The sequence below is a fragment of the Balaenoptera physalus genome (assembly GCF_965194825.1).
Source record: "Balaenoptera physalus genome assembly, chromosome: 7".
In the NCBI taxonomy this organism is placed as follows: Eukaryota; Metazoa; Chordata; class Mammalia; order Artiodactyla; family Balaenopteridae; genus Balaenoptera; species Balaenoptera physalus.
The window spans coordinates 95,638,559-95,782,737 of NC_138886.1; the positions used below are offsets into that span (position 1 = coordinate 95,638,559).

Sequence of the window (144,179 nt, forward strand, 5' to 3'; positions counted from 1 at the left end):
CTCATTTATGGTTCATGACAATCCTGTGAGGTAGGTAATATTATTTCTATTTTATAGATGGGAAAACTCACCCTCAAAGACCCTGACGTAGCTGGCCTGGGCTGGGGCCTGGGCACTGGCACGTTTAAAGCTCCCGGGTGATTCTAATAGTTGGCCAGCACTGAGAACCATCATTCCAGGAAGTTTTACTGAATTGCAGGTCTTTCAACACAGGTCTTCAGTGGTGAAATTTCTCTAGCAGAAGGAGCCTACATTAGAAATCTGAGTCAGCATTTCCCAAAGTGTGTTCCTCAGACCACTAATCCCTTAGTTGTTCCATAAAAGAGTTCTATGATGTCAATAAATCCACACCATCTGCCTTCCAACCTTGAAGATTCATAATGCATGTTGGCATAATTTTAAAACTTTGAGAAACCCTATAATAAAGAAATCTCATTTAACCTTGTTTCACCCAAAATTTTCTCAAATTATTAAACCATGGAACAATCTTACCTGTAATAACAGTTAACAGCACATAGGACCAGTTCTACAGCCCATACTCTGGTAAATACTGATATAACTGGCGTAACTTTCAACCAAAAAAGATCTGAGAAGGTGAAGATGAATTTTTAGTTTTGGCTTATTTAAATATTCTGATGATTTTATGCTTTACTGTGTTTTCTAAACAAAACAAAACTGTGTTTATTAAAATTATATATTAATAAACTAATACAATATGTGATTTTTTTTTTTACTCATTTTGCATTTATTCCTCCTACAGAGAAGGGATCTGCTCCACATTAACTAGGCAAAGAATCAACTGCTCAAGTTAGAATGCACCCTCTCACCATACACAAAAATGAACTCTAAATGACTTAAAGACTTAAACATAAGACATGACACCATAAAACTCCTAGAAGAGATCATAGGCAAAACATTCTCTGACATAAATTGTACCAATGTTTTCTTAGGTCAGTCTCCCAAGGCAATAGAAATAAAAACAAAAATAAACAAATGGGACCTAATCAAACTTACAAGCTTTTGCATAGCAAAGGAAACCATAAACAAAACAAAAAGACAACCTACAGAATGGGAGAAAATATTTGCAAATGACAAGGGCTTGATTTACAAACAGCTCATACAACTCAACAACAAAAAAACAACAACCCCATTGAAAAATGGGCAGAAGACCTAAATAGACATTTCTCCAAAGAAGAAATACGGATGGCCAACAGACACATGAAAAGATGCTCAATATCGTTAATTATTAGAGAAATGCAAATCAAAACTACAATGAGGTACCACCTCACACTGGTCAGAATGGCCATCATTAAAAAGTCTACAGATAACAAATGCTGGAGAGGGTGGGGAGAAAATGGAACTCTCCTACACTGTTGGTGGGAATATAAGTCGGTGCAGCTGCTATGGAAAATAGTATGGAAGTTCCTCAGAAAACTAAAAATAGAATTACCATATGATCCAGCAATCCTACTCCTGGGCATATATCCAGAGAAAACTATAATTCAAAAAGATACATGCATCCCTGTGTTCATAGAAGCACTATTTACAATAGCCAAGACATGGAAACAACCTAAATGTCTATCGACAGATGAATGGATAAAGATGTGGTACGTATATACAATGGAATACTACTCAGCCATAAAAAAGAATGAAATAATGCCATTTGCAGCAACATGAATGCAACTAGAGGTTATCATACTAAGTGAAGTAAGTCAGAAAGAGACAGACAAATACCATTTGATATCACTTGTATGTGGAATCTAAAATATGACACAAGTGAACCTATCTATGAAACAGAAACAGACTCACAGACGTAGAGAACAGACTGGTGGCTGCCAAGGGAGAGGGAGTTGGGGGAAGGATGGAGTGAGAGGTTGGGGTTAGCAGATGTAAGCTATTATGTATAAAATGGATAAACAACAAGGTCCTATTGTATAGCACAGAGAAGTATATTCAATATCCTATGATGAACCATAATGGAAATGACTATTAAAAAAAGAATGTGTATATATATGTAAAACTGAAGCACTTTGCTGTGCAGCAGAAATACATTATAAATCAACTATACTTCAATAAAAAGAATTCTTTTTAAATCAACTGCTCAAGTTTTAGAGAAAATGGGATCCTTTGGTCTTTCGAAATTCTATTAATTAACTAACTTACTTATTTACCTAAAAACATCACCAATATCTACAGGAAACATTTGAACAGGGCACACAGAAGGTGCTGGTGATGCCCAGACAGCTCGCCTTGGCCCCTGCCTTTGGGATGCTTCCAATCTAGTCAGGAAGACACACAGATGCTTAGACAAAAAATAACAACATGTGGTAGCTTTTGGTAAGTGCCAAGGGCACCGGGCAGGCAGTGCCTTGAGGGAATCATGGCCAGTTTCTCTGCCCTCGTCTATTACGAATGCCCAGTTTACCCCTCTTCTCTATGACAAGGGCACTGGAGGGGTTGGGAAAAGGGTCTTAATTTCCTTGAAACCAAACTACCTTTCTGAAGTAGCATAATCTCTGTTGTTTCTAATGGACCGTGACTTTGAACAGTTCTCGAGACTTCTAGAGAGTGACCTGCTGTCTTTATCTGTTAGGTATGCTTGCCCTTACTCTGAAGTGCTTGTCCCTATTGGAAGGACAGACTGGCAAAGAGGTGCTGTCACAAAAGGCAATTTTGATCTTGAAAACAAGATTTAGACTTACTCATTAGGGCCAATCTAATGTAGGGCATAAAATGTTTATTTAATTGCAGCTTACCCATGTTAGATTTAAACAAACGGTTAGTTAAATTTCTTGAGACATCTATTGCCAAGTGTGCTCTGTTAATCTTGTAGAGGAAGAAAGATATTGCCCCAGGTAATTTAATAGAACTTCTTTTTCACCTCTAATGTTAACGGCTTATAAAAGAGTATCACATTATGGTCTAAGTCACTATTTCTCATCTAACGAGTCTCAGCTTGGTGGCTGTATTTTGTTATAAGCGTCATTATGATGTCCTCATTGACTCCATATTTGTTGTCAGTTACGTTGCTCTTTGACAGGAAGGTACAATAATTCTAAACACCTTCATAGCAATAGATCTCTTTTACTGTTCTACTCAGGAAGTAAAACCTTGTCCTTCCTCTTAGATCCTATATCTGCTGCTTTCTCTGTTAGAACCTAATCAATCCTAATTATAATACGGGATATGTTGACATATTCACACATCATATATTTTGTCTTAATTCACCTAAGAGAAAGAAATAAAAATATCTTCTTTGTTTTTTTAATTTTTAAATTTAATTTTATTTATTTTTTTATACAGCAGGTTCTTATTAGTCATCAATTTTATACACATCAGTGTATACATGTGAATCCCAATCGCCCAATTCATCACACCACCATCCCCACCCCTCCACGGCTTTCCCCCCTTGGTGTCCATACGTTTGTTCTCTACATCTGTGTCTCAACTTCTGCCCTGCAAACCGGTTCATCTGTACCATTTTTCTAGGTTCCACATACATGCGTTAATATACGATATTTGTTTTTCTCTTTCTGACTTACTTTACTCTGTATGACAGTCTCTAGATCCATCCACGTCTCTACAAATGACCCAATTTCGTTCCTTTTTATGGCTGAGTAATATTCCATTGTATATATGTACCACTTCTTCTTTATCCATTCGGCTCTCGATGGGCATTTAGGTTGCTTCCATGACCTGGCTATTGTAAATAGTGCTGCAATGAACATTGGGGTGCATGTGTCTTTTTGAAATATGGTTTTCTCTGGGTATATGCCCAGTAGTGGGATTGCTGGTTCATAAGGTAATTCTAGTTTTAGTTTTTTAAGGAACCTCCGTACTGTTCTCCATAGGGGCTGTATCAATTTACATTCCCATCAACAGTGCAAGAGGGTTCCCTTTTCTCCACACCCACTCCAGCATTTGTTGTTTGTAGATTTTCTGATGATGCCCATTCTAACTGGTGTGAGGTGATACCTCATTGTAGTTTTGATTTGCATTTCTCTAATAATTAGTGATGTTGAGCAGCTTTTCATGTGCTTCTTGGCCATCTGTATGTCTTCTTTGGAGAAATGTCTATTTAGGTCTTCTGCCCATTTTTGGATGGGGTTGTTTGTTTCTTTATTATTGAGCTGAATGAGCTGTTTATATATTTTGGAGATTAATCCTTTGTCCGTTGATTCGTTTGCAAATATTTTCTCCCATTCTGAGGGTTGTCTTTTCATCTTGTTTATGGTTTCCTTTGCTGTGCAAAAGCTTTTAAGTTTAATTAGGTCCCATTTCTTTATTTTTGTTTTTATTTCCATTACTCTAGGAGGTGGATCAAAAAAGATCTTGCTGTGATTTATGTCAAAGAGTGTTCTTCCTATGTTTTCCTCTAAGAGTTTGATAGTGTCCGGTCTTACATTTAGGTGTTTAATCCATTTTGAGTTTATTTTTGTGTATGGTGTTAGGGAGTGTTCCAATTTCATTCTTTTACATGTAGTTGTCCAGTTTTCCCAGCAGCACTTATTGAAGAGACTGTCTTTTCTCCATTGTATATCCTTGCCTCCTTTGTCATTGATTAGTTGACCATAGGTGCATGGGTCTATCTCTGGGCTTTCTATCCTGTTCTATTGATCTATATTTCTGTTTTTGTGCCAGTACCATGTTGTCTTGATTACTGTAGCTTTGTACTATAGTCTGAAGTCAGGGAGTCTGATTCCTCCAGCTCCACTTTTTTCCCTCAAGACTGCTTTGGCTATTCAGGGTCTTTTGTGTCTCCATACAAATTTTAAGATTTTTTGTTCTAGTTCTGTACAAAATGCCATTGGTAATTTGATAGGGATTGCATTGAATATGTAGATTACTTTGGGTAGTGTAGTCATTTTCAAAATATTGATTCTTCCAATCCAGGAACATGGTATATCTTTCCATCTGTTGGTATCATCTTTAATTACTTTCATCAGTGTCTTATAGTTTTCTGCATACAGGTCTTTTGTCTCCCTAGGTAGGTTTATTCCTAGGTATTTTATTCTTTTTGTTGCAGTGGTAAATGGGAGTGTTTCCTTCATTTCTCTTTCAGATTTTTCATCATTAGTGTATAGGAATGCAAGAGATTTCTGTGCATTCATTTTGTATCCTGCAACTTTACCAAATTCATTGATTAGCTCTACTAGTATTCTGGTGGCATTTTTAGGATTCTCTATGTATAGTATCATGTCATCTGCAAACAGTGACAGTTTTACTTCTTTCTTTTCTTTACTTCTTCTTTTTCTTTGTCTTTAATTTTTGCCAGTTTGATTACTATGTGTCTCGGCGTGTTTCTCCTTGGGTTTATCCTGTATGGGACTCACTGCACTTCCTGGACTTGGGTGGCTATTTTGTTTCCCATGTTAGGGAAGTTTTCGACTATAATCTCTTCAAATATTTTCTCTGGTCCTTTCTTTCTCTCTTCTCCTTCTGGGACCCCTATAATGCGAATGTTGTTGTGTTTAATGTTGTCCCAGAGGTCTTGTAGGCTGTCTTCATTTCTTTGCATTCTTTTTTCTTTATTCTGTTCCACAGCAGTGAATTCCACCATTCTGTCTTCCAGGTCACTTATCCGTTCTTCTGCCTCAGTTATTCTGCTATTGATTCCTTCTAGTGTAGTTTTCATTTCAGTTATTGTATTGTTTATCTCTGTTTGTTTGTTCTTTAATTCTTCTAGGTCTTTGTTAAACATTTCTTGCATCTTCTCGAGCTTTGCCTCCATTCTTTTTCCGAGGTCCTGGATCATCTTCATTATCATTATTCTGAATTCTTTTTCTGGAAGGTTGTCTATCTCCACTTCATTTAGTTGTTTTTCTGGGGTTTTATCTTGTTCCTTCATCTGGTACATAGCCCTCTGCCTTTTCATCTTGTCTATCTTTCTGTGAATGTGGTTTTTGTTCCACAGGCTGCAGGATTGTAGTTCTTCTTGCTTCTTCTGTCTGCCCTCTGGTGGATCAAAATATCTTATTTCTGAGTGAGTAGGAACTAACTTTTTCACCCAAAGTCACTAATACTGACAAAGACCATTGAGGTCAATTATTTTATTATTATGATGTTATCATTATTATTATTCTTGCATTTAAAACAAAATAAGGTTTAATGATAAGGTTAACTCATTTACTTTAAGGAAGGATACACACTAGATTGAATCTGACATAAATGATTAGATTCACCAATCCCTCACACTGCCTCCAAGTAAAAAATGTTAAATGTTCTCAAAAAGATGTTGGGTACTACTTATTTAAAAGAAATCTTTAACATTACCCTAAGAGCATAATCATTAAGCCTATGGTCATGGAAGAGGTGGTGGTATGCATTTATATAAGTATTAATACAAAGTTCATACATCAGAGAATTTATAAGGTCAGTTTTTTAAAATATTGGGTTGGCCAAAAAGTTCGTTCAGTTTTAAGTAAAAATAAAAGACATTTTTCATTTTCACCAAGAACTTTATTGAACAATGTATTCATTAACCAAATGAAAATTTTGGCCAACCCAATATTACTTTGAAGGATGCCCAATATCTTTTTACATTTACAAAAGTGCTTACATAAATAAAACATTCCAAACTTGTTTTAAATTATAAGCAAATTTGTTTAAAATTAATTATTGTAGAGATTTATTAATAACTATATTTGGCAAAGTTAGTGGGGGAACCTCAAAAGATGAAAAAGCAGCTTTGAAAAGATTCCCATATAATTATGGTCAATGCATGCAGAGCTTTTGAAATGAGAACTTTGTTCTTTTAAATAAAATGACAAGTTAATTGTTTGTTCTTAATAATATATCATGGGGAACCACTCTATCTGTGAAGTTTAGTAAGCAAGAATTGAAGAGATGAATATAAAATATCTATTTGGACAAGCACCGATTAGCAAAGTCAGTCCATGAACTATTGCAGGAGAACACAGGAAACACAAGGAGGGTAACCCATGATATTCATAAATTTATTACTCACATACACATTAGAAATCAATGCTGTGCTTGGTAGAGCTTATGCATAGCTCTTTAAGAGAGTTTTTTTTTTTTTTTTGGTTAAACAAATATTGTATTTTAAAATCACAATACAAGAAGAAAAAAGTCAATACAGATTCTGAAAATGAGCTTCACAGCAACTAGAAGGTGGCATGAATGAAAAAGTCAATGATTGTTGGTGAGATTGTGGAAGATTATTTTTCATATTTAGAGTTTTCTAATGTGCTATATTGTGGTATGTGATTAAGAAGCCAGACCTTCAGGCAGCAGCTTTTAAAGTATGCAGGTATATACAGTCCTATGGGACTGCAAGTGTATGCTTCGCTGGCCACCATCTCGAGGTGTCCCCCGGGGAAGCAGTCCCCCAAATTGGGACTCCAGAGGAGTGTACAAACTCCTGTCTGTGAGCTATAGCAAGGCAGAGGGAGAGCGCAAAGATGCCTTACACTAGCCTACCTTCCCTGAGAGCACATCGACGTCCATAGAGCCCTATAGGTGGGCCTGCAACTCGGACCGGAGGTCCAGGACCAGCAAAGAGGCTGCACTCGCAGAGAACCTGGGGAGGGTGCCTCAGACGGCTGTCTGCGCACTGCCCCAGGTGGCAGACCAAGAACCACCTTGCAGATTACCATACTCCCAGGGGACCCAAGGACGCCAGCCCCATTGGCCAACAGAGCCGGGCAATCAAGGAGTAGCTCCTGGGCGGCAGCCAGACGCATATAGAAGCTCCGCTCAGGGGACCCTGGCCCCCGGAGCCTGCGGAGGGAGAGCCACGATGGCAGCCGCCAGCCCCCACCCCTACCCCCAGAGCTCCAGCAAATGCCTGTCTGATCAGATGCCTAAGCCCAGGCCAACTCCAAGACCCGCACGTGGGCCTCTCCCCCTACAAGTCCCGGCACCCTGCATCCACACTTTGCCCTGAGCTTTGGGGCTGGTGCATCCCAGTGCAAACCCTTTAAGAGCCCAGGTCCGTAGAGCCTTGTGGGGCTTGTGGACAGAGCCCCCGTTAGTTTTCAAAGCTAGATGTTTTGGGGGCCCGTCTCTCAGGTGCAGATCTTAAAAGTGGGAGGTGCCCAATGTGGGGTTTAAAGCTTTTGCTCCTCAGTGAGAAGCTGTGGGTGTCCACACAGGGGTCAAGGAGGAGGAGGAGAAGGAGGAGGAAGTGGGGTTTATGGCGAGATTGTATCCCAGCCTCTCCTACCGGGGGCTTCCGTGTGGACCTTCTCTCGTGCGCTGGATGCTAGGAGTGTCTCAGCTAGTTTTTAGGTTTCTTCCAGAGGAAATTGTTCCATGTGTAGTTGTAGACTTGGTGTGTCTGTGGGAGGAGGTGAGTTCAGGGTCCTTTTAGGTCCCCATCTTGAATGGGAAGCTTGTAAATCTCTTTTATTTTTTTTAACAGTCCTGATTGACTTTTTTTTTTTAATTTTTATTTTATATTGGAGTATAGTTGATTTACAATGTTGTATTAGTTTCAGGTGTACAGCAAAGCGATTCAGTTATGTATACACATATGTCCATTCTTTTTCAGATTCTTTTTCCACATAGGTTATTACAGAATATTACGTAGAGTTCCCTGTGCCATACAGTAGGTCCTTGTTGATTATTTATTTTATAAATATATAAACAGCTCATTCAGCTCAACATCAAAAAAGCAAACAACCCAATCAAAAAATGGACAGAAGATCTAAATAGACGTTTCTCCAAAGAAGACATACACATGGCCAAAAAGCACATGAAAAGATGCTCAGCATCACTAATTATCAGAGAAATGCAAATCAAAACTCCAGTGAGGTACCACCTCACACTGGTCAGAATGGCCATCATTAAAAAGTCTACATATAATAAATGCTGGAGTGGGTGTGGAGAAAAGGGAACCCTCCTACACTGTTGGTGGGAATGTAAATTGGTACAGCCACTGTAGAGAACAGTCTGGAGGTTCCTTAAAAAACTAAAAATAGAGCTACCATATGACACAGCAATCCCACTTCTGGGCATATATCTAGAGAAAACCATAATTCGAAAAAAGAATGCACCCCAATGTTCATTGCAGCACTATTTGCAAGAGCCAAGACATGGAAGCAACCTAAATGTCCATTGACAAAGGAATGGAGAAAGAAGATGTGGTACATATATATAAAGGAATACTACTCAGCCATAAAAAAGAATGAAATAATGCCATTTGCAGTAACATGGATGGACCTAGTGATTATAATACTAAGTGAAGGAAATCAGACAGAGAAAGACAAATACCATATGGTATCGCTTATATGTGGAATCTAAAAAAATGGTACAAATGAACTTATTTACAAAACAGAAATAGACTCACAGACATAGAAAAGAAACTATGGTTACCAAAGGGGAAATGTTGGGGTGGGGAGGGATAAATTAGGAGTTTGGGATTAACATATACACCTTACTATATATAATTATTTTATTGAATTTATACTATGGGAGAGGAACTGGTTAATAAAATGAATGTGGGTTGAGTGTGGTTATATATGTATATTTAAAAGCCTGTTATATTAGGCTAATGTAAACCCTGTACAGTGGGGAGGAAAGATTTAAATTAATGCGTCTCTGAAACCACCAAACTCTCAGGGTACAAAGTACCTTTTGATTTTAATTGCTAATGGTTGCAGTGACATTTTTAAAAGTTGGAAAGGACAGGGAGATGAATAACAGGGTACAGGGGATAGTAGCCTTTTATGATCAAAATTTTGGGTGTCCATGAACCTCACTTTTTAGTCAAAAAGCAGAAGTTAGTCAGATTTGTATCTGAGGAAATTTTGCAAATGCAAATGAAAAGCAAAAAAAGCAATGAGAAAAATAAAAGCATAACTAAACACAGTAACTACAATTAAGGCAGAAAGTGTCTGCACTGCTTTACTGGACACTGAGGAAATACATAGTGTGGTGTGTGAGGTGCCCTCGCCCCCAGCCTCATTCAGCAAAGACAAGTAACAATGTATCCACTGATCACCGAGTGGGACTCAGGAAGAGGACAGGTTAGAGGACGTAAGGGAAGACCAGGAAGGACTAAGACAAAGATACGAACATCCATCCCTTCATGACCTTACAGAGTAGTGGTTCCCAGAGCTGATTAATCATCAGAATTATCTTCCGAGGTTACAAAATAATGTAAAATTATGGATTCCCAAACCTAAACCCAGATATACTAACTAGAGAGTCCTGGAAGGGTCCTGGGAATCTGTCTTCTAAGGGTCTTCACGGGCAATTCAGATGATTAGGCAAATTGGTAAACACTGCTTTAGAGAAGTGTAGCCAACTTTGGAGAGGAGGAATTGTTGGTTAAATAAAAACACATCTATGTGGTATCTATGTAATTAGTTGTGTGGACATATACATAAGACTTCCATTCTACAAGTTGCTGAAGGAGCTATTAAATCCATCAAGTTTAGCCAATAATGCAAAATGCTAATTGTCAAAAAATATACTCTTATGTTCTGCAGTCCAACTCCCCCACTTGTGTAAATGAGCAACCAAAGGAAAATAAAACCCATGATGGCATCATGAATTAGACAACTGTAACCAGTATTTAACTATTTATCAAATATGATTTGGTATCTAATATTATTTTTTAATTCAACTCTTTCAATTTAAGGGATGGTATATCACATTTTGAAAAATAGAAGGTAACCTTGACTATGACAATCACACGGTACAGAAGAAAGAACAGAGATTTTTAGAATGGGGAAGGCTGGATTCAAACCTTAGTCCTGCTAATTATTAGTGACATGAACTTAGGCAACTTGGCTTTTATCTCTCTTAGCCTCAGTTTTCTTATTTATAAAATGGGGCTTAAAAGAGCAATCTGACAGCATCTTTTTGAGAATTAAATGGGGTGACACATAAAAAGTCTCCCCCAATGAGACAAATAAATGTTAGTTCTTTCCTTTCTCTTTCTTCTTTCCCATTCTTCCCTGCCAAACCCCACTTTATTCAACATTGACATTAGGGTCTGATACAAAAAGAATAAAACCAAAAAACAGAATTTCAACTAGGCTTGATATACGATGGAAATTGACACAATTTTTTTGTGAAGGGACTGATAGTAAGTCTTTCAGGCTTTGCAGTCATGTGGGTCTGGTGCAACCCCCTCACCTCTGCCACTGTAGTGAGAAAGCAGCCATAGACAATCAGTAAAGGAATGAGCATGGCTGTGTTTCAATAAAACTTTATTTGCACAAAGAAGCAGCAAACTGGATCTGGTCTGCCTGAAACGCAGGAAGACTTTTCAGAAATCCATGAGTTGATGCAGGACATGATGCAATGCCAGAAAAAAAAGGGGGTGGGGGATCAAAATCCCTCGTTTTTTTCAAAGTTATAAAAAAAAAATGGGATCAAAATCCCTCTTTTCCATCAACTAGCTGGATGACTTTGCAAAAGTCACTTCACCTTTCTGAACTGAATTTTCTCGTCTATAAAGATGAAGGAGCAGGGATACGGAATCTCCGAGGAAGCTGCCATCTCTTAAGGTCTATGATTCTTCGGGAGACCACAGTCTCCTGGAGAGAATCACCAATAAACTGCCACCCAAGTTTCAGTATTTGATTTGTTTGTTCTTTTATGGTTGATCAATGAAGCATAAAGAATAACAGACGCTCTTGGGTCATAAGGATGATTCATTTGATGAAAGAGGGAAAAGATAACATTTGGTAAAAATAAATGTTTTCTCTCCAGACACAAAGAAGCAATCAGAATAGTTATTATATTCTAAATGTCATATGTAATTTCTTATGGTTTAAAGTCAGGCTGCAATGTCAGTTGCCTGAAGACCTGAAAATTGAAAGACTTTCTTTTTCAAAGCAAACAGTGCAGTCACTCTAAATGTGATATATTAATTAGAGAGTGAAAGAAATTGATCAAAATTCTTTTTCCAAAAGGAAACCATTGTAATGATTGTACACAAAGAATAGGAGTGCTATGTCTTGCAAGTCGAAATGCTAATACATACCAGAAAATAAATAATCCATTGTTTTAAAATATGATACAATGAAAGAAAAAGAATGTTGAGTTAGAAATTACAGGAACTGACTCCTAATTCTGGCTCTGCTATTAACTAGCTCAGCCAAGGCACTTCTGTCTCTTGAGTCAAATCAGTCCTTAGAAATCATAATAGCTATGATTTATTGAGCCCTTACTAGATACTAGATATTGTTTTTGGTGTATTATTTCCAGTAATCCTCACCAAAATTTCATGAGGGATGTTCTGACGCTGTTGCTGTTTTGTAGGTGAAGAAACCAAGGCACAGAGAGGCTAAGTAACTTGTCTGCACTGTGTTCTGGAAACAATATTTGAGCATAGTTACTTTCTGCCATGCTGCCTCCTGCAGCGTGGTTCTGACCTATTGTTGCCCAGCTCAGAGATTTGCATCATAGGTCCTGGGGAGTTAACATTCTCCCCATTGGGCATTCAAACTCCCCTCCAATCTGATCCCAGCCTATTTTGCCACCTTATTTCTCACTCCGCTTCTGCCCCAACCTTCCCTTTAGTCAAAAAGCTCTTCCCACCTGGCTTGCGAAGAGTCGCCGGCATTCCCCCTTCACACCTTTGCTCTCTTGGACCTCCTCATTGCACGCTCCAATCTTCTCTACCCATTCACTTCCTCCCATTCTTCAAGTCCCGCCTCCTCAGGAAGTGAGCACTGTGGGAAGAGCACGGGTGGGAGTTAAGTGAATGGGGCCTTGTCCTGGCTTTGTCACCGACTCTGTGTGGGAACTGGGAAATGTCATTTAATCTCTCTGGGCCTCAATTTCACGATCGATTGAGTGTTGGACTCCATTTGAAATTTGCAAACGTATCAACTACTATTCTTTTAAGCAGTAAACCCCCCTTCCTCTAAGTCACCTTTTTTTAAACCTATATATTTTTATTTTGTATTTTTTATTATGGTAAAATACACAGAACATAAAATTTGCCATTTTAACAATTTTTAAATGTACAGTTCAAAGCCTACAATGTATTTTTAAAATAGAAGTATAGTTGATTTTCCATGTTGTGTTAGTTTCAGGTGTACAGCAAAGTGATCCAGCTTTTGTTTTCAGATTATATTTCATTATAGGTTATTACAAGATATTAAATATAATTCCCGGTGCTATACAGTAAATCCTTGTTGTTTATCTATTTTATGTCTAGTAGTTTGTATCTCTAATTCATTCTTTATATCACCAGTTCCTAACCCAACAAAGACAGACGTGCCATGAAAGAGAAGCTGATGACCTGAAGCCAGCTTCCCTTCCTCTCCTCCGTCTTGGCAGTTCCCCAAGCACCTGAGGGATCTGAAAACAAAGCAGGAGACCCCAGACTAACTTTAGTCATTCATGTACAACCTCCACCATTTTTTATCATATTAGCATAGTGCATGGTCTATCGTGTACTTAAATGTTCTTTAAGTCAACTCAACATTTTTACCTAAATAAGTTCATTCTAAAAGGAAACTTCAAAAGTCAGAAAGAGAAAGACGATTACCATATGATATCACTTATATGTGGAATCTAAAGTATGACACAAATGAATTTATCTATGAAACAGAAACAGACTCACAGACATAGAGAACAGACTTGTGGTTGCCGAGGGGGACAGGGCATGGGGAAGGGAAGGATTGGGAGTTTGGGACTAGCAGAGGCAACTATTATGTATAGAATGGATAAACGACAAGGTCCTACTGTGTAGCTCAGGGAACTATATTCGACATCCTGTGATAAACCATAACGGAAAAGAATATGAAAAAGAATGTATATATATGTATAAATGAATCATTTGCTATACAGTAGAAATTAACACAACATTGTAAATCACCTATTCTTCAACAAAATAAATTTTTAAAAAACAAAAGGAAACTTTATAACACCACTGTAAATAGAAAAACAGTATCACTTTCCGTAAATAGAAAGTAACTTATATAAACATCATATATACATTATTTTATACCCATATTTACATATATACATTAATATATACAATATATACATCTTAAATATACACATATAAACTATACATACCACACACACAGACATACACACACACATTGAAAACAAAACAACATTATTACATTAACTCTAGCAAGATACTTGCCTGCCAAAGCCTGCAGCCTACTTTCTCTGTGTTAGCAGCTTGTAGAGCTCATGCCTAGGGTTTATCCCACTGAGGGGTGAGGGCCTGGGGTATTTAGACACCAAGTCCTACCAGTTCCTGATTGTGGGCCACTGCTGCTTCTGGGTGGTATTTATTCCCTGGCGCATCTGGCTTTCCTCAGTTATGAAAAAAGCCCCCAGGCAAAGAGATTTCAGAGTCTGGCCACTGGAGGACAGCGGGAACGCACAGAAGTGGTGAGGCCTGGGGGGGCCGGGGGTGAGGAGCAGGGCCTGCACACCGTCTGCAACAGTTCCATCTCCCCCTCAGTAAAGTGAGAAGGTTGCCTTCCATGATGGCTGAGCTCTCTGCTGACGTTCAAGGCCTGCCATTGTCATGATGTGGTTCTCATCCATAACGCATTGACAACGCTTTGCTTTCATCCCTGATTCCTTTTCTCCAATAAAATGCCTGTTCCTGGGGCAGGGATATTTATACAGCTAGATAATAGTTTTGCTGAAAAAATCAGCGTAATTCTCCAGCTAATCTACTGAAAAACTGTCATCACTGTACTTTGGAGTCCAAAAAAGTCATGGATCATTAATTCAGCTTTAATAAATGAATGATTTCTCTTTGAATGTCTGCCCCATTCAGCCATGAAATCCTAGACAACTTCCAGAAAGCTGTGGCCCAGAACACCTTGATACCACTCAGAAGACTATTTTTAAGAATGCCCTATGTGCAGTAGTCTTTACAGGGTTTTTTTTTTTCCTTCTCAAATGTTCTCTAGCTCGTGTAGATGACATTTATGCAACTCAGAGAAAGGCGCCTCAACAGGATTAGTCAGCAGCCAGTCCTCTGATGCAGCTTCTGTGATCTAGTTAAAAATAGGAAAAGAGGATGTTGTGCATAAGTCATCCCCATCGCGCAGTATGGGAGAACTGACCACATTTTTGGTTTCCACATCCTGTTGCTTTATCTAAAAATAGATGAAAAGTCTGTCCCTGACTTTTTGGACAAGACCTTAGCTTCTGTGACCTAGGCTCTCTAGTCCTCCTAGTGCCTGGGTTTCTTTGCCGGGTTCTTTTCACCCCTGCCATTAACAGTCCCAACTCTGGCCTCGGCCTCGGGCTCAGGGCCTCTGCCTTTCCTCACCTCCCAAGGCTGGCAGACTCCAGGGCCGGCAGGGGCCAGGTAGAGAATATAAGTTAGCAAAGCCGGCCAGGTAGATGGGCACGCCCGCCTGGGCCTGCCTGCCTGCCTTCCTCATCTAAACAGAGGGCAGCTCTTCCTCCTTTCACATAGATCCACTGACTTTTCCCAGAGCAGCTAGACAGCCAGAGTTTTAGGGGAGTTCACTTACTCTTTTTTCTTTTTTTAAGGCCTTTTATTATTTTTTAATTAATTTATTTTAATTTTTTATTAATTTTTATTGGAGTATAGTTGCTTTACAATGTTGTAGTTTCTGCTGCACAGCAAAGTGAATCAGCTATACGTATACATATATCCCCTCTTTTTTGGATTTCCTTCCCAGTTAGGTCACCACAGAGCACTGAGTAGAGTTCCCTGTGCTGTACAGTAGGTTCTCATTAGTTATCTATTTTATACATAGTATTGTATATATATCAATCCCAATCTCCCAGTTCATCCCACACTCCCTTCCCCCCTTGGTATCCCTACGTTTGTTCTCTCCATCTGTGTCTCTATTTCTGCTTTGCCACTAAGTTCATCTGTACCATTTTCTAGATTCCACATATATTGCTTACTTTTTTAAATGTTAGTAATCAATTAAAAAAATTTTTCTTTGGCTGCGCCATGTAGCTTGTGGGATCTTAGTTCCCAGGCCACAGCAGTGAAAGCACCAAATCCTAACCACTGGACCGCCAGGGAATTCCCAATAATCAATTCAAAAATTAATTTAAAAAAATAGAGTCAAGGTCAATCCATGAGCTGGTGGTTTGTGGCCTCTGCTCACACATTCTTTTTCGGGAACCGTGTTTGTTACCAGCTGTAAAGCGGGGTTCTACAAAATCTACATGCTTCAGCCTAAAGCTTCCCACTTTCTTCCAGTCTTCTAATTTGGAAAGAATACAGGACGATGATAGGAGTCCTGGATTCTGACTTGGGCTCTGTCTGTCGCTGGCCGTAGGATTTTGGTTGAGTAGTTTCCCCTCTGTGGGCCTCAGGGTGACCCTTGGAGTCAATGAGTTTGAGAGCCCTACAAGCTCTATTAGCTCATGAGGCTGCTAGATCCCCATCCTCATCACCCTCTTTCTTGCCCTTCTTAGTCTCAAAGATCAATTCCCCATCACGATCAGTGACCCAAATATTTTCCAGATTTTCTCAGCTTAGGAGTCAGTTTTATTTGTAATTCTGCTTCTATCCAACACCCAACCAATTCCCTTGCTGCACATCCCTTGAATCTCCTTTTTTTTTTTCCAGTGTTAACTGCCAATATCATTTCCTTACCAAACCATTGCATTTGCTCCCATCCCTACTCCAGCTTCTCCATCAAGCCTCAGCTCTAGAACTCTTTCTCCCAAAACAACAAACACAAAAATAATCTAAAAAGCAATTTGTGCGGAGCTTTTCCTTGGATGAGGATTTACAATGGTCACTTGTAATCCCCATTACTTATCACATCCAACCCCCAAGTTGCCTGCTGCCCTTGCAGATTAAGGAGTCAACTCAAGCAGTCATGTTTAATTCACTAGCTGGGCATGGAGGGAGGGTGCAAAGCTGAGCATCATGGTCAGGGGTGTGTCTCTCAAGCAGCCTCTTATCAGGATGTTAGGCATTCATACTCCAGGAGGAGCTGTAAATATTTAGGCAGTAGCTCAAATATGATAGTCTAATATATTACGGCTAACAATGATACCAATGTCAGGGGAGGAAAAAATGTCTCTATTTTTTTTCTCATATCCAAGAAACAAACTGGGCAAATTCCCATTTATCCTTGGGGGATTTGAACCTTGGAGGCAGGACAAAATTCTCAAGTTTCAAACTTCTTGCCTTTATTTAGTTTTCCAGTGGTGAATGTATTGGTTTCCTAGGACTGCTGTAACAAATGACCACAAATTGGAGGCCTTAAAACAACAGAAATGTATGCTCTCATAGTCTGGAGCCTGGAAGCTGAATTCAAGGCATTGGCGGGGCCATGTTTCCTCCAAAGTTTCTAGGAGAGAATCTTCCCTTGTCTCTTCTGCCTTCTGGTGGTTACTGGCAATTCTTCACATCCTTTGGCTTATGGCAACACAAGTCCAATTTCTGCCTCTGTCTTCACATGACCTTCATCCTTCTGTGTCCAATATTCTCCCTTCTTTTAAGAACAGCAGTCGTTGTATTCGGACCAAACCTAATCCAGTATAACCTCATCTTAATTTGACTACATTTGCAAAGACCGTATCTCCAAATAAGGTCACATTGGCGGATAATGGGTATTAGGACCTGAAGGTATTTTTGTGGGGGACACAATTCAACCCAGTACAGTAAACAACCAGCACAGACTTTCCCCTAAAAGAATCACCCCTTGTACGGTATGTCCGGCATGCATAACCAACCCTTTAGAAAATATCTTCTACTGGGTTATAGCATAGCTGCACGGTTAGGATGAACTTTACACATCCTCTGATGCATTCTAACTCTAAATGCAGGCGTGAAAAGGGCAGGAGAAATCAGAATTGATTTTTTTTTTCCTTTTTTTTAATTGAAGTATAGTAGATTTACAATGTTGTGTTAGTTTCCGGTACACAGCAAGTGATTCAGTTATATATATATATATTCTTTTTCAGATTCTTTTCTCATATTGGTTATTACAAAATATTGAGTGTAGTTCCTTGTGCTATATAGTAGGTCCTTCAGAACTGAATTTTTTTCCTCTGCACAACCAGAGGGAAGTTGTTCTATGGAACTTGGAAGTATATCTTAGCCACAATAAATGTTCTGCTACACAGAGTCTCACTGAGCATTGAGGAAAAGATCTAAATGAAGGATCCCAGCAATACACTGAGCTGAGCCATGAGGGACCTTATAAGTGAGAGACACCAAATGTAGGAATCCATTTGGTGCTTTATGGGAAGGTAAGGAATGGTGAAAGGCCGCAAGTGAGGAACAGGATGAGCCGCTGGACCAAGGACAAGCCTACCCACACTGGTTACAAGTGGCAGGTGTGTGACAGACAGTTCTTCCAGCAGATGTGAAAATCCGCCTTGAAAAGAAAAGACGAGGTGATCCTGAACCGGCATTAGTGGGTCCCATCTGAGTGTTTCTTAAAATAGTTGACAGCTGAGAAAGAGACTAAGGTCAAGACACACTCTGTAAATTGACCAAGATGGATTCTAAGAACAGATTAGCTTGATCTTTCTTCATTAAAGTGATGAAAACCATGTCGGGAGCCTTAAAACACAAATGGACTGGTCTAATAAAAGTGACACAATAAAATGAAATTAAATATGTACTGTGACTCTTGTGTCTACATTTTCTTGGGATGGTGTTCAGATCTTCTTCAGTACCAAGGGAGAGATTGCTGGTGGTCTGACCATGGCAGTGACCAGCAGGGGGTAGAGTCCGCAGATGTAGGTGAAAGTTTGAGAGCCATACATTACTTCAGGAGCCAGATGCTTCTCCTGGAGACTCTTTCCAGGGCTTTAAAATATGCATGGAGAAAAAAGTTTTGAAAAGAGTCAGTGAAAATGGCTGACAAGGGAACTTGTTTCTTGGCAAGGAAGTTGTGGAGAAAATTTATGTTTCTAGTTGGAAAAAAAATCATGCCATAATGTGTTTAAGTGCAATTTTTAAAGTTAATTTTCTGAGAAGACAATGTTCCCTTAATGTAAGACATTCTATATCAGACAGGATGTAAACACGGCTGGGAACTGACAGGGTTAGAAATCTGAATAAGATACGGCAATGCCTGGTAATGAGAGGCAGGGTGAGTGTGGCATAACGAAGAAGCAAGTTGCCATGGAAACAAGCCGCTAAGCGGAACGTGGCCATATCGAGCACACCTACCACGTAAAGAGAAGGGAAGGAGACACACTGGGTGGCCAAGAGTTCTCAGGAGGGACCGTTAGGGTGGTTCCACATGAACTATCTGGCACTAGAAAGAAAGCCAAAGGCTGTCAAAAGCCACCAGAGGGAGGAATAAAATTCAAAGCTTACTGGGTATTTTGAACTTGGCCTTATTCATTTGTCATTCATTTGTTGGTTCATTCCAACGAACACTGATCAAGTGCTTTCTGAACACCAGGCACTGTGCTAGGTAGTGAGGCTAGAGAGAGCGATGAGACATAGTCCCAGGCCACAAGCAGCCTGCTGTCCCAAACTGCTCTCTGGGGCAGCAGGACCTAAACACTGTCCTCATGTCCCGCTCTTGGGAATCAAGCTTCTCTCTGCCCTGTAGCTCTGGTCCTAATCTAGGGTGTCTGCCAAGTCTCCTTCCTGACCAGGTAGCATCCTTGCCACCCTGCCTAGGATTCCAGCTCCTTCTGAACTGACCTTCTTGGCTTCCAACCCATCCCCATGGCAGGTCCTTACACCTCCTGGCAGCCTTCGCTGCCCAGATATCCGTGCGTTCGCTCTGAACTCCTCCCACCGCCTCCTGCTGAGCTTTCTCAGAACTTGCCTGGAGCGTCCAACTCCTTTCACCACGCTGGTCCCCCCAGCTCAGTGCATCTTCTCCATGGGTTCTTGAATGCAGTCCTAGCCTTCACTTGGCATGCCTGTTCTTGGCTCTGGCTTTTACATGTGACACTCAATAGGGATGGTACAGTGACTCACAGTAAATGCTCACATTCTAAGCTCTTCCCCAGCCCCATTCCTCTATATATCAGTGAACAAAACTTCCAGCTTCCTCCAGTGGGACCCAGCAACACTTCCTCCTTCTCTGTGGCCCCTGTTAAACATCTTGTTCAGTTCTCAGTTATTTTCTCCTTTTCTTGTCACCCTCCCCTTAAAAGTGCCCTTCTGTAATTACAGTGATCTCACCAGGCTATTTTAAAATCTCCCATGGCCTTTATAATCTCTCTCATTCTGAATCTTCTTTTTACTACAAACCAGCTTTCCAGAGTAACTGACTTTTTGAGCCTGGCATTGATATTATCATCATATTATACTCATAACACTCATAATGTTTTATTGTCCACAATCTTCATTCAGTTCAAAGCAGTAAAGTAAGCAGGGCAGGTATCATCATTTCCATTTCATGGATCAAGAAATGGAGGTTCAGAGAGGTTAAGTGACTTTCCCCAAGCCACACGTTGAGAAGTGATGAAAACCACCTTCTCATTCCAAATCTCAGGCTCCTTGCCCATGTCATGTGTCCTCTGGTGCATGAAGCATAACTTTTGGGGCTCTGAGTCTTTGCCCACGCCCTTCCCATCTTAGTTTAAGAATCTTTCCTTCTTAGTGTTAGACCATTGTCCTCCAAAGAATTTCAAGAAAAAGAAATACCAACTCATGCCGTCAACTTCCCCTCTTTCATTAGCTCCATGGCATAAAGGTAGATTCTAGGATCCTACAACTAAGATTCAGAAACCTTCATTTTTTCCTTCTTTGCCTACAAGAAAGAGGAGCAGGGGGGAGGAGGAGGAGGCGAAGGAAAAAACAACACAAAAACCACAACAAGAAAATCCTTTTTTCAGGAACTCCCTTGAAATCCCACCACTGCCGGCATAGTTCCACTCCTAAGAATCTTAGGAACATTTTGACTCCTCTCCCTGTAACATTTTTATTATAAGCTCCCTGAGGGCTGTGTCTACATCTTCTTAACGTAAACCTCTCTCCCTCTCAGCAGACCTAGAGCCAGTAAATATTGAATGGAGGGGACGGGCCGTGCTCTTTTAGAAAAGAGAAAGCAAGCCGGCTTGTTACTAGAATTCCCCAGAGAAGAGAAGCCTTAAGAGCGAGTTGCATATAAGGTGTAAAGCAACTCAGAGTATTGTAAACCACTTAAGAAAAGAATGCAGGCCTTGGGAGGAGGGGGAGTGGAGAATAAAGAATTCCCAAATGTCTGCCTGCAGAGGGGTGAGCAGTCTCCTGGTGCGCGGATGGGAGGAGATGCCGTTGGAGTGGGTGGGGCAAGCGCTCACTCAGCCCCGCAGCCCAGTGAGGGCCGCACCTGCGCAGAATGAGGGTCGGTGACACGCCCGTCGGAATCTCACTGGGTGATGAACAGGACAGACACAAACACGGGGTTCGGGGGAGGTTCCAACGCTGCTCTAGACACCTAATAATGATGCCGAAATCTCGGCCTCTGTGTACCGGTGCCTAAGCGCATCTTGGAGACAGAGTTTTGGGTGAAGTAGAAAAGAATAGCTTTACTGCTTTGCCAGGCAAAGGGGGACATCACAGGCTCAGGCCTCAAAAACCATGTGTCCCAACCTGGGAGGATTTGGTGAGGAGTTTTATAGCAATGATTTAGGGGCAGAGTTGCTGATAAGGATCAGGGTGTGTGCAGGGCCTGCACTCCTTTAATCTGGCCTCCGGTGGTCTCCCGATGAGCTTCTCTGGTTCCTTTGATCTGGCCTCAGGTGGTCTCCTCCCTTGTCTCTGCATCCCCTCCCTTCCCTGATTAGCAACTGTTCAAACCTGCCCTTTGGAAGGTCATGGAGGCTGGAGTCTATTCCCTACAAACAAGAAACAGGGGACACAGAAAGGCTTCCATGTCCAGGAGCCCCAATGGGTCCTGCTCTGCTTCAATAAGGGCCTAATAAATGTTATATTAATGATCTATTGTGCACATTTATAGAAATCATTAAAGAAAATGCCAAAGGTTCTGTGTTCTTGTGGGACTACATCCTAGTCTAAGGCAAATACTGTTAATACTTCCTTACCCCAACAGCTTGTTTTGGAAAACTCCGTTGGCCCATAGAGCCACAATGGCCAGTCCCCAGTGAACCTCCATTGGCTGATGGCCCTGGCTGAGCCAACCTCTGCTTTTGCTGCGCTGTTCCTTTTCCTAGAATATACTTCCTTCTCTCCTCTGCCAGGTGTGACTGTCTTCATCAATAGGATTTTAAATCCTTTTCTTTCAGCGAGCCTTTCCAAATTCAGACGCTTTCCTTTAAATCCCCTCAGCCACGGTACATTAATTTCAATTCACCAAGCCCATCGTGAAGGTCTGCCCTGTGTAAATCATTGTGCTGGTGTTGTTTGGGGCACAAGCTGTTAAGAAACTGTCCCTGCCCTCAAGGAACTTTCAATCATAATGCAGTTGCAAATATTTTGTATAACAAATATAACATAGTTATTTTATCGTGTTAGATTATTGTATAGGCTGAGTTAAAATGTGGGCAAATATATTTCACAACTGGCCATTTAGATTTCTACAAACTCCCCTGACACGCTATGGATAGCTCCTGAGATAAATGCCGTCCTGACCCCTGAACACAAATAATGGTTTGCTGTAGTGTTGATTTTCATTCGTGAATTATTTCTCTCTTCTTCCTCCATCACCATAATCTTCTTTGTCTTCTCTTCCCAAGATGAATTCATTGAGCACTTCTTTGTGTTACTCACTGTACTGTTGAGGGACAGTGGCAGCCAAAACTGAGGGGTTTGGTTTGTGTTCTATAAACAGTAGGTGTTTAATAAATGATAGATCCACTGCCTTTATTTCCTTTTAACTTGTCCGCAGATATTCTCCAAAAAGAAGGAAAGGGAGTGGGTTTGACACAAAGAAATCTAATGAATCTATTGGTGCCTTCAGGGGGGTTCGACAGTAGGTAAGTGAGAAAGAAGGCAAAAAAAGAGTAAAAGCAGGTGTAGGGGAGGGCCACAAGAAGAGGATGAATCTGACCTTCCATATCATCTGAGTTAATCCTTTCGCCTCTTCCCTGCCAAGGAAGTATTAGTAATTGTTCCCACCTTACCAGTACGGAAACAGGCTCAGGAACGTCAAGCATCTAGATCACCTGGTTCAAATCCAGCTTTGTGATTTTAAAGGCAGTGACAGGCCGACACTCTTTCCCCCACAAGATGCTGTCTCCTCTCCAGTGGGCAGGCAGAGGGGAGAGAAAACACTGAGAGAAGAGGGTCCCAGGTGTAGCTGGTAGATGCTGCCATTGGGACCTGCTGGATCTACAGGCGTCACTTGAGAGCCAGGCTCTGCTCATCCCCCGTATTTCTGCTTGTGCCCCTGCTGACTGCTCACATGTGCCAGGACCCAGGGCCACCATGCCCACTGAGCCCTCCCCAGGCCCGTGCTAATCCCTCACCCTGTGCCTGCTCTCACTCCGCCCTTCCGGTCTTGGCTTCCATGCTCCTCCAGCTGCCAAAGGAGCTGGCATTACCAAGCCTGGTGACCTTTGCCACAGAAGGAGAACAGTCAAGACTTCGGCAGTCTCTGGGCAGCACACTGTTTATTATTTCATCATGACACTATTAGCAGTAATCTTAGCTAGCCCATGCTGACCACACAGTATGGGCTTTGTAACCCTCACAGCATCCTTGTGCATTAGGAAGATACTATTATTCTCATCTTATAAATGAAGACGCTGACGCTTAGTAAGATCAATTAAACTGCATGATAAAAAGGAGCTCAACTTCATTAGCACCCAAGAAAATGCAAATTAAAACTCCGATAAGATAACTTTGAAAAGAATCAAATTAGCAAAGTTAGTACGTTGGACAATATCTCATGTTGGTGAGAATCTGGAGCAACAGAAACTCTTCCACTCTGTTATGGAGGGCATACGTTTCCACTTTGGACAAGAATTTGCCAGTATCTAACTAAGGGGAGAATGCGCCCACCATTGGACCCGTCAGTTCCACTCCCCTTCACTCAAGGCATATACGTTAGGGAAGCACTCAGTGAGCACAAGGAAATAGGTACAAAAACGCTTATAGCAGTGTTGTTTATGATAATGGAAACGACCTAAATGTCCATCAACAGGAACATGGGTAAATAGATTACGGTGTGGTCATACAAGGAAATACTGTATAGCAATAAAATGGATAACTAGAGCTAGACCTAGCAAAACAAATAACTCCCAAACATGTTGACTGCAAAAAAGCAGAAACCAAAGAATACGTACCAACAAACAAAGAAAAAACCAACACATACTATATAATGCTTTTATGAGATTTAACCACTACAAAACAATGCTTAGAGATATGTACACATATAGCAAATATATAAAAGATGTATTGTACATGGGAATAAAACACCAGATTCCAGACACTGGTTACCTTGGGGGAGGAAAGGGAAATGAATAGAGAAGCACACAGGGCTCTTCAGCTGTACTGGTAAAGTTTTCTATCTTAAACAGGATAATAGGTATATAAGTGTGATTATGTTAATTTTTTTGCTTTTGGTATGTTTTGATAAATTCATAATGTATTTTAATTTTAAGAATTGTTTAAGGCCTCACAACTAGGAAATAGAAGTTTAGATCCCACACTTTTTTGCTTCCCAGTACATCATACTGCCCATCAGAGGAAGGAGTGAATATTTAAAAAAAAAAAAAAAAAAGCTACTAATTCCATCTAGTCTTTGGACAGACCTTGAGAATGCAATTGTTTAGTGACAAAGGGACCCTTACTTTGTATACCAGAGGCAATCCTGAAAAACAAGGTATTAAATATTAATAGCTTGAAATCATGTTTTTCCATTGCCTTATGTCATTTATTTAGAACTATGTTTCTACAAACATTTTCATGACAAAGCCTAAGGAAAGCAACAAAGGGATCCCCACATTCATTTCAAATGATTTTGTTCATGTAGAGTCCTAAGGCTATTTTATTCTCCCAAAGAGATCCATCAAATACCAGATAATGAGTCAGTAGTCTTCATTTAAAGCCCCTTTACACTAAAATACTCCACAAAATTTATCCTTATTTTGTTGAAAGTTCTCACTTAGTTCATCAGTATCAATTCAGGAACTTAGCAGGAACTCCTCCATGTCCTCTGATAATTATCCATTGAATGCCCATCAGTTGGTGCTCTGGTAGATGCTGGGGAAATAACAGTGGACCAGACAGCCCTGCCCTGAACGAGCTTTCAGTTTCCTGGGGGAGGCCAACAAGTAAAGCAGGTAGATATAGTACAGTTGGGTGTGGTGCTGTGATGGGGTACGTGGTGGCCTTGATATGGAGGAACAGAAAGTGGGACTTAACCCTATGGTGTTGGGTCTGGGGAAGCCTCTGAGTGAGGGTGATATTTAAGCTGAATTCTAAAGGATGAGTGAAAATTGGCTTCTAGATAAAAAAGTAATTTCATTCTTTCTTTTCAGAGGATTCAGTCATCTTACTGTCGAACTTTTTCATCAACCAAAGTGGAGGAGAAAAGTCGTATTTTAAGGTATCTCTTACCTGAGAAAAAAGACCTGTGATTCTTCCGTAGATGTATTTCATCATCCTTTTTACTGTGTGTTCAAAACGAATCACAACTGAGTAAACTAGATTCCTACCATCCTTTGTCAAAAGTGTGACTACACCCCAGATCTAAGTGAGTAAGTCGGGGCAGATGTGTCTGCAGTGAGAACATAATTGCCCTGATTTTACTGCATGTTTTAAAAATCCCTCTTGGCCTAGTTACCCAGGAGAAGGAATATAAACTCAGCTTCTCTGCACACCCAGAAGGTTCAGAGCACAGACCAGGAAGCACAGGGGCCGGAAGGTATCACTGCAGCATCTTTCAGCCACGTTGACTCAAAACAAAGCCATAGAGGCTAGTGAAATTGCAAAACTGGCAAAACATGTAGATTTCATGAAGTCAGAGGAAATGATGTTAGAGAAATGTTGAAATCACAGGAAAGCCATGGTGAAATAGGTACCTGGCAGAGCAGGACCAGAAAACAACTGGAAAAAAAAAACCCAAAAAACCCAGAAAGAGAAAATTGACAAGGATGATGATAATATGTGTTTCAAAAAGAAAGATTTGAATGTCAAAAGACTAAGAGAAAACTGATGAAGCACTCAAATGTTTTTTAAATTACCATATCTATATTATTCTAAAACTATGTGAAATAAGCTATCAAATAATTTTCCTGAAAAATTATACCCAAAGCAACATGATTCATTTTTCATTCCATTCTAAGTTCTAGAATATGGTTGCCTTTACAATACATAGATTCATTTCTTCCAGATAAAGTCCTAATCGGTTTATCAATTTTGACTATAAACTTGCACTCTCAGTTTTAAGTAGTGCCAACCTTCCTCAATAACAGCCTCCCTCTGTGTTACCAGCCTCTTGCTCATACTTGATTCTCTAGGCCTCTGTGCAACGTTTCCTGACGCCTCAGAGAATAAACCTCCAGCTAGCCCAAGGCCTTCTTCAACCTGGAAGGCTCATCCAAGTGTTCTGCGTCAAGAGGTCTTTTATCAGCCTGCCCTTTGGCTGAACTGTCCTTGAGTCTGAGGTCACTTTGAAGTCTTTGACCTTGACCATGGACTCTTTTAAACACTAAGGAAGAAAGAGATATGCTAATTCCATATGCTGTCAGGGAGGAAAACTTTCTCTGCCCACTATCCCTTACTGACAGCACCGGGTTCAGGAGGGGGCCTGTTTCCTGGTCCCATGTGTGGAGTCTTCTGTTGTCCCTCTGGATTTCAGTGTGATGACTTCTCCCTTATAGGGTTCACGCTCCACGGGGGTAGGCGTGCAAGTCTGAAACAGAACATTTCATTTTTCTCTTGTGGCTTATTGACTTCTTGAATTCAAAGCTAAGCTCTGCTCCCTAAGTGAATTGTGAGACCAAAAATGAGCCTTGTGAATTTATCATGTGCCTCCCATGCCCTGCCCTTTCACAGAAATTCCTGGCGACCTCAGGTACCGGCATTGCCCCACTCTTTCACTGGGGTTGATCTGCATCAGACAAAGGCCCAGGGAACACTTCCTAACAATCATTCCTTCCAGTGCAACTTTCACTGGGGCCTCTGCCATATCCTCACACATTCTGTTCTATAACCACCTTACAGGCTTTTCCAACATTCTACCTTTTCTTGTAGTTTCAATTCTAGGTGTCTATATTCCCAGAGTGCTTTGTTGTACGTCTCCTAAGACTTTCAGCTTTTTGTTTCAGATTCTAGCAATCTGTGTGTGTGTTTCCTCATTTTCCTGATAGTCCCCGCTTGTAACAAGCCTTCTACAGAATCTCCCATCTGGAACTATACCTCTTTGGTGGCCAACTGTGTAGCAGAACCCTGGATTCAGCTAGAGTTAATTCAGTGCTTGAGCAGACTTTTGAAATCAGGACTTTCTAAACAAAGGGATTCATAAGAAGTAAGTAAATCCTACTGTTTGTCAATGTGGACACAAATTCACTGGCAAGTCAAGTAATTGTAAACCACAGTGGTTAAGGGCATGGGCTCTGGAACCAGCTTGCCTGGGCATGTTACTTAAAACTGTGCTTCAGCTATAAACTGGGGATCGTAATAGCTCCTAATTTATAGGGGGGTTGTGAGGATTAAATATATGTAAAGCATTTAGAATAATGCCTAGCATATAAAAGCTCTTAAAAAATAAATATGTGTGTGTGTACATTTGTGTACATCTGTCTTATTTTGACCACCAAAACTAATATATTGTAGTGATCAACCGTGTGGGCTTTGGAGAAAGGTAGGTCTAAGTTTGAATTCTAGCTTTGCCATTTACTGGCTGTAGGAAACTGGCAAGTTAATAAGCTCCTCTGAGCCTACTCACTCACTTATGAAATGCAAGGAATAAAACCTACCTCACAGGCACATGAGATTTCCCAGATACAAAGCATTTCCTTCGTTCATTCAGTAGATATTTACTGAGCACACACAAGCCCCAGGTATTTTGCCAGGCACAGAGGATAAAGCAGAGAACAAGACAGAGACCGTGTCCCTACAGTGGAATTTGAAGCACACTGATCACTTAGTGACTAGGAAGACCCCTGCCCTCTGTGCACAAGTCCAAGCCTCTGTCCACTTTCTGTGTCTGGTTGGATGCTTTGCTGGACTTGCATCTTGGCTCGCTATCGACTCAGTCCTTTCCTTCGCCCTGGATCCTGCCATCACCTTGAACATCGACACGGGGTAATGAAGCACCAACTTCCCTTGGCTGCCACCCAGCCCCTGGACATTGTAGTTACCTGGAGCCAATCCACACCTGAAACTTTAAATTAATTTAATACCCCACTCTCTGACCACATCCCCCGTTTCAGGTCTTAGTCTCATTGTTTTTTCTTCTCCTGGTTTATTTTTCAAGCCCAACTATATGTATGTACTTAAACCTAATGTGACCATATAATTTATCATCCAAACTGGGACACTTCTGAGAGTGTAAAGGGTACTAAACGTAATTAACAGGTAAAATTCAGGACCATCCAAGCAAACCAGGATTTGTTTCCACTTTCCTTCAACCCTTCTCTTGCAGACAACGTAAAGAGTCTTGCTTTTCTCTTTTCCTGTTGGTATTTGCACTCGGCAAAACCCGTGGCATATTTCAGTTCAAGCATCAGCCTCTTCTGCAGCCCCTGGAGAAAGTGACACCAGTGGGCAGATATTTGTGCCATCTGCCTTTGTGCTGCATGTCCCTCATCAGCACCCCCATCTCCCTGTTCCAACAGTTCCTTCGAAACCTTTCTGTTTGTGGCTTTCATCTGTACTTGTTTGTCTCTCCTGGACTCCTTCCTGGGGACTGATGACTAATACCAGTGATTTAAGCGGGACCGTCAAGCCCGGGCCCCCCCCTCCTCATTCAGGGGGTGGGCTTGCTCCACAAGCCGGCAGGTCCCTCGGAGGATCCCTTCCCTGAACCCAGCTGCAGGCTCAGGGGTGACTCAAACCAGGTGAATCGGCATCCTTCCAAGCATCCTTCTGCCAGGGCCATGCCTTCAACCATCATGGCATGCCCACCCTCTTTTTTTTAACCTAAATATCTCCAATGGATCTTCGGTAACTCAGCCCAGGCAATCATTAGCCCAGGGAGCTTTAGACCTCTCTGCCACATCCAGTATCGTGCTTACCATTTTCTGTAATTATCTGTCTATCTCCTCCAGCAGACTCAGGGTTGGTCTATTGCTCTGTTTCTCCAAAACAAGTACTCAGTAAATACTTGATAAATTCCTATTAAGGGTGGAAGGATGCTGGTGGGAAGGAGATCTCTAGTTGAGCTCCTCTCCTCTTTGTGTCAGTTATCCTGGCCAGAGCTGACTCAGTTTCCCTCATCCTCTTTTGTTCTGCTTCAGCACTGATCTGCTCCCCAGGTTGCACCTGCCCTTTGCACTTGTCTAAGAATCCCTTTCCGGCTGCTCAGTCACTGTACTAGCAATGCCACGAGGCCCCTCTTAGCCTGGCTGGTCACTCTGGTCACACTGACCGTCAAATGTCTCTGACCTGACTGGCCAGGTCTCACGTGCACACAGCCTTCCTCTTCATCTGCTGCTGAGGCTCGGGACGGGCAGGGACCGATTTCCTGCCAGGATGGCTGTGGGCTGTTAACCACTCCTGCCCACACCGCCACCTCAGACACAGACTGACCCTCTCTGGGGAGGCTTTTGCTGCCCCACACTTCACAGTCTTCCCCTTTATAGACAAGTTGACAGGAATCAAAGACAATTTAAGTTCTGGTCTCAAGCCTTGCAGTACTTTCAACCTTCTAATCTTTTCTTATCCTTAGATGTGGTTACATAAGCTCTTTAATGCTAGACCCAGGTCTTGTCCATCTTTGTACTGTCTATTGCCCCTGGCACTGTACTCTATATACATTTTAGAACCTCAGTAGATGTTCACGGTGACGAAATAGAAAGGTGACGGCACTCGTTCTGCAGAATGTTAAGCCTTCCCTGCATTATTCCAGAGTTTGGCTGCACATGTTTTCTAAGCAGACTTACCCTGCAGCTCTCAGGAAAAGTAGTCACGTGGCTTCTCTCTAGTGGCAAATGGCAAACTCCATCTCCAGTGTGACGTGCCCAGCCCTGACACGGGCATCAGCATCTGGTGCAACCAGTGTATAATGCTCAGAGCTTATCCTAGTGGTTGGGTCCAAAGTGGGCTTCTTTCCCAGGTATCCAGGATGAGTACAGTGATGACAGGGACACCATCCTGAGTTTCCCAACTACATGCATACCTATTTCTTTTTTTTTTTTTTTTTTTTTACTTATTTATTTATTTTTGGCTACGTTGGGTCTTCATTGCTGTATGCGGGCTTTCTCTAGTTGCAGCGAGCGGGGGCTGCTCTTCGTTTTGGTGCGCGGGCTTCTCATTGCAGTGGCTTCTCTTGTTGAGGAACACGGGCTCTAGGCGCACGGGCTTTATAGTTGTGGCATGCAGGCTCAGTAGTTGTGGCTCGTGGGCTCTAGAGCACAGGCTCAGCAGTTGTGGTGCACGGGCTTAGTTGCTCCACGGCATGTGGGATCTTCCCAGACCAGGGCTCGAACCCGTGTCCCCTGCATTGGCAGGCGGATTCCTAACCACTGCGCCACCAGGGAAGTCCCTGCATACCCACTTCTTAGAGGACATTAATGCAGCATAAAGCTCACAGGAAGACCAGGATGAAGTATCAGAGGGTTCTGGGTTGAACAAAGTAAGCAGGTCTCTTATCTTCTCCGTGTTCTCCTACTTTTCTTCTGATCTCACTGGTCAGCTTTCTCAGGCTCCTTGGCTGGCTCCTCCCCTCCACCTCTCCTCAGCCTCTGAAGGTTGGCAGCCCCAGAGCTCTTTCTCAAGTCCCCTTTCTTCTCTGTCTACAGTCTCTCTGGTGGCCTCAGACTTGTGTTTTTAAATAAATGTAGATGCCAGGATTCCTAAATTTTACGTCCAGCCCCAATGCCTCCCAATTTCCGCACTCCTTTATCCAAGTGGCTAACTGACCTCTTCACAGGAAGGTGTAATTAGCATCTCAAACAGAACTAGAACTTAAGCACCCACAAACTATAGTTGAAAGAGAAGTAGGATTAAAGCTCTTTGAGCCCAGGGACTGCTGTCTTAGTTACACCTATATCCCCAGCACCTGGAATATGGAATTGTATCTGGTCCTTAACAAACATTTGTTAAATGAAAGATTTCTTGACTGTAGGACTTTTTAGAACTTTTTAGATGATATTGGGCAATAGAATCTCCTGAGGGTAGCATTATCTAAAATCACTTGAAAGCTTTCTTAAGGAGCACCTAAAAGAGACTAGGATCCTGAGCGCACACCTTTGGAAGACTGATCTGGGTGGGGACATCTTTTTCCCCCAGTACAGGCTGGCCAAAATTAGACGAGCACACCCCGCCAGCAGTTCTTCCCATCTTGGTGGGTTCACAATCAAATAGAAAGGTTTGAGGGTAAAACACTGTGAGAGGCTATCCTAAGTAAAACAGGAAACATGGATGGCACCTCACCCAGCAGGGTGCTGGTGGTTTACTTAGGTAGATTGGAGCTCAATTTGAGTTCATAGTACTTAATGATGATTGTCACTGTGATGAGTTTATAGACAAAAATGAGAATTATATCGCGATATGATGTGCTATGAATAAATATTAATTTCAATCACTATACCCGCATGATTGCAGAAATGTTTTTGGTTAGCTGGTCAGGGAAAAGAGGAAGCTTAAAATTGATAGAAAATTTACCTGTATTGTCTGCAGAGAGTAAAATGCTAGGATGCTAGATTTCTCTGAGATTTTTAAGACCATAGACAAGAATCCTGAACCCCAAGAAGTTACTAATACAATGTTGATCATGGAGGCTAAGATACTAACATAGCGATAAAGACAACAGAACTTCCAAATACCAAACAGCAGACACTGACCTAACACCAAACGGTCCAAATGAGCAGCGACTCCCTGAGAATGAAATCCATTCCTGGCTGGTGAATTTAGAGGTAGGTATTCAGTACCTGGTGAACTTCAAGGTTCTTAGAGGTCCTCACAGGACTGAGCTCTCCAGGGGACTATGAATCACTAGATTCAACAGAGGTGATCTATAACATGAACATTTGCATTTTGATAATGTTTGACTATCCACCAAATGTTTCCATTTAATCCTCAAAATACCCTGTGAGCTATTTCTCAAGAACAATGTCAGGACATAATTGGTCATCAATAAGTATTTACTGGATGAACATTGAATGGTTAGATAAAACATGAAAAGAGAGTACTTACAAAGTCCCTGTATACAGTGATGTACTGGTAAATGTTGACAACCCACCTTCCCCTTTTCTCATCACTCCTAAAGCCCTGATTTATAGCACTTGCCTATTTCTGTTGTGTAAATGCTCTCACCATGGCTGATTTCAAGCTACTGACACCATTGAAGGAGGAGTTGGGAAGGGATACATACAAGTGTCTCTCATAAGCCAAAATGAGCTGGCTCCAACATATGTATCGCCTTTTGCAATTACTAGCAATCAATCCGAGGAAATCAGAATTACATGGCAGCTGATGATATGAAATTATTTTCTCTGAGCTACCACATTGAGAAAGACATTGACAAACTGTTATTTCGGAAATGGAGAACACCCGTTTCAAGGACTAGATCAGCCATCCATTTAATTTTATCTTATCTAAAAGGCAAATTATGCTTATGGTTGCAAAGGCACAAGCCAGTTTAAAAGCTTTGGCAGCAGTATTCTGAAACCATGCATTACTCCATGAAGTTATCCCTGCTTCTCTAGAAAATGCAATGTGACCCTAATTTTCCAAAATAGATTGGGTTGCTTATTACTGAAAAAAGAGAAAAAGGGATGACTTGAAGAATGTCTGTGCTTCCAAATTTTGGTAAAAATTATAATACCCTAAACACACAAAAATTCTAGGAATAATAAACCATTTGAGTTTAAAAAGTTTTTGTTTTTGTTTTTTTTGGTAAAGAATGAATAGTATGTAAGTTGATTTTCTTCTTTCAAAATGTACTTGAACACCCAAGTTGCTGTTACCGTGGCCCTCCATGTGCACAGCTGGTTGAGTACATGGATAGAGAGGGCCAACAGTATAAGGGACTTGAGCAGCTGTGGGTTTTGGTATCTGCAGATACTGAGCACCAAACCCTATGGATACCGAGGGACCATGTCCTTTTTTTCCTTCCTCTTTTATTTTTCTTTCCTGAATCCCCCAACCCTCTTCCTTAAGTGACTTTTTATACTGAATTGAAATATGTATTTTATTATGTAACATTTATCAAATAAATTTTGAGGTTTCATCTTCTGATTTAAATTTTTTCCCTTAAGGATCCCCTGTTTAAATATTAAAATAAAGTAAACAATTCCCTGAAGCTGTCAAATTGCATTACAATGTCATTTCTGTCCTTTGAAATTCCTCACAATATCCGTTAACAGTGACAGCTGCACAGCATGATGCCAAGTTTCACTAAGTAATAAAATCGTGGATAAGAATCAAGTTCACAGACAACCCCACTGTTTGGGACGAGGCAAGAGGCAATCTTCTGTGTAAATTTATTTCAAGTCCTTTCTATGACCTCTGAAACTATAGTCTTTGCTCCTTCCATTTGCAATTTGTTTATTTATCAAACGCCTACTACATAGGAAGTACTGGGAATAAGAAAGTAAGTTCCTCAAAGAACTAAAATTCTAGCCAGGAGACCAGCTGAGTTCTGGGACTGACAAACACTGGCATGTCTCTACAATCTGTGCTTTGGAGTCCAGAGTGGCAAGTGATTAATTTTCTTGGGAAGGATAACAGGAGAGCAGGAGAAATGGTATGGGCCTTTCCTGCTTGCCTTCAAACTCTTATCCTCACTTACAAAGAAATCTGAATATTTCAAATGAAAACCAAAGTAAGAGCTCTAATTACCTCATGTGAATTTAAAATCTAGGATTCCTAACAACTCTTTTTAACTTTAGCGTAATATTTTTCTTCTATGAAATTATCTTCGCCTAATGGAGAGAAAAAAGGTCTGAAACATCTCCACACAGTCCCCAAACCTCATTTTATTCATTTTATTTGATACTTTTTCCACATCAACACTTTTTAAAATAATGCATTCCCCATGATTTGAGTTTCACAATCATTTTCTTCTCTTTTCTTGCTCTACAGAGGTCTCATGTACAGCGGGAATCAGAAAGGTCTTATCACACACCCTGGCTCTTACGTTTACTTACCGCTCAGCCCAGGTAAAGTTACTTAATCTTGCTGAGAGTCAGTTTCCTATTCTGTAAAATGGGGATGACAATATCTCCCACATGGCTTGTTGTGCAGGTTAGGTAAAATAATGAATATAAATTACACCAAATACAGTGCCTGGCAGATAGTAAGTGCTCAGAACAATATATTATAATGCAACTATTATTTATTGTTATTGTAAAAACAATAATGCACTAGAATACCTAAAAAGTTGGTATCAGAAGAAAATATTGAGAAACTAAAATAACTCACAAAATTGATAGTGAACTCCTAAAAAATGATGTTGGCATTAATTTTGCCAATAAAATACCCAACAACAATTTGAAAAGGAGAACTGATGAAGCCAGTCATTCGGTGATCTCGGCATATTTTCCCTACAAGAGGAAGACTTAGGCAAAGTCAGTCCTTTAAATACAGTCTGTCAGGGGTTCCCAGTTAGTCTAGTGTCCCTGCTGGTGGGCAACTGGTACTGACAGCCTGGAGCAGGCTGGTCCTGGATTCACTTCAAGTGTCACATGATTCATCACCCAGTTCTGTCGGTACTATCTCTCCTAAGTCAACGCTTATCTGTTCCTCCCTTGGATTACTACTACAAGTGTCATGAATAAACTAGCTGCCATCAAGGCCTCTCATTTAGATTTTTTCCCCAAACCTAGTTCAGAATAACTTATCTCCCATTAACTCATTTAACTCAATCTTTATGGTTTACGTTATATGGTTTATTGCTTAAGCATACAGCTTTTGTAGTCAGATAACCGGAGTTGATGTTTTGGTCCTGCCATATACTAGCTATGTGACATGACCAAGTTGTTTAATTTCCTGAAGCTTCAGTTTCCTAATACTTAAAGTGGGGAAAATAATACTCCCTCGCTCACAGGGTTGTTACAGTGACAGAGCCCCTAGCATTGTGCCTTGCCTTCAGTAAAAGCTCAGTAAATGTTAGTATTGCTGTTATTTACCATGTGATGTTTAGAAATACATGGAAACCTTATAGCCTCTACCTACCTGTCACCTGTCAGTGTCAATATTTACAAATTAACTCCCAGCAAAATAAATTGCAACCTTAAATATTTTGACTGAAATACAGTATATAAAGAATTGTGGCATCCTGAGAATTTAAAGCATTCTAGAGCACTTGTTTACTTAATCAAAGCTTTAGGAAGTGGTTAAAAAGGATGAATCTTATCTAACAAACTCTGAGAATCCACAAGCAAAAAATTTTCACAAGACATTAGAGGAGAAATCAAAGAGACTACAAGACCCAAACGAAATGAATCGGAAAACAGCCAGAGAACTTTGGAAAAAGAGAAGTATATTTTAAAATGGAAAGAAGACACAGAAGCCTTAGAACTAACCCAAGGGTTACAAATTCTAATGGCTACACAGCCGGTTTGGGAACATTAATGAGTGAAGCCTGTAGGTGAAAATCAGAAAGGCTGCCTCTGTAGGGCTTGGCCATCCAGCTCCGGCCTGTTCTTACCATGTGGGATTGAGGGCACACGGTGCCCCGCCTCTCTCCAAACCCAGCAATTTAGATGGTTTTAGTCTGAAAATTCTGATATATTACTGTATGTAGTGAAGTGAATTTTTAAAACTGTTTAAAACACTGCATGAGCTAAACAAACACTGGAAAATGCAAGACATATTAAAAGAACAAACACCTCTTTTTTAACAACTGGATTATAACAAAGACTTGGAGGCCTTTATTATAAATTCGGTCATCAAAGGCGGAAAGCAAAGAGACTGAACTGATGTTTATTGACCTCCTACTGGTGCCTTACGTTTTAAAATCTCATTTGACTCTTGCAATCTGTTGGGGAGAACACACTGTTGTCATTTTCCAGATGAGGAAACAGACCAAGGATGATAGAGAAACTTGCTCTTGGCCACACAGCTAGGAAAAGGGAAGCCAAGGTAGAATTCATATTTACCTTGACCTCAAACTCCGCCATTGCTCTGGTGGTCATTAGAATACACCTTGCAGACCTTCAACGACAGGGAGCTTGATGTTTCAAGGGACAGTAGTTGAGTTCGAACTCCATCCTTTTGTCCGTTTGAGGACATGCCTCCCACTGCTGTTCTCAGCCAATGACAGCACGCCACGTGGCTGGATGCAGGAGATGGCTCAAGGGCTGCTTGTAGGCCTTGCTCAACCTTTCTTGGTCTGTATAGTAGTCTAGGATGTTTCCACCACTTGTTTTTCTCCCTCTCTCCTTCACTGGGGCCAGGCTTGAACTGCAGGCTGAGGGCTCTCCCAGCCTTTCCCGGGCTCCCACCCATTTTCTCTCCCAGGTGTTTAAAAAAGTCACACCTTTATCCATCTGGATGGCTGCTTCTCACAGGACTCTGACTAACAGCAATTGTCAAAAGGCCCACAGGGGCCCTACACTTGCCTGGGAAAACCTGACTTGGTCCATTAGGAAACCCGACAGACACCAATCTTCAAAAGAAACTGCATCCATCCAATAATGACTTTTTTCTTTGACAGCTGTATTTGTTCATAACCTCTTCTAACACCCTGTGAATATGTTAACCAATTGTATGTGACAACGCCATCACCAGCATCCAGGAGCAAGTGACAATCCAGCCCGTGTTAACAGCCCACTTAGCCCCAACTCACCTGGTCCTGCTGCTTGATCCGTCCGTAAATATATTCAGCAAATGGTTTACGAGGAATAAACTTCCCGTCTCCTGCTGTGACATTGAAAACTCCAGCTTCATACACCACTTTGCCTCTTGAAATAGTCACCAGGGGCACCCCATGGCACACCATGCCCTCGAAGATGTTGAAGTTAACAGCCTGATGATGAGTTTTTGCCGAAATGGTCCTGACGTAAAAACAAAGATGTTCCCGATCATTACCAGCTCATTTGACAAATATGAAATATTAAAAGAATGACTTAGAAGAAAAGTTAGCAACTCTATTAAGCCATAGCTTTATCACTGGAACAAGTGACTTTAAGAATAGAACATAGCATTAACATTTTATTGCAAAGTAATTACATTTTCTGAGAGAAAAACCCAGTAGATCACTCTTTACGGTGATTAATAAGGATGGAGCGAGTGGAAGAAGGGCATTGTCTCTCGTTTATAATTTTAAGTTATTTTTATGTATATGTTTAAAGAACAAAATATTAATTATAAAATATTTCAAACATAGATTAGTATGATGAACACACTGACTCAATACCCACTCCACACAATTTTAACTTTTGCAGACACAGTGGAGGTTTCCTCAATACCTCCCTGTCCCTCAAATTCCATCCCTGTCCCTCCCTTCCCAGAGGCAATCGTTAATTGGTAGTTATCGTATATGGTCTTTATTATGTTGAGGTAGGTTCCCTCTATGCCCACTCTCTGGAGAGTTTTTTTTTTTTTTATCATAAATAGGTATTGAATTTTGTCGAAAGCTTTTCCTGCATCTATTGAGATGATCATATGGTATTTATTCTTCAATTTGTTAATGTGGTGTATCACATTGACTGATTTGCGTATATTGAAGAATCCTTGCATCCTTGGGATAAATCCCACTTGATCATGGTGTATGATCCTTTTAATGTGTTGTTGGATTCTGTTTGCTAGTATTTTGTTGAGGATATTTGCTTCTATATTCATCAGTGATACTGGTCAGTAATTTTCTTTTTTTGTAGTATCTTTGTCTGGTTTTGGTATCAGGGTGATGGTGGTCTTGTAGAATGAGTTTGGGAGTGTTCCTTCCTCTGCAATTTTTTGGAAGAGTTTGAGAAGGATGGGTGTTAGCTCTTCTCTAAATGTTTGATAGAATTCACCTGTGAAGTCATCTGGTCCTGGACTTTTGTTTGTTGGAAGATTTTTAATCACATTTTCAATTTTGTTACTTGTGATTGGTCTGTTCATACTTTCTATTTCTTCCTGGTTCAGTCTTGGAAGGTTATACCTTTCTAAGAATTTGTCCATTTCTTCCAGGTTGTCCATTTTATTGGCATAGAGTTGCTTGTAGTAGTCTCTTATGATGCTTATCCCACTACCGGGCATATACCCAGAGAAAACCATAATTCCAAAAGACACATGCGCCCCAATGTTCAATGCAGCACTATTTACAATAGTCAGGTTATGGAAGCAACCTAAATGCCCACTGACAGACGATAAAGAAGATGTGGTACATATATACAATGGAATATTACTCAGCCATAAAAAGGAACGAAATTGGGTCATTTGTAGAGACGTGGATGGACCTAGAGACTGTCATACAGAGTGAAGTAAGTCAGAAAGAGAAAAACAAATATCATATATTAACGCATATATGTGGAATCTAGAAAAATGGTACAGATGAACCGGTTTGCACGGCAGAAATAGAGACACAGATGCAGAGAACAAACGTATGGACACCAAGGGGAGAAAGCGGGGGTGGGAGGGGTGGTGGTGGTGGGATGAATTGGGAGATTGGGATTGACATATATACACTAATATGTATAAAATAGATAACTAATAAGAAACTGCTGTATAAAAAAGTAAATAAAACTTTAAAAAATTCAACATAGAAAAAATTATACCTTGAAAAGGAAAACTATATCTTGAATTTCTTTCCCTTGTCTGTGGCAAAACTGGAAATTTGAGGACAATAAAAATAACAAAATATGTTGAATATAACCTCAGCATATTTTGTCATGTATTTGCATAGTCATCAGTATTCTCAGTAGTTTATTAATACTTTTCAATCTTACACAGTATGAAATGACTTCTAAGCTGGATATTTGGAAATACTGGGTGTTCGCCTTTCCCTAAATCACATTAAATGGAAAAGGAAAAAGAAAATCTGGCAGCAGTGGATCAGACAAGCATACTCTGAAGTTTCTACAAGCGCTTGCTCTCAGGAATGGATTAAAGAAAAGTGCTTTGCTAAAAATCCCAAGGCTAGGTCAAAGGAATAGCAGCTAAAAGCTCCCCTGCAACCCTAATCTGGAGGGGCGGAGCTGGGAGACTCACTGTGGCGCCTCCAGTGGAAATGAACGACACAACGCTGACCTGGTCCTGGGTTCCAGAATCCTGTACCCAATTATCTGTTTGGTTTCCACTCCTTAACACATCCAAACAGAATTCTTGATTTTCCATGATGACTCCAGCCCACACACTCGAGTTTGCTCCTCCCTTGAGTTTCTCATCTCAGTAAATGACACCCCCAGCCACCTTTCCTCACTCCTCAAACCATCATCAAGCCTGTTGGTTCTACCTCCAAAAAATAAATAAATCCCAAACCTGCCCATTTCTCTCCCCCTCCATCGCTCCCACCGAGTCCACGCCACCATCATCTCTCATCTGGACAACCCCCAACACCTCTTACTGGCCTCCATGTTTCCATTCTTACCCTCCTACACTCCTTACCACCCCCCCACAAAGCTGCTCAAATGATATTTTAAAAATGAACATCAGATCAGGTCACTTTTCTGCTTGAAACCCTCCAGTCTGTTCCCCAAGAGACAAATAACTGTAAAAAAGCCCAGGTAATAATAATCATGAAAAAGAATCTGCTCCCAATGAGAAATACCAGCATGGAAAAGAAAAAGAAGATTTTCCTGTATGTCAGGTAGATACTTTATGACATTCTAGTTCATCTTTATGACACCTCTTCAAGGTAGAGAGTATTTTCTACACTTGACAAGTAAATAAATTGAGATTTAGAGAGGTTAAATAACTTGTCAAAGGACCTACGACTACTTTGATGAAACGGGAATCTTTTCATATTTTTTAAGTTAACATACAATAAAATTTACATTTTTAGTGTTAGTTCTATGACTGTTGACACCTGGATAGATTTGTTATCCTCACAACATTCAGGACACAAACAGTTCCATCGCCCCCCAAAACTCATACCATCCCTGTGTAGTCATAACCTCCCCCCACGCATAACTCCTGGAAATCCTTGATCTGTTCTCTATCTCCAGAGCAGTCTCTTTTCAAGAATGTCATGTAAATGGAATCATAGAGTATGTAACCTTTTGAAGCTGACTTCTTTCATTTGGCATAACTATTTTGAGATTTATCCAAGTTGTTGTGTGTATCAATAGGTCATTCCTTTTTAATTGCTGAGTAGTATTCCAATGTATGAATACACCACAGAGTGTTTATCCATTCACCTACTGAAGGACATTTGGGTTGTTTCCAGTTTTTGATGATTATGAATACAGATATTATAAAGATTCATGTATATGTTTGGTGTGAACGCTTTTCTTAGTGTAAATTCCCATGAGTGGCATCACTGGGTCCTATGGCCAGTGTATGCTGCACAAAAAGAGCTTTCAGTATCCTTAGGAACCAACTTACTGGTACAGAGAAACATTTAAAAGGTTAACAAATAGGAGGCAGGTACAAATACAACAACAATCATGTCAAACACTAAGGAGGAGGGAAGAGTACTGATCAAATAGTAAGTAATGTCATTAAAGTAGGAAAATGAATAAAATAGTTAAAGGGTTACTAGGTATAGAATGAGTTATGATAAGTTATGAGTTGGTGATGAAAGATACAAACTTAAAGAAAATAAATCTAGGAAACAACATAGAGGAGATTTAGACCTTCAGGCTAGAGTGTCGTTTTATGACCATCACAATCTCTCTTCGATACTTCCATAGTCTGGGCTACTGCTTTCCTGCATATCACAGTTACACTGATGGCAGAAGCTCTTGGGCTTATACTGTACAATGTTATATAAGCATGTCTGGACAGATGTATTAGTAAGGCTGCTATACAGAGAAAGTAAAATGCATAATAATTCATGCTGAAATGGTTATTTACCTACAAGAATGGGAGGCAAAAAAGGGAAAACCCTAAGACATAAAACTTTATTTTTCCAAGCAGGAAGTTAAGAGTTACAGATGCTGTTAGGAAAATAATCTAACAGAAGAAATAAGTTCTATACACAAAAATTGCAATTACGATATCTAAACTATTGAAAAACTGAAGCATAACAATTTCCCAGTGATTACTCAATGGAACATTGGGCTTCTGTGAAAGACTAGAAATAAGAATACACTGGGGAAGCAAAGAAAATGATAATTATATAATTTAAATGGAAAAAAAGTTACAGAAAGCATGGGAAAATACATATGCATGTGGACAAATGCAAAAGGAAATATACAAATTAAAGTGCTTGGGTGGCCTAGGAAAAAAACAAATAAATATGAAAGCAAAAGATCTGTGACAACAAAATATCAAATCAGATTTCTCTGCCGCAGCCAAAACAAAGGCCATTTTTTTGACTTTCTCAGCATTGGGGTTAGCAAGAGAAAGAAGGCAATTAGGCAACATCTAAGTGATTCTCTATAATAAGGTATTATGTCAATGAGGTCAAATTTACACAAAATGTAAATTCTCGGCATTATCACCAGCAGCAAAAAGAATGTGCTTCCACTTTCACATTGGAAGGTGTCTGACAGGGTGTCATTCCTCACCCAACTTTTTCCTTCCAGCCAGAGCTGCGAGTCTCCAGTTCTTTAGGAACTTCCACACTTCTGAGTCTTCCTTTTCCCTGGGTGCCCTTCTCACTGCTCAGATATGCCCCCTCCCTGCCCCAAGACTCTGCTCAAAAATCCTGGTCCCATGTCAATCATATCTCAATAAAGCTGGAAAAGAAAAGAAGAGAAGAAAACAGAAGAGAAAAGAAAGGAAATGAAACAGAAACGAAAGGGAAGGGAAGGGAAGGGAAGGGAAGGGAAGGAAAGGGAAGGGAAGGGCCAGCTTCTGGTTCCTAGAAGCTGACCCTGACAACCCACGGCAAAACCTTGCATTTTCCTCTGTGTTGTAGCATTATCTGAACCAATTGTAATGATCTCTTGATAATTACAGTGTTTTGGAAATAACAGAACACTGACTTACATGGAATGTAAACATCCAGTCCTAAAGTTCTGTTGTGTACTTAGCATTTCTGGTGAACTGTACAAGCTCATTAGTAAGAAATAAATAAATAAATAAAGGAACATTGTTATAATTATCATTCTTAGTTGTATCTTATCCAGTTAGATGAAACATTTGTTTATTGATACCTAAAAATACTTAGCAATACCAATATTATCAACACGATTAAGTCCGCAGCTAAGTACTATTACACCATGTCCTGGACGGTAATGCTCAAATACAGCTGTGTAAGAGTTTGCCCAAGGTTCATACAGCTTGATATTGAAGGAACCTCTGACAGGTTGGAATCACTGCCACTTTTTGAGCATACTGGTGTATCTGTAACCCCGTCATAAGAAGATGAAAAAAAGTGTGGTACATTTTCAATATTTGTTTTCAACAAAAAATAGAATGCAATATCATCATAAGGTTTATAAAATTATTACAAAATGTATTTAACATCTATTCATTACTAGTGCTGTATGGGAGATGTGGTCCATTAGTGGAATGAACACAAGTTCAAAGTCACACAACTGCCTTTCTAAGGACACTTGCTGTTCCTTTGAACATGCTTCCTCCAAGGCAGAGGCCTTCTGTTCTAAGGCAGAAGCCAGAACATGCCTTCCCAGGCCCCTCTGCAGCTGGGGCCCGGTCATGTCGCCTGGTCTCCTCCAAAATGGTGCCCCAGCACCGTACTTTGCAGGGCAAGCTGGTGACTCAGGAAGCAGGTGCTGCAGGATCCATGTTGGTGAAGGTAGAGATGGGTCAATCCTGTTTTTCAGGCCAGCTGTGACAGGGGTTCAGCACTAGGGTCCAAGCCCCGCCTCAGTGAAGCGATCCATGGCAACTGAGCCCAGGGGCAGCGCTGGGGCTCTCTACTGCCCTATGGTAGGCCTGGGGCATTGGCCCTGGCTACACAGCCTCTCAGCCTGGTCTTCTGGCCCTCCTGGAGATCCTCTGAGTCACCCAGTTCTTTTAGTACATTCCTCTTTTGTTTAACCACCTAGCGCAGATTTCTCTTGGTTGCAGCTAAGAACCCTGCCTGATCCATCTTTTTCTTCCAACCATCTTAGAAGAAAGCAGGAACACACGTCTGGGCTCTAACTAGAAGGGATTCAGTCAATGGGCTAACATGTCACCGTCCTAAGGTTCAGCAACACTGTGAGATAAATTGGAGCAGGTGACATGGAGCTTTGCAGTGCATTTCAGCCACACACGTGATCCTATTCTGAGGGATGCAGTGTAGCAAGCTCTGTAGTTCCATCCCTTAGCATACACTCTCCCTTCTTCTGGTTTCAGCATTCCCCCAGTTTTTCTTTAAGAAACATCTCTCCCCCATTGGAGATATCTGGCAAGATGGTTAGGCATGGTGCCCTGTTCTTCCCTAGCCAAGAGAGGGGGAACTGCATTGTTTCCCGGGAATTTGAATCTTTGGTAGAATGACAAAAAGAAATGTTTTTTTAAGGGATTGGAGGGTGCATCCCTGAACACAGAGCAATTCTGCTGCAGGCTGTCCAGGGCTGCCTTGGACTCTGTCCTTTCAAAGCCTGGAGCACTGACTATTCCTTTGATCTGTGGGCACCCCATGGCCTTCCCACAGAGTGTGGTTTTGCTCATCTGCGTGGAAGTTAGTTGCTATGGTTTGCAACCAAAGACGCTGACTGATGAAGACCTTGTCCTCTGGAGAGTAATTCCTGTAATGAAGAGCCCATGGATGTCTCCAAGGCACAGGTCAAAAGGTCTGCGACTCAAAAAGAAACCAGAAACTATTTTCCACCAAATCTGTCCACAGAACAGATGCGAATGTGGGGCGGTGCTCTGATTCCACTCATCAGTCAAACCAAAGAGCTGTGAGATTCATCATCAAATAGTTTTCAAATTTAACAATATGACAGTCAGCTCAGGAGAGTAGAGAAATACCTTCTCTCTAATTACTGACTGGATGGCTAGGCTGTTGGCCTGTCCTGGTGGTGACAGGAAGGATAGGAATGATTAAAGCCTTCCCGTCTGGTAAGTGAAGCTGGGGTTCCTGGGCCATTAACTCTTCATTAGCAGATTCTCCGTGGTCACCCTGCCCCAAGGGAAAAGCTGCTCTTTGTCAAACTCGCTTTGAGCCTGTATCAAACGGGCACATTTCTCTGCAGAGGGGTGTCAAGGTTGTCTTACTGAGTCCCAATTATACACATCTCCAAGGCTCAAGCCGACAGGAAAGCGGAAGCCTTGAAGATAACATTAAGCTATTTTTCAACTGTGTCAATAACTTTGATACCACTCACATCACAGCTGCAGAAAAACATTCTGTCCCTTTGCAAATAGCTTCCTATCAAAGAGCTGCGTGCTCTTATAGATGAGAAAATCACTGAAGCAAAATAGCCTGTGGGAGACTGCCTGTGTGCATTCAAAGAGAACACTGGGGAAAGGAAGATAATTTCTTAAAACAATGTGGGTTTTCCTGACCCCAGAGAAATGACTTGTTTAGGTATTTTGTTATACTGCCTCCAACTCAGCCACTTTGTCCATGGCATGGATGGATCCTTACCAGGTTGCCATGAGAACCAAAAAAAAGGTTGAAAGAATCATATCAGGTCTATTAGTGGCTTCTTTAAAAATATACCTCATCTCTCTACACTGTGTTATATGACATCTTGTATATTCAACATGAAAGAATAGTAACCATTTAAAGCTTCCCAACAGCACCATGCAATAGACAAGGATGATGAGACACAAAAAGGTGAATAACTCACCCCATGTTACACAGCTAGTAAGTTCATGCAGCTCAGATGAGATAAAAGGCTGGGCTCTTAACCACTAGACAGTGTTGCCCCTTGAAAGCTCTATGAGAAGCTACTTGGAAAGCATGCAGTCAGTGAAAACATTCTTCATCCACCAGAAAACAAATGGGAAGCAGCTCGTTCCTTACTTCCTAGTGTTTCTTAGTCTGTCTTCTGTTTAGCGGCAAGGGATTTAGGATGCTATTAAAAATTCCTTAAACTGAAATTGGTCATTCTCCATGTGATCATGATGGAAAATTTTTTTTTGACGTGTGCTCCAACTGTCTATTTCAGACTACTTCTGTCAATTTCTTGGATGTGACAAGTTATATAAATGGGGAGCAAAGCAACCACATCTCTGGAAATGCTAAGTGGTGCTACTTCAAGTACATTCTCATTATTAAGCAAAGTTGCTGCTCACTGCACCCATCAATCTTCCATCCTCGATGCAGACTTCTGCACCGCCTCCCACAGAAGAGAAAATGGGAACTGCTTCAGCCACATTATTAAATCTAAATTGGACAATAACTTGGAACTCTACTGGTGCTACATGGACAACAAAATACTTAATACAGGTTCATAATAATGCTGCCCAAGCACTGACTTAAAGAAATAAACCGATCGGGCAAGCCGGCTATTTCGTCCTTGGAGTTATGTCATCCAGGTCATGGATGGTGGTGCAGACCATGGTTAGATAAACTGGATTTAGATTCTAGAAAGTTGACCTTGGAAGTAGGTCCCACATCTTTCACCCCCTGTGCCTTGCACAGCACTGAGCAAATAGAAGGCATTTTAGATACATATTTGTTTATCTAAAAATAAGTTATTAGCAAATTTTGACATTACTACTTAACATAAATATTTCATGTTCTATATACTAGTTTTCAGAAAGTGGGGAATTAAAAATAATTTAGTGTCTTGAAGGAAGAGGAGCTGAATGGGAATCAGCAAAAGCTAGCATGATACTAGGATGTATATCCTATGAATAGTAAACAGATAAGTTCTTATAGGTGAGGTATGATTATTAGCTTTCGGAAGGTGAGGCTGTTGGCCTAACATATTGGTAAGAGTTAGAAATAACTTTCTGGGATGGGGTGTGGACTTGGTCTTGTAATTACATTGTCACCCTTCCTGGGAGGCTGCCTTGCCCTTGGCAAGATGACATTGTTTGACAGACTATCTAGGGGCACAACTTGGGCAGAAAAAGATGTGCGTTTTCTACACAGGAATACAATGGGTAAAATTCACACACTATCCTTCTTGCAAACCAGAGTCGGCCAGGTATTTATGATTATGTTCAGCTCTAATACCATATTTCAGGAAGAAAGAAGACTTACTGGACTATAAAGGGAAGTCAGTAGGGTTCTCAATAAAGGGATGGAAAAGAGAATGCTGGATCACGTAAATGTCTGGGGCACTTCTAAACTTTACTCTTTTTTTTTGAAACGAAAAAGATGACCTATTTTCCTTCCATCCCTGCTGAGGAAAATAAAAAGAGGTAGTGAGCAGAAATGCTGGCAGATGAAATGTAGTTTGACACTGGAAAATAACTTCGTGACAATCGGGAGTGAGGTGTGTTAGTGAAGAACAAGAGCAAAGTCTGCGGCCAGGAAAGAGATCCGTGGACACAGGCGGCCAGTGAACTGTGTGAAATCCACCAGGATGGGCTACAGCACCTCCTCAAAAGTCAGAGAGAATTTCCGGCTCCGCAATCCTAAGAACAGAGCCCTGGCCTCCAGCATTCCCGAGAAAGTGATGAGGCAAACAGAACGTCACATGATTCTATTTCCAAGTCACTTCAATTAGGGGCCCAGCAAGTTCCAGGTGTGGTCAATGTCCATTAAGCTATATTCTGGGTTCTTCCATGTGCACGCCTCACCTAATCTCTCAAGCACTCACTATCTCCATTTAACAGACGAGGAAATGGAGACTGAGAGGGGTTGAGTAAATTGTCCGAGTTACACAGGAAGTATGCGGTCGGGAGGAAATAAACACGGGCAGGCTGAACCCCCATTCCACCCTCCTTCACCACACTCCACCATCCGTGAGCACCCCCTGCTCCAAGGATGAAAGCACTACATTCTTCACTCATTAAAAAGGTTACCAGAGACAACATGTTAACCGCTGGGCGGTAGGTATGCCTTCCTTCCCTGCCTTTTGGGGCAGCTGTAACTTTGCAGTGTTTAAGAGATTAGTCAACAAGTCAACCAGGCCTGCTCTGGATCCCAGCTCTGCCCTTTGCAGCTGTGTGATTTGAAGCAAATGAATAACTTCTCTGTACCCCTCAGTGTCTTCACCTCAAAACAGATAACCACGTGGATAATGACACCCAGGCCTCAGAGGGTGGAAGTGAAGCAGCGGCCAATGTGCAGCTCCAATTATCTGCGGGCTCATCTGGCGTGAGGAGCCACTGGGGCTGAGCCTGGGCCCAGTGTGTGTTTGGGCCCATGACCAAAGTTTGACATCCACGCCACACCAGCAAGGGCAGAGGCAACAAGAACAGGCACTGGTGTCACTCCGTCCTCCCTGTCGGGCCCAGCTTGCGCTTGTGGTTCCACCTTGTCTCTGCACTTCCCACTGGACCTCCATCTTCCCCTCCCGATGGCCTGACCGCTGGACTTCAAGCTCCAGCATCAGATGCAAAGACAGCAGCCTTGCAGACACTGATCAACCAGCTCCTACAGTTGTGAAAGGTCAAATCATATATACAAACATGTATGTGTATACCTATGTATATATACATGTGCACATATATCTACACACACGCATATATGTATATATGCATGTGTGTATACATCTGTATCTGTATCGATATCTGTATCTCCAGGTGGTTCCACTTCTCTGTTTGAACCCTGACTGATATATCCTGGATGGGGTGCTTCTGGGATTGTTTCTTGCAGGCATCTATCTCTTTCCTTGTCTCTTGCTTTGACATTTTCACTTGCTTTTCTTACATTTGCTAATAGCACCTCAGTGGCTAAGAGCCATGGCCCAGCCATCTATGATGAACATGACAATAATAAATAATAATATTCAGTTGCAGCCTCTATTTCCTGCTTGCTTATTTGTCAAACCCTATGCTAACATCTTTTCACACATTATTTTATTTAATCCTTACAATCCAATGGAAGCAGGGTTTTTTAAATACCTATTTTATAAATGAAGAAATTGAGGCTCAGGGAAGCTGAGTAACTCACCTAAGATCATAAATAAGATTCTGTGTGCCTCAAAAACAAAGCACTTAACCATCATGTATTGCCTCCCACTGTAAGTGATCCATCCAGAACACGAGTCTGGAGCAAAATGCACATTTATATGAAATTTTACCCCATCTTCTTCCAGAAACACTAAAGCACCTTAAAAGGAAAACAATGTGAGGTAGGATAATTAGGGATAAAAACAGAGCAGAGAAACTCTAGAAAAGAAGCTGGTACCAGGCACCTGTGGGTAGTTGAATTTAAGTCTATATAGGAGATTAAACTCATTAGCATAAATTTCTATGCAAAACCTTTCCCGCAAAATAGGCAACCAAAGAATGAATCAATTTTAAGGCATACTGTCATGTTTTATTTTAGACCTTGTGTACAATTTATTCTCATAATTGCCAGAAACCACAAGTGAGGCATGGACAGACTAGGAGGCTTGTCATATATTTAGGAATTAGAAATGCTCTTATATAAAAATAGAACAACAACTTGGGTCTTCTATCATACTGCTGAAAGCCATGCTTGGGTCACTAAACTCTTCTTGTCTCTGGTTTATCACTTAAATAAATGAGGTAGAATTACTAATTAGGCTTACAATGTTACCATAAAGAAAGTTAGGTTCTAAGAAATGAGCTTCCTAAGTCCAGAATGATAAGAACACTATTTCACAGCTCTGACCTACCAGCCATACACAACTCTATTTGCTTCCAGCTTGAGGCAAAAGAGAAAATGAAATGAAGTCAACTTGGTGGAACATTGTAGAAAATCTCTATCCATCTATGTGTTTATCTCATATTCCATTCATTTAATATGTATTTATTGATCACTACTCCATGCCACACACTGTTCTAGGCACTGGGGATGCAGCAGTGAATAAAACAGACAAAAATCCCGACGGGAACTGAGCTCACACTCTAGTCAAGTCTATTTCTGAATTTGCGAGGACCTCTTTGTTATAAATATGACTCTAACATATGAACAAGGTCAATTTTTCAATAATAACAACATGCATATAGGTCCTTACAGTTTATGCAAAACACTTTCATGTAACTATAGCATTTATTTCTCAAAAGAACCTGGGGAGTTTGCAAGAAATAAGACAGACCCCTTTAAATGAAGAGACAAATAATAACACTTTACCAAATGAAAAATGAACAAAGGGCATGAACCGATATTTCTTCATAAGGAAAAAAACCCAATGACTAATAAACATGGAAAAATATTCAACTTCCTTAGTGCTCAAATATATGCAATTTGTAGCTGAAAGGTAAAAATTTTTACCTGCAAAAGTAACAAAAATCAAAGGGAAAAAAAAAAAAGATTGTACCCAGAGTTGGTGAGGAACCATGAGGAGGTAACCACATATGCAGAGAACCCTTAAATGCATATACCCTTTGATATAGTAATTCTGCTCTTAGTAACTCATCCAATAGAAATAATCAAAAATTTGGATTTAAAATAGCAAAAGAAAAAAAAAAATTTAAAAACTGTAAAAAGTAATCCAAGTAATAACTAAAATAAAGAAATTATATAGAGACACTTCTCTGGAGACCACTGCCCCACAGGGTCAGACATCCAACACTGATTAATGGCCCTTTGCAATGTGACATCTAAGGGGCATTTTACCTAAATTGCAGGTACAACTGCACCCCACTGACACGCCAATCGCAAACTAAATGTGCAGAAGTGGATATGCATAAACAGGAGTGAAACTATGATTGACAAAACAAACTGGAATTCTGGAACTATTGTTGATTCGTCTAAGCTTTTTTTTTTTTTTTTTCCTATAGGTTCTCACTTTATAAAAGTCATTTAGGGCTTCCCTGGTGGTGCAGTGGTTGAGAGTCTGCCTGCCAATGCAGGGGACACAGGTTCGAGCCCTGGTCTGGGAAGATCCCACATGCCGCGGAGCGACTAGGCCCGTGAGCCACAATTGCTGAGCCTGCGCATCTGGAGCCTGTGCTCCGCAACAAGAGAGGCCGCGACAGTGAGAGGCCTGCGCACCGCGATGAAGAGTGGTCCCCGCTTGCCACAACTAGAGAAAGCCCTCGCACAGAAACGAAGACCCAACACAGCCAAAAATAATAAATAAATAAATTAATTAATTATTTAAAAAAAAAAAAAGTCATTTACTTTGACACCTCCCTGCTAGGTAGTAAATCTCTCGTGTCTTACCACTTTGTATGTGATAATGATAATGATATTAATGTTGCTTAAAGTTTTACCATATGCCATGCACCATGTTGAAGGTATTATCTCCTTCCAACAAGGCCCAGAGCTTGGCACTATGATTAGCATATCTACATTACTGTGGGTCTGAGAGGAAACTGAGAATTGAAAAGGTAACTTGTCCAAGGTCATGCAGCTAGTATTTGAGATTTCAATCTAGTGACCCACTTCTGCTCTGAATCCCATGCCCCTTAACTGCTGTGCCACACACCCTGACCTTTTACCTTATATTATAGTTATTTGAAGAGTTTTTTAAAAAATTTTATTTAATGTGTCCAATTAGGTCCTAAGTTATATAAGGGGAACACATTTCTCACTCAATTTTGAGTATGATATTTTGCACCCAGTTGGCACTCAATAAATGCTTGGGTCATAAATGAACAAAGCTGCAGTTGTTTTGAAGTCATTTCTGACTCCTTTACCTCATTCAATTTTCAATCTTTCTCCTGGTTGTTAGGAGAACTTTTCCTCCCTGGGGGAAAAATGTCTTAAATCAATTTTTTTCCCCCCATTTTCCTTGCCATCATCTTGTTTGAGGCCTTATCCCCTCAAGCCAGACTGCACCAATAGCCTCCTGACCATGCTTCCAGACTCCAACCCATCCTGCCCACTCATAACCCTAAAATACTATTTAATCAAGGTTTCCCAACTGATGAGTCCGGATGCAAGATTGAAACTCTGAGATCCCAGGGTGACCAGGTGTGGGCAGAGCTCATAGGCTAGTCACCTTTGACCAAAGGTATTCTCCCAGGTGACAAGCAGTCATTGAGGATTTGTCTGGACATGAGACTTTCAGTGCTATGGGAAAACTGGGAAGGTTCCAGGCAAACCAGGACAAGTTGCTTTTGCTATATTCTCCTCCCAGTCTCCAAATCCCTTTCTCTTTAGTGCCGTGTACTCTACAAATAACCATTTTCCACTTATGCCATGTAAAAATAGGGAGGTACAGATTTAGATCAATTCAAATCCTCACACAAAGACATTCAATAGCTCGTGCTGCCTAAGAGAAAAATCTTCTGTACTCAAACTACCATTCAAAGCCCTTGGCAGTTTGGCCAGGACTAATCTTGTCTCCAGCTGCCTGCCACCTTGACCCCTCTGCCCAGCCTCCTGGGTCTCTTGATTGCCCACTGAATTATCTTTTCCATTTTCCCTCATTTATCCCTGACTTCTCCATCTGGAGGGCTTTACTGCCCCCGTCTACTTATCCAGAACCATCCCTAAGGATTCAGCTAGGTCAAAGCCCTTTCCCAAGCCCAACCCGGTCTTCTGTGAAGGCTTGATGACCTCAACTCAGGACAATTATTTGGACCACTCATTGGTAGGAGTCAAGCACATGAGACCCTCCCCACTTCTTGAACTGATGTGTTGAGCGCTTCTAATTTTCCTCTTCCAAGAGTTATCTTATCCTTTCCCATGTTTATATCTTGTCTGTCCAACCAGAATGCAGCCTCTTTGATGGTAGGTGCTAAATCTTATATTTATGTCCCTCACAGCACTTAGCAACGCTATTTCTTATATAGAGTGAGCACGCAATAAATACATTTGTAGGTAACCGGTTAATACTTTCTCCTCCCATCCCCACCATGCGAGGAACTCAGCAACCCTTCCGCACAGATAAATGCTCCTATTTTCTGTGTGTGGCTAAACTGCCTTTTCATTTTTCTGCCTCCAGACTCTTAGCTTTCCTTAAATGCCTGGGTAGGAGAATAGAACCAAGAGCAAAGTATAAACATGTCCCTCCTTGGTGATTAAAAAAAAAAAAAACGGGCAGAATCACATTGGGGTGGGGTGGGAGGAGGGGAGACAGGAAGGAAATATTATATCAGAAATGTGAAGAAACCACCTTTAAGAAAGTTTGGAGAGACAGAGAGCATTCCAAATATAGGAAAAGAGATAGAGAAAAGGTAGGGAGCAAAGGGCTTCACAGAAAAGAAGAAAATAAATAAAATGAAGCTGTCTGTGTTAGAATGTGGCCAGAGACGCCTGCAGGAAGGCCTGGCACAGACGCCAAGCTCTGCGTGGAGGGGCAGCCTGCGTGACCCCCTCCAGAAGGCCGCAGGGGAGGTCGCTGCCCAGTCCCAATTACAGGACTGAAGGCAGGCACAGGAAACTGATGGAGAATTTCCTTCAGGCAGCATCATCTCGGCATAAAAAGCAAGACTGATCCATTTCCCTTCCAGCCAAAAAGAAATCAAGTTAGACAAAGGAAATTAGGCAATAGGTTTAATGTGACTCCAGCTGCCGCTGCAAAATCAACTTAATGTACCTCGACTCTCCTTCCCCAGCTCTCTCTGCTTTGCACAGCCCGCTCTTCTGGGAGGGCACCGAGTAGGTGTTCTGCAGGCACAGGAAGTCTTTTAAATGGAAAATGTCCACTGTCCTCTGGTGTCCAAAGAATCCCCCAGCCAGCAGGATGCGCTGGGAAGTGAGATCCAGGAGCACTGGCAGATTTGCAGAGACCTATATGCCAAGTGCGCACTTGTCACCGAGGACAGAGCACGCGGTCTGCTGCCCTGCAGCCCAGCGAGGAAGCTCTGACCTTGGACTCAGGGATGCTCTGCTCAGCACCCCCAGCTCACCACTCTGCATAAACCTACATATATATACACATATATAGATGCGTATATATGTACATATAAACTTCATCTCAGTTTATACATGATAAAGTGGGGAAATCAGGGCCAACATGTATGTTTATGCAAAATATGTGAGGCTGTAACCAGAGGCCCTGATGAATAGGAAACCGTTATATGTCTGTATTCATGTGTCTTTGGTTGATGCTAATATTCTGTATTTCAGGGATTGGGGATGCAGTTAGAATAAGAAAATAGGTACAAAGCCAGGTGTACAGGTGGATATTTGCTGTGTCACCTCAGGGGACAGGAAGGGATCGGAAGCCCACGTTGTCTAACCCCACTTCCTACCACCCACACCCCATCTCCACATTCCATCCCACTCTGTTAGTGACAGCCGATCCCTGGAATGTCAGGCTCGCAGCTCACAAAACAATGACTGCAGCCAAAAAGCAAAAGCCATCACCTCTCCACTAACCCTGCCCCTGCCACCCAAGTAAGGAGTGAGATTATGCCTCACTTTTGTCTTCAGCTGCCTACTGTGGTCTTTGACACATGGCAGGGGTCCAATATATGGTTCTTAATAACTGAATAAATGAATGTGGGACAAGATAAGAGGTAATAGAGACAAATGGATAGTTCTGCATTTACTTACAAAGAATCGAGCAATTTTATATCTTTCTACTGGCAAAAATTTGACAGCATTTGATGTCAAACAAATCAGGGACTAGACAGATGTCCTATAGAAATTCTCACACATGTATACAAGGATGTACACACTGTCTGAAACAGTGAAAGACTGGAAACAACCTAAATGTCCACCAGCATAGGAAGATATATAATCAATCATGCTATATTCATAAAATAGAATACGATACAGCAGTAGAAAGGAATGAAACACCTACACACATTTCGACATGGTTAGGTGCCAATAAACATAATATTGAGAAAGTTGCACAATAATATATATGGTACAATACAATCCATATAAAGCCAAAAATACACAAAATATATTTATTGTGTATATACTGTGCTTGGGAATGCACCTATATATATATATCGTACAAATAGGAAGAAATGCATGGGAGTAATAAACATCAAATCCAGGATTCAAGGTATTTATTGGGGGAGGGGAGGAGATGGGCTTGGGAAGGTTAATACACAAATGTTAACTGCATTATTCTTTGTGACTTCTGTTTATATTAAATATTGCATCTTTGAAGAATTATGGACACTGTAAATTACTATCTGCTCAAATGGACTTAAAAGTGTGAAACAAACAAACAAACAAACAAAAACCATTTAGCACAATCCTGTTATCTTAACATAAACACCAGAGAAGGCCCAATATGTTTTTATATTATTGACTGAATAAATGTGATATTAGAACTCCACGCAATTGCTCACATTTCACATTTTTAACCTACAAATGGCAATTTCATAAGGTACATCGCAGAAAAAAATGTCATAAAGGAAATGCAAAGTTCTGCATTTAGTTATAAAACCAATCAGCCTCACATGTTCTTGCTCTCGTGCTATGACGAGCAGAATCGGATCCAGTTCTGGGACTTGCATCTTTGTAGGATGTGGACAAGTGTGTGTCAAGAGAAGGGTGAGCAGTAGTGTGGTCAGGACATTGGGATTCTGCTATCATGGACCTAAGGATCCACTGAGGGATCTGAGGATGCTTATCTGGTGATGGGATGACTTATTGGAGCCAATGTCTTTCTTCAAATGTTTGACTGAATGAATGAATGAATGAACAATTATCTGAGAATGTAGGTACATTCCTCATAGCTTCAGAGGCCAAACATGTTAGCAGCTGGAAGGAGGGAATTTTTAATGCAACCAAAGTAAGAACATCCTAACAATTACAACCATCCCAGGAAGGACTGAACAGTTTGGTTAGGTAGTTAAGTTTCCTAAAACTAGTACTAATCAAGCAGGGCTACAGAGAACTCTGTTTGGGGAGTTAATTGGACTTTGAGTTCCAAAGTCTTCTCTCACACTATGAGAACCAGTGCTTCTTAAACCTGAGTGAGGAACAGAATCCCCTGGGGGGCTTGTGAAAACACAGGTTGCTGGGCTCCACCCTCTGAGTTTCTGAGACAGCAGGCTCCGGGAGGTGCCTGAGAATTAGCATTTCTAATACATTCCCAGCTGATGCTGATGCTACTGGTCCAGGGACCACACTTTGAGAACCGCCCCCTTTTCTTTTTTTTTGGCCGCACCATGCAGCATGCGGGACCTTAGTTCCCCGATGAGGGATTGAACCCGTGCCCCCTGCACTGGGAGTGAGGAGTCTTAACCACCGGACTGCCAGGGAAGTCCCAAGAACCCCTGTTCTTAAAAAAAAAAAAAAGTAAATTAGCTTACACTAAGGTTTTTTGTTTTTGTTTTGTTTTTTGAGCTTTGTTCAGGCCATTAGAAAAGACTGTGCTTCCCTAAATTACTCACTGCCTCCAAATAGACTTCCAATTGTGATCGCCCTCTAAAGAGAACAATACATAGTAACTGATGCTTTCTCCAAAGGCCTTTGTAGGAAGTCGTGCTCTTTGCTGTGCTTTAAGAATATAAGGACACCGGGATTCTTTTCAGGTACTGATACGAAATTTCCCTCCATCCATTTTCATTCCATCTTCTGACCCCTCCATAACCAAGGGCCCATGTTTTTAAGATAACTGGCCAGAATTAGAAATGAGTCTGGGACCAAAACACAGAGTCGTTTAACCCACAAAAGGATCCAATCTGGCTTAAGCCACATTCATGGCCAGGCCAGGTCTGGCAATGTTACTGGCCACTGACTCTGGAACGTATCCTTGTCAAGTACTGCTTTGGGGAAGGAGAAGGAAGAAGTGCCAGAATTCTTTTTTTTTCAACTCAGAGGGAAAAATGTAAAACCTCGATCTTGGACGTGTTTCCGAAGCAGATAAACAAAGCCCAACCAAAATTTTAAAATCACATTTGTTCACTGGCCCGAGACAATTAATATCTGGTTTAGTCACTCAATAAATAATTATTGAGCTGCTATATATTCCTGGCACTGTTTTGGTACCTAGGGATACAGCTGTAAATAAGACAGGCAAATGCCAAAGACAGAAAAATTTATAACATATGTCAGGTAGGAAGAAAAATAGAGCAGGTTAGAAAAGCCTATGCGTTTCATACAACCACCTCCCCTTGGTGCTTATTTGTTACCCAAATCCTAATGCTTAAAATAAACTATGCTTACTCTGGCAAAGGCAAATTGTCAACGATAGAATATGGGTTACTGTGGTCTGTCCCTAAGCCGTTTTTCCTGTATCATTTGAAGAAAATTGCAGCTATTAGTAGTGAAGTCCTTGGAAATCATTTCTAGTTCACTTGAAAGGTTCAGCTGAATAAGAACATGTTTAAATAAACAACCTGGAATAAATAGTGGTTAAAATTTCACCCGTATGTAATCAGCAAGCTAGCTTTTTTCATGCATAGTGCAAAACTTTTTTTTTAAAGCAAATGTCTTCTGAAGGTCACAAAATGGATCTTAGGTGGTTTGTTGAAACTGTTTCACTGCAAATAATTTTTCAAAGGAGTCAGCTCTGGGGGCACATGAGTTCTGATTTAATCAGGTTATCTTAGCCTAAAGAATCCACTAAGCTCCTTAATTTTAGTCATTCTTGCTGCAAGTTGCAGGTGTGTAAGAAACACAAGAGATGGAGCTTTACATGAAATATAATTTTAGTCCTGTTTGGTCTGAAGTAAGTCATTACTGCTTTTGAATCACAATTATAGTTAATAATAGCTCCCACTTATTTGATCAATTGATCATCTACTGACACTGACCACCTACTACTACTGAGCACCTACTGCACGCCAGGCACTACTGAACATTAATTATGTACCACGCATTTCAGATATTTTGTTTTTTTATTACATTTATTATACCAAGCATTTTACGTACACTATCTTAAACACAACAATGCTATCAGATAAACGTCAATCATCATCAACATCCCTATCTTACAAATAAACAGACTGAAATTCAGAAAAATTAAATAACATTCCCAAGGTCACATCCAGTTAGTATGTGGCACACAGAGTAGGAATTGAACCCCAAAGCCTTTTTCTCTTTATGCTCTGGTTCTGCTCCTGCCCCCAGCAGCTGAGAAGGTGGGCTGGATTTTGTGTGGATTAGCAAAAGTCATTTATTCCTCAAGAAACTTTGCTATCATTTGCCAGAAAATTGTCAAAATTACTCTATAAATCTATGGTAACTACTATGTGGCGGGTCCTCGGATAGCTGTGCAAAAGCAGAGCCTTGGTCAACCTTCACCTGACGCCATGCTGCCCCCATGAACGTCTGCAAGACAACCCGGTGAAAAAGCATGGCATCAATCGTCTTCATTTCCAGCCACACACGTGGTACAAGGCCTGGGTCTCTCTCCCCTCCTCCCACATGACGTGATGGTGTGGGTTTGGGGACTGGGAGAGGAGTGAGTTATAAACAGTCTTAGAAACAGGCATTAAAAGCAGAGTTTTCAGGCTGACCAACATTTACAAGCAGAGACACGGTAGTTGTGTTTATGTGCCTGTGTGTGAGTGCGTGCTAGCATGTGTGTGTGCAAACGCTTCTTTTGAGAAGGAAGATGATAGTGTACAAGTTAGTTAAATGATACACGATGTGCAACTTCAAGGGAAAATGCTTAGTAGCTTCCGTGAAATAGTCACTGATAACATAGCTGTAATAATCAGCCACAGTCATCACTATTCACCAAAGGGCACCTTACTCCCTATTTCTTCTTTTTCCCCACGTCCCACACTCCCCACTAGCCAAGGATGAAATAGTCATTCTTCTCCTTTTCACACACAAGGCCCTCTCTAGAACTCAGAGGGGCACTTTCATTAAGCTGCAAGTCATTACTCTTCTCTGAATATAGTTAAATTCATTTATCTCTATCTTCAATGAGAAAGGGAAGGAAATTAAGCAGGAAAGACAGCACAATGCCTTCAAGAATGGTGTATTCAAGGTCGAAGCCTGCCATAATTGAGTTAAAAATAATAAACGAAAATAACTGTGAGCAAAGTATGCCTGCTTTGCAAAATACAGTCCAGCCTAGAAGTCTTCATTAAATGTTCCAGTGCACACAGTGTGTTAGCTGTGTGTCTGTGTGCTTGAGATTCTGTGAGATACCCTACCGCTCACAAATAATGAAAAGGGACAGTTGCCATGGTAACTAAGTGCTATTTAATGAATGCAGAAGAACGGAAGCTCATAGGATAGTCTTCAATTGCCAGAACATGAGTTACTGCTGCTGCTATAGGCTTGCAAGTAACTCACATGCCATCTTCTCTAATAAGGTTTTTAACAAGTTGGCCAATTTGACTGGTCTCTGTATTTACCACCACATGATACCACAAGATTCTGTCTTGACACTACATGAAAATCATAATCCTGATTTTGTCCTCCTGACTCTAAGCTCCAAGATATCCTACAGAAATGGGCCAAACATTTAGATAGGCAATGTGTCCTTAAATTTCAAGCTCTGACCCAAGTAGTGATGTGTTAGGGCACATACCTCTGTCACAAGCAATAGGCACTGGCTCAATGGGCCATCACACTGAATACAGCAGACTCTTTTTACTTCCAAAAAAGGTGAATGCTCCATATGCACCAAATGCAGTTTGTTTTGATTGTGCAATGACACAGAAGAGCTATTGCAGTTGATTTTTGCAGGAACTTTTTACAGGCTAGTAACGTCTTAGGTAACCTTTCAACAGGGTGTCCAAACCTTCTCTACGGACGCCCACTCCCAATCCTCTCTCAGCATCCAGCACCACATGTCAGATCCCTCACCCTGGAATCACCCGGCTTTTTATAAGTTTAAAAGAAAAAGAAACATGGCTGCACTGCCTATCTTTCCCTTGATCTCCTTCAGCAACTTTAATGCAGTCCATTTTTAAGGTTACAGATTGTGTTGCAAGCATACTTCTACATGCCATTAATAAGTAATGAGAATTTAAAAAAAAAAAAAGGAAAACATCTATGTTCCATGAAGCCAAACATCATTAGCAAACGCATCCATCCTCCAAAGGCTGGTTTTTTCTTGCATAACCAGAAGCTCGAATGGCCTGGTTGGGGCCCTTGGCTCAATGTGGGCTGTGGGCGCCCCCTTCAGGCTCTGGGGTGAAATGCACATTGCTGTCATTTGACATACTAACTAGTTAGTCAGCAGGGCAATTAATTGCTTTTGCTAAAAACCTTTCAGGAAATTTCGAAGGAAAATTCTGTTCCAACTCTAATGTTGTGGTCAGACAGAAAGCCTTCACATCACCAGCCTTTAGCTAATATTAAAATTAGGTAAAATCAAAAGGAGTATCTTGCAAGAACAAAAAAACCTACAGATATATCGATTTGTTCATTGGATTAAATGATGCTTCTTCACTAGATAAGCTCTTTTTAAAATTGCCTGTGTCTGTAATGAACAAGATTAAAACTGGAGATAGGCAGCCCACGACCTCCTCATCCTCCCACTCCCTTCCACAGCCTGAACCTGGTCTTCCTGCTTGTAATCCCCGGCCTTAACTGCCTCCACCCAGACCCTGCTACCAATGCCTCAGTCTACCACATCTCCATGTTTAGCCTTGACTCTCAGGGTCAGAAGCCTCATTTCCCCTCCTCTCTAATGTGACCCTAGGTCCTATGCCAACGACTGCACTAGTGCAAGAATGATCTTTCCTCCCTGGGCTTCCGTAGCATCTTGTTTCTGCCTCCCACGTGATACCCTTAACACATTCCTCCTGAGGCTGAGACCCTTTGACTTTCTCTCTTATCTCCTCTCCATAGACTGTCAGCTTCCCAAAGGCAGGGCCTGGCTCTTGTACAACCTTGATCCTCATGCCTGGCTCTCAGCGGTGCTCCTTGCTGACTGAATGAAAGAACCAGGAAGATAGCCCTCTGTTAACTTCATTTTCTTCTCTTATTTATTATAAGAGCTGCTTAAAAAGCTAATTGCGCCCCAACCTCAAAAATGAAGGGGACAGGGGCTTCCCTGGTGGCGCAGTGGTTGAGAATCTGTCTGCCAATGCAGGGGACACGGGTTCCAGCCCTGGTCTGGGAAGATCCCACATGCCGCGGAGCAACTGGGCCCATGAGCCACAATTACTGAGCCTGCACGTCTGGAGCCTGTGCTCCACAGTAAGAGAGGTCGCGATAGTGAGAGGTCCGCGCACCGCGATGAAGAGTGGTCCCCGCTTGCCACAACTAGAGAAAGCCCTCGCACAGAAATGAAGACCCAACACAGCCATAAATAAATAAATTAATTAAATTAAATATGTATTTTAAAAAAAAGACAAGTGAGAAAAAAAGAATTAAAAAAAAAAAATGAAGGGGACACAAGGAAAAGAAGACCCGTGAAGCAGTTCTTTCTTCTTTCCTTAGAGAATCTTTTCTCCTTTATTCATCTTCATTTCAACAATTATTGATAATTTGCAATACGTTAAAAGTGTGAGAAAATGCTATTCTTCTTACTTTTCCTCTCACTATAACTGTCGTTGAATAAAATCTTTCCAATTTTCCTTTATGTCATTTCTTTACTTTTCCTCAGCTTTATTGAACTGTAATTGACATATAGCATTGTGTGAGTTTAACGTGTTGATTTTTTAAAAAATTAATTAATTTATTTATTTATGGCTGTGTTGGGTCTTCGTTGCTGCGTGCGGGCTTTTTCTCTAGTTGCAGAGAGCGGGGGCTACTCTTGGTTGCGGTGCATGGGCTTCTCATTGCGGTGGCTTCTCTTGTTGCGGAGCACGGGCTCTAGGCGTGCAGGCTTCAGTAGTTGTGGCTCGCGGGCTCTAGAGCGCAGGCTCAGTAGTTGTGGCGCACGGGCTTAGTTGCTCCGCGGCATGTGGGATCTTCCAGGACCAGGGCTCAAACCCGTATCCCCTGCATTGGCAGGTGGACTCTTAACCACTGCGCCACCAGGGAAGTCCCTAATGTGTTGATTTGATACACACTTACATATTGCAAAATGATTACTGACAAAGCACCTCCATCATGTCACATAATTACCATTTCTGTTTTGTGGTTAGAACGTTTAAGATCTACTCTCTTAGCAACTTTCAAGTATATAATAGAGTTTATGCCACGTCTTAATCACATCAATCTTCCATGCAGTGTGGAACCTGTATCCTTCTCACTCACCCCTTCAACATTTATTGTGTTTCTACTCTGTGCTGAACTGGGTCAGACTCTGGGGATGTAGAATCAATTAAAACATAAAACTAGAGCATAATACCCCACTCCTTAAGTGTGGGCTGTGCATAGTGACTTCCTTCTAAAAGGTACAATATGGAAAGGGGAAGAAACGACTAATTGTACAGTGGAGAAAACGGATGCAGCTGATCCAGGTCAACAACGACAGTGAGAAGTCACGCTGATAGTAGGTACCCTTGAAAGGTTGTGATGAAAATAGTACTTTGCCTCTGTGGTCTTCCTCCCCAAACCCATAACCCCAGGCTAACATTGAGAGAAACGTCAAAACAAAAAAAAAAGAAATAGAGAGACATTCTGCAAAATACCTGACCAGAATTCCTCAAAACTGTCAAGGTCATCAAAAATAAAGTCAGAAACATACAGAACAGACTTGTGGTTGTCAAGAGGGAGGGATGGAGTGGGAGGCTGGGATTAGCAGATGCCAAGTGTTATATACAGAACGGATAAACAACAAGGTCCTACTGTACAGCACAGGGAACTATATTCAGTATCCTGTGATAAACCATAATGGAAAAGAATATAAAAAAGAACATATATATATATATATATGTATATATATGTATATATATGTATGTGTGTATAACTGAATCACTTTGCTGTACAGAAGAAATTAACACAACATTGTACATCAACTGTACTTCAATAAAAATAAAAAAATAAAGTCAGAAAAATTCTCAGAGACCGAAGGAGCCTAAGGAAACATGACGACTAAATGTCATGTGGTGTCCTGGATGAGATCCTGGAATGGAAAAAGAATATTAGGCAAAAACTAAGAAAGTCTCAAAGTATGAATTCTAGTTAATACTAACCTATCAAAACTGGTTCATTCATTGTAGCAAATGTATTGGAGCAACGTAAGATAATCATAACGGAAACCCACTGTGGGGCATTTGGGAGTCTCTGTGCTAACTTTGCAACTTTTCTGTACATCTAAAACTATTCTGAAACAACACGTTTATTTTATAAAATGGAATTAGACTTCAAGAATGTTAACTAGGGAGAAAGACAGTGAATAAAGGCTGTGACGCAGTGTGGTCGGTGGGCGTGTCGCATTCCAGAGAACGCAGTCTGCGAGGCGAGGAGAGGCAAACCGTCACGGAGGTGGGGGAGTGGCTGGAGACAGGGGGAAGCTATGGGCGACATGCGGACAGTTAGCGAAGGCTTAAAACATTGTCTCGCACCAGACAGGTCCTCCTTGAGGTCATCAGCATAAATTTTGGCCAGGAACAGCCAGCTCAGATGAGCAACTTTCTCCTAACAAGCAGGCCAAGAGTAGAGACGGCTGGTGCTAGAGATCGACCTGGATAAGGGATCAGCATTCAGTTTCTGTCAAATTCTCTCTTTTGATATGAACTATGATAAATGCACTTTCTCCTTGTCCAAATATGTATTCCTTTTCAAAGGTGAGGGAGAAATGAAAACACTCAAACTGTCCGGTCTAATTCCTAGCAAGGTGGAGAGCCATGGGAAGGCCATTCCCTGTGGATCTTCTTTTTAACCCTACACCTGGGTATCTCCAGCGGTACCAGCCTTAAGTCTCCTCTGCTGTTGTAAAGTCTGAGGACAACACCAGCTCAGGTGTAAAGCATTGTCTTCCTTAGACAACTGGACAAAGAAAAATGACCTGAACTCCAGGTTGTGAATAATTCACTTCCTTTACTTACCACATATATTGTTGCTTGGAGGATATTTATAGGCTGTGATTATGTCTCTTTGAGTCATGTTTTCAGACTATATCAATTTAGACCACTCTCTCACCAGTGTTAGCTACTGATTTCTATAACATTCTTTGCCCTCCTTTTCCTAGTCAGTTGTTTCAGAATAGCCCGTAATGATCCAGATGTTTAGTTCTTATTCTTTTTTAAGGTCTATATATTACCTGCTTAATTTCCTTCATTTCTAGCCTAAGAATAACTAACTTAAGGTCAAGCTAAAAGCCTCTGTGCTTTTAAGTTTCTATCACTTTCGCTCATCGGTTCTCTAGTATTTCTTATATAATATCTTTCCTTCACTTTGTAACAGTAATGATATCAGAAAATTAAATATTTACATTTTTATATATGTGTCTTTTAGTTAAATGATACATACTGGCATGTGATTACTAGTGCTGAGTCTTCTCTATTGATGTCTGCTTATTGTGTATAACTAAGCGCTAAGCATAAAGAAAACCAGCACAGCCCAAGAGCCTGATGTGTAGATCCTGTTCCCAGCTCATCAGTGCCAAGCTGGAGAACCCAGGCATGTCATTTAAGGTCTCTGAGTGTCCGTCCACTCTCTCATCTGTAAAATGAGATATTAATCATTTTTATGCCTACTTCCGAAGGTTTTTGTTAGAATCTCATGAGAAATGCAAAAATGTTTTGTCACCTTAGAAAGTGTTACACAAAATTACTAAGGTTATTTTATATTTATCTAGTTTGGCTGGAGGCAGATGAACCATAGGGTTCTATTTCTCTGACTCTCGGAGACTTTTAAAAAACTGGAGACCTTTTTGATTTTCTTTTCTTGTTTTAATGTCCTTTTGAAACACGCAGAAATATTATCTTTACTTGGGAGGATGTGTTGAAATGATCTAGCCCTCTTTGGATTTCTTTGACTTATATCTTGCTTCTCCAACCCTTTAAGAATTTTCTCTAAGCCACCGTCAGAATTTTTTACACTATGCTTATTCATCTTTTTCAGTGTGAAAACTGCAGAATGTGAGAAATGGGATAGAAGGGGTGGTTGAAGAGGAGGCTCCATAGAATAATGAATCTGGAAGAATACAGGCATACCTTGCAGATAGTGCAGGTTTGGTTCCAGAGCACTGTAATAAACTGAATATCATCATAGAGCAAGTCACATGAAGTTTTTGGTTTCCCAGGGCATATAAAACTTATGTTTATACTATACTGTGTCTATTAAGTGTGCAGTAGCATTATGTCTAAAGAAACAATATACATACTTTAATGAAAAATTATTTTATTGCTAAAAAGTGCTAACCATCATCTGAGCCTTCGGCAAAGTCCTAATGTTTTTGCTGGTGGAGGGTCTTGCCTGAATGTTAATGGCTGCTGACTGACCAGAGTGGTGACTGCTGAAGATTGAGGTGGCAGTGGCAATTTCTTAAAATAAGACAACAATAAAGTTTGCCACATCGATTGACTCTTCCTTTGACGAAAAAATTATCTGTAGCATGCAGTACTGTTTGATAGCATTTTACCTACAGCAGAACTTCTTTCAAAATTGGAGGTAATCCTCTCAAACCCTGCCTCTGCTTTATCAACTAAGTTTACAGAATATTCTAAATCCTTTGTTGTCATTTCAACACCTTCACAGCATCTTCATCAGGAGTAGATTTCATCTCAAGAAACTACTTTCTTTGCTCACACATGAGAAGCAACTTCTCATCCATGAAAGTTTTATTATGAGATTGCAACAATTCATTCACAACCTCAGGCCCCACTTCTATTTCTAGTTCTCTTGCTATTTCCACCACATCTGCAGTTACTTCCTCCACTGAAGTCTTGAACTCCTCAAAGTCATCCATGAGGGTTGGAATCAACTTCTTCCAAACTCCTGTGAATGTTGATATTTTGACCTCTTCCCATGAATCACGAATGTTCTTAATGGCATCTAGAATGGTGAATCCTTTCCAGAAGGTTTTCAACTGACTTTGCCCAGATCCATCAGAGGAATCACTATCTATGGTAGCTATGGCCTTATGAAATGTATTTCTTAAATAATGAGACTTAAAAGTTGCAATTACTCCTGATTCATGAGCTGCAGAATGGGTGTTGGGTCAGCAGGCATGAAAACAACATGAATCTTGTTGTGCATCTCCATCAGAGCTCTTGGGTCACCAAGTGCATAGTCACTGAGCAGTCATATTTCAAAAGGAATCTTTTTTTCTGAGAAGTTGCTCTCATCAGCGGGGCTTAAAATATTCAGCAATATCCACAGAGGTGCTGTCATCCAGGCTTTGTTGTTCCATTTAGATAGCACAGGCAGAGTAGATTTAGCATAATTCTTAAGGGCTCTAGGATTTTCAGAATGGTAAATGAGTACTGACTTCAACTTAAAGTTACCAGCTGCATTAGCCCCTAACAAAAGAGTCAGCCTGTCCTTTGAAGCTTTGAAGCCAGGCACTGACTTTTCCTCTCTAGCTGTGGAAGTCCTAGGTGGCATCTTCTACCGATATAAGGCTGTTTCATCTACATTGAAAATCTGTTGTGCAGTGTAGCCACCTTCATTAATGATCTTAGCTAGATCTTCTGGGTCACTTGCTGCGTTACCTTGTGCTTTTACGTTACGGAGATGACTTCTTTCCTGAAACCTCATGAGCCAACCTCTGCTAACTTCAAACTCTTCTTCTGCAGTTTCCTCACCTCTCTCAGCCTTCATAGAATGGAAGAGAGTTAAAGCTCTGGATTAGGCTTTGGTTTAAGGGAATGCTGTGGCTGGTTGGATCCTCTATCCAGACCACTAAAACTTTCTCCGTATCAGCAATAAGGCTGTTTCACTTTCTCATCATTCGTGTGTTCACTGGAGTAGCACCTTTAATTTCTTTCAATAACTTTTCTTTTGCATTCACAACTTGGCTAACTGTTGGGTGCAAGAGGCCTAGCTTTCAGCCTATCTCAGCTTTCAACTTGCCTTAATCATTTCTAGCTTTTGATTTAAAGTGAGAGACGTGAAACTGTTCCTTTCACTTGAACACTTAGAGGCCACTGTAGGGTTATTAACTGGCCGAATTTCAATATTGTTGTGTTTCAGGGAACAGGCAGGCCCAAGAAGAGGGAGAGAGACGGGGGAACAGCCGTTTGGTGGAGTAGTGAGAGCACACACAAGTTCACTGTCTTACAGGGGCTCAGTTCGTCCCCAAACAATTACAATAGTAACATCAAAGATCACTGATCACCACAACCAATGTAATAATAATGAAAAAGCTTGAAGTATTGCAAGAATTACCAAAATACGATGCAGAGACACAAACTGAGCAAATGCTATTGGAAAACTGGTGCTGATAGACTTGCTCCATGCAGGTTTGCCACAAACTCTCACTTAGTTAAAAACATGGTATCTGTGAAGTGCAATAAGGTATGCCTACATAGATGTCCGTTTACTACAACATAAACCTTAATAGACTTTGAATAAATGCCTATTCAGTAAAGGTAGAAGGTCTTATCGTATCCCTGTTTGCACACGTACGCGTGCATGCACACACACACGCAATGTTAAAGTATGTGGGATTTTCTCCATTACAGCTGCAGAGTTTATGAAAAACAGAAATCAGGATGCAGGTGTTGTCTGTGCCAACATCCTATAAGGAGAAATTAACAAAGCTTCAGCTTCTATTGAATACTTTTCTGAATTGGTGGAATCAGCCAAACCTGCAATACTCACATAGAATTATGGAAATTGGAAACAAAAAGCCGGAGTCTACTGGGAATGACAGGCTCAAGATGAACTCAGCTGGAAAATTTGGCTAACTAAAAGTGACATCCTTTGTGCTGGAATTTTTCTATCTGGAAGCTGCAAGAAGGCTGTAATTATTTCGAGTTTTCAATGCAGCCCTTTTCAAACTAAGCCTTTCCTTTTCTTCATTGCTCTGCACCTTTCCTCCATGTGAACTCAGGTGTTTGCCAAGCACTGAAGTGGGAAATTCATACTGGTTTTATACACACATGCATTTCCAGGGAATGGGAAGCAACACAACTTTTGCATTCTCTATGCCAAGGAAAACAAAAGAATGTTTGTACATCAAAACCTTTATCTTGTGCATAGGCTCAAAATACCTGAGCCTGGCTAAATAAATCACCTAATAAGAAATGGCTGATTAAGGCCAATGAAAATTTCTTTGCAAGTTAGTGCTTTGTCTCCATGGAGAAGCCAATACAAAAACTTAGACTTACCTTGTGGCTTTTGGGTCCCAAATCACAATGTCAGCGTCTCAGCCCACAGCTATTCTTCCTTTTCTTGGATACAGATTAAAGATTTTAGCTGCATTTGTGCTGGTAACTGCCACGAACCAGTTTTCATCCATTTTGCCACTGTGCTGTAAAACAATTCAAGGAAGAAAATACATTTCTTTTCCTGATAAATGATAAAACACTAAAAATCTCCTGTCAATCAAAGTATAAGAATTTTCTCTCTTAGAACCAAATAAAACTGCATCGAATTTCTTATATCGTGAAGCCAAACACATCTGTGAATACTGATAAATCTTAAACAATCATAATGATAATGATGGGGATGAATGGGGTTATATATGGAAGCCTGAAGATAATTTTTCAAAAACCTATCAGCTTAACAAAACAGCTCCATTAATTTTTCCCATTCTTTCCAAAATCACACAGACAAGAGCTAAATATTGGTAACAATATTTCCAGTTCTTGTTTGAAGTTTACTACCACCACCTACTACATTTATAATCTGGGCCTAAGATTTATGAGATGATCATGTAGACATTATATGGAATATTATAGAGTTAAAATAAGATAGACCTATAATTCAGGTGACAACGCTTTTAGAAATCAACTAAGAGGTTCAATTTTGTGCTACTGAAATTTACATGAACCAACAGTCATGGACAGTCTGCTATAAGAGATTTTAATATGGACAAACTTCAGTGGGATGTGATCCCTCTAAAATGATTTGTTTTTAAATGTTGAGAATTTATCCCTATGTACATTTACATGGCAAGAGCATCCTTAAGGTTTATTTAATTATCAAAGGGTCCCCATCTCATAAAAACATTAAGAACCATGTCCTGAAAGTAATTTTCCCCTAAATAAACCATCTGAATGTTTCAGAAAACAACATAGGCTCCTGTATATTATGAAGAAGTATCTGATCACTTGAAAGCCATTTCTACACTTTATATATTATGAAAATCTGCTGTAATGACGGTACTCATTGTAATTCACACAAGTTCAAAGTGAAAGGTTGGACTGTTATCAAGAAAGTCTAAGCAAAGAGAAAGAGAAGAAAAGTCATCTGGGATGCTTAGAATTAGGGTAGAGGTAGCAGGGGGTGGAGAGGACAATTGGTAGAAGATAGGGCTGTAGAGATGTTTTGAAGATCCTTGCATGGAAATTAACTGTTCAAATATCATCCAATAAGTAATGCTGAAAATTAAAGGATTTTAGAGAGGAAAGTAGCATGAACAGACCCTGGTGTTTGAAAGGCAACTCTGGTCTTAGAGTATGGGATAGATTGTAGTAAGCCAGAGAGTGGAGGCAGGGGCACCAGCTGTGAGACTACTGCAATGGTCCAAACAAGACATGGGACTCAAAGTAGAATGGTGGACATGATGGTGGAAATAAGGAGGCATTTTGGAAATAAAATTGACAAGACCTGGTAAAATATTAGAGCTAGAAGTCAGGGGTATGTGTAAGGGATTCTGAGGTGTGAGATGTGATTAATGTGCCATTGAAGGGAGGGGTTCTGAGAGATGGGTGAGAATGGCATGACAATGGGGACCTCAGGTCTTACCAGGCAAGTCTCCACTGCTGATCTTTACAACTACACTTGTCAGCTGGCTGGATAGGCTAACATATGAACATTTAGCCATTTGATTCTTCTTCATCCTCAGGTAGAAAATTTTAAATCATGAAATTTTTAAAAAAATCTTTCTATATTTTGGATTATTATTTATGTAACCTCATACAGCAGTTTTTAAAACATAATATCCAAAAGTTCTTTAAAAGGGATATCTACATTTTTCTATGAAAAGGAGGTATGAACGTAATAAAAATTCTTCATGTCCTTTCAATCATTCCAAGTATTTGTATCAGTGACACATGAGGAACTAGGATTCAAAAACATGGAAATCAAGTCGAAGTGCTATTACATTTCAAAGATTTCAAGAATAATCCTCTAGGTACCCAATCTAAATTTATCCCCTAATGTCTGCATCATGGTGCAAAGCATCCTCTAAACCATGCAGAGAAGAAAATTGTTTTTCATTATTATCTTGGGGGATGGCATGGTGGTGCTGATACTGTTGTATTCCCAGTTTCCACTCTAGTGAAAACAATCAAAAAACTTCTCTATGAAGGCTTTTGCCACTCTGGTCCTAAAATGGGCCAGATTCTGGCTGAAAAATCAGGCAAAACAGACTGAATCCTGTGAAACTCACCACGCCTTTTTCCCATGTTACTGACATCCGGTCCTCAACACCATTCACTCCATTGGGAATCTTAGTAAAATCATCCTTCCCAAGAGCTTTCTGGCAGGTGTTGAAAGTGCAGTGGTCAGACCCTGTTATGGTTAGATCACCACTGTAAAAGAGAAACACACAAGAGCAATAGGGGTGAGTAGATAGAATATGTCAGGAGGAAGCTACCATAACCTTCCCTGGTCTCTGGACCCCATTCTCAACTGATAGTCAGAAAACTGCAATGGAGAATGAGCAGCTTTTTTCAAGTACATATTTCACCCATGCCTGTCTCTATTCCAGGAAACACTTTTGGAGAATAATACTCTTACATGAAGCATGATGAAGGATCGTGCTTGGGTCAGAAAAAGTGGGTTCTAGGCTCCATCACCTATTGGTTATATGACGATGAGTTTGTCCAATGCTCAGTTTCTCATCTAGAAATTGGTAATTATATATACTTGATGACAAGTATTCAGGATCACTGGCAATAACATAAGTGAACATTTCTTGTGAGTACAGAACTACACAAAGATGAACCAGGGTGATTCACATGAACAGAGGCAGCCCCTGGCCACATGGCAATGTTGTGATGAGCAGAGGTGGGACACTGGCTGAGGATGTTGAGGTCACGAGCAACAGGAATTGTGCTTTGACCTGTGAGTCACCTCGGGGATGTAGAAGGCTGAAGGAGGTAGGAGCCTGAAAGGAAATGGCAAGTGAACTCTTGGACAGTCTGTGGTGAAAAGCTCTTTGTTAACCTGGATCTGAGTATCCGTGAATGGGGAATGTCTGAATGTCCACGAATGGTGTATTTCTCAAGAAAAAATGATCAAAATGTCTCCCAAAACAGCATCTGAAAATAGTTTGGATGGCCTTTCATGGGGATAACCTGCTCAGAGGGTAGGATTTTGCCTTTCACCTCTCCAGTGGCTCTGCCCTAGATCATCATCTCTTGTATCTATACAACAAGCACATCTGGTTCCTGGGTTATATCAGCATAGAAAAATATTCAAGACTATTCTGTACGATAAAAATGGGGCATATTGAAGAGACCTGGTCCTAGGCAGCAAGAGATAGAAAAGACAACGAAAAAATCAGAGCAGAGGAAAATTTCAGTAAAAATGATCTGATTTCTCTGTGGCCAGGAGAGATTTTACACCACATCATAACACAATTAAGCCAATGCTTTTGGGTCTCCAGATGAAGGATTCCCCAGGGCCTGTGAGATCAAGTAGAACAGAAGACTGGGAGGTCAATGGAAGGTCCAGACCTCCATTTGCAGCAACATGGATGGACCTAGAGATTATCATACACTAAGTGAAGTAAGCCAGACAGAGAAAGAGAAATAGCATACGATATCGCTTATATGTGGAATCTAAAAAACAATGATACAAACGAACTTATTTACAAAACAGAAATAGACCCACAGACATAGAAAACAAACTTATGGTTACCAAAGGGGAAGGGAGGGAGGGATAAATTAGGAGCTTGGGATTAACAAATACACACTACTATATGTAAAACAGATAAACAACGAGGACCTACTGTATAGCACAGGGAACTATATTTAATATTTTGTAATAATCTATAAGGGAAAAGAATCTGAAAAAGAATATATATATATATGTATATATGTGTATAACTGAATCACTTTGCGGTACACCTGAAACTAACACAGCATTGTAAATCAACTATATTTTAAGAGAATAAATAAAGATAAAACTTTTAAAAAAGATGAGGTTAAGGCTTATAGGATTAAGTAACTTCTGTACAGTTAAATTACATGCACTCAGCATAGATGGGGTGGAGAAGGTAGGGTCCGAATCCAGGCATTTTGACTTGAGTGGTCCTAACCTCTACACTATACTATCCTGATGACAATGATCATATGGTCATACGGAGTCCAACCACACTATATCTCTGTTGCAAGTAGATTGATCATCTTTGCACACCCTTAAGGTATAAACCTCCTCTAAAAACTTATGTTAAATAAAATAACACTCAGATAATAAAATTGTAGCCAGGAATGCATATTTATAAAATCATGCAAATGAGGCCATCAAAAGCACACTATGTTAGAAAAGTTAATAGCTTGTAGTGAATTTGAATTTAAAATCAGGAGCCTATCTCTGATTAGGATTTGTCAGCATAATAGATTCTTTGGCACCAACCTGCTCATATCCAAGCAGTCATGAAGGAGAGTGCACAGAAAGGAGAAGCTGGCATCCCAATTACTTCACTCTGGTTAACCAGATGCCAGACTTTAGTTAAAATCCTGATACACAACTGAAATGCACTGATTTCCTCAGAGTCCTGACCGTGGATGGCCACCAGCTGCCTGAGTCATACTGAGTTGGAACGTAGCACCCTATTACCTCACAGATCATTTCTCCCCAAAATGAGCCATCTTCCTCCAGTGAGCCTAGGGATTTGAAAAACCCTGAAAGCAAGGCTGCTTGAAGCCTAACCAACTTTGCCTCTTATGTAACCTAGCATCAAACTACTGTTAATAAAAGTTCTCCTCCAAGAACTTAGCCACGGCTAATATCCTTCACTTTCACGATATACACACATTAGGTGAATCCCACCCCGTTTCTTACTGTCCTATTCCCAGAAAAGAGGAAATGCCGTTAGTATCTCCTTCTGGTGTACCGAACAAGAAACAATCACTTTTAACATGAACTAAGAGGTAATGCACTATTTACTGGAGAGATAACAGGACAGGCATGGTATTGTATTTGCAGGTACAAAGAGACCTTCCTATTCCAAGAGAACTTCTTATGGATGCTTGGACAGTGAAAAACTCAGATTCTTGATCTGCAATCGCTTTACAAGTTGCCAACTCAGGATTTTTCCTGGTACTTCATTACAGAGGAAAGAGTCTAATCACATGTTCTGTTCAATCATTTGGCCCATCAAGGTGGTATGGGAATACAGTTCCAAAATTTCTACAATTTTAATAGCTCTCAGGAAAAATTAAAAGTGTCAGCATCTACCAGGAGTTTGCCAGGACTCTTTTGAAACCAGATGACAGGTAATTTCCTTGGAAGGGCTTAGCACCTTTAAAATATGACGTGCCACTTTTTTGGTATATACAACAATCTCTTTGTTAACAGGGTTATTTTCAACTGTCTCCCCATTAATTATCTGTAAGTACTTAAAAAAATGAAAAAATAAAAAAGTAAAAATTTCTAACTATTCTTCCCTGTATTTCACAATGGTTCTAAGACATTTTTCAAAGGACTAAACAGCATGCAAGCTGTAAAAAGGAAACAAGGGGCCTGGATAATACATCAATTGAAGAATCAAACTAGATTAATTCAGCATAATGGCGGGTTCTGTTAGATTTGGGCCAGAAATAAAGTAGTAATAAATATATCTAATGTATGCATAGCACTCTAGAGTTTGCAAATGCAGCTTGAAGATCATATACCTTACTTGACCTTCATGGCAACCCAAACACTGATTTGACAGACAAAGAAACTGACACTCAATAAGACTAATTTGTCTATGACACAGGGGTAGTGAGTGGTACATTAGAATTAGAATCCTAGTATACTGATAACATACCATACATACGCAGTATGTTAGTAGGAAAAGTATCATTTTTCATTTCTTGGTAAAGAGCATGTATTTTTAAAAGTCAACCATAAGATCTGTGGACATGGTTAAGCAATTTTCCAATTTCACTTACTGGTTTGATTTGCTACACTTAACAGGTTAGTAATGAAAAGTCCTAAATCTGTCCTAGTCTGATACTCTCCTGATTACATTCGAGACCAGACGATTTCAGCAACTCCTGGGAGACAGTACATATCCATCATTAATATCCTCCCACTGTCTCAGCAAGTTTCACATTATGTTGTATCCTGTCTCCCCATACGTGTTCTCTCCTTCTTTCTCCATCCTTTAGCTCAAAACCAAAAAAGAGTCTTCACTTATGATGCAATCTCCCAGTTAAAGGAGTTCCGCTCTCTGAGACATTGTTACGACTTCCAAATAGTGAAACATGTCAAACCAACCAAAACTACACCCCATCCCTGACCAGACAGCCCATTGTTTATTAGATGAAAGTGACAGAGCAGATGTTAACATCTTGTCTGAATTTGGGAGCAGCATGTAATCAAGTCATGGGATCTTTTAGAAAAGGTTGAAAGATGCAGAGAAGCTGCTGGCATAGGTGCCCAGGAGTGGAAGCACTGCCTGCCAAACAGAAGGCCAAACGCTTTTATAAAAATAATTTCTCCCAGCTAGAAGGATAAAGTAGAACCTTCCTGGGCTTTGCTTGCATTCAAAATATTACACTTACAAAGAAAGAAAATAATTGAGAAGGAAAATATGTAGAAGCAGCATAATAAAGTAGCTCACACAGATTTAGGTTCAAATCCTGATCTTGCTTTTAGTTGGTGACCTTGTGCATGATAAGTCATTGCTCTTGGTCTCAGCTGTTCTCATCTATGAAATGGGATCATAAAGTCCCTCTAGTGTGGCAATTTTGTGAGGATCAAACAACTTAACGTATACGAAAATACCTAGCATCTTCCTGGGATCCTGCAGTCACTTCATGTTATGAGCTGAATTGTGTCCCTTGTCAAAATTCACATGTTAAAGTCCTAACCCCCAGTATCTCAGAATGTGACTGTATTTGGAGATACGGCGCTTTAAAGAGGTAATTAGGTTAAAATGAGGTCATTAGAAGTGAGCCCTCATTCAATACGACTGGGGTCCTTATAAGCAGAGGAAATCTGGACACACACACACACAGAGGGAAGACAACGTGAAGACACAGGGAGGAGACAGCCCTTCCAAGCCAAGGAGAGAGGTCTGGAGCGCACGCATCCTTCCTTCAGTGCCCACAGGAAAACCAATGTTGCCAACACTTAGGTCTTGAACTTCTAGCCTCCAGGACTGTAAGAAAATTAATTTCCGTTGTTTTAAGCCACCCAGTCTGTGGTACTTTGTTAGAGCAGCAAACAAATACATTCTACAAATGTTAGTTTCCTTATGGTTACACAATTCTTTTTTTTTTTTTTAATCTTTTAAAATGGGCAGTCTTGAACTGCTTCGCAGTTGGACATAAGGTAAATCATCTTGTTCTAAATTTAAAGGACAAGGGATGTTCGGATGTTCATGCACAAGAGAGAAAAAAGGAAGCCTGAGATTCAAATCCACCTTAACTCGGGCACACATCAACCCTTTCTTAGGAAAAGCACTGGTTACCAAGCATCAGCTCATAGTACTTGCGTGAGATTTGGTTTTCTCTCTTCAGCACCAACAAGCAGGGGGCAGTGTGACCACATGGGCAGAGAGTGGCCTCTGTGTGGCCCTTTTTCCCTGTTAGTCCTCAAATACAAAAGAAATACGCTGTGGGGGGGGGGGCAGAGTTTAAATAAAATGGAAAATAGGACATCTAAACCTCTCTGTAAGAGAAGTTTATATTTTACAGCAATAAGCCTAGAAAATAAAGCTTTCTACAACATGGAAAACCAAAACCAAAGCAAAGCAAAGCAAACAAAAACCCCCAACCATCATGTAGCCCAGTTCACTGTGAGCTACCTGAGAACCAAAGTTATCTTAATCATTTTTGCAAATCCAATGCCAAGAGCACAGTGCCAAGCATATATTAGATGTCCAGTAACTTGGTTTTTTATGAAAAGCATAAAGAAAACATTTTATTAATAAGTTCAAGTGAGAGTCATATTTATCCCCTAAAGACACAAATATGGATATAAAATAGAATTAGCTTTATTAAGGTAAATTAAAACAAGTTAAACAGGGAACTAAAAAAAAGTACTGAAAATTTCAGTCATTAATTGGTAAACAAATTTATTATAACAGATATACACCAAAGAGAGCATCAAGTAAGTTGCTGGGAGAAATCGCCACCATTCTAAGCAAAGCACCAGAAAAGTAATGAATCCATATGCATGCAAGTTTTACTGGGAGGTGGGAAGGAGAGGTGAACAATATGTTTTTTTAAACATTATTAATTCCATATGTCAATACACGGCAGAAAAGGAACATCGATACCCAAAGCTACTCAAACCAAAGTAAAAAATACCTCTGCCACTGAAACAAATGACATATATTGACACATATACTATTTGGACAAAGACTAGAGTACAGTGAGTGAGAGAGGTCTGAGAGTGGTAGGTGGGAACTTGTATATGAGATACAATTTCAGCTGGTTTGTCCAACTTTATACTGGGGGTATGGAGCAAGGGAGGGGGGATTCTGCTTCTGGAAGAAAAGGATAACACCCCAGGGACAGCCTTCTGATTCCTTTGCCTCATTTTTTGCAAAAGTGGCTTCTCACAGTATAGATGGGAACTAACCTAGTTATTCAACTTAGATTAACTGAGACTTGAAATAACCATGAAATTGAAATTCCTTGCAAATGGTCAAAGGCAACTCAGCTTTCCATGGCTTGCATGTGAAAGCTTTCTTCTTTTCCCTGTAACCTGCTTTTCACTTTTTATTGCAGGTGCTGAATGCTAAAAGGAAATATCATGGTAGGGAAACCGCAAGCTTTGAAAGAAAGTTGATGGACTGAACATGCATTCCCGTCTCTTGCTTCCCAGTTCACATCAAACCCTGGTGAAGATGTACAACAGATGAACAAAATCCAAAACTGTGCTGAGAATAAAAAGAGGAACCATGGCCGACCAGAGGTTATGACAGATTGTAGGAAGACAGAAAGCTGATGGGATGGCAATGCTTCTAAAGGAAAGTAGAAGCAGCTACAGCTTGAACTCAAACGAGCAGAAGGGTCATGACAGACATTCCTCCTGGTGTGAGGAAGGGGATGAGTTGGGGCAGTTAGCCCTCATCCCACCCTCTGCCTGGGGAACAAAGCTTTCTAAGGTGGTGCTGATGCTACAGAGTGAAGCTCACCTGAAAACCGAAGCTCACCAGTGACCACGCCCCATTTACATTCACAAAGTTCATAGTCTCATTGTTGCTGCTCTCATTTGGGGGCGGGGCCTGCTCAACAGCAGAGGGAATCCACACCAGCTCCTTACTCTAATCACCTGAACTGTCCAGTCATGAATACAGACAGCCCAAGATCACCAGACACTTCAAGAAAAAACAAACAACATAAAAAGAAGGGCCAAGATGTTTAAAAAAAAAAACTGAAAAATTGACTCAGCAAGAAACAAAGATAATCCAGGAAACAGAATTAAAAAAAAAAAAAAAATCTCTGTTAGTATTCTAATGAGGTCAAAAAGATCTCATCTATTGAAGGAAAAAAATTTAAAAGTAAGCAACTGTAGGAAAAAAAAGAGCTATCAGAGAACAAGTGTTTTCTTGGAAATAAATATATCATTACCAAAATTAAAGTTTATTAGAAGGAAAGAAGAAGTAAACAAAATCCTTTCCTAAAATACAGAGCAAAAAGCAGGTTTTTTTAAAGGTGAAAGTAGTTAAAGGACATGGAGGCTTAGTTCAAGAGGTCTTATACTGGAGTTCCAAGAGAGGAACAGAGAAAATTAATATGAAGGAAATAATAGAAGAAAAATTTTCAGAATCAAAGATCAGCCTTCAGGGGCTTCCCTGGTGGCACAGTGGTTAAGAATCTGCCTGCCAATGCAGGGGACACGGGTTCAAGCCCTGGTCTGGGAAGATCCCACATGCCACGGAGCAACTAAGCCCGTGAGCCACAATTACTGAGCCTGCGCGTCTGGAGCCTGTGCTCCGCAACGGGAGAGGCCGCGACAGTGAGAGGCCCGTGCACCGCGATGAAGAGTGGCCCCCGCTTGCCGCAACTAGAGAAAGCCCTCACACAGAAACGAAGACCCAACACAGCCAAAAATAAATAAATAAAAAAAAAAAAAAAAAAAAAAGATCAGCCTTCAGATTAAACAGACATCTGAACATGAAGGTGAATTTTTAAAAATCCTACTGCTAAACATAGTCTTAATATAATTTCTGGAAGTCTAAAATGAAGAGGAAATATAAAAATCTTCCGGATGGTGAAAAAAGTGACAAACGGACATGAATTTTATTGGCATTTGTCTATGTATCAGTAACACTAGACGCCAGAAGAGAATGAAATGGTGCCCTTATAATTCACAAGGAAGTAATTCTGAACCTAGAATTCTATGTCCATTCAAGTTGCAAACAAGCTTGAGGACAAAGAATCAGAAAATTTACCTTCTAACACTCTTCCTTTAAAACTCACATGAGAGGGACTTCCCTGGTGGTCCAGTGGTTAAGAATCTGCCTTCCAGCACAGGGGACACAGGGAACTAAGATCCCACATGCTGCAGGGCAACTAAGCCCCGATGCAGCGAAATAACTCACTAAATAAATATTTTTTTAAAAAATCACATGAGAGGGGCTTCCCTGGTGGCGCAGTGGTTGAGAATCTGCCTGCCAATGCAGGGGACATGGGTTCGAGCCCTGGTCTGGGAAGATCCCACATGCCGCAGAGCAACTGGGCCCATGAGCCACAACTACTGAGCCTGAGCGTCTGGAGCCTCTGCTCCGCAACAAGAGAGGCCCACGCGCCGCGATGAAGAGTGGCCCCCACTTGCCGCAACTGGAGAAAGCCCTCGTACAGAAACGAAGACCCAACACAGCCAAAAATAAAAATAATAAATAAATAATAAATACAAAATTTAAAAACAAAAACATAAAATCTGGATGAACACCTATATATCCACTGCAGACTTTACAATTAGTATTTAAAAAAAAAAAATTACATGAGAATCTTCACAGTAATTCAAGGAAAGGGGAGAGATGGGATCCAAGAAACAGTATATCCAACCTAGGATTCTGTGAAAAGAAATCCAAGGATGGCATCTCTACAGCTTGGAAAGTATAAAAATAAAGCAGAAAGCCAAAAGATTCTCCTCCTAAAAAAATATCTCTGCAAGAAGAGCTGATTCATTTCAATAGAAGCTGATTCCATTCAATAGAAGGTATGAGGTAGAAGCTAGAAAATCTTCATGATATAGAAGGTGTACATGTTTCTTTTCTGAACCTATATTCAAAAGAGCTAACTGGAAAAATTCCAAGCCCAAAAAAACTTTACAAGACAATAATGGTCTAAATATGTAGCCAATTAAAATAAGGCATGCCGTTAATCTTATGGGAGTGTAGGAAAGGAAACCCACTTCACCTTGACACTTGGCGATGGCCTCTCCAAGAGTTAAATGACATTAGCTTTCACTCTCAAGTTAGTGATATAAATTCCTCTGAGGTTCTCTTCTCCTGAATTGTTTCTACCAAGAAGAATATTTCCACAATCTTACTTTATAACAGTTCTAAATTTTAGACCTAACCTATAGACAAAGCTTGAAAGACCTGATTCTAGTTCTAAAGCCAACTGAAAATGCGGTAACTCCTGTCCATGTAAAGATAATAATACGGCTGAAAGAAGTCGGGAGGGGGCAGAGAGGGTGATGCTGGGCCTCTCAATTCCTTCTCAGCCTAGTGGAGAATAAAGAGATACCACACACAAAAAATAGCCAAAATACATAAATTTAAGTAATATTACCTGAAGTGAACATTTACTACTAACAAAACTCAGGAGGTGAGAGGTAAGATTTATGTAGGCTAGACTGTTCTTTTTTCATCACTCAGAGTCAAGTGATACTGTCAAAAATTTATAAGTCACTACTTACAAATTTATGGTTTAGAAATTTGAAGGAAACCACCAAAAAAACAGACATGGTTAAAAATTGCTAGTTCCAAGGACTGAGCTGAGAGAGATAGAAGATGTTTACTCTTCACTTAATAGATTCTTGACCATTTCCATTTCTGGAATGTTTTCTCCTTTTAACAATGATAAAAAAATAACAAAATGATGGCAATATTTTAAATAAATCTGTTAAAAATGTAAGGCCAATAAACAAAACCAATTAAATATAAACTTGGTATCTGCATTTCCCAACTCTGTAAACTGATTTCTTCTGGAACAGGGTGGAGGGTAATAAAAAATGTGGGCTTTGGAGTTGGATAGACTTGAATTTCAGGTTTAGCACGTACTAGTAAAGTGATCATGGGCTTAATTTACCAAACTTTTCCAAGCCTCAATTTCATCAGTCACAAAACAGTGAAAAAATTTAGCTTGAAGCATTGTTATGACAATTTAAAAAAAGATTGTATATTACAATGCATTGATGAGATAATCTATAATAAAACTTGAAATGAGATAAAGGATATATTAAAATATGTGCCAAGCACATATTAAGCACTCAACAAAGTTAGCTGTTATAATCATTAACCCTCAGGTCGCTATCTTTGGGGTATATAGTTGGCAATTCAACAATAAAATCCAAGGTAATAAGAGCATTTTATTGCTAGGCAACTACAATAGAGACAGTTACTAATCGGGTATCTTTTGTGCCTCCTGGGGCAGTGAGTCTCAAATTCAATACGCATAGGAATCACCTGGGGTTCTGGTTATAAGGGCACATTCTGATTCAGTGCATCTGCGATGAGGTCCAAGGACCTGCATCGCTAACGAGCTCTCACGGGATGTCAGCACTGTGTTCCAGGGACCACACTCTGAGTGGCAAGGCCCTAGATGATGGAATGGGCTGGCAAAGGTATCTACAGATGTTCATATTACAAATCTATAAGGCTGAATTTTTTCTTCTTTAAACAAGATAACAATGAATAGATGTATCTTGCTCTTTTATGTTCAGAAACTACGTTAGATGATAAATGCATACAGAGTAGAGGAATCTTCTATAAAAAGGTCAGTGTGTCCACCAGCTCTTGTCACTCTGTACTCCCCATGGATCTGCCCTTGGATTGGCTGATGCAGTCACCATGTGAATGGATTGACACTGCTTGACCATCTGTGAGAGGTCACATGCCAGCGATGGAACAATCTCTCGTGCTAATTTATTCTGGACCTCTGCTGCCTCGGAAAATTGCGCGTTAGAGTATTTTCACAAGTGTTATTACGGTAAATCATTTGGGCTGACATTTTAAGTATTTCATGTTTACAACCCCTTTGCAAAGGGATTTAGCAACGTCCAAAAAGTAGATATGCACTTGCCCTTTGAACCATTTCCAGGTTCTCATTTCTAGGACTCTACCCTGAGGCTACCCTTTTGTGGGAGACACAATAATGGTGCCCCAAAGATGTCCATGTCCTAATCCCCATAGCCTGTGAATATGTTAACCCTACTTGGCAGAAGGGACTTCACCGATGTGAGTAAATTAAGGATCTTGAGATAGGGAGATTATCCTGAATTAATTAGGTGGGTTCAATGTCATCCAAGGACCCTTAAAGTAGAAGAGAGAGATCAGAATAATGCAATGTTCTCCATCCACCATTGCTGGCTGTGAAGATGGAGGAAGGGAGACAGGAACAAAGGAATGTAGGTGGTCTCTAGAAGCTAGAGAAGGCAAGGAAGGGCATACCCCCTAGAGCCTCCAGAAGGAACACAGCCCTGCTAACACCTTGCTTCCAGCCCAGTGTGACCGACTGCAGACTTCCGACCTCCAGAGCTATAAGATAATAAATGTGTGTTGTTTTAAGCCATTAGGTTTGCTGTAATTTGTTACAGCAGTAATAGGAGACTAATACACCTTCCACAAATATGAAATAGCATAGGCATAGGACATCACTGTGGTTCTATTTGTAACAGCTAAAGATTGGAAACGACCCAAATATCCATAATTAGAGACTAGTTGAACAAATACAGTGGCATGCTCTGCACCTGTAAACAAGAATGAGGAAGCTCTCTATACCTAATATGAGCTGACCTTTAGGACATATTTTCAAGTAGGAAAAAACAAGATACAGAACACTATGGATTTTACCTTTCAAGTACGAAAGAAAGAGAAATAAAAATATAGATATGTTCCTTTTTCATAAAGAGAAACACTACAGGGTAGGCCAGAAATAAATTAATAAAAATAATTACTTATGGGGTATGTGATGAAGAAGCTAGGGAAGGAAGCAAGATATCTCTGAGAATATATCTTTTAATATATCACTTTGACTTTTGGGCCAGGTACACGTTTTACATATTCAAAATATAAAATTATATTTAAAAATAATTTAAAATAAAATTAAAAGATTCATATTTAATTTTAATAGTTTTCTGCCTACGATTTACATTCTAAAACCTTCCCTAGACTTACTCCGCTGCTAATGGAATTCTATCCCAATGCAAAATAAATACTCTAATCGAGAAACTGTTTCCTGACACAACTGGCAAAATCACAGATTGCTGGTGGGTTAAGATTGACCATTTCTGCTGATTTTGCTGTTTGTTAAACCATATTCTGACATTACGGACCTAACTGACAGGCTATGGGACACACGGTACACCACTTGCAAAGCAAATAGAGAAAACCAATTTCATAGAGCTAGCAATGGCGCCATCTGGTGGCAAAACCTAAAGCTATAACTTAAAATTGAAGTACAGATTCTTTTTGAAGTGGTATGCTCTTTTATACTGAAATTATACTATATGTGGGGAAAAAAAGCAACCAGAAATGGCTGGTAGTAAGACCTTATTAACTCCTGTGTGAAACTGAGGTGACTCTTAGTACACGATACTGATATATTACATTTAAAAATCCATTTAGCTTGCACAAAATCCTTATTGAAACTCAAGCAACAAGAAGCAATTTTGAAAAAATTTATTTTAGTGTCAATTATAGACATGCCAAATCTATTTTCATAGTTTTTAAGATCCATGTTATAAAAATGCAGCCAGTTTCAGTTTAAAAAAACAAATAGCCAGGATGATTTACACAACGATTTCTGATTATCCAGGTTCCTAAAAGTGAGAGATAGAAACCAGTACCACATCCCAGAAGGGTCTAAAGTACTGAATAAAACACACCTCATTTGTTTTTCATTCTTCCTTTCCCAGTACTGGCCAATGAATAAAATTATTTCCATGTTCAATTCTTATCAATAGGAGATTTTCTCTTTCTTTTAAGATGACTGTTTACATATAAAATTACACTATAGAAGTGAGGCAATTAAGCAATTTGGAGTAAACATAACTTTGCTTTAAAAATCTTAAAATAATTGTCATAAAAACACTATTTGGATAATTGCTTCAATCGCGCCAACAACCAAGTTGCTGTGAGACGAATCAATTCGATTCAAAAGAAATTTGTGGAGCACCTACTGTGTGCCCTGCCTGACCCTGATTCAGGTACTGGAAGGGCTAGCGGAGGTGCCTAAGAGCCAGGGAAGCTTCTGTAAAGTTCACTGGAGAGTTGGCAGTTAGTGGTGTGAAGGGCGGGGCTTGCGGCTGAAGAGGGCAGAAACAGACAGACGTGTAAGACTGCGAGAACACAGAAAGGATGCTAATAAAAAGGGAGGAAGAATCGTTGGGATTGGGATTGACATATATACACCAATATGTATAAAATAGATAACCAATAGGAACCTGCTGTATAAAAAAAATAAAATTCAAAGATTCAAAATAAAAAAGAAAGAAAAGTTGTGGAAATTCATGGGCAACTTTCTGATAAGCAAAAGCACGGGTTGGCGTTATTTTACCTTACTCTTCAGCTAACAGTACTAGTTGTAAGCGAGGCTACAGTTCGGGAATTACCATCCCTCCTGGCATCTGCTATCACCCTTGCTGCGGACTTGCTCATCACGTGCACGACGCACAGAGGGCAGTTCACGGCGCCGGCTATGGTGACGGCTCTCAGCGTGGCCTCTGCCTCCACCGCTTCTGGGCGGCTCAGCTCATGGCCCTCGGGACCCGTTAGCCCCAAAGCCAACATCTTCTTCGCTCCCTAAAAAAGGCAGCAGGAACATGCACACCGGTGAGAAAGGTTTACTAACGACAACTCCCATAATTTTGTTGTGAAACGAATGCACTGCCAGGCTTTTATTTTAGATCTAATAGGTATAGGTGTGTGTGACTGTGGCATAGACAGTGTCTGTTTTGGGTAAAAATAATCTACTACTCTCAAAGCATGTGTTAATTTTTCATATACATATTTCACAATCAAAATATTTTGATTGAAAAGGTGACAAAGATAATGAGGTCTGTTCTAATTACAGTCTTTGAAAAGTAGTGTCCATATTTAAGACTTTTTATTGGTTCAGAACAAAATATAATAAAACAAAGTATTCTAGTCCCCCATATTATATCCTTGATGAAGCGACTCATGCTATTATGTAATTAGTTCTACGTTTTACTGATTCATTCTCTTCACTGCCTCCTCCCCCAATCCACGGAGTGATATTAGACCAGTATTTCCTCTCTCCAAAAGTGTTATTCCTTCCTTACAAAAAAGGCAGGAAGTCAAGACTCAGAGTGTCAAAATCACTCGCCTGGTGTCACATAGCTAGGACGCGGAGGAGTCCAGTTTAAACCTGGTGTGTTTGAGCTTACAGCTCATGCTTTCCTCTTATCAGCCCCCCTGCCCACCACACCCCCCCCATCCTGGCCATGGGGCCTCCATCTCACTGACTTTAATGGGAAGTGAGCCCAGGGAGAGAGAAAGATCAGCTAACATAAAGGGTAAGAGACAGCTCTTTAAATCTTGCAGATGGTGTACCCTTCGGGCATTAATAATGAAACTAACATGAGAAATATCATCTAGATTCCTCCACAGCACATTTTAATACCCAGTTTCTGAAAAGAATGGGGCTTTAAACAGCTACCTAATGCACTACTTTAGTCATCAGATTTCACCGATGTCCACACTTTGGCATTCTGAACCAGCAGCTTGAGCTACCTAAAAAAAAAAAAATGCTAGGGACACAAAGAAAAATATTTGTGTTTTTAGAATAAACCTTGTCTGAGATCTAATAACTGATTTGAAAAAGGGAACTCCTCATTCCAATACATATACCACCTGCAAAAAACTCAGAGCCAGGCAGCAACTAATTCAAGTCACGTGTTTCCAAGCCACATAAAATTAGTTTCTTAATTTCCTTTCTTCCAATCCATTAAAAGAATTTACCTACATGGGGCCAGTCATCCTCACCTTAAGTTATGGCCATTTTCATTTCTGTGGAAGTTCTGGAAGGCAGTTACTTACCTCTGCAATTAGGTCTCCATTTTCTGCATGAACTTGAGCAATTGCTCCAATTTCCTTGCACCGAGAGAAGACCTTGTACAGCTCCCCATCTCTCAGCATGTACAGATCTTTATAGGCCATGAACATCTTGAAGGAGTTCACACCTTTATCTTGGGTAAGGATTTTCATTTCTTCTTTAACCTAAAAGGGCACAAAAACCACAACAAAATGTCACTCTTTAATTTAAAGATAATATCAGCATTCTCCAAAATCTTGCATTCAGAAGAAAATGAAGTAAAATAAGGACATCAGTTGAACTCCAGAAAAATGTAATTAAGGTCTTGATCTTTCCCCTAGGTTAGACCTCATTTCATGTGATGAATTGCTGTTGCTACGATACTTTTATTTTTTTTAAATTATTTATTTATTTTGGCTGCGCTGGGTCTTAGTTGCAGCAGGCGGGATCTTTAGTTGCGGCATGTGGGATCTAGTTCCCTGACCAGGGATCGAACCCAGGCCCCCTGCATTGGGAGTGCAGAGTCTTAGCCACTGGACCACCAGGGAAGTCCCTACGATACTTTTAAATCATGAAAGAGTTAATAGTATTTCCCCCAAATACTTCATTGTTATACTTGATGAAATTCTCAGCATCTATCTCCTGATGAGAAGAAATTATTCTAGAACATGAAAACAAAGCCACTGGCAGCAACAGAAGCAATTGTGTCTCTAGAAGGAATCAGAGCTAATGCGAAGTAAGGGTTTGGGGTCAAATCTGAAACCTACAGGATGAGTTCAGAGATGAAGGTAGTGGAAGATGCAGACTGAGCCACTGGCAGCTCCTGGGAGTTGAGCGACTCTGGACCTGTCAGAAGCCTCAGGAGCCTTCTGGGTTGCCAACTAAAAGGTTCTGATCACCGATTCCAATGTGTGGAGGTGGGGAGGTTCCCCACCCTCACCAAGCAGCTCTCCAGACACCAGCAGGGGGGTATCCTACAATTAAACTCAATTTTCACACTATCTACCTGCACCAGGTAGACTGCACTGGATTCCACAAGTTAAGCGTTCAGTGCTATGGGGTGTCCAGGTTGTTACCTGCACTTCTGACCAACTGGCTATAAGTCAGAGCTTCCCACAACCCCCTCCATGGGTTCGATTAATTTGCTAAAGCGGTTCACAGAACTCAGAGAAACATTTTACTTACTGGATCACCAGTTTATGATACAAGGAAACGATAAAGGATATAGATGAACATCTGGATGGAAGAGGTACGTCACAGGGCAAGGAATGGCGAAAGGGCACGGGGCTTGAATGCCCTCTCTGAGAGCGCCACTCTCCCCAAATCTCCATTTGCTCACCATCCTGGAAGCTCTCCAAATCCTATCCTTTTAGGTTGTTGCGGAGGCTCAATTACACAGGCATGATTGATTAAAGCATTGGCCATTGGCAACTGATCCAGACTCCAGCCCCTCTGCCCTCCCCGGAGGTCAGCTGGCTGGGACTGCAATTTTCAACCCTCTAATAATACAGTTGGCTCCTGGGTCAATCAGCCCCCATCTTTAGGTGCGGTCTAAAAATCACCTCTTTAACATAATAAAAGACACTTTTGTTGTTCTCATCACTTAGGAAATTCCAGGGGTTTTAGGAGCTCTGTGCAGGAAATGGGAACGAAGACCAGACATGCATTTCTTATTATAAATCGTAACATCACACCAACGGTAAGGGACAAGTTCAGATCAAAACTAGCTTAGTAATTGCCCTTGCAGGTCCAATTCTAGTCTCATCAAAGACTAAAAACTTCAAAGGAAAAGTCAGAAGACTTGATCAAATAAAATTGCTTGAATTTCTACATGTTAAAACAAAAACCCCCACACACATACAAATAAATATATATATATAACATAAAATATAAAACAAAAATATACAACAAAACATAAAAATGTATAACAGACATAGGATTATAGCTTTTAGTTAATAAAAAATTTAAAAAGAGTTATTGCTGTTTCTACTTGCTAAGAAAAGCCCTAACATTCTAGGTAAAAAATGTTACAGTTCAAACAGTATATACAAATGACTAATAAACATGGAAAAAATGTTAACCTTCCTACTGATTAAAAAGTACAAAATAGGGACTTCCCTGGTGGCACAGTGGTTAGGAATCCGCCTGCCAATGCAGGGGACATGGGTTCGATCCGGGAAGATCCCACGTGCCGCGGAGCAACTAAGCAGGTGCACCACAACTGCTGAGCCTGTGCTCTAGAGCTCGTGAGCCACAACTACTGAGCCTGCGTGCCACAACTACCGAAGCCCGCGTGCCTAGAGTCCGTGCTCCACAACAGGAGAAGCCACTGCAATGAGAAGCCCACAGACAGCAATGAAGAGTAGCCCCTGCTCGCCAGAAGTAGAGAAAGCCCGCGTGCAGCAACGAAGACCCGACGCAGCCATAAATAAATAAATTAATTTATTTTTTAAAACAACGCAACTTTTCCCTACTGAATCAGTAAAGTTTTAAAAATGACAATATCACATATTAAGTTACTCACTTCCATCACTATTTATTCCTTTACTAATTTTCCTTACTTTCCTCCATGGCGCTTTATCACCTGGCATATAATATAGTTACTTCTTGATGGCCTGCCTCCTCCTCTAGAATTTCCACCCCATAAGAGCAGGGCCTTTGTACAGTTTGTCCCTTGCTATATCCTAGAAGAGTGCCTGGTCCATAGTGGCCACTCAATAGCTTTTTGTTGGATGAATAAATGCATGAAAAGGAACGGCAAACACCAAAATGTTGAGAGTGGTCATCACTGAAATGATGGAATGGGTTCCAAGGTACATTAAGTGACAACAGCAAAGGTAGGACTTGGGATAGTGTGCCTCATTTTTTTAAGCTTCAAGTTCATATTTTCTACCATGAGTCTATTATTTTTTATAGTCAGAAAAAAAATGCTTTAAACATTGTTGGAATATTCACACGATGGGGTTCCCAAAGGGAATTATAATCTGCATTGCTCAGATGAAATACCTATTACTCCCTGAGTAGAAGAGCCTTTCTGAAGGTGACCTCGTTAAACGTCCCTGTCATCCACATCCATACCCATGGGTAAGTCTCACTATACTGTATTGCTCTCGCACCATCAGCACCACCTGGGAGCTTGTTAGAAATGCAGAATCTCAGGCCCTGCCCCAGACCTACTGCTATGGGTTGACTGTGTCCCCCCAGATTCATATGTTGAAGTCCTAACCCCCAGTACCAAATGTGACCTCACTTGTGTAAAAAATTAATAAATAGAAACCTCAATTAAGCGGATGTCGGGAGACCAGAAGGGGTAGCTCTCACACCTGCATATCAACACAGGGGGAAAAAAAAAAAAAAAAGACTCCTTTCTTAGCAAGGGCTCAGCCAATGAAAAGTCACGGGCTCTTTGTTTACTACAGCCCTCCCAGCTTCCTTTCCCCCTCTATGAAAGCCTGCTCCTTCCCTTGCCCTGCGGGGACTTGCACGTGGCTGGCCAAGCTTGCAGATCCTGAACTGCAATTCTCTGCTGATCCCAAATAAACCCATCTTTGCTGGAGAAATACCCAGCAGTCTATTTGTTTCAGGTCAACATTTGGAAATAGGGGCATTGCAGATGTAATTAATTAAGATGAGGTCAGGGCTTCTCTGGTGGCACAGTGGTTGAGAATCTGCCTGCCAATGCAGGGGACACGGGTTCGTGCCCTGGTCTGGGAAGATCCCACATGCCACGGAGCAACTGGGCCCGTGAGCCACGATTACTGAGCCTGTGCGTCTGGAGCCTGTGCCCCGCAACAAGAGAGGCCGCGACAGTGAGAGGCCCGCGCACCGCGATGAAGAGTGGCCCCCACTCGCCGCAACTAGAGAAAGTCCTCGCACAGAAACGGAGACCCAACACACCCAAAAATAAATAAAAATAAATAAATTAAAAAAAAAAAAAACCTTTAAAAAAAAAAAAAGATGAGGTCAGCAGGGTGGACCACAATCCAATAAGATTGGTGTCTTTAGTAAAAGGGGAAATTTAGACACACACACACACACACACACACACACACACACAACATCATGTAAAGATGATGGCAGAAATTCAGGTGATGCTCCTACAAATCAAACAATACCAGAGATTGTCAGGAAACCACCAGAAGCTGGTGAGAGGCATGAAAGAGATTCTTCCTCACAGCCCTCAGAAGGAACCAACACGGCCAACACCTTGATCTCAGACTTTTAGCCTCCGGAACTGTGAGACAGTACACTTCTGTTGTTTCAGCCACCCAATTTGTAGTTCTTTCTTACAGCGGCCCTAGCAAACTAATACACTTACTGAACATAATCTGTGCTTTAACAATATTCACCAGGTAATCATTTGCATATTAAAGTGTGAGAAACGCTGGTAAGGGCAAACATCTTCACCTTTGCTCTATCTTATAAAACAAGAGAGGGAGGAAAGGAGGAAGCGAGAAGGGAAAGAAGGAAGGGAGATAGAGAGGAAGGATGGGAGGGAGGGAGGGAAGAAGGAAGGTAGGAAGGTAGGAAGACCCTAAAAGCACGAAAGAGATAAGATGCCTCAGTTAGAATGGCGTTTCTGGGGAAAAATTAACTTTTTCTCTGGACTATAAACCTTGCTAGTATGTTTGCTGAACTATCTGTTAAAGACTGATTACTTGTTTTATATTAACTTGGTGTCTACAGTCCAAATTTGGGAAGGAAGGAGGGACATAAGTTACATGGTAACTTCAAATAAAGTCATCCCGTGAGCCCTTTCTGGCAAAACGAGTTCTGAATTAAGTTCAATGTGGAAAAACATGTTATTGATTTAAACCACAAGTAAAAGTTTCTTCCAAAGTACACATACATGTTTTCACGGGAAAAAAAATAAACATATTTTAACATCTCTCAAAACTGTCTTTTCTGTCTGAATCATGTTATCATTTCTGCCATGACCTAAATAATTAGCAGATACGGAAGGTTGTGTAAGCTCTGTTTTGAAATGCTTTGACCAGGTGTTGATGTTCGCAGAGCACCAGGTTAGTGCACAGCTGGGAGAAGGCCTTGAACACATTCCCAGTCTGTCGCTTCCTTGGTTTTTTCCCAGATATTAAAAACATTTCTAACTAAAGTTCTGATCTGTGGGAAAAGACTGCTTAAAAGCGTCCTGTATTGTTGAAGTTGAGAAGTCCAGTACTTTTAAAAATTACATTTAAAGTATTTACAATTCATGAATTAAATATTAGGAAAGTCTTTTGTGAATGAGTATAAGGGATTTATCCTACCACCTTCATATGCTTTAAAATTTTTTTTAGTTTTCTAAATTGATAATACCTCACATGATTCAAAATTCAAACAGTACAAAAGAGTATGCAATGAAAAGTCTTCCCTCCAATTCTGACCTCCAGGAAGCAACCAACATCACCAGCTTCTTATGTTTTGACATTGCCTGTTCCTTGATCTTTGCACAGAGCAAGGACTAAAGGGCTAAATGGAAGAAACTGGACCCCCCAGTGGTTCACCTGCTCACTCCACCATGTCACCGCCACATGAAGGCTGTAGTCACAGCAGACTTTGGGATCAGCCCAGCTTCGCCAGGTCTCGAAGGCCTCGATGAGGGAGTGAGTGGCCTTTGTGAGGAATGGCGAAATCAAGGATCATGGTGGTGCCTCCTGCCAGGGCAGCCTGGAATCACAAGAGAGTTTCAACAGGTTAGCCAACAGTTTTCTAGTTGAGTCATTTATCTCCTTGAACAACATGCATTTGCAAGCACTCGGGCAAACTTGATGGGTCCAGGAAATTGCACAAAGATGCTGCCTGTTTAAAAGATCTAGAGAGACATGAATAGATGTCCCATAAATTAAAGTTTGAAGTATTCAAAGAGCTGGAATTGCTTCTGCAAAAAGAATGACACGTCTGATGAAATGAAAATGGCTTTGACCAAAGAAAATAGTGAAGGCTGTAAAGAAAAACCAAAATGGAAAAACAGAGACGATTCAAACATTTTTCTTCTCAAGAAAACATCATTGTACAATCCATTTCATTAGAATCAATCTTGGTGAACTGTATCTCTAACTACACTGTGTTCCACACAGAATCCTGGGAGACTCACGTGATTCCCACCTCGCCTTCATTCCCCACAACCAACTGGTGACTCCTTAATTCTCAGCTGTCCCCTCTAATCCATCTCCAATGCTCTGGTCTTAGTGTCACCCCTCAGCTTGATCTTTATGTCCCCAATTTTGCTCTTACTTCCTCCAATGCAAACCCCTTTTTGCAATTAGGGGGAAATTCCAAAGCACAGATGGGGCCCCTTGACTCCAAGACTTAAAACTGAATGCTTCTCACTGCCTCTGGAATAGCGTTTAATCTTTTTAACATGATCTACAAGGCCCTGCGCGATCTGCCTCGAAGCTTCTATTTTCCCTGGCATGTTACACTATGTTACATTACAACTGGATTAAAAACTATTAAGTTATTAAATCACGTCTTTGACTAATTACTGGCTTTGATTTTATTTAAACTAAGATTAAAAGATGGTTAAATGTGGTTTTAACTGCTGTGTTCAGACAATGTAGGTGAAAAAAAAAAAACATAGGCAGGGATATACTAGTGCACTGGTTAAGGGCACCGACCAAAGAGGCTTATTGGTTCCAGGGCACAGCTCAGATTCAGCACTTATCAGCTATGGTACTCTGAGCAATTCCTTAACCACTTCCTTCCCTCCTTCCTTCCTTCCTTCCTTCCGTCCTTCCTCCTTCCCTTCCTTCCTTAATTCGTTCCTTCCTTCTTTCCTTGTACAGTATTGTTCTGTACATTCTGCACATTTGATCCCCAGAACTTATTCACCTTATAACTGGAAGTCTGTGTCCTTTGATCAACAGCTCCCCATTCCCCCCATGCGCCCCGTCCCCAGCCCCTGGCAACCACCATTCTACTCTTGGTTTCTCTGAGTTTGGTTTTTTTAGATTTCACATATAAGTGAGATCATGTAATATTTGGGTTTCTCTGTCTGCCTTATTTCACTTAGCACAATGTCCTCAAGGTCCATCCACTTTGTCACAAATGGCAGGATTTCCCTCTTTCTGGATAATATTCCATTGTACACATACACCATATTTCCTTTATCCACTCATTCACAGATGGACACGTTAATTTATTTATATCTTGACTATTGTGAATAATCCTGCAATGAACGTGGGAGTGTAGACAGCAATTTCTTAACCTCTGTGTGCCTTTGATTCCTAACCTGTAAAGTGAGGACAATAATTGTACCTGAACCATAGGGTTGTTGGGAGGATTAAACTGGGGTGACGTATATAAAGTGCTTAATACCGTGTTTGACTCACGCTAAGTGCTTCATAAGCTTCAGCCCACAATGAGTGATGAGCCTTTGCACCACTGCTTTAGAATCAGGCATTTCCCCACTTTTCATACATTGACTCATCTCACCACCAGAAACATGGTCATGTTACAACAAAGAAGGGAGTGCCACCAGCTTCCCTCCCAGGTCTGCACCCCTGTCACCTTCCCCCCCACTCACAGGCCCCCAGACATGCCGAGTGCTCCCAAGGTCCCAGCTGCTACATGAGCTCTATTCTAGCTCCTTGTTCTTGCTTACTTCAATGGATTTTTATTTGTCCTTAAGTCACTTGGTCCCACTCCAACTCTTTTTGCTCTCAGAAATCTCACTATTTATACAGGATCCTGTACTTTATCTTTCGATAACAATTGCCTTATGCGTGGCAAAACAATGCATATTTGCATTTCTTAAGAAATCCCTATTGGTATAATGACAATACCAGAAAAAATCCCTTAGGCTCTATATTTTTATTCGAATGCAGATTAACCTTCTCACCTTCTTCCTTCTAAAATGTCTTCTGACAGATATCCCTTGAGGCTGAAGGGCATTTTTCTAATAGAAAGTGCTGTTAATTAAAGTGTTGGAAGAAAGTACTTTTTTAGTGTCTACTGAACTAGAAAATCAAGCTTAAAGAGCAATTCTTTCCATATTAAATGTCTATCACATGCAGGATGTGGGGAAACTAGATACAGTGCTGGTAGAAATATAAATAAAATGATGCAGCCACTTTGGAAAAGAGTTTGGCAGTTCCTCAGAGAGTTACCATATGACCCATCAATTCCACTCCTAAGTATATACCCAAAAGAAATGAAAACACGTCCACACAAAAACTTGTACACAAATATTCAGAGCAGCATTATCCATAATAATCAAAAAGTGGAAACAACCCAAATGCCCATCTACTGATGAATGGATAAACAAAATGTGGTATATTCATACAATGGAATATTATTTGGCCATAAAAAGGAATGAGGTTCTGATTCACTTGCTACAACTTGAATGAACCTTGAAAATATGATGCTAAGTGAAAGAATCCAGTCACAAAAGATCACATATCATATGATTCCATTTATATGAAATGTCCAGAAGAGATAAATCCATAGACAGTAAGTAGAATAGTGGTTGCCTGGAGCCAGGGGGGTTGGGGAAAGTTGGGGTGATAGCTAAAGGGTATGGGCTTCTTTCTGGGGAGATAAAAATGTTCTAAAATTGATTGTGGTGATGGTTGCACAGCTCTGTGAATATACTAAAGAACATTAAACTGTACACTCTAAATGGCTAACTGGTATTGTATATCAATTACATCTTAATAAAGTTATTACCAAAAAAATGTCTACCCAAGTAAGCCATTACAGGGAGTGAGTGGGCTGTTACACACAATGCAATGAAAAGTCTTCCCTCCAATTCTGACTTCCAGGAAGCAACCAACATCACCAGTTTCTTGTGTTTTGACACTGTCCATTTCTTGATCTGCCCATTTCTTGATCTTGTACAGAGCAAGGACTAAGGGACTAAATGGAAGAAACTGGACGCCCCAGTGGTTCACCTGGTCACTGCACCATGTGACACACTAATAATCAGACACACACAAATAATCAGACCGTCTAGAGGGGGAGACAGAAACATGCACAAACAATTATAATCAAATAATCAGATGGTAATAATAGGTAGCAAGTACACTTCCATAGTAAATGTGGTATAGGAATTGCTAAAGGGAAGTTAAAATTGCTAAGCTCCCTAGAAGAGGAAAAGACTCCTGGGAATTCAGAGAAAGGAAACAGGTCAGAGGAAGCTGGGATTTGAATTAGCATTAGGACATAAATGTGCAGTTGCCGATAAGGATAATAGTATCTAACTTGTAGTGAGTGCTTATTATGTGCCAGGAACTATTCTGATGTCCTAAGTGTTTTAACCATCTCATCAGCTCTGCAGCAGGTCGTATTGTTAACCCCTTTTCAGGGTTGAGGAAACTGAGAACAGCACCATGAAATAACTCCCCACATCTCACAGCTAGAGAGTAACAAAGGCAAGATTGGACGCAGGTCATTGGGCTCCAGAGCCAGTGCTTTCAGTAACAGTTGACAGCAGGGGAGAAACTCTGAGAAAAGGGTCCGTGAGGAAGCATCAGCAGAAAAGTAGTAAAGGGCAGAATGTACATGCAAAAGAGAAACAGACTCACAGATAGAGAACACAAACTTGTGGTTATCAAAGGAGAGAAGGAAGATGGGGAGGGACAAATAAGAAGTATGGGATTAAGAGATACAAACAACTATGTATAGAACAGATAAGCAACAAGGATATACTGTACAGGACAGGGAATTATACCCATTATCTTGTAATAGCCTATAATGGCGTATAATCTGCAAAAACACTGACTCACTATGCTGTACACCTGAAACCAACATACTACTGTAAACCAACTGTACTTTAAAAAAAGATGACTGGGATGTGTGAAGCAATGGTTCCCAGAGGGCAAGGCAGTGGCTGGCTGGCTGCGGGGGTGACGGGAGTCCAGGAGCTGATTTTGGCTGGAGTGACTGAGAGGTGGCAGATGAGGGGACAGAGGAGGGCAGCCGATCTGGTCTTTGGAGGGAGCATGAATTCTGCGGAGTGCACCCTGAGCATGAGGTGCTCAGGCACATGTCCACTCTGTGTGTTTGCAGACAGAGAAACGCAGCCCCGAGCACAAGAGCACTCAAACGCAGGAGAAAGATGTGGCAGTCACCTTGCAGAGGAGGCCAGAGGGGTCCCAAGGTCAGGGGAAATAACCAGAGAGACAGAGACGCCATGGCAACATGCTCCAGAACATACCAACCCTTAGCAAGAAAACAAAACAGGTCTGAGCCAGTGGCTGTTTCTGGGTGGAGTGACTACAGATCCTTTGAATTTTCCTCTAGTTCAATTTTATTTTCAGTAGTTGCTACATTTTCTATAACAAAGCCTAACTTTCAAAAGAAAAAAATAAAGATTTTACATATATGTGATACAAATCCAGGTATGCATGCATATGCCATATAAATTAAGTAGTTCAACTTCGATGGGCCTCTTATGAGACTGAAGATGTGATGGTCAAATGGCCACGTTTTTTTTTTCTTTTTAAACTACAGCAAATTGAAATTCCTGGGGCTATCATTTAAAAGCCCATAAATAAGGATTTATCACAAATGCTCTATCTCCCTAATGAACAGTAAAGGAGCAACCACTTGTCTTCTTTGGTTTCTTCTTGTTCTGTTTCTCCTCCCTAATTTCCTCCTTCTCCTCACCCTCAAAATGGGAACAGATCTAGAAAAACTATAGTGCCTGGGACAGGACAGCCTGGGCCAATCCTAGGCAATGGATTGAAAACGGAACCTGTCTTTTTCCAAACCCCTGGGGCTTTATCCATCCACCTGCCGCAGGGATCCTGGCTGCTACCCTGGGACCTGGCAAACAGTGGCCGGACAGTCAGCGCCCCAGCCTCCTTGGAACCTCTTTTTTCCTCCTGCCTCTTCCGTTCTCTCTGGTTACCCAGGGTCCCTTGGCTGCCCAAAGTTATCTCAAATCCCTATTATTTCAAGATCTGAAACGTTGCCTTCTTTCCACTGGATCCAGGGAGCCACGTGCCAGAGCTGCAGTTCTATAATCCCAATTAGAGGGGACACCAGGAGCTGTGAAGGAGACCTGCCCCTCCCGGGAAGTATCTGCCTCTTGAAAGAAGAGCTTGTTCAAATGCCCAGTCCTGGGTTAAGCATCTTACACACGTTAGCTCATTGAACGAAGCCTTGCTACAGTCCTGAGAGGTAGAAATTGCTTTTCTTATTCTACAGTTGACGATAATGAGGCTCAGAGAGGTCAAATGACTCTCCAGGGTCTCACAGCTGGTAAATCCTCATTGGGAACATGGAGGAGGATACAGCTTTGAGCAGGAGGTCTTACATTCAGCCTACTCTGAGCCTCAACCCTATGCAGGCCATTCCCCCTTATCCCATCTTCCATTTAGTGTGATCTGACTTCCAGCCTGTTGCCCCAGGTCATCAGTGAATCATTACTTGGAGAAAGGCATAGGTTGGTAAAATGAATCAAGCATTTAGGAAACCCAAAGCCATACCAAAACAAAACAAGTCCCATCAAATTATAAATTGTAAATTCACAAATGAGACGCAACTTCATTAAGCTCATGTGATGTTCATCACTGCGACACCTGCCATTGAAATAATGCGCCCCTAGAAGAGTTACAAGGAAAGGCCCATATCAGTGCTTCTTGGCCTCCACACACTTGTTAGCCATGGGATAATTAACTTTATCCAGCAAACCAACTCAGCAGAACATCTCATTCCTAGCTCACCTTGGATATTTTCAGTATTCATTGAATTGCTTTTAACATCAGATGCTTCTAGATTCACTTCACAAAATGTTCACCAGGATCAACATTTGAAGAATGAAGAGAGTTTAGGGGAGGGAGAACCAGTAAAGGGTGAAAATTTCTTTCATATTTTTATATAAAACCTAATTGTTTCCTTTGTATTTATTGCTGATTGACTTCTCCTTTATTTGTCAGGTAGCCAAACAAAATGCGTTTGCCTTTTCTAATCTTGGCTCATAAATCAGTTCTTTCAGCTCCTAATTACTTTGGCTGTTCTCCCTTGAAAACCTTCCAATTTGTCTAAAACCTTGTCTTGAGGGGAAAAGAGCATGTGCTGTCTTACGTGAAAACGTGATAGAACATAAATTGGGATAAACTCTTAACCAACAGTGGGGTCATAATATGACAGAACACAAGACTTTATTTAAGACTGTATTAGGTTGTAAATCATTATTGAAAGCATCCCAAGGATTTTCTTTCCTTTTATGGGGTCACTGAATTTTCATTTCTAAGCTCATCCTAGAACAAGTGACTTTGTTTCCCTAAAATTTATCAGAGGACCTGCTCGACCCAAATAAAACAAAAAGAAATCCAACAGTACATTTGAGCCTTAGGGAGAAAAACACGTGGCTGAATTTTCAGACTTCTCATAGTCACTAAGACTTAGGAGAACAAACTTCATGATCCCAGTTTACGTTCCAACTCTAGAAGCATATCCAGCTTTGTAAAGATGTCCTCCACAGTGCCTCTCCACACTCCTTGCCTCCCCAAATGTGAAATATTCATCACACCATCACCCATCCCACTGTGCAAACCACAGACTCAAGAGGCACCCTTGACGTCTACCTGTTCCCTTCCTTACATCCCCAAATCCAATCCATCAGCAACCTATCCCTTCCCCTACATACTCCATGAGTCTCCATACTTCCTGCGTCTGCACCTCCGTTGCCCTGTGCCACCCTCATCTTCTGACTAGACTAGACCAGTTAGTCTGGGCCACTTCCAATCTGTTATTGACTTCCCTCTGCTCTCACGATGAAGAAAACAATTATTACACAGCCCATAAAGCCCTGCATGATCTGAGTTCCTTTCCACCTCGGAGAGACAAGTCACCCATACTCTTCTCTCCCTGTCCCCTCTCTACCTAGTCCAGCGACTCTTAACCCTGGCTGCACACTGGCATGGTCTAGGGAACTTTTATCCTGCCCCCCAGAGATTCTGATTTAGCTGATGTAGTTTCATCTCCATAGGCCCTGTGCCTGTTACAGTGCCTAGTACATAAATACTCTTTAAATGTTTAAGGAAGAAAGGAAGAGAGGCCAATGAATGTCTCCCAGAAATTATGAGATGGAAGAATTAAGATGGTTCACTTTTCCAACAGCAAAGTGGGAAAGCTGCGCAAGTTGCATATTCATGTGAGATTTTGTTTCTCAAAAATATTGCTAGCCCTGGCTGTGCGGTTTCTGAAATCCTTCTATGAAAATGTTACTGTAGAATGTAGACTCTGAGCACACTTGAAAGCTGAATGCTCAGTTTTGTCCCAAGCCCATTACCTCATCAGCGTTAACGAGGACTTTTAACAAAACAGAATTATAGCCTATTTCTATATCTATGCCTCCAATAATTTCCTGTTTTTAAAAAAAGATTATGGTTTGTTTTATTTTAAGCTTTTACGTGTGAACAGATCCTCAGGGCTCAGGAACGCATGACTCTCACTATAACATGAAATTCCTCTATTAGATGCAATGAAGCATAACAGAAAAATTGCAGTGTCCTCCCTCAACTGTCACTTGACATCTGAGAAAAAGCACAGAACGGTGTTGAGGAGAAGGTTCTGGGGAGTTGCTGAGGCTCACCTATTGGAAATGCAGCCCAGCGATGCCAGCAATTATAAATGGTTACTAAGCACAAGGGGAAATGCCAGATCAAAAATTGTTCACTCAAAAATAGTCACAAATTGTCCAAGTTAAGTCTACAAGTCCAAAAGTCCACTGTATATAATTTATTATTAAAGCCAAGATAAATTAGAACCCCATATACCTCCAGTCTGTCTGCCATTGCGAGCAAAGACCACAGTTTTCATCTCTATAACCCCAACCATAATGCCTGGCTCGTAGTGGGTTCCCAAGAACTATTTGTTGACTGAATTCACGGAACATAACTATCAACTTGAAAATTCCTTAGCTTAAGGTTATTCCATATTAGACGGCAGTGACAAGGTCCAGAATGTGCCACCGCGGCATAAAAATCATTTTGAGCTGAAGGCATTTGAGAATAGGCTTTTTTTCCTGAACTCCCTTAGCTGCCTAAAAGCAGAGCTTTTCAAAAGAACTGAATTGTCATAAATGCCTTTCCAGGAAGATGACTCTTACCACCTGAGACTAGAAGCCTGCACTGCACCTAAATAGACCTCGTCATGAACTATCGTATCTCCATCTATTCCCCTAAGAACCCACTGGTCTTTCCTAAAAGTCATTTGCTTTTCCGTAAGTGCCCTTCTTCCCCTCCCCTTCCCTTGTTAAGGTGATATAGAAGCCCCAAATTCTAACTGCCTCCTTGAAGCACATTTTTCTGTGAACTTGCACTGCATGTACATGAATTTTAAAAATCTGTCTTTTCTCTTGTGAATCTGTCTTTTGTCAGTTTAATTTGTGGGCCCCCAAAAACTAAACATAAGAGGTTAGAGGAAAAATGTTTCTTTCCCGACAGCAACGTCAAGGAAACCTTGAATCCTGACTACCCCTGTCAGACACTGAAGGCATGCAGTCCAGATAAATGAGGGAGAAAACAAGCAGTGGAAGTGAAAAGCCTGCAAAACTCAAGTATGAAAACTGAAAGAAGGCAAGTCCCAGATTCTGTAAAATTCAGTGAAAGGATTCCTAACACACAATACCTTCAATAGGCCCAAAGCCCTATTTAATGTCAAGTGGTTGCAAATTAATCTTTGAGGTGGTTTTATTTTCTTCCTCTGATTAGTGCAAAGATTAACTTTGTAATCAGTAAATAGCCACTGAAGGAAATGACAGAATTATACACTCTTACAGCTGGAACATGGAAGTTATTAACACAAGAATGTTCAAAGCTCAGCCTTACAAGCAATTAAAGAAATGCTTGTTTAAAAACATTACGAAATTCTATGTTTTTCCTATTAAATTAGCATAGATTTTTAAAAAGTCAATATCCACAATTAGCTAGGATGCAGTGAGATGGGAATTAGGATGTACTGCTGTGAGGAGGGCATAAATTGAAAGGCAATTTGGATGTATGTTATACTCCTTTAGGATGGATCTAACACTCACTGGCCCAGGCATTTCACCCTGAGGGGTGATTTCTACGTCAATCATCAGGAATCTGAGTGATGAATTACGTCACAACATTGTTATGCACAAGCCAAAAAAAGCTGGAAACCACCAAAATGTCCAACACGAACAAGATGAGAGTGGAGCTGTTAACAGTTGGGGAAACAGAGGATGAAAAATGGGTCGAGCACTTGAAGTTTGAGGCGCCTGTGGGACATTCATTGTCGATGGGCAGAAATGGAAGCCTGATGCGGAAGAGATACAAGACCAGAGAGAAAGATCTGGGACTTAGCCTCGGAGATGTCAACAGGCCACAGAAATCACGTTCTCTGACAACAGTGAAGGCCGTGGGGGAAAGGTTTAACGAACAAGGCTGATTCCAAAGTGTACGCACCATTTAGTAGAAGGAAAAATGTTTATATGTGCCCCCAAAAAGAAAAATCTGAAAGGAAAATGTTAAAAGCAAAATGCTGAAATTATAGATGATTTATATATTATTTTTCTTTATACTCTTCTGTATTTTCCTTTTTTAAAAAAAAAAAAAGCAGTGTCTTCATTCAACGATGTATGATCAGCGAATATAATGCTCCAGCATTTTCCTGAATGATAAATATATGTATTTTTCATTACTTAGAAAAAAAATTTAATCCGAGATGTTCTAACTATTGCCTTGTTTTACAGATACGGAAATGCTGACAACACCAGTAGAGGAAGTGACTTGCCCAAGGTCATGCAGTCAGCATGCACAGCTTCTGAAAACCATCCTGGAGCGCCAGCAAGAAACAAAATAAGGGATTTGGTTTGTAACCAAGCTCTCTGAATCACAGCTCTTCTACCAGGTGAGGAAGCTCTATAAATACAACCATAAATATGTGCTTAATCATGTACCTTCCACTGCCTTATGATAAGTAATCACCTCCATGGCATTTTACCAAAATGTTCCAGAGCAAAGTATAATTTTCTCTCTTGATAATTTTGAGGACTTTTTGTCCTTTACAAAAAAAAGTGTTCTGCATTTTCTCAATTAAAAAAAAAAAAAAAAAAAAGATCCTTTTGCCAGCTACTGATGCTGCCAGGTTTTCAATGTGAGTCCACCCACGCCAAGCTGTATCTATGTCTGAATACAAATACGTATATTTGAAGACTGGCCAAGTCCTTTTAATTCATTCTCTTATCACAGGATGTAGTAAAAGCAAAGTCGTATTTCCTTCAAGTTTATCTAATTTTCAATACCCATTTGAATAAAAAAGTCCCACTGTCTTTCACGATGGATACTGAATTACTGGAAGACCACTGTACATCCAGTCTAGACCAACAAAATGAAATATGATTTCTTTAAAGCAGAACGCTATTTCCATTACTTACATCAGATGGAAAGCTTTTACCTGTAATTAACTAAATCAATTATAAGCTTTAAACCTACCTCTGACACGAATTAGATTTCCAAAATATGTAACCTTTGGTTGACCTATATTTCATTTTTAAAACTGGGGTCCATCACAATCTAGTGATCAATACATAGACCACCACAAATAGTATCCCTTCTGTTTGTCAGATATTATAAATGATTAGCATTATGCTTGCAGGAAGCACACAGCTATTGGTCTAACCTTTGGGGGCCCATCTCCTGAAAGCATGATATATCGTTCTTACTTTATGGCTTTCTGTACTTAAGGTACCCATTTCTGTAGCCTTAGGGATGATGTGGCTATAAATGCACGTATAAATGTCTCACAAACCCACACCATGACATGTGTATTTATTTTGACAACCTTAACTGCCTCCAGTGTCGGGAAGGTAAAGAAGGGCTAGTGTATTTCTGAAAGATGACTTTGCTCTGTCTTTGACAAAAGACTTCTCACAGTAACACACACCTTACATTTACAGCTTTTTCATCTACCTACTGCCATTCTGACGAATCTAAACATTAGACTTTTTTTCAATCATCATTTCAGAAAGGAAGAGAACCTAGTAGGTAAGAGCTCTAGGGATGGCAGGCAGTCCTGAATTTGAAGAGCCACTCTACCACTTACCAGGTGTGCGACCTTGGGCAAGTGACTTAAGTTTCAGTTTCTTCAATTGCGAAGAGTAGACAATGGCACCTGGGATTGTTGGAAGACAATGCACAGTTTAGCACAGTGTCTAGTACATAGCACGGACTTGATAAAGTAAATGTTACTTAACAGTATTCATAAGATGTTTTTCAAGTTTGGTATATAGTATGATGAGCATTTACAAAAGACTTCTTTGTCCCTGTTTCCCCAAACCAGAAACTCCATCAACATTGCCTTGGGAATTATCGTGAAGACTCTAGAAAAGAGGACAAAATAACTCCACAATGCCCTTCTTTCAGAACTCAGGCCAATACTTTAATGCTCATGTTTATCTGTATTTACCTGGCTGGTTCCATTTTACGGAGCCTCATCTGTTTGGGGGATGGGGATGTCCTGGGATTCAACCAACCAATTTTGCAGTAGACTTTTGCAACTTGGCCCTTTTGTGAGTACTGTTTAATGTTCCACGTGAATTTAGTCTTTGCTAAATCTTTGACCTTATCTCGGACCATATCATTTTCCGCTTGTGATCCTAAGCTCATGAAAAACATGTTTTCCTTTAATGTTTTGACAACCTTTAAGTACAGAAACGCCTACAGAATCAACTGGTGAGTAAGTTCTTTCAAATGGTGAGAACAGACTATATATATATATATATATATATGCTACAAAAACCTGCCTTCTAAGTATGGAACCGTAAATCTCTCCACACTGGAATCCCAGAATGGCCAAGAACAGATAGAAAACTAAGAACCACCTCCCAGGGTCTTGGGGCATGCACAGATAAACTTGAGAATGAGAAGGAATGTCCTGCCCTGGCAACATTCTAACCCCTCTTCTTGGCTGCTTCATCTGGAACCCTGATCAGAGAAAGGGAAATAATGAGGGGGAATAACGCTAGTGGGTCTGGTGACTGATGGTCAGCCATAGCAGCAGGTCCCCACTTGGCAAACGGGGGTGTCAATGGAATGCCCTGCCATCAGCAATGCACTTAGTGAATGACGAGTCTGTGATAACAGAAAGTGCCTGTACTATAATTGAATACAACAGGTTACAAAACTTTTGTAATACAGGTACACACATTCATACACACATGCACAATACAACCTCAATTATGTAAAATAAAGCATATGAAAACCATAAAGACAATACACCAAAACATGGGTTGTCACTGACTGGGAGATTATGGGTAATACTTTTCCTCTTTCTACTTTCCTATTATTTTTTTCCAATTGTCTATAATCGTGTATTGCTTGGATATCTAAAAAAACGTATTTTAAATGTCAACATAAATTCAATGAAATTTAGCAAATTTCACGTTTTAGCAAGAGAGAAAAATAAATACTCTTCAAAACAGATAACGATCCTTCCTACAAACGACTTTGACCATTGGCCTAATGATAAAGGTTGATAATTAGTAAATAGGAGGACGCTTTGCAAATGTTGGCGTCAGCAGCCTGCCCCAGACCCCTCTCTCTGGGTCAGAGGGTTCTTTTTTCTGTGAAACATTCTGGTCTATCCTAGAGGGCTGGGGAACGTGGAGGGAGAGAGGTGTAAGGAGAGTAAAACGGTTAGAAATCGGTTGGGTAACGGATATATCCTCAAAACTGCTCTGAAAGTGTTTGCAGCCTGTACCTGCACTAAACAGCCCGATCTGTTTCACACACACCAGGGCGTGGCCCACGAGGAAAAACCCGCGCATCCGTGAGTGACATTTTAGACCTTAAGGGTATCGATACTTCCACTTTGCAAGGAACCGTTGCTCCTTTGGCTTGGCCAAAGCCGGGCTGATGCCACCGAGGAGGGCCACCTAGAAGAAGGAAGCTCAGCGTGGGCGCCTTGACCCCGCTCGGGTCTCCGCGGCTCGCTCCCGCCCCCTCAGGCCCCCGCGGCTCGCTCCCGCCCCCTCAGGCCCCCGCGCCTCGCTCCCGCCCCCTCAGGCCGCCGCGCCACGCTCCCGCCCCCTCAGGCCGCCGCGGCTCGCTCCCGCCCCCTCAGGCCGCCGCGCCTCGCTCCCGCCCCCTCAGGCCGCCGCGCCTCGCTCCCGCCGCCTCAGGCCGCCGCGGCTCGCTCCCGCCCCCTCAGGCCCCCGCGCCTCGCTCCCGCCCCCTCAGGCCGCCGCGCCTCGCTCCCGCCCCCTCAGGCCCCCGCGCCTCGCTCCCGCCCCCTCAGGCCGCCGCGGCTCGCTCCCGCCGCCTCAGGCCGCCGCGCCTCGCTCCCGCCCCCTCAGGCCGCCGCGGCTCGCTCCCGCCGCCTCAGGCCGCCGCGGCTCGCTCCCGCCCTCTCAGGCCCCCGCGCCTCGCTCCCGCCCCCTCAGGCCGCCGCGCCTCGCTCCCGCCCCCTCAGGCCGCCGCGGCTCGCTCCCGCCCCCTCAGGCCCCGGCGCCTCGCTCCCGCCCCCTCAGGCCGCCGCGCCCCGCTCGCGCCCCCTCAGGCCCCCGCGCCCCGCTCCCGCCCCCTCAGGCCGCCGCGCCCCGCTCCCGCCCCCTCAGGACCCCGCGCCCCGCTCCCGCCCCCTCAGGCCGCCGCGGCCCGCTCCCGCCCCCTCAGGCCCCCGCACCCCGCTCCCGCCCCCTCAGGCCGCCGCGGCCCGCTCCCGCCCCCTCAGGCCGCCGCGGCCCGCTCCCGCCGCCTCAGGCCCCCGCGCCTCGCTCCCGCCGCCTCAGGCCGCCGCGCCTCGCTCCCGCCGCCTCAGGCCGCCGCGGCTCGCTCCCGCCCCCTCAGGCCCCCGCGCCTCGCTCCCGCCCCCTCAGGCCGCCGCGCCTCGCTCCCGCCCCCTCAGGCCCCGGCGCCTCGCTCCCGCCCCCTCAGGCCGCCGCGCCTCGCTCCCGCCCCCTCAGGCCCCCGCGCGACGCCGGCGCGAGCCGGCCCGGCCTGACCTCGGGGGGCAGCCTCAGAGGCGGCTGAGGACTCGGCGGGCATCCCGGGGTGCAGGGCGCGGCGAGGCGGGTACCTTGGTGCCCTGGTAGAAGTCGTCCACGGACCGCGAGCCCATGAAGGGGAACTCCATGTGCGTGTCGATGCCGCCGGGCAAGACCAGCTTGCCGGCGGCGTCTAGGACCCGCAGCCCGGCCGGCGCGTCCCCGGGCGGCAGCAGGTCGCGCCCCAGCGCCCGCACCACACCGTCCTCCACCAGCACGTCGGCCACCTGCGAGGAGTCGTCGTTGACCACGCGCCCACCGCGTATCAGGAGCCGCGACGGCGCCGCCAGGGCGAGGGGCGCACACGCTGCGGAGCCGCCCTCCTTCCGGCGGCACGGGGCGGGCGCTCTGGCGGGGCTCCGGGTTTATCAAGGACCCGCTGCGAGGGGGTGGGGGAGGAGCGGCTCCACCCCCGGGGGGCTGGGCCTGCGCAAAAGGCTGGGGCGGGCGCAGAGGTCAGCGGGGGGTCTGACCTGAAAGTTCCGCCGACCTGAATCCAGGTGTACGTCCAGACCCTGGATGTACACCGAGATTTTTTCCCTTCCAGTCATTGGAAGGGAAAAATCTTGGAGGCACTTTTAAAGACGAGGGACGTTTGTTTTCCTTTCTAAGAAAAGGCACTTTGGGGAAAGAAATCCACCTCATTTCTTCCCTTTATGAAGAGTGTGTCTGTACCAAAATGCAGAGAGACAGGCAGAGAGAGAGAGGAAGGGAGGGAGACAGACAGACACCACCAGCAGCAATGAAAATACCCACTCCCCGAAGAACCACTTGATCTGGATTTCCTTTTAAATATTCTTAACTATGTGAGGAACAAAGATAAATGACATTCTCGTCGTCAAGGATCTAAGAGCCAACAGTGACACACATACATATTTCAATGGATAACAATAAAGAAAGCAGAAAATTCTACCTTCGAGAGAGGCTAAAGATACGAGTTTAGAGGAAAGGGGGAGTTTATTTCTGCCTTGAAGGAAATTAGATATGGAAGATTCACAAAGAGGTATCTGAAGCAGGACGCAGAGGACGTGGACATGGAGAGAGGAGGGGTGAGAAGAGGGACGATGCTCTGGGTGAGGGAACAGCTGGATAAAGGCACCAAGAAGGTGATGGCAAGTTGAGTGTGACCTCCACGTGGTCAAGCTGAGGGGATAGGGTTGGACAGCTGTGGACCACCCCCTTCCTCCCAGGTGAGAAGGATGAAGAGAAGACAGAGGAGGAGCCGTGAGAGAGAAGGGAGCTCGGGGAGCCCTGCGTGGGGGAAGACGGCAATGCGGGATTTCAAGAGCACCGAGATCGAATGCCGCAGGAAGCGTGGGGAGCGTGGTGGACGCATGCTGCTGCATCGTCTATTCTCTTCCTCGTTCTGCCAACAGTCACTGGAGTTTCTTTAGCAGGAAATCCTCCCCGTGCATTCTCAGAACACTCGCCTGGGTGGAACTGATGGGACCTCCGGCTCTGGGACTGATCTGCTTATCTAAGCACTTCCCATCACAGCAGGAAGTCCTCACGGCCACGGTGATGTGTTCGGGGATGACACGGGTCCCAAGAAGACTAACTGTGCTCAGTGAGAGCTGATCCTAACTTGTGTTAGGTTGAGCAGATGAGGGGCTTTCTCTTTCCTGCTGGACTTGAATCCTGGAGGGAGTAAAAGACAACAAGGGACTAGTCCTGTGAACAGAGCCAACACAGAGAACAGGAAGGAGAGATGGAGAGGAACTGGGTTCTCATGACACCGTTGGTGCTCCTGGAACCAGCCATGCCTGATGTCCCCTCTTTCAGACTCTCCAGTGTTTGCTTCAGCTGGTTTACTTTGGTTCTTTTGTCCTTTTCAACCATCAACTGACAGAGGATGGGAAGGTACTTCGAGTTTGGGGAGTAGGTGGTCGGTCACATGTGACCTCGGAGATGGCATTTTTAATAGTGGAATGCAAGGTGTTATTATTATCAAATTTCCTCAAGTCTCAGATCACACAAACCGCAAAATGATTAAAAATTAGGAAACATCAATAAAGTGCCATAGATTTGGCTGTCAAGCCAGGAATAAGAAGCCCAAGAAGGTTATGCAATTATTGTCCAAAGACCATTGTGTAAAGATGAAAAGAATAATACTAAATATGCAACTCTGCCAAGCTACACACATAACAGCACTCTAGGAAAGTAAGATTGGGTGTCAGGGTGGTTGTGACATCCTTTCTGAAGCTCAGATGATGATTTCAAAGGTTTCTTTATCTCAGACACTTTATATCACAAAATGCCCTGTAACACAATGCAGCATAAACTCTCCACATTTAATTAACTCAAACTTGATCAGAAGAGGGGATTTGTAGAATGTCACTGAGGCAGGAGGAAATAGCTCATTGAGATTCACTGACCGCACAGAAGAGAGTGTTGGGTAAGTTTAAGGAGAAAAGCCAGCTCGCAGAAAGAAGGTGTCTTCCCCCTTTCTGGCCACCACTGTCCAGACGCTGGGCATGTCTAGATGCCGGATGTCGTCCACCAGCTTGCCGGGTGGGAGGCGAGCAAACGTGCTCAGAGGGGAAGCTTGTCCTCAGAAACCCCTCACCTCCCTTTTCTCTGCCCTACTCAGCCACCTCTGCACCCAGACACACGGGCCCTCGGTGGGCATGAAACAAGTAATCCCAGACACGATGATCTTGGCACTGGAGGAAGGCGGGAAGCAAGCCTCCTGCTGTTTTGCCTTCTTCTTGCTGGAGAAAGAATCAGTTTGATTAACTAACACACCAAAGTGTGTCTGAGGACCCATGACTCCTTAGAGGACTCATTTTAAAGGAGGGTTACAAAGGTTGTGAAAGCTTAACCCACAGAAACATGTCTACTTTGAAGTGTAGGTGAGAGCAATTGGAAAGGAAGGCCTTCCCAGCCCTGACTGATGGTCTAAAGGGACAGAAAGGCAGAGCAGAAAAGGGTGACTTCCTTCACTGAGCAGCTCAGGGTTTTGGGGAAACAAAGCCACCAGGCCCAGGTGTATTTAAGTCCTCTGAAGCCCTGGAGTCACTGAGTTTGCTTTCCCTACTCTCCTAACCCACCCCCACTCCTACTCCAGGCCCCTGTGGCTCTGAGGGGATTTCAGGGTATTGTTTCCTCTGGAGGAAAAGCTGTCCGTGGGGCAGAAAGAGCAGACAACGAGGGTGTGTGAGCCAGAGTGAGCAAGGAGAGAGGGGGCAGAGCCGGGCGTCTCCAGTGCGCCCCAGCTGGGGGCTCTGGGCAGCCCCAGTCCCCTGACCCTCGCTGGGATCAAAGTCCCTGGCAGGGTGATGAGGTTATACCTGAATCAGCGATAGGAGAGGCAGGTAGGCAGCATGGATGGGAATTAGGCGTCTAATCCTGGCTCTGATGCAAGCTTCTGGTGTGAGTCTGGGCAACCCACTTACTCTTAGGGCCTCTCTCTCCTCAACTGAAAAATGAGGAGCTAAGTTGACAAGAGCTCGTAAGACCCAGCCTTTGCACTTTTAAAAGTCTTGTGATTCTGTGAACAGGGACAAGACGCCCATCCACGGAGTGCCTGGCATAGTCCTAGAGCTAAACTCTTCTCAGGTCTAGATAAGGGAAATGGAGACCAAGAAGGACTTGCCTTCTAGATTTGGGGCTCTTTTATTTCTGGTCCCTCCACTGAGGCAGAGGGGATGTGCTAGGAAAGGGTGCCAAGCACAGAGTGTAAATCCAGATGTAGGTCATGGGGGGACGATGCTTGGTGGGACCTTTCGGTCACGAGCAGGGACAACATCTTTCTCTCTGGCAGCCGGCAGTGGTCTCTGTAGGACCAGAGAGAGAAAGGTGGCCACTGCACAACTCCAGAGGGCACTCTTCCCTGAACCTCCCAGGCAGAAAGAGGAAATAATAGCCCTGAATAACAATACCAGCATCGGGAGCTAAGGTTTATTGAGTACTTGAATCAAGTCAGTACTGGGCCAAATGCTTCACATGCCTTATTTTACTTCGTCCTCCGCAACACCTCTTTGAGCTAAATACTATTTCCCTGTTTAACAGATGAGCCTTTTGAGGTAAAAGGACCTGCTCAAGGTCACCTAACAGTAAATGCTGGAGGTAAGCCTTTCATTCCGGAACCTGTCATTTACTCATTATGTGAGTCCAAACTCTAAAGCCAGGTTCAAATCCTGGCTGCATTTGGGCCTCAGGTTACGTACATGGATGAGCGTAATCCCGGAATGAACTCCTACATCCATCACTCTTTATACCTCGAGCACTTGTGACATGGGGCTGCAAAGCTGCTTCAGATTGTTATCTAAATATTGGGGAGCTGGTCTATGTTTTTGCTCAGATAACTAATGTCATGAGGGTTTAAAAAAAGTGCTCCATCCTGTAACAAACAAATTTAGTGAGTCCAGATCTAATATACCAATACTGACCTGCCTTGGGGGAAAATTTTCAGGACATGGCACCTAGATAATCCAGGATGATCTCTTCATTTCAATAAATCCTTAACTTTGCCACATCTGCAAAGTCCCTTTTGCCATGTAAGGTAACTTTCCCAGGTTCCAGGGACTAGAAAGATATCTGGGTATCTTCGCGCCCCGTAATTCAGCCTATGACAGTGCCTATCAGTGTCCCCCCTTGAACAAAAAGACGCTGCTTTCTCAAGGGATGGCCTAGGAGCACCAAGCTCGGCTCAAAGGTTTCTTCTGCCCTTTCTGCCAGCAGCACTAATGTATGCTTCCAGAAACTCTCTTGCCCCTTGACCTCATGCGTACTGTGCCACGGTTTCCAAGTTACTTTGAGCTTTCCTAGCAAACTATATTTCAGCAGTGAAATAATACTCAAGGAAATAGAGGAAGCGCCCCCTTGATTAGAAAAAATGTAATAAAGTAAAATTAAAAAGCTTGTACTTTGGAGCCAAATTGATCTAGATTTGAGTTCTGGTTTTATCACCTATCATCTGTGGATTCTTTGGGTTTTTTTTTTGGCTGTGTTGGGTCTTCGCTGCTGCGCACAGGCTTTCTCTAGTTGCGGCGAGTCGGGGCTACTCTTCGTTGCAGTGCACGGGCTTCTCATTGCAGTGGCTTCTCTTGTTGTGGAGCACAGGCTCTAGGTGCGTGGGCTTCAGTAGTTGCAGCATGTGGGCTCAGAAGTTGCGGCACGCAGGCCCTAGAGCACGCAGGCTTCAGTAGTTGTGGTGCGCGGGCTCAGCAGTTGTGGCTTGTGGGCTTAGTTGCTCTGCGGCATGTGGGATCTTCCTGGCCCAGGGATTGAACCCATGTCCCCTGCATTGGCAGGCGGATTCTTAATCACTGCACCACCAGGGAAGTCCACATCTGTGGATTCTTGGTTGAGTTTCTTAATGGTCCTAAGCCTCTTGGTTTTTTTTTTTTTTTGGGTTTGTTGTTTTCTTTTGTCTGTTTGTTTTGTTTTGTTCGTTTTTTGAATAGTGGTAGCAACCCATTAAGGGCTGTACACTTTAAATGAGATAATTCATGTAAAGCCCATAGCATAGTGCTTGTTAGATATTATTTTTAGCAAAACCAACTGTTTCATTTCTCTATTCTAGCATTTTCTTCTTATTAATAGTTTCACTTTTTAAAATGTGAGATCCACAAGCTTATGAAATTATTTTACTGATCTTGAGAAGAACTTTTTCCAGCTTTATGGAGATGTAATTGACACATAACACTGTGTAAGTGTAAGGGGTACATGTAATAATTTGATATATGCATATATTGTGAAACGTTTACCACAATAAGGTGAGTTAACACATCCATCACCTCACATAGTTACAACTTTGTGTACGTGTGTGTGGTGAGAATATTTAAAATTTACTCTTCCAGCAACTTTCAAGTACGCAACACAGTACTGTTAACTCTAGTCACCAAGCTGTATATTAAGTCCCCAGAACTTATTCATCTTATAATTGGAAGTTTGCACCTTTTGACCACCTTCACTCATTTACAGCCCTGCCCATGACAATCACTAATCTGTTCTCTGTTTCTATGAGTCTGGTTTTGTTAGATTCCACATATGAGTGAGATCATATGTGATCATATGTGGTATTTGTCTTTCTCTGATCTGTTTCACTATGAGCATAATATCCTCACCGTCCATCCACGTTGTTGCAAATGGCAGGATTTCCTTCTTTTTTTTCTGAATAATATTCCATTTGTTGACCTGAAACAAATAGACTGCCAGATATTTCTCCAGCAAAGATGGGTTTATTTGGGATCAGCAAAGGATTGCAATTTGGGGTCTCCAGCCATGGCAAGCCACTGGGCAAAGGAAGGAACAGGCTTTAAGAGAGGGAAAAAGAAGCAGGGAGGGCTACAGTGAACAAAGAGTGCATGGCTTTTCCTTGGCTGAGTCCTTGCCAGGAATGAGGAGGAGTCATTATTCCTGCGGGGCTCTGCTATAGGTGCAGGAGGTGAGAGCGCCCCCTCTGGTCTCCCAGCTGTATTTGATTGAGGTTTCTGTTTATTAATTTTACACACACACACACACAAATATATATATATATATATATATATATATATATATATATATATATATATATATGCCACATTTTTATCCATTCATGTGTTAATGGACACTTTTATGTTTTGGCTATTGGAAACAATGCTGCAATGAACATGAGAGTGCAGAAACCACCATCTCTGAGATTTCATTTTGAGAAAGTTTTATTTTTTTAAGAGTCAAGAGTAAATCATTAAAAAAATTACTTGGACTTTGCTACACAGACCAAAGAGGGTTTGAATATGCATTTTATATATTTAATTTCTTAACAAAAATTAAAGTAAAGCACATAGAGCAAAATCCATCTTTTCAAGTGTACAGTACTATGAATTCTGACAGAAACACGCTGTCATGTAACCACCACCACAATCAAGATAGAAGATATTTCCATCACTCAGAAAAGTTTCCGGGTGCCCCTTTGCAGTCAATCCTCTTCCCCCAGCCCTGGCCCCTGGCAACCCCTGATCTACTTTCAGTCTTTTGTATTTTGTTGACTTGAGACATGGAAACAAAGTAAGTTGCTGGGTATCTTCTGGAGAGTTCAACTTCGGTTCTGCCACTTAGTAAAACTCTTCCTATGCCCTGCTGTTGATGCTGTCAAGGTCTAAAGCTGAAAAGATTCAGAGGCGGACCTTACTAGGATTTACCTCAACTTTTCCAGGAATCCTGGGAGGTCCTGAGCGTGACCACAGTTGGGGCTGAAGCAGGGACAGCAGGTGCCGTTCTGGAGCCCTCATGACACTGTTTACAGTTATGTAGACAGGACAGTGTCGAGACTGATGCCCCAGATGTTGGAGGCATCAGTGTAAAAGGAAGACCATAAGATAGAGAGAGACAGTAGTCAAGGTGCTGCCCCTTTTACCTGCACTTGTCCCACCGGGGCCCACAACCTCTGAATTAGAACCTTTCTGTCTCTGCACTGGCTGTGCCATCTCATTTTATACTTCATTTCTCTAATATAACTGGAAGGGACTAGATTTGTATATCTTCCTTCTTTATTAAAACTTTTGTTCATCTTAAACAAAAACGTCTTGGGAGAAACTTACTGTTCTGCTTGCTGTGAGAGGTATTTAGTATTAGACAAGGCAAGCACAGTGAAAATGTGATTTAAGGTCAAGGATAATACCAACTACCCGTCTGTTGTGTAACTGTACTTAAGGGCACTAATCTGTGAGCTTCTGGAAAATGAAAACTGCATGGTATTTATTTTTGTATTCAAAGACCTATCACAGACCATGGTGACGTCTAAGAAGAGTTCACTGTGTACCTGATGTACTTCATTTCTAATCCTCAGAACAAATCTGTGGAGTAGGTCTTATCCTCTCAAACATCAGCAGAAGCTTCAGGAAGTGCCTTTCTCATTGGGATTGGAAGCAATATGACTCTTTGCTGTATTATATTTTCACATTGCAAGGATGTGGAGAAATTGAAACCCTCATACATTGCTGGTAGGAATGAAATGTACAGTTACAGTGGGAAGTGGTTTGGCAGTGCCTCAAAAGTTAAAGAGAGTTACCCTATGACCCAGAAATTCTACTCCTAGGTATATACCCAAAACTTGTACATGAATGTTTATAGTAGCATTATTCTTAATAGTCAGAAAGGAGAAATAACTCAAAAAAACATCATTTGATAAATGGGTAAACAAAGTGTGATATATCTAGTACTGTGGTTGGTTCTCAGGAAGTACTCTAAACATGGATGCTTATTTTCATTCCAAATCTAGGAAAAGGTTACGAAGAATTGCTTTGTGCACTTGGCTAACATCTCTAATGGCAACTCATGAGCTAGAGAAATGGAAATTATGTTGTATGGTGAAATCTCCATCGAAAACAGCAATAATGTAAGTTCCAACCCAAGGAAAGTAATAAGAACCCAGTGAAGTTGAAATTTACACAATGCACAATAACAAAGTCTATATTTAAGGTAAGTAAAAACTAAATCTAAAAGCCAAATTAGATAAGGAATTTCTATGCTCCTTGAAATCAGAGCTCAGCAGATGAGAGAAGTATAAATATTCAAGTGAAATTTGATACTGTAGTGAAATTGAGAAAAGTTTTTTTAATATTGTTTGTTACTATAATTTTTTAATAGAAATCACTTCTCTGTATGTCTTTTATTTATACTCGCTCAACATATGTTACGAAGTCCATAGCTTGTAGCCACATCTTTCTTGGTCTGGGGCTCTATGGAAGTTCACCATTTTGGCCTTTTTATAATAAAATAAAGACGTCTGTGCCAAGATGCCACTCTACCTTTGTTTAGTGAATCTACTTTTCATTGAGATACAGCCATAAGTTGCCCTGTAATCAAGAAAACAGGAGAATGATTACTGTAAGAAATATGCTCTTAAAGAAAGCTCTACTACTATACAAAATGCATAACACTCAGTGGAGGGGAGCTCGAAAAAAAGGTCCTTTTTATTTGAAAATGAGTCTGTAATAATCACAATTAAAATTTATTTCAACCTCTTATTTCTTTCTTTAGTTTAATCCTTACAGTAACCCTCAAGCCTGGATGTTAGCCCATTTTTCAGATGACACAACAAGGCTTACTGAGATCAAGTGATTTATTCAGTTATAAAACTCCTAAAGTAGCAGAGCCAGGAGTCAAACTGTTATGTGTCTGACTTCAGAGTCCATGCTTTCCCACCACACTCTATTATTTCTCCTTAGTAAAGCTTACATATCCCTTTTTTGGAGGATATTAAGCTTCCTTGGGCTTTAGCCTCCCTCCAGCACGTGGGAAAATCCACTCCAATTGACATCTCAGTATCGTTACTTGAAATCACTCTGTAAATTCTTTTCAAGGCACTTCATGATCAGTAAACCATATGTGCCCTAGATTAGCATACGGCAACTTAGTCTTGTCATGTTCTAGCACTGGTTTCTAAATTTTATTAACTCTCAAAACCCTTTGTTCAAATGAAATCTTGTAGGAAAGCCCAAGACATAAACAGAGTTGCTGCTGGAAGAGAGCAGGGTGAGCAGTGCATTGATAACCTGACCATCATCAACTGTAGCCACATTTATCGTTTACCGAGCACTCACCTGACACTATTTTAGCTCACTAATCCTCATTAACTCTCATTTAATCCTCCCAACCACTGTTGTTATTCCCAACTTAAGAACCCGCCCATGAGTTAGGCATGTCTTACTCCGTGGGTGACGGAGAAGCCTACCACCCTTGCTTCATGGAACCGGGAAGTTGAGGGAGCCAGGCCAAGGCTGGTGCAGTTGCTCAGAGACATCAGGCTTCTTTTATCCTTTCCCCAAACCCTTAAAATGAGGCTTCTCTCCCTCTGGATGTTGAGGATGCACATTTGCTACAATGGAAGAACTAAGTGGTCTAAAAATTACCAGGTTCTAGGAGACCTGTGAAGACTTTTCTCCAGATTCAGTCACTGTGGTAATTTCCTCAGGCCCCAAGCGCAGCACGATCCTGTTTCCTGGGTCTTGGAGCTCCCTTCAACTCATCACAAGCGGACTGCTACTGCTTTCTTCCCCCCCTTTTCTTGCTCCCCTTTTGACTTTGAGCTGCCGGTTCACTTCCACGATGATCCCAGGGGAAGCGGCTGCATTCAGAAGCACCTGGGAAGCACATCTTCACGACCTTTGGAAACCATGAATCATTTCGGACTTTTCACATACAAGATCTGATTTAATTCAAGCTTCAGAGATGTTCTCTGTTTAACATTCAGACAATGACAAAAATAGCAAAGATGTAGTCCTTACAATGAGCCAGGCACTGCTCCAAGAGCTTTACATACATTAATTGAATCTTCCAACAGCCCTATTATCCCCATTTACAGATGAAGAACTTAAGAACAGAGTGATTAAGGGACTTGTTGAAGATTGCACGATAGGAAGGAGCGGGACAGGCAATGTGGCTCCATTGTTTTCATCCACGATGTTGCCTCTAATAAATTTAAAAATATTTTACAGGTTATGATAACATGTTGAAATAAACTTAGCTGAAAAATAACTAATTGTTAACATTCATCAAATGCCTAAACATGCTTATCTAAATTTGCATCAATGCTATGATTTCTCATTCGAATATGCTAAAGCAAATTGTTACACTACTGTATTTCTAATCAACTAAGATATGCACAATTCATGTACGTGACGTGACAGAGGAGCTAATTTGATAACCTTTTGGCAAATGAGCTTCTTACTGGGACTGTAGCACTGTTTTTCTGCTTAAAATATTAATTCTGGCAACTTGGTGTTTCTTACGTATCAGGCACTGTCCTGGGGTCGATTACAGACGTCACAAATTCTTTGTTACATCTGCTATGGAGAGTGGAGTCTCTCTTTCTATGGAAGCTGGGTTGGCCTTAGTGATTCGTTTGACCAACAGAATGTGGCGTAAGTGACATTTTGGGCCTTCGGAGACTAGCTCATAAGAAGTTTCTGCAGAGGTGTCTATCAATTTTTAAACAAGGGCCCACTTGAGTAAAATGAGTCCGATCAAGTTGCTGTCATCTTCTGCCTGGAATTCAGCAGGGTGAGAGGGAATGGCCAAGCAGCTTGAATGGAGAGCAGCAGCAGGCAGGTCACCGCTGTCAGCATTACTGGGTCTGTGGTAGGGACTCGACAAACACCTTGTGAAGTCAATCTGCTCGTTCTTCCTTTATTCTTTTAACCTGTCGTATGCATTTATTTCCAGCTTAACGGTGGATGCCGGTGGTAAGCAGTAGTAGCAGCCAAACCCCCAAGAGCTTGTTGGAAGACTGCCCTCATCACGTGCTTATGTTCTCAGTCCTAGTAAGTGACATGACCTGAGGCGGGGATCTTGCCCCGGGAGCTCGTCTGACACAGCCCCTTGGTTCCCCCTCTCTTCCTTTATACCAACACTGGAGCTCTGACAGACAGATGGATAAGACAAGACAAAGTACAGGAGGGAAGATCTAACTGATACATGATAAACCTGAGTAATATCTATTAAAATCTATATCCTGTAAACCGGGAATATACTTTTTTAAAGTGATCCTGGAATATTTTAAAATTAAGAAAAGACAATAAACTCTCCACAGTAAATAGAATACACATAACATTCTCTGATCCTGATGCCAAAACATGACAACTAATAAAAGAGTCAGAAAACAAAACCACTACCCACACCAAACTGCCATTATCTGGGGGAAAAAAACAGCAAAGAAAAAGGGAAAAAGTCTTCTTTTATACAACTTGTCGGTTAAGGAGGAAATAATAACTGAAACTGCAGAACACCTAGAATATAATAGTAATGACAACACTAGTTCACCTAAGTGATTCAGCTTAAGCAGTACTCAAGTCCACACCTTAAATCTCATATTAATAATTAAGAAAAAATAAAAATGATTAAACTGAATGCTAACTCAAGGAGTTAGAAAAAAAAAAACAACAAAATAAACTAAGGAAAGCAAAAAGTAGGACATTTAAGGAAATCAATTAACTGGAAGACAGAAAAATAACAGAAGAGACGTTCAAAGCATACCACTTGGGGGAAACAAGCAAACAAAAACAACAACAAAATAGGTCAACCATTAGCCATCTTAATTAAGACAACAAGGGAGCAAGCATAATACATAGTAAGGGGGACAGAGCCATATGCAGAAAAGAGGAGGGTAACTTTGCTCACCTCTAGGCAAATGAACTTGAAAACATGGACAAAATGGATGGTTGATGATCCTAGCTAAGACAGAAAAACTACACAGACCAATTACTGTAACAGATACTAAAAGAGCTGTCAAAGAGCTATTGCCGAACATCCACCAGCACCAGATAAATTCACTGAAATTTTAAGGAAGAGAAAATTCCAATGCTGTGCAAACTGTTCCAGAACTCAGGAAAAGGAAAAACATTTCCAATTTACCAGCATAAAATTAATAACAAAACTTATTAAAGATAGCGTGCAACACACACACACACACACACACACACACACAGGACTAACTGCACTGATGAATACAGATGCAAATATATTAAATAAAATATGAAACATAATCTGGAAATATATTAAAAGAATAATACATATGGTCAAGTAGTTTATTTCAGGAACGCAAGGATGGTCCAAAATGACAAAATATATTAAAAAGTCAAAGGAGAAAAATCGTATGATCATCTCCATAGAAAATGAAAAGGCATGTGATAAAATTCAACATGCATTCTTGACTAATTTATTTTAAAATAGGGATCAATGGATACTCCTTAACATGATTAAATGTATATATCTCAACCCAGTTCATTATAGCCAATATATTTTAACATTATTCTAGAAGTACTAGACAATGCAATCAAGACATAAAGAGGTATGCAAACTGGAAGACATGACTGTATAACTGGAAAACACAAAAGAATTAACTGAAGTACTATTACAAACCATAAGAAAATGAGAGTCTGGTAGCTGGGCAGAAAATTAACATAAATAAGTCATTAGCTTTCATATATACTAAAATCAGACTAAATTATAAACAGAAAGGACTTCCTTAATAATGGTAACAAAAATAATAAAATTTCTAAGAACTCTTGAAAAACATGTACAAGATCTCTGTAAAGTAAAATGCGAAGCATCTGTGAAGGAAACAACAAAAAAGACTTGAACAAATTGGGAACCATTTTTGGATAGAGCACCATGGTTTAGATAGAAGCTTTAACATGATAATGATGTCAAATTTCCCCAAGTTGACCTATAAAAGTAAAACTGTCCAAAAAAATAAATGTACAATGGATTTGTTTTGTGGAACACAAAGGGTTGATTCTAAAGTTCAAATGGAGAAATAAGCAAGAATATTTGAACTTTTAAAAATGACTGTTATTAAAACAGTGTAGGACTGGTACAAAAAAAAAAAGGCAAGTCAATTGAAGAGAATGGAATTAGAGTCTAGAAATACATCCACATAATATGAAAATCTGCAATACGATAAAAGGGCCATTTCCAACAGCAAGGAAAGGACAGATTTAATAAACAGCCTTGCAGTAACTAGGTAGTTACCTAGGAAGAAAAACTGGAGCATTAAATTCAGGATAGATCAAATTTTTAAATGTGAAAAGTCAAATAACAGAAATACCCAACTGTACTTTTAACATTCAACCAGTAGCAGATACACTTTTTCCCTTGAAAAAAGGTGCAGAAAAAGAATGCATAGTATGTTACAATTTGTATTACATCATATAGCATTTATACATATAGATACATTTATGTATCTATATGGTATTTCTGGAGGGTATACAAGAATTTGGTCTTGGTACCTATTTCTTTGAAAGGGAACTAGAAGATGGCTGTCAGGGATAGGAGAGAGACTTAATTTTTTTATTGTTTGAATCAAGAAGATGTATTAGTTAATTAAACAAAGAAATTAAAATATATGTCAGAAAACAAAAACAAAAAACCTATACATAATAATATATAATTAGTAGGACCTAAACAATGTTAATTTGGTAACCCAAATTCTGCCAGTAAAATATTGTATAGGGGTCTAAAATGTATCTGAAAATAATATAAAAAGAGAACTGATATAGTTACTGACTCTTATAAGACACATCAATTAAAGGCAAAATAATGTCCAGGTCCTTAGGGATTTTTTTACCCTTGAGAACTGGAGTAAGCTACTACTTTACTATAAGGGAGTTAAGAAAGACATCCCCTCTTTAATTTTTCTTCTAGACACACTGCATATTTCATGGCCTGAAATTGTATATGCACCAAATGAACAAAAATAAATAGAAACTTTGATTTAAAAAGTACCTCAAGGCAATACAAAAAAAAGAAGTCATTTTAATTTTTGATACATATTAAAACATTTCAGTCAGTTCTTCCTGACAGCATAACACGACAAATACACAAGACCTCAAACATGCTTTAAAATGACATTCAGCAAAGTATTTAAAATTTAATAAATAGCAATAATCATACACAAATACATTTTTCATACTCAAACATTAAGCTACTAAAACAGACAGCTAAAGAATAAATAAATGGGAATTGACAATAAAAAAATATGCGGGGTTTTGCAATTCATTTTACTTAAAAAAGGGAGGTGATCTGAATGATTTCTTAATTTGCTTTTCAACATGTAGCATGATCCTCCCCTTATGAATAAAATATATTGAAAAAATCACTTTCTTACTATAATGCAGTTTTTAAATACAACAAATAAATATGAAACTAGCAAAGCAACCTCAAGTTGTCATAAAAATGCCCCCTCACGCCCCCCCCATAAGCTATGGAAATATATAGTCATTATGATAGCAAATAATAGTATTTAAAGTGATAGTGCTTCTGCACTAAACTCATCTGAGACCTTGATATGATTTTAGTGCAAATCCCTAGGGTCCAATACAAGCATAACCCTGTATCAGGGAAAGACATTACCAGTTGGAACTTATCTTGTACAATTTTTGTACATATTTTATAAAGTTCAAGATTTAATGCATAGTAGAATATCTTCATCCGCTTAATTCTGTCCTTAAATAGAGATAAAAAAAGAAATGATTTGGGCTTTTTACCATTTGGTTTGTACCATATTAGAGTATTAAAGTCAACATTAGAAAATTTATAAAAGAGTTTTGTTTTTGCCATTAATTTATCTAACTCTATCTAAATTTCACATCATTGCATGTTAAACATGAGAAAAAAATTTAGACAGTTTTTTTCCCTTTGACAAGCTCATATTATGAAATCTAATAATGTTTAGACAGATGTTATACAAATAAAAACAGGTGAGAATAAGGACTTTTTCTCTTTTTATATTAACCACCTTAACATCTAGTATATTAAGTTACAAGATGTATTGGCAAAAGCATAAAGGGTTCAATTAAAAGAAGGTATTATTTTGAACAAAGAAACGTTTTAACATAGGATAGATAGAAACTGACAGTCAAATGAGTTTCTGCAGCCATATCTCTACTGCGAACTACAGTACCAGGATGAAAACAATTAGAAACAAATGGAAGAACATTATTGAACAATCTGAATACATAATGCATTTTTAGCTGCTACAATAGTAAACTCTAAAGTTTATAGAGTTACAGGTGTTTAATTTAACCATGCAGGCTAACATATGATAGTGAGAAATCACCCTGCATCTTTTTTCTTTTTAAATTAAAACTAGTTTAATTGTAAAGTTCCAAAACAATGAATGGATATTGCTCCAACTTGTATCCAATCTCCCTGATGGGATTCGTGTACCTAACAAAGTAACAAAGCTTCATCATCAGTCGTTTCATTTTTCAGCATTGCTTCTAAGCAAGAGTCTGATATCTGGGCAGTGTGGACAATACCGCAGCGCTCACAGGGGCCATCGCGATTACTTGGTCTTACTCCAGGGTCTGCTGCACTATATGGTTGTCTGAACCTTTGCCCTTGATCGGAGGCAAGATCAAGAAGAGGTCTGGAACAGTCATTCGCGTCAAAGTCTGAAGCTCCTTCAGAAACTGGACTCAGCATTTCGACATCATCATCTTCTTCTCTTCCATTTACCCCATTATCAAGTTGTCTCAAAGGGCTCTGGTTCTGACTTATGGAGCTTGATCGCCCTAATGTAAAACGTACCCAACGTAGCCCCTGAGTCATACGACTTAGCGCACTTGTGAGCTGGTGACGCGCCGGACTCACACTTGGGGGTTCCGCACTTGTCACATCCCGTCCGGTTTCTGTGTGACCACCTCGGGTATTCTGAGTGGAGGAACTTCCACTTGCTCCCACTGTTGCTTCTACCGCTGTTGTGGGAGGGATTTTTTGAGGCAAAGGAGCTGCAACCCCGCCAGATGCTCCTACCGTATCTCTTCTCTCATTTTCTGTGTCTGTGTCGTCAGATTCCACAGAAAACAAACTTCTGTGAGTATGATTTCTTTCAGGTTCTCTGTTGGTACTCTGACTAGGGGCAACCTCATCCCCATCTGCTGAGACCAGAGCCAATGACCCTGAATGGCGTGATCTTGCAAAATTAAAAATACGATTCCAGATGTTGCTGGATCTGCCTGCCATAGGAAGTCTGATTGAAGTAAATCCAAGCTGAGACCGTACAGCTAGCCTCAGGTTTTCCAAAACAGAAGCCTGTGGGAAAAAAAAAGAAAGAAAGAAAGAAAGAAAGAAAGAAAGAAAGAAAGAAAGAAAGAAAGAAAGAAAGAAAGAAAGAAAGAAAGAAAGAAAGAAAGAAAGAAAGAAAAGATCTTAAAACAGCTAACAACGAGGTATTAAGATGGAAAACACCCTTCTATTCAGCATGTGTTGTGGATGAAAGTTCTATTACTCATTTTACGGTCTATGGAGGATGAATTAAATTCTCTCATCGATACAGGTTCACCTCACTCCAGAATCTAACCTATAACTTGAACCACTGTTCACTGTGTTTAAGATTTTCTCGATACTTCATTTTATATATGAACTTTAAAATGATGTTTAATGCCAATTACAACAGCAATTTTATTTCAAAACTTCACATAGTAATCCAATCCTAGAAATGCACCAAAGATGGAAAATAAAAGTATTTGATACTTCTTTAGCTACGAAGATAGAAGAGTCTCTACAATAATTCTCTAAATGACCTAAAGAAGTGTGAAAACTAGGCTGTTTGTTTTTTTGTTTTAACACAGCACAAGTTAGACTTGATTTACAAGGATGAAACCTTCCAAAACATGTAAAAATTATATCTCACAGTTGGTTCTCAAGGATTTGTTGAATGAGTGGATATTGAGGATATCCATAAATTGAGGATATCCATAAATATTTATTATAAATAAATACAAATTTATTTATATTGTCATAAACAAAGGAATTACTGTATTTGTAATGCAGCACAGGAAACAAAAAGCCAAAGAAATTAACTTGTTTATAGCCCTATTCAATGGTATCTGAGACATTTGGGTTCCTTCTCAATCTTAAAGATTTAAGTCTTGGGCTTCCCTGGTGGCGCAGTGGTTGAGAATCTGCCTGCTAATGCAGGGGACACGGGTTCGAGCCCTGGTCTGGGAAGATCCCACATGCCAAGGAGCAACTGGGCCCGTGAGCCACAACTACTGAGCCTGCGCATCTGGAGCTTGTGCTCCGCAACAAGAGAGGCCGCAATAGTGAGAGGCCCGCGCACCGCGATGAAGAGTGGCCCCCGCTTGCCGCAACTAGAGAAAGCCCTTGCACAGAAACGAAGACCCAACACAGCCAAAAATAAATAAATAAATAAATAAATAAATAAATAATAAAAATAAAGGAATTCCTTTAAAAAAAAAGTCTTTAAAAAAAAAAGATTTATGTCTTATTTTCTACAGCTTCATGTTAAACATAAATTATAACCTTATTCTTTGAAAATTGGTGATTTTTAATTAGTGCATATGGGAGGTGACCATATTGCCCAACTGAAAGAAAAATCATCTAGATTTTCTTTTTTCTAGATGAATGACTATCGGAATTAAAAAAAAAAAAAAAAAACTACAGTATTTACAAAAACAGTCTTTAAGCTCCATCTAGTGGTTACAAAAAGGAGTAATCAAACTTGGAACAAACACAGCTTTCATCAATCTGGCATTTAGTATTTAAAATACAGTATTTCCAAGAAACAATGGTGAATTGATATACTCCCTTTCAAAAGGTGATACAGTTTCCCTCCGCCAAAATGAATGGCTCTTGCCTGTTCCCCCACAGAAAAAAGGAAGGGAAGAGAATAAGAAGATGTGATAACATATGTTTTCCATCTCTGTTTGTGACTGGTATTGAAGTAAATCCAAGCTGATACCGTACAGCTAGCCTCAGGTTTTACATATAGATTTGTGATTTCCATATACACCCTTTGAACATAATCCCTGGAATATAATTCACAGAAAGCTAAGAAGCTACTATCACAGGAATATTTCATAGTCTAGCCTTAGTAAATAACAGATTGCCAATAAGAAATCTGAATATCAGCACATAAAATTTACTATATAAATGAGTAAGAGTTTTCACCAATTGGGAATGTAACTATAAACTAACTGAAAAAAAAAAAAAAAAGTGGCTCACATCCCTATGAACTCCATAGATTTGGTCCTCTTCATTTGGCATTCACGTTCTAAGGCTTTGTGTGAGCACTGTCATTAAATCCAGCAATGAATACAAGGCTCTTCAGATATCCTCCACTTTTATGCAGCTGCCACCCACAATGCCTTCAGCACACTTCAAAGCCGACTTTAACAGTATAGTCTGTCAGTGAGATGAAGCTCTCTACTGGCTTCAAAGTCTGTTTAATTAAATGATTGCCAATTTAACATTAGATTCTACAAGGGGATCTCATGATTGTTTTAGGAATAATTTTATATACTTCTTCCATTTATGAAGCAGAAGAAAAGGATTCTTCAGAAAGGATCGCTATTTTGAATGAGTTGGTAATCAGAAGATTATTTTTCTTTTTAAAAACAAATAAGGAAATTTGATAATTTATTACCAAAAGTTTCAAACATAAGAGTGTAATCTCATTAACTGAATAAAATCGAGTTTACCATTTGCAAACATATTTTATTTTAAAACTTTGTTGAAGCAGAATTCCCTCACAAGGGTAAATTATAACCCTACAAAAATGCTGTAGCAGGTAGTAAAGAATTGAAACCTTACCCAAAGTGAGGTCTGACCTTTGCCCTTTACTTCTGGGATGAGACCTCAGACCTTGGAATGTCAGCTTTGACAGGAGTGTCATTGCATGGAGACTTGGGCCAGCCAGAGAGTAGCACCGCGTTTTCGTTGGAGGCTCTGGGCCACACCAATGTGATGTAGCGTGGGAGAGTTGAGTCAGCAGAATCAGTCAACCTCTGGAGAGGCTAGAGACTGGGATCAGCCACGTGTGCAATTAATCATGCCTATGTGATGGAGCTCCAGTAAAAACCCTGGACACCGAGTTTGGGTGAGCTCCCCTAGTTGGCAATGTTTCGTGCATACTGTCACACACCTGTGTCGAGAGAATAACACTGTCCTGACTTTATGGGGAAAAGACAATTGGAAGGGTCGTGTTTGGTACCCTCCTGAACCCTGTCCTACGTGTCTCTTCCTTTGGCTGATTTAATCTGGATCCTTTCCCAGCAATAATAGTTACACCAGCTTATACTATTAAGTAAAACAGCTTTCAATGAGTTCTCAGTCCTTCTAGTGAATTATCAAACCTGAGGATGGTTTGGGAGCCCCGGAACTTAAAATTGGTTTTAGAAGTAAGGGCTGTCTTGTGTGGACTGTGCCCCCTCTAACTTCACAGTTGACTAACCTCTTGAAGGTAGCCTCAGGATATAGGGGTGGGGTGATACATAGTGGAGTGGGTGGATGGAATTAACCATCCTCTGAATTCCTACCTAAGAAGAACCCTTCCCCATGGCAGGGACAACAATATATAAAAGCCACAATGTAGGTTTTTCCTATGTTGCACACAAAATTCCAACCAGTGGAAGTTCTGAATTACTTACTTAGCAAATTACATCAAATTCTCACAAAGATTTCCTAAAAGACTCAAATAAGATGACCCACTGTAATTGGAAACCTATTTAACAAAAAGGAAACGGTCTTTCATTTTGAACAGAATTCAATTACTGGGAAAACAATGTTCATCAATTTTTCTTAATTCTGATACTGGGAACAACTTTTAGAAATGATTCTGGATGAATTTACATTTTAAATGTAGAAACCTTAATGCCCTTAAGAACCCTGGGCACAATTGTAAGCATTGAAAAAGAAATTAAAAAAGAAATTGCAGGGAACTATATTTGATATCTTATAATAATCTATTATGGAAAAGAATCTGAAAAAGAATATATATATATATGTATAACTGGATCACTTTAATGTACACCCGAAGTAAAAAATCACTCACAAAAATTTAAAGAATTCAGAAACATTAATAAAGAATGAGTTACTATTTAAAGAAAATGATATGAATTTTTAAGCACTGTAAAATCCAGCTGTGAAGAAGTTTCCTCTCAAGTCAGGTAGAAATGTTAACTTAATTTCAACAACTTTTATTTTAATCTAGCATATTACTAATCTATTACTAAGCATATCAACTTTAGTATTTCTTTTTAAATCTTTGAAATAGTTCAAGTAGAAAATAAGCTGTCAAACTTTACTTTTGAATTTTAACGCACTAAATTATCCTAAACAGTAAAATGCTTAAGAATCACCTAACCAAATCAGAAGTAAAGAATGAAAAGTATACTTCTGAATTTGTTAAAATACAATGAAACAATTAGAGTTGACCCTTGAACAACATGGGCTTGAAATGCACGGGTCCACTTATATGTGGATTTTTTTCAATGGCAAATACTAGAGTACTACATGATACATGGTTGGTTGAATTTATGGATGTTGAGCCCCAGACACAGAGGTCTGACTATAAAGTTACATGTGAATTTTCACCTGCACGGAGGGTGGGTGTCCCTAGCCCCCTCGTTGTTCAGGGGTCAACTGTATAATCTCAAATCCTCCATATATTTAATTCTTAACTTGACTGCAAAAATTCTGACACAGTCAAGGATACTTTACCATTATATACAAGTATAGATTTCATTTTAAGAGGTACGGAAAGAGAAATAATAAGTTGCAACATACCTGATTAGGTGGACAAACAGGAAAATCTTCAACTGGTGGAATTAAACCCTGAGCAATCAATTGTCCATAAGAGGGAGGAGCTTCTCTTCTTAACAATTCTGCTTCCACTCTGGACAACTGTGTTTCAAATGATCTTTGAGAGAAACAGGGGGATGAAAAGGATTAAAAAAAAAGGCAAGCCAAAACAGTAATTTTTAAATTATCAACAATTAAAACAATCTGAATTTTAATATACTTGTTCATTTGTAAAGCTTACTTAGCCAACATTTGATGAGTATCTATACTACCCTACACTGAGAACACAAAGATGAAGCAGACAGTTTAGTCTCATGAGGTTTTACACTAGGGGTCTGGATCACTAAGTTTTAATAAATTAGATATCCCCGTAAAAGATAAAAGTACTAGATCTTTAAACCCCTAAGAACATAGGGGCTTGAGACTTGAGGTGAAAGTATTTGAAAATTCTTAGAAGACACTTTATTCATCAAGTCCAACACATTTACTTTTCAGATAAGGAAAAGAGTGAAATGAGTCACCAAAACCCTTTCTGGAATAACTTGTTCTTAAACTCAAGACCTCTGGTCTTCATTGTACTCTTATGTTGCAATGTAGTAAAACATTTTCTGGCCATTTATACTGAACCAAAGATAAGATGCACTTGGTTATTGTGATATTGTGCATCTATTCTTAGCTGTCTGGTATGTGACTTCTTTGTTGTATCTATCATTTGTAATTCTCCTGGGACTGACGGTCATGGTCTCCACAGGAGCTTTCTAGAAGGCCTCTCTGCCATCAACTTCTCCCAGGTCCAGTCTCTCCTCTACCACACAAAAGACAGCTCTCCCTGAAGGCCACCCTTTAACGCCGAACCACTTCTTAACTGAGATCTTCGACTTTTATACCACTTTATTTTATAGCTCTTACAACATTTATATTTTTTGTCATCTAATTCTACCCAACAGTTCCTTCCTTCTAACTGTAAACTGCCCATGAGATTACTCCTACGCACTTCTCTATTCACCTGTATAATGCTTTCAACACAGAAGGTTCTCAAATATCTGGAATTGTTGAATTAATATTTATAAAAACCGAGGTTAAAGAGCAACCACCGAGAATTACAGCTTGCAAAATTCCTGTAAGACAGATTAACCTGAAAACAGGAACTGATAAATACTGATTGGCTTTTCTCACCTCATAACTCTTAGTATTTATTTGTTTTTTAATGTTCTTATTAGGTTTTTGAGTCATAGGCTTTTCATAGTCATTTTATAAATCATAAGAAGTATTTATTTCTCAACAATATAACAAAAATATATTGCTAATCTCATTAAAAAAAATGTGTTGTAAATATTTGGGCCACGCTTTTACTGTAGAGAGCATAAGCACTATAGTTTTGTCTTGATACTGACCTTCGTTCAAACATTCTCAGAGAATAAAGCTTACAAGTACATCCCAAGGCAATGAGCAGTAACAGGCCACAGATATGGCTCCCTATGACGGCTGCAGTTATGACTCGGGTAGGCACGATTACCGGGCAATTCTCCTCGTCGCTGCCATCGCCACAGTCGTCCTGAGAGTCACACACCCAGCTTTCAAACACACAACGATTGTTTTTACAATGAAAATTTCCTGGCTGGCAAAAAAAGCAGTGTTTTTCATCGGAGCCATTTGGGCAATGATTCTGGTAGTTGCAGCGATCAGAACGAGGGTAACAGACGCCGTTCCGGGAACATGGGAACTCTTCCTTTTGGCACATGGTACAATTGATTTCATCCCTTCCGTTTGGGCAATGCCAATACCCATCACAGCGCTGCTGCGCCGTATAACACCCCCAGTTCCCTCCGCAGGGTATTTCCCATGGCAAACAGAAGCCGTCTACTTGGTAAGTAGCATTAAATCCCCTGGCAGCGTTGACTTTATCGGCACAGAAATGTACCCTTATCTGTCCAGAAGAAGACACGACAGTGAGAGGCGCATGAGAATCAAAAGCAGTTAACACACGCAAAAGCTTGTGTGGAGTCTCCTCTAATCCATCGTATATTTTGACATAATCACCATAACCAGTACCATCAGGTTTAAAGTCAGTGAAGCGTAAGATGACTTTGCGATGATCACCAGTGTCTATTAACCAGGTGCAATTGCTTCCAGGAGGATAAAAGTCTGGATAATTGGGAGAATTAAAAGTACCATAAAAATATTTTAACCACTGCCCGCAAGTTGGCACATCACACTCTATCTCATCTCCAAGGTCAAGGCAGTCAATGTTCCCATCACATTTTAAAGATTCGGGGAGGCAAGTGTAAACTTTGGTAAACCGAGATAGACACTGGAACTGGTTGTAAGCACAGGGTTGGAAAGCGGCCGATGTTGGAGGATTCACTTCTTTGGCACAGATCTCTTCATCAGAACTATCTCCACATTCGTCCATGTTATTGCATTTCCAGGCTGCTGGTATACACTTTCCATTACCACAACGAATCTGGTCAGAAGCACAGTTTGGTTCCTCAGATTTCCCTGGGAGGACATTGGGAGGAGGGAGATGGAGAGATAAGGAGGGAAAAACATACTCTTTAAAGGGTATGTAACAGCAAGTGGCATTTTTATCATAAATGTTGATTAGCCCAAATGATAGTTGGGCTTGATCAAAAATAGGTTAAACTCTAATGACAAATTAATATTGGCTTACTGATTACTCAACAATTTATTAAACACTTATGATTTGTTCCATGAAGATCTCTACAGCTGATCTAAAGAGAAAAGACCAATCCTGTTTTTGCAGAAGCTATTTTACTGCAGAACATTTAGTAAAGTGATGTAAGATATATAAGTTAGTAGGATGTATTGCCTAAGAATTTCAAATACTCTATTGTATAAACATTTTGCAATGAAGAAAAACTCCTCTATAATAATCACCTTTTCAAATCCAGTTTTAATATTCTTTTTGAGTTGTTTATATATATTATATATATATATATATATATATACACACATACACACAATATTTTGCTTTGTGTATCATAGCATATTTTGCAAGCCCATTATTTAGACTCAAATTTTTGCTAAGATTATCATAAGTTAACTTTATTCTATTTCTAACATTTCATGTAACCACAACATGGTACTTCCATTTTATAATTTCTATTGTTTTAATACAACTGCAAAATATTTTATGAATCTGAGCTAAAGGTATAAATTTACTCAACAAAACAGTAGGGGGAAGAAGAGAGAAAAGAATTGAAATGTTTATAGAATTCTGATTATCTTAGTGGACTACCTTAAATATATAACAATAATGAGGTAGGGAAAGAAAACCAAACATTAGATTCCTACAGTCCACACGGATGATGTCGGCCAATGCTTACCTCTCCATTAACAACTTTTATTTACTGGCAAATAGGTGACAGAAAATGTGCTTCAGCACCTAAGTAAATATTACAAAGACTGTGCTTTTAATAAAAAAGAGAAAAAGCAGCATATGTTGCTAAAGGAGACCATGTAATTTCAGAAAGTGTAAAATGATTTTCAGCAAAAATTTACATAACTCTAATGCTCTGAGTTCTTCATATTTGTATGATCTGCTCACTCTTTTTGGATATAGTTTAAGAATTAGCATAAGAAGACTTCTGATACTACAAACTACGAAAGTGAAATTGATTGTCTTTTCTTTGAAGGTGTAAAGACAAGGGTAATGCACACACAAAAATACATTCTGAAGTAACTTGCAGGATACTGGTAAACACTTGAGGGGAAAAAGTTCCTTTTAAAATAAACGTATTCAAAATATTTAAAAAGAAAACTGACCTTAGTTTGTAAAATTAATCATTTTATTAGGATTATACAAAATGCCTTTTGGAGACCCGGATCTACGGCACCTGAACCTTTAGCCTCTAATTTCTCAATCTCAGCTGCCTTGAGGATTGAGTCACAATTAAATGGACCTTGTTTAGAAGGCGAGTCCCAAAGTGACTGAGCAGTAAATACTATAGAATTCTGTTCCATATCTTTCTTCTTATTTAAAAACACACCTGAAAAGTATGCCAGTCTGAAACCCTTCCTAGAGATACTGTCATCGGAATGGAACCTGATCCAGACGTGGTCTTGTGAAGAAATATATGGTGGTGGGATTGTAGAACCACAGGCTCTGTAGCTTTCAATATTCTTGTATGTTTCTATCGTCAACCAGTCCAAACTGCATCTTCTGGACCCTTGAATATCAAAATCCTGAAAACTACAAATAAAAAGTCAGAAAAGGCTACTGAAAAGGAAATTTTGGAAAAAAATTTCATTAATAATACAAAGTAACTGAGGACTTTATTATAAGCCTCCATATATTCACTGATTATCCTGGCTCTTCTAGGCCCACGACTATATCATCAGCAAATAATAATACTGCTTCTGTGTTCCTAACATTTACATCTCTTTCCCAGATTCCAGAACAATACCTCTTCATAAGTAACACGAAATTCCAAAAAAACGCTAAAAAACAGGAGACAGTTGGCACGATGTTTCTTTGTCTTCTCCCTGTGTGTGTTTAGGAAGGACCACTTCTAATTCTTAGCACCCTAAATTGTTCTCTGTTTGAACCACTCCATAATTCGATGAACTGAAAGACATAGAGGAAGTCTGCCTTCTCTAGATTAGACTGGTTCATCTGCTTGCTTAATGAGTTTACAGCTTACATTTTCAGGAGAGCAAATAGCAAACCTGAGCCAAGTAAAAAAGTTAAAAATGAACAAACAAAAAACTTCTTCAGTGAAAAGTCCCTGAGTTTGGGAATACTTTTCTACATAAATGATTTATAACCAAACGTTATCTTGTGGTTCATAAAATATGGGCATGAATAAAGGGCAGAAAAGTCAAATAAGAAGCACATACAAAATTAGCCAGTGCTATGAAAAAAGAAAAAACAAAATAGCATTTTCTACTAACATGTCTCACCGAAAAGTGAGATTCCTGCCTTAAGCCAAGTGATGATAAAGTTAATTATCCAAGGATTATTGTACCAGGATAGTTCCTCTTTAAATATTCTGGGGGCTTCCCTGGTGGCGCAGTGGTTGAGAATCTGCCTGCCAATGCAGGGGACACGGGTTCGAGCCCTGGTCTGGGAGGATCCCACATGCCGCGGAGCAACTAGGCCCGAGAGCCACAATTACTGAGCCTGCGCGTCTGGAGCCTGTGCTCCGCAACAAGAGAGGCCACGATAGTGAGAGGCTTACGCACCGCGATGAAGAGTGGCCCCCGCTTGCCACAACTAGAGAAAGCCCTCGCGCAGAAATGAAGACCCAACACAGTCATAAATAAATAAATAAACAAATACTTTAAATATTCTGAGTAACTATAACAAAGGCTGACAATTTGACTGCTTCCAGTTTTTCACTATTATGAACAATGCTGGAATCCTTATACATGTTCTCTCCACACACACATAAGCAAGTATTTCTCTAGGACAAATTTTTCTAGAAGTAGAATTGCTAGGTCAAAAGACACAATTCCACTTTAAATTTGATAGCAACACTGAGAAAAATGTTTATACCAACTCACAATTCCACCAAGTGCGTATGAAAAAGCACGTTATACCCCACAACTCTGGCAAAATGCAACATTTTATTTCTAAAGATTTGTTGCCAGTTAGGTGGATAAAAGAGATTTATCATTGTTCTAGTTTGCATTTCCTTATTTACTGAAATTGAAACACTTTTTCCTATGTTTATTAGCTATTTCTATTTCTTTTTCTGTGAATCACCTTGTTATATCCTTCGTACCTTACAATTTGTTCTTATTTAAGAGCTCTTTATATAGTATAAACGTGTATCTATTTGGGGCATGTATGTTATGCAAGATATATGTAGATCCACTCAAACCCTCATTCTCTCCAATAGTTGGTGCTGTCAGTCTTTCTTAATGGTATCTTTTACTGAGAAGTTTTTTTTTTTTTTTTAAGTATAGTTGACTTACAATATTATATTAGTTTCAGGTGTACAACACACTGATTCGATGTTTTTACAGCTTATACACCATATAAAGTTATTATTGCATATTGGCTATATTCCCCTGTGCTGCACATTACATCCTTGTAACTTATTTATTTTATACATAGTAGTCTGTACCTCTTAATACCCCTCACCTATCTTGTCCCTCTCCTTGATCTCTGTATCTGTGAGTCTGTTTCTGTTTTGTTATGTTCGTTAATGTGTTTTATTTTTCAGATTCCATATAAACTGAAAACATACAGTATTTGTCTTTCTCTGTCTGACTTATTTCACTAAGCGTAACACCCTGTAGGGCCATCCATGTTGTTGCAAATGGCAAAGTTTCACTCTTCTTTTATAGCTGAGAAATATTCCATTATATCACATCTTCTTTATCCACTTATCTGTTGATGGATACTTAGGTTGCTTCCATGTCTTGGCTACTATAAGTAATGCTGCTATGAACACTGGGATGCATATATCTTTTCAAATTTTTTTTTTCATTTTCTTTGGATATGAAGAGTGGAACTGCTGGATCATCTGGTAATTCTATTTTTAATTTTTTGAGGAACTGCGTACTGCTTTCCATAGTGGCTGTGCTGAATGGGAGAAGATATTTACAAATGATATGTCCAATAAGGGGTTAATAATCCAAAATATACAAAGAACTCATACAACTCAATATCAAAAAAAACAAACATCCCAATTAAAATATGCACAGAGGATCTGAACACACATTTTTCCAAAGAAGACACACAGATGCCAATAGGCACATGAAAAGATGCTCAACATTGCTAATCATCAGGGAAATACAACTCAAAACCACAATGAGATATCACCTCACATCTGTCAGAATGGTTACTATCAAAGCCATGTTGGCAAGGATGTGGAGAAAAGGGAACCTTTGTGCACTGTTGGTGGAGACGTAAACTGGTGTAGCCACTATGGAAAACAGTACAGAGATTCCTCAAAAAATTAAAAATAGAACTACCATATGATCCAGCAATTCCACTCCTAGGTATTTACTGGAAGAAAAAAACACTAATTAGAAAACATATATGCACCCCAATTTTCATTGCAGCATTGTTTACAACAGACAAAATATGGAAGTAATCAAAGTGTCCTTTAATATACTTTTTTTTTTTCACACACACACACTGTATTTTATTTTTACAAGAGATAAATAGACTGACACCAAGCATTGTACATGGATGACCACAACAAAAGCAACAATGATTGCAATTACCAAACATGAAACACACTCATACTATGTCATAATATTGACATTCAGTCCAGTAATCCTCCACTGTAACAGCTCCTTTACTTTGCAGTGAAAATTGATTTGTATATTCTTTGCCTCTGTGTCCTTGTGGGATTTTTTTCTTTTTTTAAATTCAGACAGAAAGTCTCAAAAATTATACTCATCCTCATCAGTTCACTCAGTCCCATGTAATTAATTTTTTTTTTCATCTTGATCTTTTGTTAGCACTTTTATGAGTTCATCAGTTTTTCATTAGAGTTCTGAAAATGCTTATTCATTCAGTTCAGCAGTACAGTCAGTTACCAGAAACCTGTACTTGTCAGAGTCTTTTCCATGAATTTCTTGAAGATGAAACCCTTTTATAGGAACATATTTGCAAAATCATCAGAGTACACCCAGAACTGTCTGTAAATGACAAAAGACTTAAAAATGACCACGGTTAAAGATTTGATGAAAGTTCATAATAATGCAGTTGACAAGAAAATTAGTTATTTCTGAGATATACATTTTAAAGTAATAACTAGGATTATTACTTATAACATTATACCAGAACATATAAGATTTTTAGAAATTTCATGTAATGTCTGAAACATTTATATTAACATATTTCCATACAAATACAAATATAAAATTTTTAGAAATTTCATGTAATGTCTGAAACATTTATATTAACATATTTCCATACATATTTCCATACAAATACAAATTTAAGATTTTTAGAAATTTCATGTAATGTCTGAAACATTTATATTAACATATTTCCATACAAATAACCCAATGAAAGTTTAGTATTAGTTGTTTTGTTTGTTTTTTTATACTGCAGGTTCTTATTAGGCATCAATTTTATACACATCAGTGGATACATGTCAATCCCAATCGCCCAATTCAGCACACCACCATCCCCACCTCACCGCAGTTTCCCCCCCTTGGTGTCCATATGTCCATTCTCTACATCTGTGTCTCAACTTCTGCCCTGCAAACTGGCTCATCTGTACCATTTTTCTAGGTTCCACATACATGCATTAATATACGATATTTGTTTTTCTCTTTCTGACTTACTTCACTCTGTATGACAGTCTCTAGATCCATCCACGTCTCAACAAATGACTCAATTTCGTTCCTTTTTATGGCTGAGTAATATTCCATTGTATATATGTACCACTTCTTCTTTATCCATTCGTCTGTTGATGGGCATTTAGGGTGCTTCCATGACCTGGCTATTGTAAATAGTGCTGCAATGAACATTCGGGTGCATGTGTCTTTTTGAATTACAGTTTTCTCTGGGTATATGCCCAGTAGTGGGATTGCTGGGTCATATGGTAATTCCATTTTTAGTTTTATAAGGAACCTCCATATTGTTCTCCATAGTGGCTGTATCAATTTACATTCCCACCAACAGTGCAAGAGGGTTCCCTTTTCTCCACACCCTCTCCAGCATTTGTTGTTTGTAGATTTTCTGATGATGTCCATTCTAACAGGAGTGAGGTGATACCTCATTGTAGTTTTGATTTGCATTTCTCTAATAATTAGTGATGTTGAGCATCTTTTCATGTGCTTCGTGGCCGTCTGTATGTCTTCTTTGGAGAAATGTCTATTTAGGTCTTCTGTCCATTTTTGGATTGGGGTGTTTGTTTCTTTGATATTGAGCTGAATGAGCTGTTTATATATTTTGGAGATTAATCCTTTGTCCGTTGATTCGTTTGCAAATATTTTCTCCCATTCTGAGGGTTGTCTTTTCGTCTTGTTTATGGTTTCCTTTGCTGTGCAAAAGCTTTGAAGTTTCATTAGGTCCCACTTGTTTATTTTTGTTTTTATTTCCAATACTCTAGGAGGTGGATCAAAAAAGATCTTGCTGTGATTTATGTCAAAGAGTGTTCGTCCTATGTTTTGCTCTAAGAGTTTTATAGTGTCCAGTCTTATATTTAGGTCTTTAATCCATTTTGAGTTTATTTTTGTGTATGGTGTTAGGGAGTATTCTAATTTCATTCTTTTACATGTAGCTGTCCAGTTTTCCCAGCACCACTTATTGAAGAGACTGTCTTTTCTCCATTGTATATCTTTGCCTCCTTTGTCATAGATTAGTTGACCATAGGTGCGTGGGTTAATCTCTGGGCTTTCTATCTTGTTCCATTGATCTATGTTTCTGTTTTTGTGCCAGTACCATATTGTCTTGATTACTGTAGCTTTGTAGTATAGTCTGAAGTCAGGGAGTCTGATTCCTCCAGTTCCATTTTTTTGCCTCAAGACTGCTTTGGCTATTCGGGGTCTTTTGTGTCTCCATACAAATTTTAAGATGATTTGTTCTAGCTCCGTAAAAAATGCCATTGGTAATTTGATAGGGATTGCATTGAATCTGTAGATTGCTTTGGGTAGTATACTCATTTTCACAATGTTGATTCTTCCAATCCAAGAACATGGTATATCTCTCCATCTGTTGGTATCATCTTTAATTTCTTTCATCAGTGTCTTATAGTTTTCTGCATACAGGTCTTTTGTCTCCCTAGGTAGGTTTATTCCTAGGTATTTTATTCTTTTTGTTGCAGTGGTAAATGGGAGTGTTTCCATAATTTCTCTTTCAGATTTTTCATCATTAGTGTATAGGAATGCAAGAGATTTCTGTGCATTCATTTGGTATCCTGCAACTTTACCATATTCATTAATTAGCTCTAGCAGTTTTCTGGTGGCAGTTTTAGGATTCTCTATGTATAGTATCATGTCATCCGCAAACAGTGACAGTTTTACTTCTTCTTTTCCAATTTGTATTACTTTTATTTCTTTTTCTTCTCTGATTGCCGTGGCTAGGACTTCCAGAACTATGTTGAATAATAGTGGTGAGAGTGGACATCCTTGCCTCGTTCCTGATCTTAGAGGAAATGCTTTCAGTTTTTCATCACTGAGAATGATGTTTGCTGTGGGTTTGTCATATATGGCCTTTATTATGTTGAGGTAGGTTCCCTCTATGCCCACTTTCTGGGGAGTTTTTATCAGAAATGGGTGTTGAATTTTGTCAAAAGCTTTTTCTGCATCTATTGAGATGATCATATGGTTTTTATTCTTCAATTTGTTAATATGGTGTATCACATTGATTGATTTGCGTATATTGAAGAATCCTTGCATCCCTGGGATAAATCCCACTTGATCGTGGTGTATGATCCTTTTAATGTGTTGTTGGATTCTGTTTGCTAGTATTTTGTTGAGGATTTTTGCATCTATATTCATCAGTGATATTGGTCTGTAATTTTCTTTTTTTGTAGTGACTTTGTCTGGTTTTGGTATCAGGGTGATGGTGGCCTCATAGAATGAGTTTGGGAGTGTTCCTTCCTCTGCGATTTTTTGGAAGAGTTTGAGAAGGATAGGTGTTAGCTCTTCTCTAAATGTTTGATAGAATTCACCTGTGAAGCCATCTGGTCCTGGACTTTTGTTTGTTGGAAGATTTTTAATCACAGTTTCAATTTCATTACTTGTGATTGGTCTGTTCATATTTTCTGTTTCTTCCTGGTTCAGTCTTGGAAGGTTATACCTTTCTAAAAATGTGTCCATTTCTTCCAGGTTGTCCATTTTATTGGCGTAAAGTTGCTTGTAGTAGTCTCTTAGGATGCTTTGTATTTCTGCGGTGTCTGTTGTAACTTCTCCTTTTTCATTTCTGATTTTATTGATTTGAGTCCTCTCCCTCTTTTTCTTGATGAGTCTGGCTAATGGCTTATCAATTTTGTTTATCTTCTCAAAGAACCAACTTTTAGTTTTATTGATCTTTGCTATTGTTTTCTTTGTTTCTATTTCATTTATTTCTGCTCTGATCTTTATGATTTCTTTCCTTCTGCTAACTTTGGGTTTTGTTTGTTCTTCTTTCTCTAGTTTCCTTAGGTGTAAGGTTAGATTGTTTACTTGAGATTTTTCTTGTTTCTTGAGATAGGCTTGTATAGCTATAAACTTCCCTCTTAGAACTGCTTTTGCTGCATCCCATAGGTTTTGGGTCGTCGTGTTTTCATTGTCATTTGTCTCTAGGTATTTTTTGATTTCCTCTCTGATTTCTTCAGTAATCTCTTGGTTATTTAGTAACGTATTGTTTAGCCTCCATGTGTTTGTCTCTTTTACGTTTTTTTCCCTGTAATTCATTTCTAATCTCATAGCGTTGTGATCCGAAAAGATGCTTGATATGATTTCAATTTTCTTAAATTTACTGAGGCTTGATTTGTGACCCAAGATGTGATCTATCCTGGAGAATGTTCGGTGCGCACTTGAGAGGAACGTGTAATCTGCTGTTTTTGGATGGAATGTCCTATATATATCAATTAAATCTAACTGGTCTATTCTGTCATTTAAAGCTTCTGTTTCCTTATTCATTTTCATTTTGGATGATCTGTCCATTGGTGTAAGTGAGGTGTTAAAGTCCCCCACTATTATTGTGTTACTGTCGATTTCCTCTTTTATAGCTGTTAGCAGTTGCCTTATGTATTGAGGTGTTCCTATGTTGGGTGCATATATATTTATAATTTTTATATCTTCTTCTTGGATTGATCCCTTGATCATTATGTAGTGTCCTTCCTTGTCTCTTGTAACATTCTTTATTTTAAAGTCTATTTTATCTGATATGAGTATAGCTACTCCAGCTTTCTTTTGATTTCCATTTGCATGGAATATCTTTTTCCATCCCCTCACTTTCAGTCTGTATGTGTCCCTAGGTCTAAAGCGGGTCTCTTGTAGACAGCATATATATGGGTCTTGTTTTTGTATCCATTCAGCCAGTCTATGTCTTTTGGTTGGGGCATTTAATCCATTCACGTTTAAGGTAATTATCGATATGTATGTTCCTATGACCATTTTCTTAATTGTTTTGGGTTTGTTTTTGTAGGTCCTTTTCTTCTCTTGTGCTTCCCACTTAGAGAAGTTCCTTTAGCATTTGTTGTAGAGCTGGTTTGGTGGTGCTGAATTCTCGTAGCTTTTGCTTGTCTGTAAAGCTTTTGATTTCTCCATCAAATCTAAGTGAGACCCTTGCCGGGTAGAGTAATCTTGGTTGTAGGTTCTTCCCTTTCATCACTTTAAGTATATCATGCCACTCCCTTCTGGCTTGTAGAGTTTCTGCTGAGAAATCAGCTGTTAACCTTATGGGAGTTCCCTTGTAGGTTATTTGTCGTTTTTCCCTTGCTGCTTTCAATAATTTTTCTTTGTCTTTAATTTTTGCCACTTTGATTACTATGTGTCTCGGCGTGTTTCTCCTTGGGTTTATCCTGTATGGGACTCTCTGTGCTTCCTGGACTTGGGTGGCTATTTCCTTTCCCATGTTAGGGAAGTTTTCGACTATAATCTCTTCAAATATTTTCTCTGGTCCTTTCTCTCTCTCTTCTCCTTCTGGGACCCCTATAATGCGAATGTTGTTGCGTTTAATGTTGTCCCAGAGGACTCTTAGGCTGTCTTCATTTCTTTTCATTCTTTTTTCTTTATTCTGTTCCGAAGCAGTGAATTCCACCATTCTGTCTTCCAGGTCACTTATCCGTTCTTCTGCCTCAGTTATTCTGCTATTGATTCCTTCTAGTGTAGTTTTCATTTCAGTTATTGTATTGGTCATCTCTGTTTGTTTGTTCTTTAATTCTTCTAGGTCTTTGTTAATCATTTCTTGCATCTTCTCAATCTTTGCCTCCATTCTTATTCCGAGGTCCTGGATCATCTTCACTCTCATTATTCTGAATTCTTTTTCTGGAAGGTTGCCTATCTCCACTTCATTTAGTTGTTTTTCTGGGGTTTTTTCTTGTTCCTTCATCTGGTACATAGCCCTCTGCCTTTTCAACTTGTCTATCTTTCTGTAACTGTGGTTTTTGGTCCACAGGCTGCAGGATTGTAGTTTTTCTTGCTTCTGCTGTCTGCCCTCTGGTGGTTGAGCCCCAATTCCTCTCTCTTTAAACATAAAGTGATTGGACTTAAAGCAGTGCTTAAAGTTTACTGGTACTATAATCCTTGTTCAAAATTGCTCCGTGGCATAAGCCACAATGCAGTGAATTGTTGACACCTCCAAATCCCAGGGAGGCCCCTGAGTGCTCTCTCAGGAGGAAATTGAGGTCAGGTGTATCTGATGGCCTGTGTGCTCTCTGTGCTCCTGGTGATATGTGGGGGCTTTCAGGTGAGTGCAGTGGGTAGACTCATGGACTCTTAGTCTTGGCTGGGGGAGACAGCACTGGCGGGTTTATGTTTCCACATTTGCCTCCTTTTGTGTTGCCTTTCTCCCACTTGCATTTAGCCTGATGAGAGGGAAGGAGGAGATGTCGGTAGCTGGGCAGGTGGTTCTCCAGGAGCAAATGTCAGGGACGGTTGTGTGGGCAAGATCCCTAGGCCCCGTCCTGGCAATCTTGCTGTGCACTGAGCAGTCCAGATGAATCGGGTCCTTGACCAGAAGTCCATGAAACTTTTGGCAATCTGGGCAAAATTTGGGATCTGAGGATGGGCTCAGAAATTTCAGCAAGGATTTGGCGGTATCTTACCCTCGGGCTGTTTAAGAGCCCCTGGTTTTGAATGGCATGAAGCACCAGAGAGCCTTTGATCACATTCTATACAGCTGTCCTGTGTGTGGCCCTCCAGCAGCAAACCTTCTCTGCTGTGACCTCAGGGCAGGCCCCATCCCCCCCGCCCCGAGGCTACTGCCCTGTGAAACATGAGGGTGTAACGCAGGCTGCTTGTCAGTGCTTGGCTCCTGGCTTGCCTGACGCAAAGGATGGAGCATCTGTTCACCTTGTGCTGGTGCCCTTCCCAGAATCAATGGGCTCACAGCCCAGACATTTATGCTGAGTCTGGGGGCAGCTGTGCCCTGAGAAGCCATGTCTTGTCACTTGGCCCAGGGAGCACCTCCTCAACGGACCACACTTATCATACGGGCCTCCTGCTCCTGTGCCTCTTGTTTTGTTCGGAGGCAGGTGGTTGTGATGGCCAGTACTGTGGGGTCTTGTGATCTCAGAGCAGACACTGGAGGCTGACTGACCCTACAGAGGTGGACAAGGATGTGGGCTCAGGCGATGGGTCCTTTCTTGGGTTTCTGCCTCTCCTCCCTGACTCCTGACCCTTGCTCTCAAAAGCTCACCTTTCTGTTGTAGTTGCCTCACCAGGGGGCAGTGACGGGCTTTGCCCTGCTGAACTATACCCTCGGGGTAGGTGGCCACAGCCTGGCTTGTCACACACTGGGGAAATCCTACACTGGGGAAGTCAGGATTGTGCCTTGCTGGGCTTGGAACCCAGGTAGAAAGGTAGATGGTGTGGGTCTGAGGGACTGATGCCCCAGCCCCAGGGCAGGTGACTTCTCCTGGGAGAGGTTGCTCATGGCCCCCTTTGGCCCCTCGACCCTGCAGAGGTGCTGATACACGCCCCCTGCAGGCCACAGCCTCTGTGCATAGGATCTGCCCCAGTATCACATGAGAAGCCGGGGCCAGGAGCCTCGCTCTCTCTGAGAGCAGCTGGTCATCCCACACTGAGGGGTGTCTTCTCGGACACAGGGCACATAGCTGACCTGCAACTGACATATGGACTCTTCCCTGGGCTTTACCCCTGAATTTACCTCCATTCTTGTCTCCTGTCTCATGACCCCTGCCTTTTCCCCCAGACACCGGAGATCTCCAGGCTTGGGTGGAGTATGGCATGTTGTCAAGCTCAGTGGTGTCCACCTCACCAGCCCACTGGAATCAAGCCCCAGGGAGCCTCTGAGAGAACAAGACCAAGGAGTTTAAGAAGACTACGGTTAATGTTAAGGAGCAGAGATTGTAAGATGAGGAATTTCACTAGTGTTTTTCAATCCGTAAGAAGAAGGAAATAGAAATTGCAGAATTGAAACTTGCACAGACATCAAGAAATAATAGTTTACAGGTCTCAAGAAATAATAGTTTAACAAATGCCCCATTCACAGAATCAAGGAAATGAGCACCATCCACAGGGTGTGCAAAGGAGGTGCCTAATCCCAGGAGCAGCATGGCCACGGCTCGTCTGAGAGCGAGGCATGTGCTGGTCAAGCTTTTGTATGTAATGTTCACCAAAGGGAACCTTGGCCAGTGATACCAGGGAAAGGCTCTCATGGTGAAGGCCCACTCATCTCCACCACCCTCAACTTGAATCAAAGTATTGGCTGAAGAAACAGACTTGACAGAGACTTTGGCCACCTGGCCTGGGTTCTCCCTACAAAATGTCATGTTCCTCCAAGAACAGGGCAAGGAGTCACAGTTGTCCGAATCACAGACGGCATATCTTAACGGTACAGCTATTACAAATTTGCACCTTTGTTTGAAGGGAATTGTTAAGTGGTGGGTAGGGAGTGATGTGTTCCAGGGAGGATTTGGGCCCTCTGGCTTGCAGGTGACTCTCTTATCAGACAGGGCAATTCTGCCAATAACTCATCACTGCCTTCATTCCTCAGGTGGTAGGGATACAAAGGGATTAAAAGGGGTGCGGGCAGAGGACAGCCCTCACTGACAGCACAGAGCCATCACCTACTGTCTCCTCAACTCCTCTGCCCATATAGCCACCGAGGGTGCCAGCTGCTTGCGTTCACAGCAGCTATTGATAGCACACCATCATCCAAGGAGTTCTTGAGCACCAACTTTGCACTGCTCAGCAGCATAATGGAGAAATCAAGGATGGTCCATGGAAATAGCTAAGGGTCTTGTTTTAGGGCAAACGAGCTTATTCTGCAATATGTGCTTCTTAGTTAATTGGGGTTCGAATGTCCTTTCTTGTATGAAATGATGTTGATAATGTTTGAAAAATAAAAGGTTGGCCACCCCATGAGAAACTATGCTTTTATCTGAGTGGGGTTGGGGAGCAAGAGGGAGTAATGAAAATTTTGGTTGTTGAAGTAGTGACAGGACAGGGCTAACTTGTTCAAGACTGCCTCCCTGCATGGAGGAAGGCCGGCCTTCCTCAAGACTTCATGGACACTACCCATAGCCAGGGTTTACGGCTGTCATAGCTGGTGACTCAGCCATGGGCCTACTGAGCAATACAGCTGCAACCGCAGCTTGGCTCAGCCCTGACCAGCAGCAGAGAGGCTGGGCCTCCCTCAGCCTGACTGCTCGTTCCATGGAGAGGGACTGGACCTGGGTCCTGTGTGTCCCAGTGCTGGTCCTAGTTCCTGCCCACACGGGACCTGGGCTTCCCTGATTCTGCAATATAAACACCAGAGCCCAAAGTTTGGGTCCCTCTCCTGGACCCTGGATCCCTACTGGATCCCTGTGTGCTGGCCCAGAACAAAGTGTGCAGTGGGGACCCACAAACTCCCCACTATTCCTGTGACTGTGAACTGCCCCTGATAAATATGGCTCCAGCAGCCAGGGTTACATATTTTTAGGGAACTCTCTCATGGTTACAAGTGCAAAAGACTGAGAACTACTATGTAAAACTAATATTTGAAAACTTCACTCCAGTGATATTTGAAGAACCTCTATAAAATAACTAAACAAACATAATCGCATTTTATTCCACTGTGTCCACAGTCTAAGCTTTAAATTGTATAAAAATGAGAACGAGAAGTAGAATGCCTCCAAACATTTGGAAATTAAGATGCACACTTCTAAATAATCCATGGTTAAAGAGGAATTTCAAGGAAAATTTTTAAGATAAATAGAACTGAGTGAAAATGAAAATACAACACATAAAATGTGGAAGGATCCAGAGAAAACATTATTAAGAGGGAAACGAATGGCACTAAATGCTTATAATAGAAAAGAGGGAAGGTCTCAGATCAATAATCTAAGCTTTCACACATGGAAACGGGAAAACAATTGCACAATAAAATCAACACATGAAGAAGGAAGCAAATAACAATACACTCTGATCAACTGGAGTCTATTCTCAGAACACAAGCTTGGTTTACTATTCAAAAATCATCAGCGTAATTTGCCATATTAATAGACTGAAGAAGAAACTCTACATGGCCACATCAATTAATGAAGAAAAAGCATTTGATGAACTTCAACACACATTCATGTCAGAAACTCTCAGGAATAGAAGGGCTCTACTTCAACCCAGTAAAGAATATCTACAAAAAACCGACAGTGAACATCATACTTAATGGTGAGAGAATGAATGTTTTCCTCCTAAATTCAAAAGAAGGCCAGAATGTCCTCTTTCATCTCTCCTTTTCAACTTAGTACTGTAGGTACTAGCCAGTGCAGCATGGCAAGAAAAAGAAAGAAAGACACACAGATTAGAAAGGAAGAAATATTACTGTCCATACTCATGGATAGCATGACTGTCTGCATAGAAAATCCCAGGAAATCTCTAAGAAGCAATTAATAAGTGGCAATTACTTTAACAAAGGCTCAGGATACAAGATCAACACAAAAACATTAGTCATATTTCCAAATATTAACAATGAACAACTGGAAACCAAAACTAAAAACACAATGCCGGGGCTTCCCTGGTGGCGCAGTGGTTGAGAATCTGCCTGCCAATGCAGGGGACACGGGTTTGAGCCCTGGTCTGGGAAGATCCCACATGCCGTGGAGCGACTAGGCCCGTGAGCCACAACTACTGAGCCTGTGCGTCTGGAGCCTGTGCTCTGCAACAAGAGAGGCCGCGACAGTGAGAGGCCCGCGCACCGCGATGAAGAATGGCCCCCACTCGCCACAACTAGAGAAAGCCCTCGCACAGAAACGAAGACCCAACACAGACAAAAAGAAAAAAAGAAAAATTAAAAAAAAAAAAACAACACAATGCTATACACAATGCTTCCAAAACATGAAATATTTGATTATAAATATTTTAATAGAGGATCTGTATGATACAACCAAACAAGACCTAAATCAATGGAGAGACATATCGCATTCATGGATTGGAAGACTCAACATAATAAAAGGTCAACTTCCAACAGAATTTTTTTGTCAACATGGACAAGCTTATTCTAAAATGTATGAACAAAAGGTAAAGGCAAAGGAACCAGAATAAGTAAAACAATTTTGAGAAAGCAGAATATAGTTAGAGGATATTAAGACCTACTGTAAAGCTATAAGTAAGACAGTGTGGTATTGGTGGAAGGATAGATACATGGTTCAATGAATAGGATAGAGAATACAGAAATAGACACATGCCAATACAACAAACTGTTTTTTTTTACATAAGTTAAAAAGCGATATAAAAAGCAAAATCTCTAGTCCTTATAATAACCCTAAAAGGAACACAAATCTGTTAAATGACTAAGCAAGACCATACAGTTAGTGGCAGCACCAGAATCAGAACACAGGTCTACCTACTCTTGCTATGACTGAGCCTCTTCTTCTACATCTCCTAAATGTCACTCTGAGTTGAAGAGGGGAAAGAAATGGGAGACCACCGTGATGCCACATCCCTGTGCTTTAACAAGTATGTTTCCTTTATATACTGGACCATCTATTTCAGATTTTATTTGAAGCAAGTTTTGGCTCGCTTCAGTATGTATTTCATGTTCTATTTATTACCCTCTTTCATTCATGGCAGACAGGCTCTAGAGGTCCTGAGAATGTCTGAAACAAAGAATGCTATAAAACACCTTAGTAACTCTCGAAAATGCTAAGTGGACCCTGAATCAAAACTTCAAGTTTCAGAGAACTTACAGTCACTAATGATCTGCAAAACAAACAAATAAACAAACAAACAACCCCACACCCTAGCAACTCTCAACCTTGGATCAAACTACAATATGTTGGAAGAGGTATTACTGAAAAGAGCTTGAAAGGGCAGCCTAAAAGGCAGAGGGTACAGAACATGGGCCATGTCCCTGTAAAGGGGACATGGTTCATAATATTGTGAATCAAGGGGCTGGTTCACAATACTGGTTATGATGTTCAAAACTGTCAATCAAAGAGAGGTGCATTATTATATATCTGC

General features: G+C 40.8%; 1 protein-coding gene and 1 pseudogene across 2 annotated transcripts; both read right to left on the reverse strand.

The window, feature by feature from the left end:
- Positions 1-26,543: 26,543 nt before the first annotated feature.
- On the reverse strand, positions 26,544-104,464 carry LOC309664674 (dihydropyrimidinase-like; annotated as a pseudogene). Its single transcript, XR_014268448.1, has 8 exons — positions 104,132-104,464; positions 89,644-89,806; positions 84,145-84,324; positions 82,665-82,887; positions 69,133-69,357; positions 66,905-67,047; positions 36,729-36,936; positions 26,544-26,684 (listed from the first exon to the last, which is right to left on the reverse strand). The product of XR_014268448.1 is annotated as a dihydropyrimidinase-like (transcript).
- Positions 104,465-119,210: 14,746 nt separating this feature from the next.
- LOC309665211 (low-density lipoprotein receptor-related protein 12-like) lies at positions 119,211-130,525 on the reverse strand (the record flags this gene model as incomplete). Its single annotated transcript, XM_082471409.1, has 5 exons — positions 119,211-120,620; positions 125,118-125,250; positions 126,527-127,631; positions 129,143-129,345; positions 130,470-130,525. The coding sequence occupies 5 exons, from the start codon at positions 130,523-130,525 to the stop codon at positions 119,754-119,756; spliced, it is 2,364 nt and encodes a 787-aa protein (XP_082327535.1). The 3' UTR covers positions 119,211-119,753.
- Between the last annotated feature and the right edge of the window lie 13,654 nt (positions 130,526-144,179).